The sequence below is a fragment of the Dipodomys ordii genome, unplaced genomic scaffold, assembly GCF_000151885.1.
Source record: "Dipodomys ordii isolate 6190 unplaced genomic scaffold, Dord_2.0 Scaffold5, whole genome shotgun sequence".
Lineage (NCBI taxonomy): Eukaryota > Metazoa > Chordata > Mammalia > Rodentia > Heteromyidae > Dipodomys > Dipodomys ordii.
The window spans coordinates 33,380,755-33,513,212 of record NW_012267221.1 but is presented as its reverse complement, the minus strand read 5'-3'; the positions used below and the strand labels follow the sequence as shown (position 1 = coordinate 33,513,212).

Below are 132,458 nucleotides of genomic sequence, written 5' to 3'. Positions count from 1 at the left end.
TTTCTTTCTTTCTTTCTTTCTTTCTTCTTTCTTTCGTTCTTGTCCCGGGGTTTGAACACAGGACCTGAGCATTGTCCCTCAACCTCTTTGTTTTCAAGGCTAGTGCTCTACCACTAGAGCCATACCTCCACTCCCTGCCTTTCCTGAGTATGTTTTGGTTCACATAGCATTTAGTCTCTTGTCTTTCTGCTTTTTTGCCATGTGAGGATAAAATAAGAATGTCCTTATTGTACAACCAAATGAATCTAGATCATCCAAGTCATAAGATACAAATTTTATTCTTTCTGAACTACCTAGGATATTTTTTTGCTATAACAGCACATATCTGAGCAAGATATAATAAATTACAAAACTAATTTAGAAAGCTTGTTTATATGAACCACTCCTCTTGGAATCACACTCAAAGCCAAAGTCCACCAGGGTTCAATGAAGAAAGGAGAGGAAACAGTAACAGAAGCCACTTCTTAGACAGTAACTATAATCTTCCAGCTCAGAACCTTGAAATTCACATCATTTTTCCCAAATCAAATCTCACTACAAAGATATTTATGTCCTTCTGCTAGGATTGGATCAATGATTCTGACTCTTGTGCTATGTAAGTAACATTATCCACCCACCTGATTTTGACCTGTGACCAAGGATGCTTAGAACCACTTGACAAACTTCCAAAACTTTGAACTTTATGGACAGGAAGTTGGGTCCTTCACACAAGAAAGACTTCTAGTGTTCTTATGGAATCTGTCTATCTCATTTAAATCATGGAGTTTTAATAACAGGTAACAGTATAGTGATGCTATGCTACAACCAATTTTTGCATAAAGATTTATTTCATTTAAATTTATGAACTAATCAGAGCTTTTCACAAAGCTTCTAAAGAACAAAATTACTGTTCAACATAACTTTTTTTCCTGCCTATATAGAGAACTGGCAGGAGATTCCTTGAATTAAAAAAAGACCTCTATCATATTTAATGTTTTACACACTGATCATAGAACTTTAAAATTATTTGGATATTCTTAAATTTTCTTACTATTAGCAAATCCTGTCAATTTTATAAAACTTTAGTAAAAATTTACTTAGATTTTGACATGTAGAGGCAACTGATTCCTATGAATCACTAAAGGTAAAATTAAATATAGAGGCCAGTTTGAAGAAAGTTTTCTCAATCTGTTGACTCAGAAAACTTTTAAGACCCACTGAGAATCTCTGTAGACATTATATACAGAGATACTATATACCACACACAACTATTTGTAAGTGTACATATAGATATTCAAATAATTTATAAATTCAATAATTTGAACAATTATATATATGTAATATATACACACAGGAATATTTATAAATACTCACGCATGATTCTTTGGAAAAGTCAGTCCATATTATTGCCACATTCTGAAAAGCATCATGGAGTCCCAAATGATTAAGATCATTGATGTAGAAAATATCACCTTAGCTAAATTATTTATAAAGAGCAAATAGACAGTGTAAAGTTGTAGGTATTTAGTTAGATGGACATTAGATTATAAGAAGGTAGAAGCAACAAATTAAAGAACTGAAAATTGATGATGCAACAAGAGAGTGTGAAGTTATACAGCAGAAACTGATAAGGAACAGGAAAGAGAGTCAGGACACAGATGCATTCAGTCTGGTACAAAGACCTCTAAGAGACTAGTAAGAATTTTTCAGCTCATATTTTAATTTATTTCTGTCTGTTATTTTAAACTGAGAATAGAACACAAAATTTAGAAAAAAGAAAACTAAAATGTTTCAATAGAATGTATATGTGTGTTTGTGAAATTATTGATGTATGAACATGGTTTTTTTTTCTAAAACTACAAAATAAAATGGTAAAGAGTAGTGTAGGAGTCTTAGAGGAGTTGAACATTATCTGCCTAGTAATTTTTATGTCATCATGAGTGAAAAAAATTTAAACAGATGATGGATTGACTTGAGCTCCAATTTAGCTTTTAGTCATAGTTATAGTCAAAATTCACTCTCAGGCAGAGAAGGAATAGATTCAGACCACTGAACTGCATGATTAGATCTTGAGATATAAGGTAGCAGGTTGTATTTTTGAAGATGACTCTGAAAACATCAAGTAAATGCTGCACATAGATACTGTGTTTTCTTTGTATTTCATTGAGAGAATCAAACTATATATCCAGTTATTAAGGAACAAAGTGATTTAAATGTATGTATATAAGTATATATCTATATTTTTAAAAAGCAGAATTGTGCAATATTCTTTTGTAGAATTTCATGTGAAAATATTTGTTTGTATATACATTAGACATGGAGTTTGTACATATGCTAGTTACTAAGGAAACTTATTTTCCTTTTAACATTTTTTATTTCTCTCTGTACCATAGGTATTTAATGTGATCTAAACCATCAGACTATGGCACAATTGGGACAAAGGATAATTTTTCAGGCATAAAGCCTTTGTGTCATGTTTGCTTTAATTAAGGAATTAGGAGGAACATGCAAGAGAAGCAGCCTATTTTGATTGCATATTCACAACCTCTGTCAAAGTCCATCATTTCATAAATGCAGGTGTTGTCTTTTCTATCTATTCCTCTTTCACTATCCTAAAGCAGTTGCTGCTTAGATTTGCTCATTTTATAAATTCCTGTAATTGCTATTCTATATGAATAGTTCACTTCATATGGCTATCCATGATATTTCATGGATTTACCAATGCCATTGCCTGGTATAGTAATTTATTTATTTATTTTTCAGAGCCTGGCACATGCCAGGCAGTTGGTCTACTACAGAGCTGTTTCCCCAGTCGTGTCCTTTTTTTCCCCTCAGTCCCTGGGCTTGAACTCAGGGCCTGGCTGCTGTCCCTGAGCTTCTTTTGCTCAAGGATAACATTCTACCACTTGAGCCATACAGTGCCACTCCCAGCCTTTTCTCTGTATGTGGTACTTAGGAATCAAACCCACAGCTTCCTGCATGCTGGGCAAGCACTCTATTGCTAAGCCACATTCCCAGCCAGTGATTTATTTTTGTAACTGATAAGTGTTCTGTTATATGAGCATATCTTAAATTTTATTCAAACATATTTAACTGAGGTATATTTTACATAAATTTAGATAATCAGGCTTTAAGAAGTAATTTGGTAAGTTTTGATAAATTCTTACATCTTTGAAATGAAATGTTCCCAAGCCTCCTTTTTATTATATTTTTCGTAGTTGTACAAAGGGCTTGTTGTACAACATGTCAGTTTATAAGTACAATGCATTTTAACCCCTTTTGTCACCCCTTTTATCATTTTCTCCCATATATCCCAAATTCATCCATCATCTCAATTTTCCTAGTATAATTTCCCCATACATGCATGGAATATTATGACTGAACTGAGTTTCTGTATACCATATGCTGGCTTTGAAAACCAGGATCCTTCCGGCCTTAGCTTCCTAAGGCACATACCAACCCATTATTTCAAGATTCAGGCTATAGTAATAAGATTAATCAAGGTAAAAGTACTTTTAATGGGAAGATTACTGAATCCTTTGTCTTCAGTGTCCTGGTCATCAGATAGTCACATATCTGGCTTTTTCCAGGGAAATTTTATTTGGCAAGTCCCTATACGCATACAACTTCCCTTGATTGGATTGAACCCCTCTGATGTGTTCCTTCATCTCCCTTCTCTCCTTCCCAAATTTTAACAAACTTTATTGTTACGTTCTCATATTTGTACATAAAGTATTTTGACTGTATTCTCCCTCCTTCATTCTTTCCATTCATCCTCCCTCCTGCCACTAGAACTAATACCCCAGAAAGTCTGTTTTTTTTTTTTTTTTCATTTTAGTGTATGCTACTTGTTCCACGGGGGTTTCTCCATGGTATTTTATAAATATATCTACAATACTTCCATCTGATCAATCCCCTTGCTTGCTCTCACTATCCCCTCTGGTTTTGGTTTATTTTTGTTTTCTTTGTTCACCAGTGCAAAGTATTTCTGTATTGTACATGTTCTAAAATTGTCTTTTCCTTCATCCCTTGACTTCAAATAGTTCAACAACTATGAATATGTTTTTATATATAAACTTCTATATGTATTCACATATAAGTCTGTATATATAATTTTATTTATTATAGCTTAGTTTTTCATTTCTGAATTTATAGATACATTTAATCATGAGATATTTTTTCCATCTGGTTACTTTTCTTCTATAATATGTTAGGTTTTTGAAAAATCTATCTATTATAATTCTTATTTTTCTCTGTTGTATGAATCAGTAGTTTATACTATTTTATAGAGTACCATTACAAAAAAGTATCAATATTTAAATATGTGTTGTCTTGTCAATAGACATTTACATTGTTTCAAGTTTTAAATAATTATGAACACAACTGCTGTTGAATGAAACAGCAGACAGGCATTAATTACACAAAGGAGATGGCAAGCTGATAGTTACATATCCCAGTACATTTTGCCAAGCATCTTGTTCCACTATTGCTCGGGATTATGATTGACCATGGTGGACCAATTTCTTGTACAGCAATCAACAGCCCTCAGCAATGGCACCTTCCCAGGCACCACCAGGCACCTTCTCCAGTCCAAATGTTAGCCAGAGGTCTCATTTACATCTCAAAATAATTCCAGCTTCCTGGAATCACACCTCCTCTCAAATCACCATCTTTGCTCTAAACACAGTTAACCACTCCCTCTGCCCCAATTCTTGAGAATGCTTACCCATTTCTAAGAATTCCCTGTAATTATGTATGGATATGTAGCATCATCACTAAACACTGTCTCCAGTATGACCCATTGTGTGGGCACTCGACTCAACCTGATATACTTCAGTTTCATTTCAGGTGTATTTTTGCTGTTTTACTTGCCTCTGCCTTCATAATCCTTGCTGTGTTAAAACTCTGTGTGTCTACCGCCAAAATGTTTTCTCTGCTGAGATCAAGAACTTGTCATTTGTCTCTGCTGACCTTGTGAAAATTCTTTCGCAAGTTCTTTTGAGTACATGAACATTCACTGCTATCTTTTGAATATTTGTCCCCTTTAAAACTCATATTGAAATACAACTGGCAAGAGCATTTTAAGAAGTAGGACTTTTAAGAAGCAATTAGATCATGAGAGGCAACTCATGCATGGAGGTTACACTACTAAATACTCTCCAAGCATTTCTTACCGGTTCTGTATCTATCATCCCATCAGCACTTAGGTTACATTTTATGTTTCACTTTGCCACTGTATCCTCTGTTTATTATTTATACAAACTCAATCTGATGTCTGTGCCCTTTGCCTCTGTGTTGTGCCTAGACAGCAAGGATGTTCACACCAAGTGCTGCGGCTTCCAGCTTGGACTTCCCAGCCTCCCCAGACCCATGCTGACACAAATTTCTTTGATAACCTTTCCAGTCTCAGGTATTTTGGTATGTCACCACAAATTGAAGACAGATATATACTCATCAGAGTATTTTCACTGGATCGCAGCACACATATATATTTCAGTGTGCACCCATTTGCTGAATTTAGTTGTAGCATGTTTCAATACATCTGAACAATGGCAGTGTTTTCAGTACCTCCCCATCTTTTCCTAGTACCTCCATGCCTTTTCCTGCACAAGGCAGATTGAATATTTTAAATCTCAGCCATTTTTGAGGGGATGCTATATATCTCATTGTGGTTTTAATCTGTATTTCCTTGATGGCCAAAAATTAGCAATACTTTAAAAGTATCACATATCCTTCAAAGAGAATATGGTAAGCAGATCAGAGTTCGCATTGCCATTTTTAAAAAATTTCTCCAGATCTCTGTCCACAGAAATCCTCGCACCTTTCTCAAACAAAATCATCATTTAATTGGAACATTAATGTATTTTTAAGCCACTTAACAAGTGGAAAACCATGGTGCTATTACATTCTCATCTTTTTTCAGTAGCAATGTTTGCAAGTGTTGTGTCCATCACTCCATTTATTAACAAAATGCCTGGATTTATTATGAAATTTTTGCATGGTATAGTTATTTATAAGAACATTTATGCCTCATTATAGTAGAATTTACTGTGTATTTTTATTCTTGTTACATTTAATGTATTTTGATTTCTTCCTGCATCCAGCAATTTTACTGTAATGGTTTAATGTATTTTTGTCATGTTTTACGGTTTGATAGTCTTTATGCTTGCACAATAGGCAGATTGAAATATTTTATAATTATTTTCAAAAATCTTAGTGCTCAGCTCTTCAAGTATTTCTTACTAGTTCTCTCTCCATCATCTCATCAGCACTTATGTTGTACTTTGCCACTGTATCCTCTGTTTATTATTTAATTTTGGATTTTACTTTTTTCTTTTTGTGCTTTTGTTAGATGCTTATTTTTGTGCTTGTCCACTAATCTGTCTTTACTGATGACTATGTGGCAAATCATGAACTCTGTTGAAAATTTTAACATTGTTTAATTTTAGAATTCATCATTTTTTTATGGCAATCCATCCTTTGGTGAACTTCTGACAGGCAAATATACTCATATTTGACTTGAAGGATATTCAGTCCATGTCAGTATATTTTGAATGCTGATGCAGAGAAATCTTACATTAGGTTTATTCTTTAAAAGTTTATGTAAATTGTTTTTGTCTGTAATCTGTAATTATTTTAATCTTGTAATCCAATAATATCTCCATGATTTTTCTTGCTTTATATTCACAATTCTTGATAATTTACTTATTATAAAATGACTCTTTTAATGTCAGATTCCGGTCTATTATTTCAGTAGAATATAGAATAAACTTTAGGTAGCAGTCGTCCTCTCTGATTGCTTTGGAAACTCTAAATAAATGCACTTTGGCTATCTTTTCCCTCTTTTGTTCTAATAGTTCTTTATGCCTTTGGTGGTTTTTTTCACTATTTGGTTTATATTGTTTATGTTCCCTACTTTGTCTATATTTTCCTGTGTTCTTTAAAATTTTGTCTTCAGTTCTATTTATAAAAAATGAAGTTTTCTCAGTTTCTTTTAAAAATGTTTTAATAAGTTTTTTATTGTGAAAATACTGTACAGTTACATAGCAAGGTAATGAGTACATTTCTCATCAAGCATTGTTGCCTCCTCCTTTGTTTCCCCTTATCATCCTTGCTCTCCCAACGTTGTAAAGTTCATTTTTCAACGTAGCATTCTGTACATCTCATTGTTGCAATGGGTCCACCTGTATCCCTATTTAAACAATTTGTTTTTTTCCCTTCCCTTCCCCAAATTATACCAACATCAAATACAGTGAAAACAGGGGTTATACCGTGGGGGAGACACATACAAAGCAACAATCACCTTATAAATATGTCAGAAACAATAGGAAGAAAAAAAACACTTGTGTTTCTTAATGAATGATTTGCTTACTTTATTACTTGCTTTTAGTTTTCTATGTTCGCTACCGCCTTTTTGCATAAGAGAAAAGGGCAAATAAATTCCTCCTGAAAACTTTATGTATAGACAACCTAGTGCCTGTAACCATGGCACCTTTCAGTAGCCACTATTTTTTTTTCTGAAAAAAATTATGTTCCAGGGAACATACTTCAGGTTTTGGATGTCTGTCTGCCATGTGATACCTCATGGTCCTTCATTTGGCTCTGTTCCTCCTTGCTGCTTTTGGATAAATCCCAATGCTCTGTTGTTTCTGTTAGAAATTAGCTTGAAGAGTACCCCTTAGATTCGGGTTCCAGTACTTCGTTGTTGTTATTGTTTATTTGTTCTGTATATTTTCATAAAAAGGATTTTAAAAATAAGTGTGTGCATGTGTGTTTGTGTTTAACTGTGTTTTATGTTATAGTTGGACACATTTCAATACTTTGAACAGCAACCATCTACATGCAACTTTCTATTTATATAAATTAGAACTTTGAAAACTGTCAATATATAGCTTAAGAAATTTTGAATCATTTCCAGGCGCAAGAGAGTAGACAGGCAAATGATGGGAAGTGTAGCTCTGACAAGAAGCACTGGACAGATGGGCAAGTTAAAATTATGAATTGTGAATCACCAGAAAGTTGTATTTAGATTGAACTCTAAGATATTTCCTCTCCACATATACTCGTCCTCCCCAATGAGTACCATGTATACCTACAGCTGTGGTCTCCCCTTTATTTTCCTTGCAGTTCTTCTGAGCATAAATTTATCACTATCGTCACAAGCTGATTTGGGCCAGAGATGAATGTTGCTCAGCCTTTTTTCTCTGCTGTCATGTCTTAAGTCCAGATTTCTACTTTATTCATCTGGGATGTAAATAGTTAAGAAGCAAACACCCCATTTGATTCTTCTTTCCCAGGTGTAATAAAGCACTTAAACAAAGATTGTGACAATGCTCCAGGTCACTCCTGAAGCAGGCCTGTCCTCTTTGAACCTGTATTTCCTACAAGATCTTGTGTTTGGATGCTTCATGGTCATGCCAGCTTTCCTTAGATAATTCCATGCTCTGCATGAACAGATATTAGTATATCCATTTATAGTATCTTCCAACTGTTCGCAAGTTTCTCTCTTCTTGTCAGTTCATTAATAACTTTGCCTTGTACTTTCTTGCTAATGGACTTCCGTGAGGAGAGAAGAGTAAAAACATGACAATCTAGTTATTTTTAACTTTGAATTCATCACTTATTCTTTAGTAAATATAAATACTTGGATGTTAATTATGAACTATGAAACTTAATACTAATAAATTCTTGTCACCTTTTCAGACACATCATTAGTTTTAGAAAGGAATGTGGTAACCTAAATAATTGTGCTAGTTAACATATTGAACTCTTTAATAAAAAACAAGATAAAATACACGAATTGGTAATTATTTCATATGCTCCTTTTCACTTGTTTCTTACAATTATTGAACATCTAATGAACCCCTTGTTATACAAAGGGTCTTAAGAATTCACCGTTTTGTGGCAAAAAACAAAAAAATCTAATGGGACCAGGATAGTAGGGAAAAAGGAAATAAAGAGGAAGATCCAAAATAAAAACAAGGGGCAATAAATAATAGAGAAACTGAACTGAGAAAGATTATCAAGGTCAACATACCATTCATGTTCTTGCTTTTTCTTCATGTAGACCTTTTTCTATTTACATTATTTCCTTTGATGTAAAGCATTTTCATAGTCTCAGTAATATTATTCTTCAAAAACAAACTCTAATGTACACCTCAGGGAGCTTCTCCTTGACTTCCTTCTGTTTAATGTATTAATCTTTCCTTAGACAACCATTTCATGGCAATTATGGTTTTCTTAATTTGTAGTTGACAGTCACTATAGTAGACTCTAAAATTCATGAATTCATCAATGATCTATGTCTTATTTTGTGAAGAGTTATAGTCTTGGCTTCTTATTGCATTGCATGTAGTCAGTAAAATATTAACTAGTGCCTATATAATTGCATAATCTTGAAGAATTTTCAAGGCTACAATAATATGTTGGCTATAAAAATAAATGTCTAAACTTTCTCATAATTGTAGCAAACATCAAGGAGTGGCTTAGAAATAGAAGTAATTATTTGTACTGACACCTGGACTGTATGAAATTAAGTAACTATGATACTTTGAACTTTGGATATCTTCAGAATGCATGGGGAAGGAAGAGGATACTTACAATGGGTACTGCAAATTGATCAAGATTATTAGGAAACTGAATTGGCACAGGGGAGAAATTGAGGGTCTTAACACCAGGCAGAGCTTCAATTTGTATTGAAAGGAATTTTAGAGTCCTATTAATTATTATTTTTGAAAGAGTATTTTCAAAAGTGAGCAGAGGTTTGGGGTAGTTGGCAGTGAATTTATTCTACTACAAGTAGGATATTTTTGTGACAAAGCATAAAGTATAATTCATATGGTCAGAGTCACAATTTAAAGAAAAGAATTTTGGGCTTAAGAAATTATTGTTAGCCTTTTGTGAAATATCGTGTACTTTTTTGTAAGATTTATGTCATTAGAGATTTTACACTTTTGGAAAAAATGAATTATTTTAATGAGGAAAAGTAATGAGGTCTTTTTCTCTTCTCCAAGTATTGCAGTCTGAGATCCTCTAACCATACACCATAGATTGGATAACTTATAAATGACAGTCCAAAATCAAGCCAAGAGCATATTCAGTATCTAGTGAAGGATAAATTCCTCAAAGACAGCCTTCTGACTCTAACTTTATATGGAAGATGGATTAGAGATTGCTTTTTGAGCTCTGTTATTAAAACACTGGTTCCTTTCACAAGGGCTTTGGTCCAATGACCCAGTGAACTTATAATCAAGTTTCTATATGATTCCAATTAACTTCCTATTTCAAAACCTCAAGTTTGAGGATTGCAACATAAGAATTGGGTGGAGCATTAATATACACTGTATGTACCACTGCACCAGGAGTAGGTGAAATATAATGGGAAAGAGAAGCCAAATTTTACTGAGAGTAGACAGAGCTCTTCTGTAGGTGATATACTTATATTTGGAACAGACCCGAAAGTCCAAATATGCTCAAGCTACTTTGCTGAGTAGGAAAAGAAAGGAAAGTAACTCAATACTCAACTGGCTGTTTTTGCTTTTATTTTTGTAGTGAAAAGTTAATGGGTATGTATACTAGGATATTACTACTAGATTATGACTTCAAGGGGAATTGTTTAGTAATAGAAATAAGTATTTGAAGATGGTTACCAGGAGCTCATGCCTCTTGTCCTAGCTACATGGGAGGCTGAAATGTGAGGATTATAGTGTTTTATTTGTTTATTTTTCATCAGGTAGAAAAGTTCCCTAGACTCCAAGACAAAGGAGCATGAGACCTTGAGTTCAAACTTTAATACTGGCAAAAAAAAATTGAATTCAGGGGGCTGGGAAGGTGGCTCAGTGGTAGAGCATTTGCCTTTCATGCATGAGGCCCTGGGTTCGATTCCTCAGCACCACATAGGCAAAAAGAAAAAAGGCCAGAAGTGGTGTTGTGGCTCAAGTGGTAGAGAGCTAGCCTTGAGCTGAAGAGCTGAGGGACAGCGCCCAGGCCCAGAGTTCAGGCCCACAACCGGACCTCCCCCCCAGAAAAAAAAGAATTCAGAAGACATGGGTAGATATAGATCTTCCAATTATTTAGTGGCTTTGGGAAATCACTTAATCTTCTAACTTCTATGTCATCATCTGTAAAACATGTAAAACGCTAAAAGTGTTTATCTATTAATAAGGTTGTTTATTTAATACAATGTATTCTATAAACAATATATAGTTTCAATGCTTTTAAAATATGAAGATTTAAAACAGCTAATGCTTTAATAAAGTATGCTGTTAACTTAATAATAGAAATGGGGATATTTTACATGTTAACTAGTAATATGCATGTACTCTTTATATAAAGATTTTAAAGATATATGATCCTAGAATATTAACTACATAACAATAATTTCCTTCCTTCCTTCCTTCCTTCCTTCCTTCCTTCCTTCCTTCCTTCCTTCCTTCCTTCCTTTCTCAAGATACTAATTGACCCCTGACATGAAAATGATATATATTTTCCAGTACAGAGTGCTTTTAAGAAATGGTACATTGTTCACCGATAGTCCTATAAATGTGAATATAAATACTTAGGAATATAATACCTAAGCTATGTATGAAGGCAGAACTAGATTAATTTCTTATCATTTTCCTAGCAGTAGCACATGAGAGTCACTGCCGCTGGTTTATAAATTTATTTTTAATATTTTTATATGCTTCTCTCTCCCTTAAATATGAAAATTAAAAACTAGACAGTATGGAATCATGTATGTAATAAAAGCTTATTTTTCCTGTATTTCATAATTATGATTGTCTATTTTTCTTTTTATATTAAAGAAGTTAATAAATATTTAATAAAGTATAATATAGAAAAAACTTACTTAGCTTATTTAGCTGTCAAATAAATAATTTGAACATAATGAAGATTTTCAAAATGTTTAACACTAGATATCTAATTTAAATGGGATAAAATGATAACACATTTTGAAAATTTCACAAGAGCTGGGTAATGGAAATAATCTAAATGTCTATAAAAGGATGAATAAACAGGAATGGTAGATATACACATTGGAACACTATTCAGCCACAAGAATTGAATGAAATTCTGCCATATGAAGCAACAAGGATAGAACTGGTGATCATTATATGATCATTATCAAATAACCCAAGAACAGAAAGACAAGTACTTCATGATCTGCGTGCCCATGTGCAATCTAGAAATGTTAATCTTTTAGAAGTTGTGAAAATTGTGGCTATTATCAGAGGCTGAGGATAGTAGAGGTGATGAGAAATGGGGGAAAGTTGATCAATGCTAAGTTATAGTTAGGTAGGGGTAAGAAGTTCTGGCATGCACTTGCACAATAGTGTGACTATATGTTAACAATTACATACTGTATGTCTAAAAAAACAGATAAAGAATGAACAATTTTTTTCTCCAGAAAGAAATGACACATAAGGAGTAAATGCATTTAATTTGATTTAAACAATATGCTATATATATATATATATATATATATACACACACACACACACACATATATATATATATATATATATACTGAGTTACATGATACTCCACCAATAAGAACAAAATTTATACTTATATACATATTTAGATATTATCTACAAAATAGGTGAAATTTGGGAAAAATCAAATAAATCATTGCTTCTCTCTGGCATATATTTAAAAATTTTAAGAGCACATGTTTGATATTTGAATGATGGTGATATAAACATATTGAAATTTTATTTCTACCCCTAAATATATTTTTTACTGCCCATATTCAGTCCCAGCATTTACTGTGATAGTTTGCTACAGAAAATAGCATCTGAGCCATAATTTGTGCAACATTGGACTAGAAATCAGAAAAAGCTATGATCCAATCCTACTTCAAGCACTTCCCTAGTTTAAGCAACAATGAACACATCAATAATCTTTTCTGTCTTACTTGTGCCACATATAAACTGTAAACAATAAAATTGTAGAGATTTATAAAAACTGCATTATGAGGATATCCAATTTTTAAAAAGCTAAAACAGTGCAATAATTTTATTCCCACTCGTTCTTTTCTGTGCACTTGTTACGATCATACTCAGCAAAGCTTTCACTATTCTCTAAGGGTAGGTCATAAACACCATCTGGATGCTATTTTCAAGACTGTGATTCCAACTCTACCCTTTCTTGTGTGCTATTAGCATTTAATTGTGTAGTTTCATGTCTTTATTTATTTATTTATTTTTGGTCTTTAGACTTGAACTCAGGGCCTGGGCAGTGCTCCTGAATGTTTTTTTTTCCCCCTCAAGGATAGCACTCTACCATTTGAGCCATAGCAATTCATGTTTTTTGCTGGTTACTTGGTTACATACTTTGCTGTCCAATTTGTCATCCTCAGGTCTCAGCTTCCTGATAGCTAGGATTAGAGGTGTAAGTCAGTAGTGCCCTACTTCATGTCTTTTTATTTTAAGCATCAACAGACTTGATCTGTGTAGTCCACTATTACTCTTCAGTGATGATGCTAAAATAGAGAAAAGGATCACAAAGGCAGAGAAAACTATTTTGATCATCATTGTTCTCAGCCCAATTGATAGAAAAGGTTTAAAAAGATTTTTATTTGAGTAACAGGTGATTGAAGCAGTTTTGTTGGTTGAAATAGAGAACATGACATTTAGAAGAATGAAACGAAACAAAACAAAAAGGATTTCTTTGGCAGTATGAGAATTGGGGCTACATTCCTGGTTGGCTTTGTTTCTGTCTGTAAATGCTTGGGTATTTCACTTAACTTCTGGATTTCTGCTCTTTCATCTGTAAAATAAGGTTTAACTGACAAATTCAAAAGCTGTGATTATGTAATTTTCTACTTTACATGTTCAAATCTGTTGGTAATCTTCAGAAATGGCAGTGAAATGGTTCAGAGAAGTGCCTTTTAAAATTCTGCTTTACTCCCAAACTATTTATCTATGACAGTTTCCTATCCCAAAAACAAATATGAGAAAATCAGCATATAAAGAGACAAGATTTATTTTGGCTTACTGGGTTTGGCATGCTCTGTTCAGCTCATCTTAGCAGGCCTTACCCATTTCTCCCTTTGCTCCCTCTCCATGGTTTCTGTTGGAGTTTCTGCTTCCTCCCCACAGCTCCTTCCTTGGCTTATCAGGGGATGTTTGCTGACTACTGCAGCCTACTTAACTGACTGCTGAAGTCTTAGTGGTTACCTTTATGGCCTCATAATTCCAGTGTTAGTCATTCCTTCAATAACAGCATGAAGTGACAATGCCAAGATCTGCAGGGGGCGGTTCCCACTGAACCATGACCTAAGTGGTCTCTGCCTTGCTTGCTGGGTTAGGCAGTTCTGGGCAGGCACAGTACCTTGGAGATCTCTAAATGCTCTTCCCTGGAAGGTCTTTCTCATAAAAGTGTCTGTCAACAACATGTGTCTGTAATGGTTTTGCTCTGGCTGATTCCACAGATCCTTTAAGATACCTTTATTATTATTCTATTGTAGATAACTTCGCTCCTTTTGATTGGCAGCAATTACCACCCCATCCTAGCCCACCTTTCCTTCCTTGCTTCCTTCCCTTCCTTCATCCCTCCCTCCATCCCTCCCTCCCTCATCCCCTCCCTCCTTCCATCCTTCCCCCCTCTTTCCCCACCTTCTTTCTTTCTCTCTCTCTCTTTCGTTCTTTCTTTCCTGTCCCTTCCTTCCTTCCTTCCTTCCTTCCTTCCTTCCTTCCTTCCTTCCTTTCTTCCTTCCATTTTCTTTTTTTTTTGGTGGTGGGGCTTGAACTCAGGTCCTGGGTACTGTGCCTGAGGTTTTTTTGCTCAAGGCTAGTGCTCTACCACTTTGAGCCACAGCAATTTTGGTTTTCTTGTGGTTAATTGGAAATAAGGATCTTGGATTTTCCTGCCTGGGCTGGCTTCCAACTGAAACCCTCAGATCTCAGTCTTTTGAGTAACTAGGGTTACAGGCATGAGTACTGGTGCTTGGCTCATAGCCATTTGTTTACATGCACTCTCTCTGATCGAGTTCCATTTTTTTCAAATTTTTTATTGTGGTTAAGTGGTTACATAATTTCCCAAATTTCACAGTATTGTGGGATAGTGATGCTTAGTTAAAGTCACAAACACATTCTAACTTTCATTGTCTATCATGGTCTATAATATTTATGAGTTCTATGAGTTTTGCGATACAGTTATTTCTTCCACATTGGGTGATATGTACATTTCTTTTGTTTTGCATAGCATCAGCTGTTCCCTCTTTCCCACTTGTTCCCTCCCTCCCATCTCTGCCATTGAGTTGCTTAGTTCATTTTGGTCAATGTCCAGTGCAGCTGATGGGTCCCGCTGTTGTATGTTTTTCCCTCTAGTTCTGTGTTGTCCTCCTGGTTTCCCTCTGGTGTGCACATATATACCATATATGTGATCAGCAGCATGGGGTTATTTAGTAGTGATTCGACCAGCTGAGTGGAAGTCCTTTCTTTCTTAAGTCCTGTTAATTTTGTTGTATCACCTAACACCAAATTTTTAAAATCCTTTTACTCTGTTCCTTTTGTTTTCCAATCTGGCTATAGACGGTTAGCAAAACCCACCTGCAATCTGACTACTGTGCTACCTTAAAATGTTCTCCACTGAGTGTACTAGCTTGTGACTTTTTTGTTGTTGTTGTTCAGTAGTGGGGCCTGAACTCTGGGCCTGGGTGCTGTCCCTCAGCTCTTCAGCTCAAGTTTAGTGCTCTACCACTTGAGCCACAGTGCCACTTCCAGCTTTTCTGCTTATGTGGTACTGAGGAATTGAATCCAGGGCCTCATGCATACAAGGCAAGCACTCTACCATTGAGCCACCTTCCCAGCCCCAGCTTGTGACCTTTAAGCTTAGCTTTTCATAAAGTCTCAGGGCATGGCAAAAGGCAGCCACAATATAATACCTGAAGCTTCAGTCCAGTCTTGAATATATAATCTTCCTTTCCCTCTGAACCTCTTCAGCTGCTAGTTCTACATTCCTATCAGCATTCTGATCTTCTGGGGACTTGACAGAGTTGCCAGTGAACTCTATTTGCTGTTCTCTTGGTTTATTCCCACTCCTCCAAACATTTCCAAATTCATCCCATAAACCAATTCCAAAGGATCTCCTCATCACTAGATGACACTGGTTTCTTGGTTTTGATTTTCTTTGTTAGTTTCTCGCTACTGTAACTAATACCTGACATAACCAATTTACAGAAAAGGTTTACTTTTATGTGATTGTTTTACAGCTTTTTGGCTGTGATCATTTGGCCCTATTGTTTTAAATGATAATGACAATGACGGTGTATATCTGAGAAGTATGAGCTGAAACAATCTTGTTATTACCTGATAAACCAGGAAGCAAAGGATAGAGGAAAGGATCCAGGATACCCCAGTCCCCTTTGAGAACATATCCTCAATGACCCAAAGATCTTTCACTAGGATCCAACACTTAAAGTTTCTACCACTTGCTAGTAACCCCATAGACGGTGGATCAATATATGTTAACTACACCAAACTACTCCAGCATATGTTCACATCCAAATGTATGCTTCAAGATATTTATGTCAAGCAGTTGACATCCACACGATCTCCCCATGACCCCTCCCCCATTATTTTCCACATAAAACAATGTTGTCCATTTATACCATTTGGGACACATGCTACAAATTTGTAAACAAAAAGGTACATTTTAAGCCTGTCTTTTCACTAAGATAATTTGTACATCTCCTCATAGACCAGTTCTGTTGATATTCTTAGAAGTTTATTTCCTGCCTAGTGCCTTCTTTTCTCTATATGACTCAATTAAGATGGAAATTGAATTTATGTTTCCAAACTGTCTTAGTCGTTTTGACACTGTGTTTGACACAGTCATTATGACACATCCTGAAAGAAACAATTTTAAAGGAAGAAATATTGGCTTACAGGTTTTAGATGTTTCAGTCCAGAGTTGCCCGACTCTGCTGTTTCTGGGCCATGATAAGACAGAACATCACAGTGGAATGGCATGCTGGAGCAGAGTTACCTGACGGTGGCCAGAATATAGAAACAGAGGTAGTGTGGGCCGAGGGCAAGGTATATGACTCCAGGTACTCACTTCCTCCACCTAAATTCTATTTCCCCAGCTTGCACTACTTCCTATACTTCTATTCAAGTATGAATCTATCAATCACTACTCCACACTCCCACACTCCACCTTTGAATACACTTTATTGGGGAACCAAAGCTGCAATGCATAACCGAGCCTTTTGATGGACACTTCATATCCAAATCCTAGCACTAACCCATTTCCTTACTTCCCTAACAATAGGTACCTATGGCAATTGAGTTTGTGTTTTCCTTGTGCCTTAAAAATAATTAAATTAGGGCTGGGAAGGTGGCTCAGTGGTAGAGTGCTTGCTTTGTATGCATGAGGCCCTAGGTTCGATTCCTCAGCACCACATAACCAGAAAAAGGCAGAAATGGCGCTAGAGTGCTAGAGCACTAGCCTTGAGCTGAAGAGCTGAGGGACAGTGCCCAGGCCCAGAGTTCAGGCCCCATGAACGGCCAAAACAAACAAACAAAATTAATTAAATTAGAATATGTTAGAAGAGAATGTAAATCCAAGATGCAACATTTCTCTTTAAACCTTAAGAGAAGGTAAAGCCAGGTACTGGTAATCCTAGCTACCCAAGAGGCTGAGATCTGAGGATCACAGTTCAAAGCCAGCCCAGGCAGGAATGTCTGTGAGACGCTAATCTACAATTAAGCACCAGAAAACTGGAAGTGGTGCTGTGGCTCAAGTGGTAGAGTGCTAGCCTCGAGTTGAAGAGCTTAAAGACAGCACCCAGACCCAGACCCAGAGTTCAAACCCTATTTCTGACACCCCCCCCCAAAAGAAGGTAAATTTTAAGAATAATATTTGACTTATTTCCTAGATTTATGACCTCACTTCTTGCAGTGGTCGACTTTCAGTTTTAGCTGCATCTCTAGTCTCTCAAATTACTTTAGATAATATCAATATGATTAATAATTAATAATATAACTAATATAAAAAGAATATATTTTAGTGCTTATTTCCAATTTTCTAGCTGGGATTAGAGATCATAAATAAATGAGGATTCATATCACATACCTATTTTAGCTTTATTAGTAGATAAATATTTAGCATTTATTCCAGACATGGTGAATCTTGTTAACATGTTTGTGTATTTTAATTGTATGCTTGATATAGTCATGTCACATTATGTCTCAGAAATTTTTTATATTTTATATGTAAGAGTTTTCCTGTAATGATTACAGTAATATGAACTCTTCTTCAAAAATAGGACTAATTGTCATGCATAAAATTATGCAAATACTGTAGATATTTCATTAAAAGTGCTTCTGGATTGCTTTTATGACTTTTTTCATGCCACAGGGAAAACCAGTTCTGTCAGTTACACTATTGTTCCCATGAACATTCACTTTTGAAAATTGTCAATGATATGTATAACATAGCAACAGAAGTATTGTGACAGGTACTTTTGCTTACCAGCTTCTGATGGCATCTTAAACAAATCTGAGACTATACCAGTACACTGTCATAAATTTCAGAATATTAGTTAAGAAAATGGGTTTATGAGACTATCCAATTAAAGACAGAGACAAACAAGAGTTAATAACCTAGGAATGAATGACATACTGATGTCCATTTTTTCTATTTGGAATATTGTTGATTTTCTGTGTGTGTGTGGTAGAACTGGGGTTTGAACTCACTCCCTTTAACTTGTTAGGTAGGCATCCCACCACTGAGTTCTGCCTCCAGGCCTTTTCTGAACTGATTATTTTTGGGATTGAGTCTCAGTTAAATTAGAAAATCTACCTAATTTTGGCTTTCCCATTTACCTAAGATAACAGGTGAGGGCCACTGCATCCACCTTCTTTCTATTAAGATGGTATGTCAGGAATTTTCCTGCTCATCTTGACCTGGAATTGTGAAACTCCCAACCTCAGTTTCCCATGCATGAGATAACAAGCTGAAATCAACTGATTGAGAAGGAGTGTGGTCCAAACTATCATACTATAATCTTACACTCCCAAATACCTACTATAGGTGTCAGCCATCAGTGCTTGACTTGTTGAAATTTTGAAGTCCTATTTTTTTCTGTATGTTCAAGGCCCCTATTTCTTTTATCTCTTACTTGTAGTAATTTAATACACTATGCATTTATTTTATGTGTGTCATATTCATCTGCTTAGGTCATCTAGACTTTTAAATCTCTTTTTCTATCATTTGGATGTGTGTTTCTAAGGACCTATGTATTAAATGCTTTTGGCCAGTTAGTTGTATACTTAAGAGGCTGTGGAACTTGTAAGAAGTGGGGTCCAGCCATACCAGAATGTACCCTTAAAGGGAATAGCAGTGTCTTAAACACTTAACCATTTTTCTTTACCTCTCAGCTCCCAAGAAGCAAGCAGTTTCCTCTGACATAAGCTCCAGCCTTGATGCATTGTCTCACCAAAGGTCTGAAGGCAATGGAACCAACCAATCATATGCTGAAACTGTACTTTCCCAAATGTACTTTCTCATTAAATAAGTTGTTCAAATTTTACATTTATCTCAGTGACAGAAAGCAAACACACTGTCATTTCCTCACAATCATAGCTTTGTAAGTTATTTCTGAGATTCTCAATTACTGAGATTATAGGAATGCAACACTATGCCACACTTACAATTTTTTTGGTTCAATACCTGTTTATCCTTCTTGTTACTGAGCATAATTAAAATTTTGGTTCTGACTAAATTTTACTTCCTAGAGCTAATATCCAAAGCTCTCTTGGGAAAAGTAGCTGGTAGCTGATTTATAGAGTTCAGAGCAGTGGTAAAGAGAATTCTGATAATCCCCAAAATGCTCCCCTCATTATGTTTTCTTAGCTGTCAAAAGATATCAGATTTGGTTGAAATTATCTTCATATCAAGAGATTGTGCTGGATTGTAAATAATTAAGTGCCTTTGTCAATGTGGGAAACTCTCTGTGTGTTCATATACTCATAAAAATGGAAAGATTCAGCAATCATCAATAATGATGGTTGCTGGCTTTGAAAATGGAAGTCCTCATCATTTATTAGTCAGTCATCTAAAGGGGACTGACACAATTCTAAAGTAGTGTTTATTTAGAAGTGAAGTTTGAACTCTGAACCTTACTCTTGCCAAGAAAGTGCTCTACTACGTGAGCCATGCTCCTGGGCCACTTTGACTTAGTTGGAATAGGGCCTCACATTTCTGCCTGTGTTTGCAATCCTCCTGTGTAGCTTGGATGACAGGTATTCACCACCACACTCAGCTTTGTTGACTGAAATGAACTGTTGGTAAGATTTTCCCTAGTCTGGCAGTCACCCTGGTCATTAACTGCTAAATAGCTAAAGCAACTATGTCTAGCCCAGGATTAGTGGTTCATAGATGTTAGAATTCTTGAGACTCTTCAATTCCTTATTAAGACAGATGTCAGACTTTGTCCTCATTAGGTTTAGTACAGCCAGAACATTTGCATTTCTAATAAGTCCCCAAATAATGCTAGAGCATGACTCTATGAACTATGGCCACAAACAATGGACTGTAATAGAGATAGCAATATGACTGAGATTCTAATATCCAGATACTCTTCACAGTATCTACTACAGCAACATTGGTGTGTGCATAGCATACTTGCTTGTAGCAATCTTCAGAATAAAACGGTGATAGGCTCTACAGGGTGATAAGCTCTATAGGGTGAGCTGTAAACTATCACAACCCTGTGATTTCAAAATGATTATGGGATTAATGTATACTTAACTTTAGGAAGTAAGAAGTTTGTTCTTGCATAATTATTATTTGAAGATTTATAATCGATATTCTCTTACATTTGTGTCATAGTAATAAGCATGAATAATGTTTTAGCTGATTTCTTTATATTGAAAAAAGAGTGAGGAAGACTGATTATTATGACATCAGTTTTATTTCATTGCACTAAGAACATTTGGTTGAAAAGATCAAACAATCAGTGAACATCCATAAACTATGTATTTAAGATTATAAGCCTTTAAATTTTATTCCACAAACAGGTTGATTATTGCTATGAAGACAGAATGGTCTATGAAGTAGAATTACAAACAGTTTTAAATTTAATATAAATCCAGATGTGTATTCATCTCTAAAATGGAAATTGATTCATGCAACATATCTTGGTTCATTTAAAACCCATCTATAATTTATAAGTGTAACTTTATAGTTATTTCTTTTACTGTCTCGTGGGAAAAGATCAAGGAACATGAAGTGTTTGTTTTTTCTGATAATTGCTTTCTTTGTTTTTTGAAGAAGAGTTTAATTTTTAAACTTATTAGATTTTAACTAAGTTTAAAATATTTATATATGCAGTATTATTGAATTTAGTTTTTGCAGTACTGTGGTTTGATCTCTGAGATTTGTGTTTGCAGACAAGTGCTCTACCACCTGAGCTAATCCAAAATGTTTATATTTGATATGTGATATAATATAGTATCAAATATATTTATGTTAATATGAGATATCATTTGTCTAAAATGTTTAATTGTGGTTTTAATATCTATTTAAAAGTTTCTTTACTATACTAACATAAAAGAGATAATAGCTTGGCAAAAAGATCTAGTGGATTAAAACTAGAATTGCTTCTAAGCAAAAGTATCATTTTTAACAAGTGCCTGTGTTTTCTCTCACAGTGGACAGTATACTCTTTTCCTGAAATGCTTTTTATCTGTGCAATAGAATTTTATGAACTAAAACTATTATTTGAAAACTACCATATGTCAGAAAGTATGTCCAAAACTAGAATCCCAGTGGTACAGATACAATCTTCATCCTTACAAAATTTACAGACTTTGGACATGTCATGGCTTGGGTATGTATTGTTTCCCCAAATGTCTATGGGATAAAGGCTTGACCCCCAATTAATGGGGGGTCAATTCGTAGGGGTAACTTTTTCAGGAAGATGTTATGGTCATCAATGTATTAACCCATTGGTTGAACTTAGTTGTAGTTAATAGGTTATGGGGGTCACACCTGTGAAGAAGACACCTTGTCGCTAGCACCTTCCTCTCGGTGTTTTAGTTTCCACGACATAAGCATCTTTCAACTCTGCTATGCCTTTCACCAGGACATTTCTTCATTGCCACAGCCTAAAGAAAATGGAACCATGGAAGCAAAGACTGAAGCTTCCAAAAGCATGAGGCAAAAATCTTTCCTCCTTTAAATTGTCATGTTAAGTACTTTGTCATAACAATGTAAGACTGGATAACACCAAAACTTAAGTGGGATCATTATGGTGTGACTATTCCTGATATGTGGATCAAAAGCAGTTGGGACTGCTTCATGAGAGAAATTCAGAAAGGCTTGGAGAAATAGGCCAGAGGAAGCTTAGAAATCTTAGAAGCTCTTAATTTATGGAATAGTAGCAGCTCAGAAGACCAGAAAGCTTAGAAAGAAGCATGCAGACAATAAAGACTGCACGCCTTATGTTTCAGCTGGTGGGTTAGTTACATTTGCATAGCTGTGACATAGATACCTTTGAGAACAACTGATGGAGAAAAAGGATATTTAATCTCATGGTCAGCCTATGATGGGCTGGATCCATATTCTTCTCCAGAAAGAAGATGATGGCAGCAGGACTTTCTTGACTTCATGGCAGAGTGGAAGCAGAGAGAAGGAGGGAGAGGGCTGCGACAAAATGTAACCACAAAGTATATGCACCAGTGACTTAGGTTCTTCATCTATGAGAGAATGGTAAGCTTCTGTGCTATGGCTTGGATGTCATTTGGATTTGTTTCCAAATAATTCATATATGAATTTAATAACTATTTGAAGGTAGTAAGAAGATAGAAACTTAGCACAAAATACTATATTTAGAAAGAAAGCATTAAGAAAAAGCCCATCAGGATTACTGAAGACAGTGATTACATAGAAGGGAAGAGGGAGACGAGAGGTTACAAACATGTCCTTCCCCTCCGCCTCTTGTCCCATGTTAGCTGCACTGACCCAAGTCTCTGCTAGCAAAAAAGATTTTGGCCTGTCAGCCTCAAACCATCAGCAACACTAGACAAAATAAGTCTCTTTTCTTGATAAATTACCTAATAACAAACATTTTGTTATAAAGAGAAGCAAGAACTTCAAATTATTTCAACTTTATTAGGAAAGCTGAGAATGAGTCAATTGACATAAAAAATAGCCTAGTCAATAAAAATCAGTTATTTTAACAAATTCGTGTATGCTCTGTGTAAGTTTGTGCATCTGATTAGGTTTCATTCACAATGACTTTCAAATTCTTTTCTAGAGAGTCACTGGAGGCTCATAAAAACAAGACACACACACACACAAATAATAAACTAAACAAAACAAAAAACAGAGATGTAGCTCAGGGAGCAAGAATAAATTTCTATTTACTTGAACTTTAGAAAAGGTATAATAACTTTCTATGTGCAGTATTAAATATGCTATAATGTAACCAGTTTAAATATATTTATAATAATTATATGCAGCTTTAACTCTTACAGAAATAAACTAACAGAAAATTTTCATTTATGCAGAGTTACATATTTTTCTCTCTTGAGAATTGAATATCAAACTTATTCAGTAGTTCATTTGAGAAGAGAAAGAGTGCTAATTGTGTTTATAATGAAAAATAGTAGATAAGTAAAAAATGTGTGGATGTCACAGGAATGAATATAAATAACATTTAAAAGAGTCTATGCTATGATTACTATAGCAAGTCTTGTTCATTTGTATCAGCACTTTAATTTTCACATATAATTTAGTGAAGAAGATAATTTAATGATAATAACAGGAAGGAAGTTTAGGCAATGTTATTTTCCTTAGATTTGAGAATTATTATTTCTGGCAAAGGAACTTCTTATTATTATTTCTCCAGTTATTTATTAGTGTTTAATAAATCTTTTTTTCTGCTGTAAGCAGGTGTGCATTCCATTGTTTATTCGTATATATGATTTTTGCAAATAACCAATGTCCACAATTCTACACACTACACATTAGTATTTATACACACTATACATTAGTATTCACACTATATTGTACATATACATTATATATTAATATGCTTTCCACATTATTCATTATACATACTAATGTAACCTCAGTAGAAGGGGTTTCTGAAATTGACAGATTGATTCAGCAATTGAGAAGGAAGTTCAAAAACATTTTGAAAAAGAATAAAAAAATTATTTGATTGAATATTTATGTCAAGCTATGTTAGCGAAGAGATTGGGATATTACTGAAATGCGAGTATGAAGGTAGATGGTACCAAATAGAACATTCAGAAGCCTATTTAAAAATATATGGTCAATATACTCACATTTACATAGTCAGTATATCTACACTGATATTCTCAGTGTATGGACCTTTATATGCAGTAAAGATGTAGAAGAACTGGAACTCATACTCAGTTTGTTGGCATGATGGTTAATCCCAACGGTCAGTGTAATTGGATTTAGAAGCATTTAGATTAGTAAAGTATACTTCTGGACTTGAGGACTTCCAGGAATGATTAGATCAAAGGGGCTCTGACATAAAGAGTGATTTAATCCACTGATAGATTCAAACTTTGAAAAGATTATGGAGGAGTTGTGATGTTGGAAGGAGAGATGTGGTTGGAGGCAGAGCCTTTGGATTTATAGCTTGCTGATCCCTTCCTATTCCTACCCTTCCGTGTTTGCATTCGCTATGAAGTGGACAGTCTCTTCCTTCACTTGTTTCTGTTAGGCCAAAATAACTCCATTTTTTTTCTAGGCAGCCATTTGATTTGTAAAGTATAAGGATGAGCTGACCATGCCCGCGCCTGTTGTTTGTGCAGTAAGGGCAAGCAGACACTATCTGTAAGGGAACCAAAAGAAGTTAAAAATAAAACCAGACAAAGGCTGCCAGAAGTCAGCCTCTGTCCCTTCTCCATCCTTGCTAAAAAGCAACAGAAAATCTTTCCTTCAGTCAAGTTTACCAAGCTGGCACTTTTGCAGAAGGCTACTGACAACTGTGAGGCTTATCACCAGTTGCACTGAGTTGCAGCTTATAATAAAAATAATTTCTGTAATAGTGTCAATAGCATTGATAGTATTGGTCATGCTGACCAAGTCAAGATTATGTTTTGCCTATGCTCCTGTGACTCAAGGCTATGTTTTTGCTATGATTTGTTTCTGTAACTTTGCTTGCTTGCCTCAGTAACAGAGCCCAGAAAAACAAAGGTGAGAGTCAGGTCAGTGGAGGCGTCCAATCAGTAAAAAGCACATTTGTAACCCTTCTGTTTTAACCAATAGAAGGAAGATTCGCTTCATGCTTGCAGTTAATTTATGATTTGTGGTTTTGCCTTATAAAAGCTAGCCTGTAAGACTGGGAGGGGTTGCTCTCTCCATAGAGATGGCCTTCACCAGTCAGTTCAATTCTTGATGCTTGGCACGAAATAAAGCTTCACTTAACTTTTGCTTTGTATCAGCCTCCATCCTTTGATCATGAAACTTATCAGTTGCCACTTCCACAATGTTCTCCCATACAACAGACTTAGAATCATAAAAGCCAAGACTATGGTCTGAAGTTAGGTAATCAAAGTAAATCCTCCTCCAACTATTTGCTTCTGTCAGTAGTTTTGTGTCTAGCAACAATGAAACTAACACAGTAGGAATGCTAAACTCTATAGACAACTTTAAAAAAGTATTCTGGCGGTTTCTTGTAAAGAGAAGCATAGGCCCATATGACATAGCAATTCCATACCTTGGTAATTTCTCATGAAATTAGAAGACCTTTATGTGAGTGGTTTTAGCAACATTTATTTTGTAATAATCAAAAATATTTCAACATAACATTTTGTACATCTCATTGTTGGAATGGGTCCACCTGTATCCCTATTTAAACTATTTATTTTTCCCTTCCCCTCCACAAATTATACCAACATCAAATACAGTGAAAACTGGGGTTATACTGTGGGGGAGGGACATACAAAGCAACAAAGAAATCATCTTATAAATATGTTAGAAACAATCACAAGAAAGAAAAACCATTTGAGTCCTTATCTTGGGGTTCATTTCACCTAACATCAACTTATCTGACCTTTTCTGTTTGTCTCAGACGTATACTAGTTATTGCAAATAAGGGAAAGCATGGGACCTATGTTTCTTTGAGCCTGGCTTACTTCAATTACAACTTTGGGTGGGTTGGGAGGGAGGGAAGGGGTTGGGGGGGTGTGGAAGGCAAGGGAGGTGGGGAGGGAGATGGAAAGGGGTGGGAGGGGGAAACAAAGGAGGAGGCAACAATGCTTAAGAAATGTACTCATTACCTTGCCTATGTAATTGTAACCCCTCTGTATGGTATTTTCACAATAAAAAAATATTTAATAAATGAATATAAATATTGTGGCATACTAATAATATAGAACCATACAAACAATAGGAATAATGTATTGACACACAACAAGAACAGAAACATACACATACACAAACATGCATACCAACACACACATTATGACATAGTGTATGATTCCAGAGCACAGAAGGGCCAGGTCTGTAGTAATAGTTGCCAGAGTCCAGAGAGAAGAAAAGAATTGACTACAGTGGAATAGAAAAGACTTTTGGGGTGCTGGATGTATTTGTATCTTGTTTATATCACAATTTTGTAACACATTAATTGTCAGAGTCTGTCAATTTATACTTTTCATAATGAATTTTATTATTTGTAAACAATCATTTAATAAAACTGATGTAACGAAAACAATTTATTTACATTTTACTTGAAATTTTATTAAATTTGATGATTAATTAAAGGCAAATTAATATTGAGGACAGGTTAGTTTACTCTATTCATAAAGAAAGTATACAGCTCCATTACTTGAATTCTCTTTTCATATAATAGTTTGCTCTGCAAATATTACTGTTTTCTTTGTTAGGCTGATCATTAGATATTATTATTGTATTTTGTATTTTCATTTCTATTATATTTGTTTTATTATCAGCATAACTTAATGATATTTATTATTTTTATTAAATCACATATTCTTTTTTTATTTAATTTTAATTTATTTGTGAACATACTGTACAGAGGGGTTACAATTACATGGGCAGGATAATGCGTACATTTCTTACCAAGCATTGCAGCCTCCTCCTTTGTTTTACCCTTCACACCCCTTCCCAGCCCCCCCCCCCCCCCCCCAACCCAATCCTTCCCCCCCTTCCCCCCCCCCCGCACCGACATTGTAAAGCTCATTTTGGACATGACAACTTGTACTTCTCATTGTTGCAACAGGTCCACCTGTATCCTTAAACAACTGGTTTTTCCCCATCTCCTCCACAAGTTATACTGACATCAAATATAGTGAAAGCAGGGGTTATACTGTGGGGGAGGGACATACAAAGCAACAAAGAGATAATCTTATAAATGCATTAGAAACACATATATGAAAGAAAAAAACATTAAAATACATATCTAAGGGTTCATTTTCCTGACATCACATTATCTGACCTTTTCCGATTGACTCATACATATACTAGATATTGCAAATAACGGAAACCATGGGACCTATGTTTCTTTGGGCCTGGCTTACTTCACTTAATATAATTTTTTCCAAGTTTTTCCATTTCCTAACAAATGGGGCAATGTCATTCTTTCTGATGGAGGCATAGAATTCCATTGTGTATATATACCACATTTTCTTGATCCATTCATCTACTGAGGGGCATCTGGGTTGGTTCCATATCTTAGCTATGGTAAATAATGCTGCAATAAACATTGTTGTGCTGGTAGCTTTAGTGTGGTCTTGTTTGTAAACATTTGGGTAAATGCCCAAAAGTGGGATTGCTGGGTCATAGGGGAGTTCTATGTGAAGTCTTTTGAGGAACCTCCATACTGCTTTCCAAAGTGGTTGAACAAGTTTACATTCCCACCAACAATGTTCCTTTCTGTCCACATCCCCTCCAGCAGCTGTTGTTGTTAGAGTTCTTGTTTTTTGCCATTCTAACTGGAGTGAAGTGATATCTCAATGTTGTTTTGATTTGCATTTCTTTTATGGCTAGGGATGTTTTACTAAATCACATATTCTTTTAACTTTTTCTGATGTGATATTGGTTTATGCCAAATTATGATGCATCATATATTTATCTTAAACCATAGGGACAAATATATACATAAAGAAATACACAAATGGACAAAGAAAGTCACATTTAATATAATTATTTCACTAATAGATCTAAGATCTAACAGACATAAACATAGTCATAAAGGAGAATTCTCAGAAGTAAAAATGGCTAATAGATACATAAAGCAATGCTCAACATCTCTGGCCATAAAAGAAATGCAAATCAAAACAACACTGAGATTCCACTTCACCCCAGTTAGAATGGCCAGTGCCATGAAAACAGGCAACAACAAATGCTAGCAAGATGCAGCCAGAAGAATGGGAAGGTAAGTTTGCTCAATCACTTTGGAAAACAGCATGGAGGTTCCTTAAAAACCTAAACATAGAACTAACTACCCTATGACCCAGCAATTCTACTCCTGAATATTTATTCAATAAACACAAACAGGTTGTAATAAAGCCACCAGCACAATCATGTTCATTGCAGCACTAGGCACCACAGACAAGGAATGAATCTGCACAGATACCTCTCAATGGATGAATGTCAAGAAAATGTGATACACACACACACACACACACACACGCACACTGGAATTTTACTCATACATTAGTAAAGAATAGAGAAATGCTAAAAATATTATTCATTATGTAACATTTATGCCAAATTTAAAACATTTGGGTTATTTTAAATTATCACATAAAAACATAAACAATATTTCTATTTTAAGCATATGAAAAATTAATATGAAGATATAAATTTATACGGCTTTGTTAAATCATAGTTCAATGTTAGAACTGGAATTCAAACTGAGATAGTAATTTCAGGTTTAATATTCATTGATTGGTGTTATCATTTTACCAACAGGCATGAAGCTTTTACTTACAATGTACACTTAGCAAGTAGAGTAAAATGGAACATAAATAAAACATTCTCAAAATTTATTCAGATATTCTTCCAAAGTATAATTTGATTTTCACCAGGAAATCAAAATACATGACTATATTCTAAGACCACAGGGATTTTAAATAGAAGCTACTAGCAGTGGAAGAAAAATGTGGTTGTAAAATAAAAGTGATGCAATGTATTCAAAGTATCACATACACATAAATACCTCCAACCAGTTTAAAAATAATTTTCAGAAGCCTTAGTGGGGGACAGGAATTTGGTCAAGTAGTAGAGTGCTTTTTTAAAAAACCAGAAGGTAACGAGTTTTATCCACAGTACTACAGAATAAAATCTTCAATGGATATTTTGTCTCTATATTAATTTAATTTGATTCAATTAATTTAAATTTAATATTTTATTTGTTATCTTCATTATTTGCTATTTCCATATGTATTAGAAAATTACGTATGTTGAAAAAATACATTTCATGATTCATTAGAATTGTTTGACTTCTATGCTGCTATTCAGTGAATCATTCCAAAATCTAGCAGGCAAACAAAAACCTTTATTACCTCATAGTGTCTTCAGATTGAGGATCTGAACAGTTAAGTAGCATTATTTTCCACCTGAGAGCCTCTCATTATGATCAAAGCACAGATTCATGTTTTGGTTAGTTAATGGTTCAACTAGAATCCATTCAGTGGTTCTCGAAAGCCTCAATTTTTTTTTTCTCAGACTCTATAGTCTGCAAATGTAGCTCCAAATCCAGGCCTATCTCAAGATACAGAAGCTAAGTACTCACCCCAGAGAGAAGCTTTTTATAATTTTATCTCAGTGGCATCACATCACTCTTGTCTTACACTGTTCATTAGAAGAGAATCATATGCAAAGTGAATATATTACAAAGGAGTGTGACTCTCAGCAGGCAAAACATTAAGGGTCATGATAGAAAGATTTATGTCTCTCCTATATATTAAAAACCCAAGGTTGCTGGGCACCAGTGGCTCACACCTGTAATCTCAGGAGGCTAAGATTTGAGGTTCTGGGTTCAAAGCCAGCCTGGGCTCTTATCTCCAATAAACCACCAGAAAACTGGAAGTGGTGCTATGGCTCAAGTGGTAGAGTGCTAGCCTTGAGCTGAAGAGCTCAGGGACAGCACCCAGGCCCAGAGTTCAAGTCCCAGGACTGACAAAAAAAATAACAAACAACAAGGTTCCCCAAAGTTTTATCCCTTTACTACCTGCTCAAAGTTTAGAATCCCATTATATTTATCAGTCCTCTATGTGGATGGAGTTCTTCAGGTGCAGTTTAAAGTATATTCCATCTCAATCTAAGAAACTAAGAAGATAACGTATTTACCCCCAAATGATTGGAATATATCTTTCTGGTTTTTAAAAAGAGAAAGTCACCAGTGACAGAAAAGTTATTGTCTTTCAGAATTCTAAAATCTGTTTAAATATTGAAAGAGTCTCAATTGAGCATCAAGGCTGAGCTAATTCTCCATGGTATTCATCTCTGCTCTCTGGGTTCCTTGTTTCTCTCTTATGAACTGTGCTTTTTTCATGAAAGATAACACTTTTTTTCTGTTAAGCAGATGTCTGCTTTCTATAAATGGAATCTGGAACTCCAAAGGCCGCTTTTCATTCTGTACTCCTTTATCAAAAATTTCAGTTTGGTGAAATAGGAATATTTTTATTGTTATTTTTATGGAGTTGTACAAAGAGGTTATAATTTCATTAATTCAAGTTGTGAGTATAATGATTCATTCTTGGGCAATGTCACTCCTTCCTTTGCTCTTTCCCATTCTCCCTCTCCCATCCTTACCCCCGCATTAGAGAGCTTACTTTTTACATAGTGCCTTTTTTACAAAGACTGCCTTTATTCACCCTTCTCTATATTTGTAGGCCTCTCCTTTCCTAAACAAAGTGGAGGAAAAACATGTTTCCATTTGAGAAATTTTAAGTGATTAAATCTTAGTTCTTTTAATGTCACTTTTCTTTTTTAAGGCTTCTTAATTTATTTTTATTTTATATAAGTAGTTATACAAGAGGGCTTCAATTCAACATGTCAGTTTATGAGTAGAATGAATCTTGATCAGTGTCACTTCTGTCATTCTCTGTGATCTGTCCCAATCCCACTGAAACCTTCAAATTACCTAGTTCCATTTTCTCATACGAACATTGAATATTATGACTGTATTTTCCCATCCTTTTTTTCTTCCTTTTTGTCTGCTACCCCTCTGACTTCCTCTTGCTCTGACAAAACGTGTTTCAGTTTCCTGGCATCTATTTTGTTAAACTGTATGCTAGTTGTTCAAAAGGGTTACACTATTGGAATGTACCCCTGAAGACAGAGAGTATAGTTTGGTGAGTTTGTTTGTGTATATATGCATGCACCTGAAAAAGGTACAGTAAGTGAAGTCAGACTCAAAGAGACAAAGAAAACATATTTTCTCTCCTGTGTAGCAGGTAGATCTAAAGTATAAATGTAAATGAAACATCACTTTTCTTTGGATTTATGTCTTGATGGTTGCAAGTCACTACTAGAAAAAAGAAAGCAACTTCAACACTTTTCTCAGACATCTTCTTAGAAAGATCACACAGTTCATTGGACAGATGGTTTTATATTTTATGAAATCCTGTTTAGTATTGTTAGTTCTTCTGCTACTAAACAATAAGGATTCTTTATTATTTTTCCAGTTTGAAAGACCTTGATTTTTTTTTCACTTTTCTGGAAGCTCTTGTAACAGCATACTCAAAGTCTAACATGTCACAAAAGGGGGTTTGTGCCACTGGTGTTTTATTAACATGCCTCTCAAAGATCACTGGGTTGTTGCCATGGCAATCCCAATATTCAGGTACTAAATTCTGAATTGCTAATCTGTTTATGCTTAATAAAATATGCCAGAATCTGGTGGTTGAAGAAACAAACAGTTTCTGTAGGTCAGGAAACCAGGAACAGATTTGCTGGTGTTTCTGCCTTAATGACCCCTTAGGAAACTGAAATCAAAATGTCATCTGTGACTCCAATCATCTTGTATTTACCAAACATATTTCACATTCAAGCTTATTCTTGTGATCCCAACATGCTTCAGGAGATCTGCTTTTAGCTACAGGAAAGAAATGCTGCATGCCATGCTAGCTCGTCTCCCCCAAACTGAGAGAAGTGAGACAGAATTAGCCACAGTCTTTTTGATTTTAAATGAAAGGTCACATTTCTTCTTCTTCTTCTTTATGCATTGTCCAATTTGTTTGAAGTAAGTCAATACACTCAGCCCGTAGGCTTGAGTAATAACAGGTGACAGGGATAGCTGAGGTTAAATTCAGGATGTGTTGAGAGCTGGGTGTAGGAGTGACCAGGTGTAGAATGTGTGTGTGTGTGTGTTTGTGTTTGGGTGTGTGTGTAGGAGCTAGGACAGGTGCAAGGATGGTTGGGTTAGAAGTGGGTGTGGAGATGGGAGCAAGGAGCCTCTTCAAGGACACACTTAAAAATATATATAACTATATACTGGAGTTGTCCATAATATTTGGTTAACTTGTTCACAATTCTAAGGTTTTAAAAATATATTTTATACTTCATGTCATAAAGGGGAGACTACAGATATACTTTCCTATATTCCCCAAATATTTGATTTAATAGTTCTACGATAAGCTCAATGATTTGCATACATAGAAAGGTCCCCTTTGCTGCTGATACTGCTGGAATTTGCTTTGTGTCATAGAAAGCTCAAGTTCTAATGCAAATAAAAGCCTGGCTTAGCTCAGCAAGAGGCTATTAAGAGTCCATTACATATAAGATAGGATCTTGCTGGTCCAAAGATTCAGATTGTTCTCTTCTCATAATCCTCATCTTTCTGAGTCACCAGAGTTACGTTGCCTGGTGAGCTCCATGGAGTTGGGTGAGGCCAGCTTATCTGCAGTGGAGTCAGATTCTTCAGAAGTTAAGAGAGGAAGTTCTTGTTTGACTTTCCTACTCATTCTGGGATAATAAAGCCTTCCTACACACTCTGGGAGAGTCAGGCCTTTTTTAGCTTGGAGCATTGATGGTGAATATGCATAATCACCAAAAAGATGGAAATAAAGTGTCTTAAATGTAGATGGCTGTGAGTTTTTAACTTTTTCAGTCAAACTAATATAGTATCTAATATCCAAATAAAACATGAGGTACAGAATTACAGTGCCCTACTCAACCATAAATAAAAAGGAAAGAAAAAGATGCTTGTAAAATAAGTGCAAATCTCTAAATTCTTATATGGTTCTGAAATAATTATGCAATAAATCTACCAAACAAATTGTATAAAAAGTGACATCAGATGCAATTAAGGTAGTTAGAGACCTTCTGAAAGGTAAAGATTGTAAAATCCATGTAAAATGGGTAAAATTGACAATTGAATTATATGAAATTCTTTCAGATGCAAACATAAACTAGTATCAAATTATAGATGGTTCGATTAAGAATTCATACTGGACCTATAAATTCATTGTTAAATTATAACATTAAAGTATTAATACTAAAGTGCACATACATATATTTTGTTTTCTTTGTTCTTAATATATATATATATTTATATTATTTTAAAGATACTATAAAGAGAAGTTACACTTACATGAGCAAGGTAATGAGTCCATTTCTTATTGAGTATTGTTATCCCCTCCTTTATTTTTCCCCTACCATCTCTTTCTTCAGCACCTCCTGAACTCCTCCCTGTCCTCCCTCCACTAACCTACAAAGTTGTAACATTCGTTTTCAACATACTGTCTTGAACATCTTATCATTACAATGCTTCATTTTGTATCCTTAATTCAGCATTTTGTTATTTCCTTCCCTCCCCAAATTAGAAAAATGTATATATAAGATGCAGGAAAAGGGAACCAAATACAGTGACAACAGGGGTTATACCATGGGGGAAGAACATATAAAGAAACAATAAAGCATCACATAGTACATTATAAGTACATTAACAAGAACAGCAAGAAAGATAAAATCTCTTGTGTCCCTATCTTGGTGTTCATTTTGCTTAGCATCAAGTTATATTGTCATTTGTGCATAGCTTTTGAACTGCTCTGCTTGTCCTAGTTATTGCAGATAAGGGAAACCATGAGACCTATGTTTCTTTGAATCTGGCTTACTTCACTTAATATAATTTTTTCCAAGTCTTTCTGTTTCTTAACAAATGTGATGGTGTCATTCTTTCTGATGGAGGCATAGAATTTCATCACACACACACACACACACACACACACACACACACACATATCACATTTTCTTGATCCATTCATCTACTGAGTGGCATATGGGTTGGTTCTATATCTTAGTTATGGTTAATAATGCTGCAATAAACATAGTTATGTTGATAGCTTTAGTAGGGCCTTGTTAGTGATTGTTTGGGTAAATGCCCAAAAGTGGGATTGCTGGGTTATAGGGGTTATGTGTAGTCTTTTGAGGAAACTCCATACAGCTTTCCAAAGTGGTTGAACAAGTTGACATTCCCACCAACAGTGCAGTAGGGTTCCCTTTTGGCCATATCCCCTCCAGCATCTGTTGTTATTAGATTTCTTGGGGTGAATTGGAATCTTTCTTGATTATACCTATTCTAGCTGGGGTGAAGTGGAAACTCAATGCATGTCTTTTATGGCTAGAGAAGTGGAGCATTTCTTCATGTGTCTCATGTCCATTCTTATTTCCTCTTCAGAGAAGCCTGTCTTTAAGTCTTTAGCCCACTTATTAATTGAGCAGTTGTTTCTTTGAGGATTTGTTGTTGGGGGATTTACTTTTTTGAGTTTCAAGTATGTTTTAGATATGAGACCCTTGTTCATTGTATGACTAGTGGAGATATTCTCCCAGTCCATGGGCTTTCTATTGATCTTGCTAGCTATGTCCTTTGCCATGCAGAAGCTCTGCAATTTCATGCAATCCCATTTGTCTAACCTTTCTTTTATTTGTTGTGTTTCTGGGTCTTTATTAAGAAAATTTTTGCCTGTGCCAAGGAGCCCTAGAGTTTCTCCTATTCCTTCCTGTAATGTTTTCAGGGTGTCTGCTTTGAATTCAAGGTCTTTAATCTATTCAGAGTTGATCCTGGTGCAGGGTGATAAATAAGGATCTAGTTTTAGTTTTCTACAAGTAGTTAACCAATTTTGCCAGCATCATTTACTGAAGAGGCTGTCTTTCTTCCATTCTATTTTTTTAGCCCCCTTATCGAAGATTAGATGGCTATAGGTCTGTGGGTTTCACTTCTGGGTCTTCAGTTCTATTCCATTTGTCCTCAGGCCTATTCTTGTGCCAGTACCAAGCTGTTTTGATTACTATGGCTTTGTAGTAGAGCTTGATATTTGGTATTGGTATTCCTCCAGCTCTATTCTTTTGCTAAGGATTGTTTTTGCTATTTGGAGGCTTTTATTATTCCATTTAAATTTTTGAATTGTTCCTTCTATTTCCTTGAAGAATGAGGTTTGGATATTGATAGGTATCCCATTGAATTTGTTGATAGCCTTTGGCAATATTGCTATTTTCAGGATGTTAATCCTCCCAATCTAGCTGCATTCCTTAGTTCTGCTTTAATTTACTTTTTGGAGTTTTTAAAGTTTTCATCATAGAGGTACTTCACTTCTTTAGTTGTTAGCTCCTAAGTATTTTATTTTTTGCTTTCCTAATTTCAACCACTCTTCCCATTATTGGCAGAAAAGCCATTGATTTTTGAAGGTTAATTTTGTATCCTGCTACTTTGCCAAAGTTTCCAATCAGCTCAAGTAACTTGGGAGTGGAGTCCATGGGGTTCTTTAAATACAAGATCATGTCATCTACAAGAGGAAGAGTTTTACTTCACCTTTCCCTATTTGGATCCCCTTTATGTTTGCATCTTGTCTTATTGCTCTAGCTAAGCATTCTACTACTAAATTGAAGAGAAGTGGAGAGAGAGAGGACATCCTTGTCTCATTCCTGAATTTAGAGAAAATGGCTTTAGCTTTTCACCATTAAGTATAATGCTGGCTGTAGGTTTGTCATACAAAGCCTTTATTATATTGAGGAATGTTCCATGAATTTGTAGTTTTTCCAGAGCTTTCATCATAAAAGGGTATTGGATCTTGTTGAATGTTTTTTCTGTATATACTGAGATAATCATGAGGTTCTTATCCTTGCTCTTTCTGATGTGATGAATTATATTAACTGATTTGCCTGTATTGAACCAGCTTTGCATCCCTGAAATGAATCCTGTATGATAATGGTGTATGATATTTTTTGATGAATTGTTGAAGTCAATTGGCCAATATTTTGTTGAGAATTTTGCATTGAGGTTCATCCAATAAATGGGTTTATAGTTCTCTTTCTTTGATGAGTCCCTGCCTGGTTTTGAGATAAGTGTTATGATGGCTTAATAGAAAGAGTGTGGTAGTGAACTGTCACTTTCAATTTCATTGAAGAATTGGATGAGTATTGGTGTGAGTTCTTCTTTAAAAGCCTTGTAGAATTCTTCTGTAAATCCATCTGGTTCTGGGCTTTTCTTGTGTGGGAGGTCTCTTATTGCTGTTTCTATTTCCTTGATATAGGTCTGTTAAGTTGGTTTAACTCATCTTTATTTAGTTTGGGCATGTCAATATTGGCTACAAATTCGTCCATTTCTTCTAGATTCTCAAGCTTATTAGCATGAAGGTTTGAGAAGTATTCCCTTATAATGTTCTGAATCCTGGTTTTTTCTGTGGTGATGTTACCATTCTCATCTCTGAGTTTGGTTTATATTAGTGTGTTCTCTTCTTTTTCGAATAAGATTTGCTAAGGGTGTGCCAATTTTTTTTTTGAAGAACCAATTCTTTGTTTTGTTGATTGTTTCAATGTTTTTTTGGACTCTAATTCATTTAATTCTGATTTAATTTTAATTATTTCTTTCCATCTACTGGACTGGAGTTTAGCTTGTAGCTCTTTTCAATGGAGCTTCAGATTTCTTATTAACTTTTTGTTTTCAGTTCTTTCCAATGTGTTGTTGTAGGAACGCAGAGCTATAAACTTGCCTCTGAGTACTGCCTTTGCTGTGTCCCAGAGGAGCTGGTGATTTGTGTGCTCATTTTTGTTAAATATCATGAACATTTGAATTTCTTTTCTAATCTCTTCCATGAACACTTGTGGTTCACCAGTGTGTTGTTTAGCCTCTATATGTTATAGGATTCTCTTTGGTGGCTTTTGGTGTCGAATTCTAATTGTATTCCCTTGTGTTCTGAGAGAATGCAGGGCATAATTTAAATGTTTCTGCATTGGACAAATTTGCTTTTTGACATAAAATGTAGTCTACTTTAGAGAATGTTCCATGAGCTGCTGAGCAGAACGTGTATTTTGATGCTTCTCTGTAATATTCAGTATATGTCAGTTAAGTCTAGTTGATCTATGCACTTGTTTATGTCTGAGGTTTCTCCGTTGATTTTTGCCGGGTTGACCTATCCAGCAAGGATAGTGCTATGTTAAAGTTCCCAACAATTAATGTCTTTGGATCTATGTGTGATCTGAGGGAAAGTAGTAATTCTTGGATAAATTTGGGTGTTTCATTATTTGGTAAATAGATATTTAGAATTGTAATATCCTCCTGAAGGAGAGATCCCTTAATTAGTATATAATGAAATTCTTTATCTCTTCTCACTAATTTTAATGTTTATTTATTTATTTATTTTTTGGCTATGAGGCTTGAATGCTGAGCCTGAATTCTGTCCCTCAGCTCCTCAGCTCAAGGCTAGAACTCTACTGCTTGAGCCACTCTAACACTTCTGGTTTTCTGAGTGATTTATTGGAGATTAAGAGTCTCATTGACATTCCTTCTTGGGCTGGCTTTGAACCAAACTCCTCAGATTTCAGCCTCCTGAGTAGCTAGGATTAGAGGCTTGAGCCACCAGTGCCTGGCTGCTAATTTTAATTTGAAGTCTATTTTACCTGATATTAAGATTGCAATTCCTGACTGTTTATGGGGGCTGTTTGCTTGGTAGATTTTATTCTAGCCTTTCACTTAGAATGTTTGTGTATGTGGGCAAGGTATGTCTCTTGAAAGCAGAAGATAGAAGGATCTTGGTTTTTGATTCAACTAGACAGTTTGTCACTTAATTGGAGAGTTAAGTTCATTAATATTGAGAGTTAGGACTGACCTGTCTTGGTTAGTTCCTGACATGTTATCCACCTTCTTGGGGGTTGTGCCAACTGGGTTCTTCTTATGCTTCTTGGATTCTCTGTTTGGGGGCTGTTTCTTGGCTTTTATTGTGCTCTTGTTTGTTTTCTATGTGTAGGACATGTGTAAGTATCTTTTCTAGGGCTGGTTTGGTGGATATATATTGTTTCAATTTTTCTTTGCTGTGGAAGTTTTTAACTTTCATTATGGAGAGTTTTGCTGGGTACAGTATTCTTGGTTGATAGTTGTTTGTCTTTAGGGTATGGCATACATCATTCCAGGCTCTTCTTGCTTTGTCTCTGTTGAGAAATCTAAAGTTAATCTAATCCCTTTATAGGTGATTGATCTTTTTTCCTTGACAGCTTTAAGCATCCTTTCCTTGGTCTGAATTGATCTTGTGCAGATTACAGTGGGATGTCCTGTTCTGTTCTGGTCTATTTGGGGTTCTAAAGTCTTCTTGTATTTGAATACACCTATCTTTTTACATGTTTGGGAAGTTCTGTGCTAGGATCCTGTTAAATAAATTTCCTAGACCATTAACTTCTGTCTCTAGTTGCTCCTCTACACCCATTATCCTCAAATTAGGCCTTCTGATGGTGTCTTCTAGATGTTGAATGGATCTATCATATTTCTTGGATTTGTCTTGAATGGTTGTTTTTTCTCTGTAATATCTAGGCTGTCTTAAGTCCCAAGAGATTTGATCTTCTGCATGATCTAACCTAGCAGAAAGTCAAGACTTTCTACTTTGTTTTTTATTTCTTTTCCTCTTAATTGGTCAGATTTTATGTCTTCAAATTCTTTTTTGGAGATTTGTTTTATATCTTATATGAACTTCTTTACTTTCTTAATTTGGTCTTCAGTGTGCATTCTCCAATCCCTTAGTTGATTGGTTATGGTTTTCTTGGACTCTCTTTCAGTTGGGCTTCATTCAGCATTCCCTTTGCGGCCTCCCTGGATTCTTCCAACTGTCTGTTTGTGGATTCCAGGAATGCCTTCATTAGCCCTTGTCTATTCTCATCTCACTCACACAATTCTTCTATTAATCTTAGCTTAGCCTCATCACATTTGTGATATTCCTGTATTAATTTGGTTAGCCTCATCACACTCTCAATATTCCTGTATTAATCTTTGGTTAGCCTCATCACACTCACGCATTTCCCTATCCCACTCACAGTGAGACCTTTGCAGGCTTTCAAACATTTTATTCAGCATGTTTATCAGAAGTGTTTGTAGAGCATTTTGAGAACTGTTCTCTGGGTTATTCATTGACTTCTCTGTTGCCTGATTGTCATGGGTGGAAGTTGATATACTGGACTTGCCATTTTCATTGTGTTTCTGCTTGTTCTGCCCACTTCGGTTTGATAGCCAAACTGATGCTGAGCTAGAACACTATTTTAAGGCCAGCATCAACAAGAGCCCTGTAGTTGCACAGATTGTTTGATCCAGACAAAATGGGTATAGATACAATGTAGTTCAACAGATACAATCTTGAACAACAACAGCTAGGGATCAATGGAGTAAGAAAAAAGAAAGAAGGGGTCAGTGGACCAGAAATTAGTAGGTTTAGGGAGAATTGTGAGGAGAAAATAAGATTGGAGAAACATAGGGAGGGAAAGTGAAAGAGTGATTCAAAGAAAGGTCAGGATAGCAGGAAAGGAAAAGAAAGAAAAAGAAAAAGGAAAAATAAAAAAAATTGAAATACTTAAAAATTATATAAGTATAAAGAAATAATTCTACAATTAATGGAGTTAAGGCTGGGAGTTTGTGAATTGAATAATCAATATCTAAGTTAAGTATGCACACAATGAAGGATAAAGTCTAATACTTGAAGACAGGTATATATTTGGGGATCAACAGACAAGCAATTAGTAAGGCAAAAAAAAAAAATCCCAGAAACAAAAAACAAAAAACAAAAGGCCGGGTGTGGGTGGCTCATGCTGTAATCCTAGCTACTCAGGAGGTTGAGATCTGAGGATCACATTCAAAGCCAGCCCAGCCAGTAAAGTCCATGAGACTCATCTCCAATAAACCACTAGAAAACTGGAAGTGGCACTGTGGCTCAAGCTGCAGAGCACTCACCTTGAGCTGAAGAGCGTAGGGCCAGTGCCCAAGCCCAGAGTTTAACCCCAACAAACCAAAAAAAAAAAAAAAAAGCTAAAAGGACCAAAAGGTAAGAGTCTAAAGAGAAAACAAACAAAAAAAGAACAACAACAAAAATACAAAAACAAAAAACAAAGTAAAAATAAAAAATAACAGTTAAAAATATTGGGTAGAAAAAAGTTCTTTGCATTTTTGGGGGGGTGAGAACAGGGGTATATCTTGTGTCTCCCCTGTGTCCATAACCAGTCTCTTGGTGGTGGAGTCTCTAGTTTGCTTGTGTTTGGTTGTCCTGTGACTTGGTTGGTTTCTTAAATGTTTGTTTGAGCAGGCTTAAGGAAGCTCTGTCTTACCTTCCTCCCAGGCTAGTTCAGTGGGAGGATGCTGTGCTTTGAGTATCACACAAGAGCAAGGTGGCTGTTTCCTCTAGCTTGGAGTTGCTGTGAGGAGGGCTAGGTTGTAGGTAGGGCTGTGGCCTGTCAGCAATCAGTAGGTTTACACTGATAGGCTAGCTCCTGAGAGACTCAATCAATGAGCCTGGGGCAAATCTCAGGATTTATGTATAAAAAGTTTCCAATTGCTCTAGGGCTGGAGTTGCTTCCTGTGCAGCAGTTGGGTAGGGAATCTTCTGGCTCTGTTTACCCTGAGCTGCCTCTGCTTGGGAGGAGCAACTCTCCCCAGGGGTGGATCTGAGCCCTGCTGAAGGTCAGATCCTGTTGACCTGTTGAATGGCTCCTATTGTCTTCTTCCCAGGCCTGAGTTATGCTAGCTCCTCTAGATGGGTCTGTGTCAGTATCAAAGATGGAGTTTTTCTTTGGTGGTGGGGGAGGGGCTACCTTCCCACTGCTGTTCTGTCAGATGAGTGAGGGTGTCTTGAGCATATTCACAGCTTTCTTTTGGTTTCTGGGCCATCCACATCCACAGTCTGTGGTCAGCCCGAAGAAGAGTTCCACTCCTTGTCAGTTCTTGCTGGTGGTAAGTAGAATCTGCTGACGTACCACCTCGGTGCCTTTGTCAGGACTCTCTCTGCTGATATGGTTGCCAGATGCAGCAGCCGAGGCCACTTCCACTGCCATGAACAGGGGGTGCTTGAATCTGTGTCCTTAACTAAGCTGTCTGAGTTTTTCCTCTCTGGCCAAACTCTCTGTTTGGTCACGCTCATTGTGACTCTCTAGCTTTAGATTTTCCACTGGAATACTAATACTGGTTTCTACAGGAGAGCTTGCTTAGCCTCCAGCCTCTCCTCTGCCAGCTTCCTCTCTTTCCTATGAATATATTTTAAAGCCTTGAAAATATATGTATATATGTATATACATATATATATATATATATATATATTCAGGACCACAAATATAAATTTAATTCATGAGCAAAAGACTTCTGTTTTAGAAAAATGAATCAAATAATTTTCATGATGAATAAAATAAGGATAATAAATAAAATGATCTCTTTGGTTTCAAAATTGTTACACTTTTTGTCCCATTCTGAAAACTCTATTATTGCCAAGTATAAACTCAAATGCCATTTTGCAATTGTTATGACAGCAATATGTTTGTTCAAGAATAATAGGGAAAACTGACAGTTTGAAAGATGTAAAGCCTAAAATAATCATACACATGTCTTAAACATGATCCATTCTTAATAGGATATACTTGGGAGGGTTACTCTATGTATTTAAAATCCTTAAGCAAATAGAACAAATCTTTGCCTAAGAAATTACATATTTTAATAAAAGAGATAGATAGTATAATGGTTAATCTCACAAAATTTCTGGAGACTTTTTTAGGGGGTGGGGTCAATTGAGACAGTGTTTCACTATATAACCTAAGTTGACATTGAACATCCTAGGTAGTCAAAGTTGGCTTTGAATTCATGTCAGCTACCTCTAACAACAGAGGAGTGTCTACCATGTCCACCTTCAGAAAAAAATTATATGAGGTGAGTATTGTGACTCATGCTCTAATCCTAGCTATCTAGCTGCTTACTTGTGCTTCAATTCTAGTTTCCTCTTCGAGGACAACCAGAGTAGAGCATTCCATGAGACTCTGTCTTCAGTTAACTTGCTAAGATAGTATTGGATACTATTTCTGATAAAGCACAGAAGAGAATTTAAAAAACAACCATTATATTATATGTCAGGGTCCTGAGAATATATGAGATGTTTAATAGTGATATAACTGGAGCTTGTAAAGTAGAAGAAAGTAGTTACAAGTTAATAAGTGAATGGTTCACAAAGTTGTGGAAAGTGATTAACTTATATAATGTGATTAACAAATCCCAAGCAAAAAAAAAATATAACTAAAAAGAGAAAAGACAATTTACAATCCAATTCCTAAATCAGCAGGAAATGGAAAAATCTTTAAAAAAGCCATAGTAATATTACACAACATGAAGAAATAAATGTGCTTTTCACTTTTCTTTGTGTTGATTGGTAGGATAAGTCCTAGAGCAGTTGATAGTAAATTGTATCCACATTTTATGCTAAAACAAGAGGGAGTTTGGACTAGACTATGTTTCAATGTTTAACACAAAGTTCTTGGTGTGGAATATTCCTTGATCTTATTTCACAGCTATTGGTTGTGTTAAATGCAGTACTGAAAAATGTAACATTTGTGCTTTTATTTTCTAAGGGTTTTATTTTTATAAAGTATATGTTTTGGTGTATTGAAGTATGCTTTTCATCTGTCTTTAATTATTGAGTCCATTAGTTACATTGCTTCTTGCACAGAGATTAGCAGGGCTGTTCTTGGCCTCTCATATTGGGCTAAAGGCTGTAAGTTATATTTTACCATCCCACTGAGTGCAGACATTGAAACATAGTAAATATTTGATATTTGATGTAGTTTCCCCTAGCACAGCTAGTAGCATCATAAGCAGGAAGTCCGGTGGGTAATTTAGTTGTAGCTTTTGAGACCTTAGTTATACACTTGCAGTTAGGTACACACATGAAAAGTCATCACCATTCTCTAGCTTCTCTCACTGAAATTTTTCCTTGTTATAAGTGGCAGTGTTCTCTAAGGAAGCTCTGGTGGCCGTGGGAAGTATTCTCACCAATACAACCCTTCAATACTGGGGGATACAATTTTTCAGGTTGTGTAAAACTGACATGAAGAATTTTGTACTTCCTAAATTTGTTATTAAAACTATCTGGATTGTATATATCATCATTTCTCCTTCAGCATGATATACAGAACTATTTTACTTCTCCAGAGAAGAATTTAAGAATAACATACATTTATGTATGATTTGAGTACTCTGTATAACCAATTTAGAAAACTATTTTGCAATTATAATCAACATGTAACCCAGAAATTTCATTCTTGGTTGTCCATATGAATTAAAACATATGTCTAGAAAAATATTTAAACAAGAATGTTCAGAGTTCTTTTAAGAAATTGATGAAATAATGTATGGGCTGTTTATTTAGTGAGTAGTGCTTGTCAGGAATAAATTATGTATCCAATAAAGTAGATGAATCTCAAAATCAAGATATTAAGCAAAAAAGGCCAAATGTGAAATTGTAGTAATAATTTTTTTTCCTTGATTGTGGGGCCTGAACACTGTGCCTGGGTGCTGTGTCCCTCAGTTCTTCAGCTCAAGGATAGTGCTCTACCACTTAAGCCACAGTGCCACTTCCAGCTTTTTATGCTTATGTGGTACTGAGGAATCGAACCCAGGGCCTCATGCATGCAAGGCAAGCACTCTACCATGCAGCCACCTTCCCAGCCCAGTAATAATTTAATTTATATGAAGCTTAAGAAAGACCATCCTTTTCCAGGATGATAGAAATTAAACACTGTTTTCTAGTAAGAAAGAACAGTCGAGTTAAAAGGAACCTAAAGAAACATATTAGGTCTAAATATTAATAAAAACTTTATTATAATCCTTTTATTTTGTGTGTAAATAATATTATTGTAAAATGAGGTCAAAATTAAAGCATTATTTATCTAACATTACTACTTTTCAGAAAACCAAGGCCCTTTTGTAAGTTTTTTCTTAACATTAAATGTACTCTACTTTAGGATTAAAACATGATGTTACTGAATGTATATAGTAGTAAAATAGTTTCTATAGTGAAGTAAATTAATATGCCTAGCATCATTCATAGTTTATTTTCTATATGATAAGACCAAATAAAACCTACCAATTTATAGAGAACCCCTATACACTAGAGTTTTATAAACCATTGTCCTATATTGCATATCAGATCTATTTGTTCATTATGTATATCTTCAGATCTCACAGCCCTACCCATGTTAACCACTTTTTTATATTTTTTATTTGAAAATTTAGATGAACACATATGATAGAAAATGCCATATATTTCATTGCTCATCCTATATGTATTGGACAAATCGCAATATGACCTCCTTGGACAGTCCATCTTATTCCATTAACTACATAGACCACATTTTCTTTAGTAAATCATTCTTGCCATGGCTCTGGTGAATAATGCTTCAATGAACACGTGAAAAATATAACTGTCTGACTTAAAATTATATTTCAAAAGCAGTAATAGTTAAAAATATATTGCACTGGCTTAATATTAGAAATCTGAACCAAACATATATAGGCAACTGATTTTCTACAAACGCATCAAATAAGGATATGATAGGAGAGATAAGGTATCACAATTGCAGAGATTTCTGCCCATAAGCAAAATCTTGCTTGTAACCTGTTCCTGACCAATATGACTTCCCTATTTTTTAATTGTTGAAAAGGCTCAAAACAAGAATATGCTATTATATGTGAATACTACATAAAATTCCAATTTTGGTACTGTGTATAAATTTTCCTCAGATCCCATTCACATTTGTGTGCATGTGCTGTGACAGCTCTTACGTTCCATAGTATGTGTAGCAGTTTTGATAGAAACATTCTCCCTAAAAAAACCTAAGATGCCTATTACCTAGTCCTGCTCATAAGAAGACTTTCAACTCCTTTTACAGTTCAAAAATTTAAAAAATCATTAAAGCTGGATGGTAGAGGCTCACATCTATAATCATAACTATTCAGGAAGCTAAGGTTTGAGGCTCTTGGTTCAAAGTTGGTCCAGGCAACAAACCCTTGATAAGAGTCTGGAAATGGAGGTATGGCACACATGGCAGAGCATCAGCTTTGTGCAAAAAAGCTTAGTGAGGGCTTCAACTGCAGGCCCCAGGTTCAAGCACAAGCACTGATACATATACATATATGAAAAGCAGCAAGCTAAGACTTTTGTGTTTCACAGCAATGGACAAATATTTAGGAGATTAATATTGGTTCTGGAAATTTTAGCTTTGACAAAAAAAAATCTTGTAACACCCATTTTTTAAATTCAATCTGATGTTTTCTTTTAACATCTCTATGAAGAAAAATATTTATGTTTATTGTATTATCTTTAAACAGTTGTACAAAAGAATTGCTATTGCTCAATAGAGCAGCTTATTAACAGAGTATGTCCCAATCAGTCACTCCTTTCAACATTCTCACTCATTTCTACCCTATTCATCCCTTCCCTTTTTTCTTATCTTTATTATAAAGATGATGAACAGAGTGGTTACAGTTAAATGCGTAAGGTAATCAGTACATTTTTTTAGCCCTCCCTCATTTTCTCTTACTTAACCCTCTCTACTGCCCTCCCCCACAACTTATATAGTTCATTTCCAACACAGTATCAAGTGTTGCATTAGATCATCTTTTGTTTTGCTGTTTCTGTAATTCCCTTTCCCTTCCACAGATCAGATAAACATACGTAAGACAAAGGGTACAGGAAAGCAAAGCAGAAAAAATTAGAAATAACTGCATACAGGACATAACCCAATTCCTCCAATGTAAATCCTCTTAGATAAAGTTTTACCTAGGACTTAAAGTTCTTAATAATTCCAGCCATTTCTCTTCAAAAGTATGTGAATGGCTGATTGTGAACTTAATTCTGAATTGAAGAAAACATCACTCTTTTGCCATAAAAATATCTTTAAAGAGTACCTTGTTCTTACATAATAAATCATTACATCCAGATGTATGTAAACCCTAATGCTTTTAAATTTTGATAGTGACATCTTTTGTTATGCTGAACATTGGCTTTATGAGAGTCTGTTGTCTCAGTCTGGTAAACATTAGTAGTTTGCACCACAGAAGGAAAGACACTTTCCTTCTACTGTCAAAAAATGTACACTATTGTAAAGTTCTCTCTTGAAGGTACTTCTACAATAGATTTCCTACCAAGTATTTCTCAAATGTTTTTACTGAAAGGATCTGTATCAGTAGATTATATTGATATATCAATCTATATCAATAGCTTATTAATCTCTTATCCTAAAAAATCCTTATCCAAAACAATGATTATGCCCAGTTGTCAATTTTTGGATCATAAGATGTACATTAAGATGACAGACAGCAATAATGTGCTATTCTTTTCCAAAAGCCATAATAAAGATTTTAAAAGTGTATCATGATGAAATGGTGTTTTAGGAGGTGGATACCTTTACTTTAAACATATGTATCACATGCATAACTGAGATATATGATACTCCATTAAAATGTGCAATTTCAGTACTTTAATGTACCAGTTAAAATACTCATAGAAAAATAAGCATTTATTAAAACTTTATTTTTCTCAAGTATCACATTTTCTTTTGTTATTATTGTCAAAGTAATAAGAATGATAGGACACTGTGTTATACTTAAAAATTATTTTATTTTCTAAGTAAAGTCCACTCTTATTAGATATAGAAGCTTTAGTTTTCATCTTGGTGAGGTTTTGAGGAAGATTTAGGAACTATTTGGGTTAGATCGAGAAAACACCTTTGACAGAGTTGAAGATACTCTTGCAAGCATTTTAGATCCTTGTACGGATATAACGGATTTGGAATTATCTGTGAAAATAACAAATATTATGAATAATGGTTAGTAGTTTAATCATGACTTAGAATCCAGAAGTTGACATTCACAAAATATTTTGTGGAATTTAAAGAACATGTATAGTGTGTTCACTAGACTTCATAAAACTCTTATGGGGGAATAGGAAGAATGCTGTCATAATTCAGAGAGTGAATTCTGACAAGGTTCAAACTCTTGCTTATTATATACATAAAAAACTGTCCAAACTGGCCCCAGAGCTTGGCTTGGCTCTCAGATATTATTGTGTCCAGTTTATGCTCACTCAAGTGAGCAAAGTATATCTCTTTAAGTCCATAATCTAAAGGGCAGAGTAAACTGAATTTATATACACTGAAACTTTCTTCCTCAGAATGCAAGTAAAGGCCTCTGTTGGGTCAATTTTTTTTTGTGGATAGGTCCCGAGTATTTGTTGTTGTTGTAAAGATGGATCTGTACAGATGATTTTTTAAAATCCCCATGTGTGATTTTTCTTTATCAATTATTCAGTGCACAGGGTGTTTAAGAGAACATGCTATCTTGGTTTATCTTAGGTTGTGATAGGAGTTAAAAGCATATAATAACAAAGCTCCATACTCTTTGAATTGCCATTTGTGATATTTGAAAGTCAGGAGATTTCATATAAAGCTTTCAGTTTCTGCTTTCCTTGATATACGGAAAGAAGTGAAATAGAAGACTTGGGAGAATCTAGCATGTCAGGGATGGAAATGCCCCATTCAGGTGGAGTACACTGGCTCCAGAGACATATACACAGCCCCCTTCCAGACCTCTTGTTCTTGTTTATATTACCTAGAGTGCTCAAGAGGTCATTGGAAAGGGTAAACTCTGAAGCTGTTGAGGGAGTTTAGGCCTTATAGTCAGGCAGAGATCTGGGTTTGAATCATAGATTTGTAGCTTACTAGCTTGTGTGATGACTTTGAATAACCTAGGGTAATTTTCTTCTATTATTCGTATTTTTTCCTAATGATTTCAGTTACTGCATCTCTTGCCATTTTGGTGTAAAGTTACAAATAACTAAAAATTGTTAGTCATCAGTATGACGGCTAGCTGGTCATACTGATGACTAGCAACTTGAATATTATTTCAGTTGCCCTTTGATAATGTACACAGGAAAGGCTCCTCATTCTGACAAGGTAATTCTAAATTCACAATGATGTTATTGAGAACTTTCTTATACTGACTATAAGTTGGCATATTTTGTACCTGAGTTAATTTCCTTTGAGAGTTGCTCCGTGTCACTATCAACATTAGCTCCTTTGAAGAGGGTGGTAAACTGCCAAGGAAAAGGACATGCTGACTGTTTTTTTCCATCACTAAAGTTTAAACACATCTAATAGTAAAGCCATTACACCATCTTTCAGACATCCAGGCTTATAAGTTTTGTTATTCCTACGGTTTGCCCTTGTTGTGGATGCTGATAATAGCATTGATACCTGATTGCCGGGATTTAGCCAATCTTAACCCATGCAACAATGCCAGGTCTGTTTGCTGCTTCCTTCTTTGGATTACCTAGAGTAACCTACGAACTCTTTTTCTCACAGTACTTAAAAAGAAGAAAGAAGCATATTAATTTCTTTCTTAATTTAACTTCATAATATAGCCCTTCGGTGGGCCCTGGTGTAAAAAAGTGCTTTGTTTTCGTGGTGGTAACAAGGCTCATATACTGGTTTAAGACTTGCGTCATTTGTGAGAATGCAGGGGAACAGTTATTTCAGAAAGGCAGTATATGAGTCATTAGTTAGAACTCAAATCCTTCAACCTTTTTGTCTATTGAGAGTCTTCTTAATTCCTCTGGTAAGAGGAAAGACTTATCTCTCAGAATTTTTGGTGGTACCTGGGCAATCTCTTCTGTGCCTCTACATTTCAGCTTTGTGACTAAAACTTTCCTCAAGGCAAGGCAATAGAATAGGGTGAGGGAATGGGGAATAACGCAGGGATTCCTCATAGAGTCCATCTATCAGATTCTCATTTTTTAACTCAGGTCAGAAAGCAGTAGTGGGGTTTTTGTTGTTGTGTGTTTGTTTTGATTTTTGTTTTTAGAACTTTATTCTCTCATTCTTTCTATGGAATTCCCAATCAGGAAATATGTGAGGAAACTCACAAAGTTACCCGTTACTTTTTTGAGATTTGCTTCCTGCCACAAACTCCTGCTGCTGTTATGTTTTAGATCCAGTCATTGTAACAAGTGAGACAGGGAAAAGTCAGCCTTCTCCAGCTTACTTGGAATTGGGCTGGATAACATTGTTTTTTTTTTCTTTTTTTATTATCAAGGTGAAGTATAGAGAAGTTACAGTTATATAAGTAAGGTAATAAGTACATTCTTGTCAAACTTGTTACCTCCTCCCTCATTTTCCTCTCTCTTTTCCTCCCCCCTTTAATACCTCCCCCTAAATTGAAAAGTTCATTTCCAACATATTCTCCTGTTCCATTGGTTTCCCACCTTGTCCTTTGTCTCACCATTTTCTTGTTCCCCTTTCCTTCCCTAATAAGATACACATATATACAATATCCAGGGTACCAAATTACCATAGTTTTTTACTATAAGTAGCAAATGGGAAAAGTACAAATGGTGGGAAAGTTCTGATTGTCGATGAAGTGATAAGAGCAGATAGATTACCAACCAGAGCCTCACTGCATCCCTTTACTTCCATATGATTTTATTTTGGGAAAATATTGTTCAAGTGGAATGTGAGATATCTTTCAATAGATGTTTGCATTAACAAGTAAGAATGAGGTTATGTGTAGAACGAAAACCATTTCTCTGGAAACTTGGCAAAATATTTTAAGATAACAAAATATCTTAAGTGTGTGTCACAGGATATTAAGAACAGGTTCTGACTGGGCTGGGAAGGTGGCTCAGTGGTAGAACACTTGCCTTGCATACCTGAGGCCCTGGTTTCGATTCCTCAGCACCACATAAGCAAAAAGAAAAAAAGCTGGAAGTGGCGCTATGGCTCAAAATTCAGAGCTGAGGGACAGCGCCCAGGCCCAGAGTTCAGGCCCCATGACCGGAACCCCCCCCCAAAAAAAAGGAACAGGTTCTGAAATTATAGTTGTATTGTGATACTTAGAAATGCCTGGATAATTGATGAATTGTGTACATGCAAGGTTGGGTGGACTTTTCTAAAAATTAATTCAACTAAGAACAAAACAATGTAAAAATGTAAAGAAAAGAGAAAGTCCATAGCTTCTGTCCTCATTTGAGGATTAATCCTTGTTAGAAAGGAAAAAACTCTTAAGTTCACAGGAGAGTTCACAGGGGAATTTTAAAAGCTTACAGTAAAGTCTTTAGGCAGAAAGATCTGGCCACTCCCTCCTTACTGTTCCCTTCCTACCTCTACCAAATCCTGTATGGGCTATCTACCTGGCCAAGTCCCTCCCATGAGATAGTTAACAGCTAATGAATACTTTCATTACAAGATTTTCAGACACTACGGGCAGGTTCTCAGCCAGTTGGGGAGAGCCAATGAGAAGGACTGTGAAGAAAGAAATGCTTTATTTTCCCCATGTCCCACCACAGTCTCTGATAGGACTTTGAAAACGAGGCTGTGTATAAGTGGACTCCATTGTAAACAAACTAGTGGCTATTGAAAAACACTTACCTGAACACTGTTTGCATTCTCTGGCTTTTGCTCCTGAGAAGTTTCTATAGGAGAAGAAAACAAGAAAGAAAAAAAAATTATGAGTTATGTATATTTGTTGAGGCAAACCTAATTGTATTATATTTTTAAAACAGAGGACTCACATGACTTTATTTATTTATTTTTTATATCAAGGAATTACACAAAGTTATTATTGTTATTAGTGTACAGGCAATAGGAGCAACTTGGAAAAAGATCAAGCTGAGGAATTGTTCTGATGAAGAGATAGAAAAATTCCTAGTATTTAAGAGGCTCAGATATTCAGGATTTATAGTTGGCCAGATAATGGTCAGGAACTAACAGCCAAACACAAAAAAAGGCAACGAAATGTTGTCGGTACAACTTGTGGGCATGTATGTTACATAGGGCCATGATAAAAAACAAGCTTCAATTTCAGAGAGTGAACAGCATGACCTCTCTAATGAAGTGACAGTGATGTTGGATGCATCAAAACCCCCCGTGTACATCTAGAGTTCCCTTATTCATCCAATGAAACAATTCTAGTAAGCAAAATGTCTCAGGGTTTATGGCCATAATTCAGAAATCTCGCCAGAGGTCCTTGTAGTATGGTCCTAGAATTATGTTAGATTCACTAGTATTCCATGAATTTTCTTCATGGAAATGATTTCCACTTTCAAGTTGAGAGAATACATTTCTTGAGTACATCTTGGAAATACTCATGACAAACTTGGGGTTGGAGCTGCATTATAGTGAACACTGCCTTTTGTGCATGCTGTCATTGTTAAAATCACATTTATCCTCTTAGGTGTCTGAATATGCAGTTCTAACACATATAAGCAGTCCATACAAATAGATCCTTAAAACCAAAACAAAATAGGGTCTAGCCTCACAAATATGAATGTGAACAAATAAATTTAGCTTAAAAACCCTTTGTACATTTAAAAAGCGGTTTGTACATTGTAGGACTGGGCTGTGAAACAAAGCAAGCCTAATCTGTCTGAGGTATAATTAAATCAATTCTCATGGAATCTGACACCAATATAAATTTTCATTATGATTCACTTTTTAAAATTTATCACGTGGTAAATGTAAGTGCCCCACACTAAACTAGACAAGGCAAAGTATCCAGCTCAATGGAACACTTGAATTATGGAATATTGATTATATTCTAATGGTTTATTCAAAGTAATAAAAAGGAACAGAATTAACTTCAAAGTTGATAAATAAAAACTTATAAAAGTAGAAAACAACCAAGTTATCAAATAATAAAAAAAAATTTCAGTGATTTTTTGAACTTAAGAAAAATATCAAACCTGTTAGTTCTTTATCATTTGCCTCTGGGTTAAAATCTTCTGTTTCACTAGAAAGAAAAGATAAAAGAATGTTATTTTAAAAACACATGTATTCGGAAAAACGAAGCAAAACAAAAAAACAACCAAAGCACAATTATCCTTCAAATGGAAGAAAAACTGTAAGCAAAACTGAACTCTACATTTGTTAGGATGTAACTGCTGTTTCTAGATGGACTTTCCTCCATTTCAAATAATTATTAAGTATGCATAAATTTTGCCAGGTTAGCCATCTTTTTCATGTATTTCTGATCCAGTAACAACATTTACACAGTTGTACAACCTTCTCTATCCTACAGTTGCTTCATTCTTGTCTGAAATTCTATGCTTTCTAAACACAAACACTCCATTTCCCTCTCTCAACTCTTGTAAGCAGTCCTGATTTTCAGCTACTCTGGTTTCTCATATAAGTAGTTGCATGTGATATTTGTCCTTTTGTGAGTGGTATATAATAATTAGTGTAAAAATTTTTCCACATTCACTCATGTTGCAACATGTGTTAACATTTTCTTCCTTTTAAATGTTTATACATATGTTTATATATACATATGTATTATGTATATATCTGCAGGACATAATATATATTATGTACATATCGACAATTTCTAATGTATGTGCAAAAATGCAAATTTACATATTACACATTATGTGCTTATTATTATGCAAACATATAATACACACAACCCATATAACATATATACATGATATATAATACATATACTTAATATATAATAGATAAAGGTTTATATATATAAAACAACATTTAAAACGACATATACATACACACATAAATACATATATGTCAGAGTGCTCATTTGTTCAGTCATGGAGAATTGAGTTGTAGTCACTCTTCTGTGTACAAGTATCTGTTCCAATCTCTACTTTCATCCTTTTTTGTTTTTCTATATGATTGGCAGTGGAATTAGAGGATCACATGATGATTCTATGCTTATGTTTTTGAGAAAGCAGAGCATGGTTTGCCCCAGTGACTGTACCACTTTGTATTCCCACCACTGGTACATAGGGATGCAGATTCTCTACATCCTTTCAGTGGGAAGCTTCTATGTTTTTTCTGTACCACTTCTGGTTTTCTGAATGGTTTATTGGAGATAAGAGCCTCACAGACTTTCCTGCCTGAGCTGGCTTTGAATTGCGATCCTCAGATATCAGCCTCCTGAGTAGCTAAGATTACAGGCATGAGCCACCAGCACCCAGCATTCTATTTTTTTTGTGTGTGTGTGTGAAAATACCATACAGAGGGGTTACAATTACATGGGCAAGATAATGAGTACATTTCTTATCAAGCATTGTTGCCTCCTCTTTGTTTCTCCTTCCCATCTCCCACCTGCCCCCCCCCACTGCATTCTAATTTTTTATTAGTAAAAACTGCAGTTTTAGGTCTTATATTTAAATATGACCTATTTTGAATTAATTTTGTGGTATTGATTCCAAAAACTATCCTCTAGGTTCTACTGGTTTAATGCTGTTATTGATACCTCTACTTATTGACATTCTGTCTAGTTTATTCATTATTTAAAGTGCTCGGTTTGAAGTGGCATGCTATTATAGTTCAATCAATTCTTTCCTCCTTTAATTCTGTATATATTTATTTCATGCACGTTAGAGCTCTGGTTTGGTGCACATATGTTTTTAATCTTTTTGGTGAATTAGCTCTTTTTCTCATGACATAGGGCTCTTCTTTTCTTTTGGAATAGCTATCTTTACTTGATGTTCTCCCCCTTGGTTGATATTGCTACCATAGCTCATTTTATTTGCATGAGATGTTATACTTCTGCTTCCAAAGATCTCAAATGAGTTACCTATGGACAACATAAACGTTATCCTATTGATTATATCCATTGTGTAACTCTGCACTTTTTTTTGGCGGAGGAGGGGTCCGGTTGTGGAGCCTGAACTCTGGGCTTGGGTGCTGACCCTCAGCTCTTCAGCTCAAGGCTAGCACTCTACCACTTGAGCCTCAGCCACACTTCCAGATTTTTCTGCTTATGTGGTGCTGAGGAATTGAACCCAGGGCCTCATGCATGCAAGGCAAGCGCTCTACCACTGAGCCACCTCCCAGCCCTGCACTTTCTGTACTTAATTTATTTATGCCATGATTAAAGACATGTAGGTAAGGACCTACTTCATCTATTTTTTTGTATTCTGTGTCCTATTTTTTGTGTACCTCATTTTTTCCATTGTTGTTAACTGATATATTTAATTGATGCTTTTGAAGTGCACATTAAATCTATTCTTGTTGCCTTTTTTTCTTAATTTTTATTGTTTTTATAACATTAATGTACAGAGGGGTTACCATTTTATAAGTAAGATAATGAATACATTTCTTTTTGGGAAGTGTCATCCTTTCCTTTGCTCCTGTACTTTTTCCCTCTTATACATGCCCACAACAACTTGTACAGATCATATTCAACATTTCGTTGCCTTTTATGTGTACTACAGATATTTTTGTGTAACTACAATGGGATTATGTATACTATCATAAAGTATTTACATTGATATACTGCTTTAGAGTTCTTCCTACTTCCTTTATGTTACAGATGCCACAGTTTGCATCTTTATATCTTCTTTTTGGGGGGAGGTCCAGTTGTGGGGCCTGAACTCTGGGCCTGGATGCTGTCCCTCAGCTATTCAGCTCAAGGCTAGCACTCTACCACTTGAGCCACAGCGCCACTTCCAGCTTTTTTCTTTTTGCTTATGTGGTGCTGAGGAATAGAACCCAGGGCCTCATGCATGCAAGGCAAGTGCTCTACCACTGAGCCACCTTCGCAGCCCTATATTTCCCATCTTTATGTATTTTTGGTACTCTCTGTTTTATATTTATCTTCTCTGTGCAGTTGGAAAAATGGATCCATGAGTCAAAGCTTTTTCATGTGTTTGCCTTGACTAGAGAATTTATTACCTTGTTACTGTAATAATAATAATGATAATACTTATTATTTTGTTGTGTGTGGTGTTGATGATACATCCAGGGTCTTTTGCATCTAAGGTCTGTGCTTATAACTGAGCTACATTCCCAACCCTAGAACTGTATTTTTTCCTTTTGAGTCTGAGTTACTACTAATTATCTTTTAAATTCAACTGGAAAATTTTCTTTAGTATTTCTTAATGGGCAAGGCTAAAGCAAGCACTGGTGGCTCACGCCTGTAATCCTACCTACTCAGGAGGCTGAGATTTGAGGATCATGGTTCAAAGCCATCCCAGGCAGGAAAGTCTTTGAGACTCTTATCTCCAATAAATCACCAGAAAACCAGAAGTGGTGCTGTGGCTCAAGGGGGAGAGCACATGCCTAGAGCTGAAGAGCTGAAGGTCAGCGCCCAGGCCCAAAGTTAAAGCCCTATGACAGACTCTTTTGATTTTTTCCCTTTTTATTTACGAACCTTTTTACCAACTGGACAGTTTGTCTTTTTACCTTTTTACCTTGAAAATATGTCATTATAGCCTCCCAAATTTCTTCTGAGATATCTACTAATTATTATGAAATTCCTTATATATGATGAATGAATTTTTCTCTTTCTACCTTAAATATACTCTCAGTATTTTGATAGTTTGCTTAAAATGTGTCTTTACTTGGTTTATTAGCCTGCTTGGGGTTTCTTGAGATTCTTACTCATGTATACTTGAGTCTTCAAATTTTGGGAGTTTATAGGCATACTTATTTCCACAATTAATCCCTGTCTGTTTCTCAATTTTTGTATGTGAATCCCCATAGTATATATATTTAACTGCTTTCTTTGTTTTTGGTTGTGGTGTTTTTTTCTTTTTTCTTTTTTCCCTGGGCTTGAGCCTTAAACTTTGGGCCTGAGTGCTGCCCTGAATCTCCTTTTGCTCAGGGCTAGCATTCTACCATTTGAGTTCAACTGACACTTCTGGCTTTTTCTGTAATTATTTTGTAATTAATTGGAGATAAGATTCTCATGGAATTTTCTGACTGAGCTGGCTTCCAACTGCAATTCTCAGATCTCAGCCTCCTGAATAGCTAGTATTATACCAATCCTGGGCTTTATTTGACAGATAATCCCCCCTTCTCCCAAGCCATTTGGCTCTGTTGTTTTGAATTTTCTTCTTATTTTTTTTTAAATTAATTGTGGTAATCAGATTTGAAAATTTTAAATGATTTACATTCAGATGATTGATTCTTTTTGTCAGACTACTGAAATCTGTAGTTAATTCTGTCAAGTAAAAAATTTCAATTTCAGCTATTGGTTTTAGGTCCAGTATTTTTGTTTGGTTCTTTTAAAAATAATTTCTTTTATCAAGATACATTGTATTCCTAAACTGCTTTGTTAAATGTCAACTCCTTTGTACAACTACTTAGAGGTAATAAAATGCATACAAATGTTCTCAGATTTCATATTTTTCTCATTTTCCTTAATTTTGTTTATGTTGACTCCTTGTGCATATTGAAGGTTATATTTTAAATGTGATTACATCCCATTCAGAGACTCTTCATTTTTGTGGAGATTTATTTTATTCTTCTGACTCTGCCATATTCCCTTATTGCTGAAAATTCCTAATGATCATTTGTGGAAATTTGGCATTTGTGAGATGAAAAACAAGAACTAGTCCTTTCAGCTTTTGTAGACTGATATGAGTATCCTTTAGTAATTAGTGGGATAATAAACATGAGAAGAGTCTCTCAAGTGGAGTGTTAATATCTCATATCTTTTTTGAGCATATGCTTTCCTGGGTCCCTACATATGATTTACCTTCCCAATGTTCTTGGATTGAATGAAAGATTAAGTTAGAATTTTGCTCTAATTCTCAGAGATTTATATATCCTATTAAATAACTTTCTTAGGATAACTAGCGTTGGCTCAAAGCATTGTAAACTAGTGCCTTCTGGGGGAGTGGGTCATAAGGTAGTGGCTGCTTCCTCCTAACTACATTGTGCTATGGTGACAAGAGGTTTGGTAAGAATAAGTAGAATCCCATAGGGGTTTTCTCTACTATTTTCAGGGTTGCCCTTTCTTGATTAAGTGTTTAAATATTTGTTGTGAATATTTGATAGGCTTCCATACAGTTAGAAAATTGTCTTAGTGACTTTGTAGTTGTTTTTTATTTTCACTGAAAAGCAATACCTTAGAACTTCCTGATACCATCTTATTCTAAATTTATTTGTATTGAGTTATTACCTGTATCCCTTTCCTCTCCTTTACTTATGCAAATAATAGAGTTGCTGGCATTAATACTATTTATATTAAAATAATTTTGTATAAAGAAATATCCAATATGAGGCTAGACAGGTACTCCAAAGTGGTGTCACATTCATATCAACACCATCCCATTGTGTTAAATGGGGGAGGAAGTAAAACTAAGCTTTCCTCTGTGTTCTCAGTTCTTCCCCATACAGGAAAGTCATCTTTTCCAGGTCACAATTTTGTTTTTAGTTTTGCAAAATGCTGGGTGTTTTTAGAGTTGTTGATCAGATTTTGAGTCTACAGGACACTCTGCTCCATGTTTTCTCTTTCTGTCATGTAAAGGTACCCATTGTTAATGGTCCATATCCAACAATTGTTTTCTAGATGTTTCATCTTACATTTTTCCTTTTATCTTTGTATTATTTTTATAGTAATGCTATACACTGAAATGGTTCACTTACTTGAGAGATGAGCAGAGATCCTTTTGTTCCGATTATATACATTCTAATTTTGACCCAATGGCTATTTCACAGATTAAAAAACTGCCTCAACATACTAGCAAGCTCTTGATCCAAGATATGAATACATATAAAAGCAGATCTCAATAATATAGAGGTTAGGTCACTAGAAAGGAGAAAGTGGGAAGGAAGAGAATACGAGGACTTTTCCACAGTGGGGAGAGAATGAAAGAAGGGAATAAGGAGGTCTAAAATTGAATACTTGGCCAATGACTGCTCTCCCAGATGTTCTGTACTTGTTATATATCCTATAGCAATGGAAGATTTCTATATTAATATTACATTAATTGAATGTACCTGGCAGATGAAATAAGATCTTCTTGATTGTATGAAGATGAACTCATAATTCTGTGTATTAGGTAATGTGGTGGTTCATTAATTGGGATTAATTCTTCTTTCTGAAAAAAATGCAAATCAGGTGATATACAAAATAGAGTTTGACATCTTACTGGACCTTTTTTTTGTCTTATATATACCTTATTGAGAAAAATTTTAGACCTAAATCTTAACTTACCTTACTTAAAAGATAAGCCCTATAGCTGTAATTAAAATGTCTCTTCCAATATTAGAATGACTCAGTGAAGGTGTTCTATGGTATTGAGGTTACTCATCTTAACACAAGTTACTCATCTTAACACATACAATAATCTCTTCTTGGAAGATCATGTGCTTCTAAATTGACTAAAGTTATCTGTTCACATCTCATGGTTCATTTTAGGTTTCTTTTTTGATAACTTGGGAACTGCTGCAAATTTATGACTCAAGAGAATGGTCTCATTAGGAAATCCTACACGATAAATTCTCCCCAGACCGATATAGTAAACATTTTTTGACAGTAAAATATTGAGAATCAGCATTTGAAAGCAGTAACAGGAAGTAGTCACCAGGATGATAGTAGGGTATACTGGCTCAATGTACTTGTGATAGTAAGCATATTTTCAATGAACCTGTTAAGTTTGGGCAAATTTGCTAAAACTTTCTAAAGAAGAAAGTTAAATATTTGTCTAAAGAGATCACATAGCTAATGAGTGAGTCAACATTCAAACTTGGATTTTTCCTTTCAGTGCTATGGGTTAAACCCAGAGTCCCACACCTTCTAGGCAATGATCTGCTTTTCTATGAAACCTGTCAACCAGACTTCTCTCAAGGCTTCTAGTCCCATCCTACCGGCATGCATCTCCCTGAAAGAAATGCCTAATGGTAATTTTCAAACTTAATTTAGATATAATAAGACTAGAATGTATGTGAAACAATAATTTCTGGTTTATTCCTTTCTCTTAACTATTTCCATCTCCTCTTTTTGTTTGCTAGCTAGTTAATCTAGGTTTCTGTTACCGGATTTCTCAACCCAGTGCTATTATCTATTAATTACTTGCCTTGTTATTGTGAGTAACTATAGTTTTAGTAGGATGCTGTTCTGAACCTTCTAGCACAGAATCTGTGAAGTTCTCTACCTTTTTCAGTCTCTCACAATCATTTTTCTTACTCACCTTGTGGTGCATTTTTTTCCCTCGAGGAAGGTTAGCTTCAGCCAAGCTTTTGGAAGACACCATGTCAAGCATACCAACAGATCTCTTAACACCTCTTTCATCAGTTTCCACAGCCCGCCTTATGGGTGCTTCAGTCTTTCTGATGGCCACACTACTTTCAGACTGACAACAATTGCTTAGCGATAAAAGCTTCCTCAGGCTCTTTGCACTTATTGTTGACTTAGGTGATGCTACATTGCTTTCTTCTGACTTCAGGACTTGGCTTTCTTGAGCTTCAGATATTTTTCTTAAACCCTCTTCGGCAACAAACTCTCTTAAAACCAATTCTTCTTCATCAGAACCTATTTCATCGTCTCCGCTTGTTTCTGAAGATACTTGATTAATATCATGAGCTACTAACCGAATGATCAGATCTTTTTTGCTTCGAACATCTTTTAAAAGCTCTATCTTGGTGATATCAGGCTTGTTCATATTCATAAATGAATTTCTGCAAACAGCCTGAAATTGAAAGCACAAAAACAACAAAAATAAGTTTTAATCATTACTCCTCTAATTCTTTTTAATATGGTTATTTTATTTTTATTTTAATATCTTCAGATGCTGCTTTTCAGTAAAATAGTATTGCAACAGGATGAACCACATGAAAATGATAATAGTTTCTAGTGTTATTATTTCCTTTACATTGAATTCACATTTATCTACTCTTAGTCTAAAATATGTCTAACATGAATTTTCTTTCTTAAATTTTGCATTTTGTTAAAAATAATTTTGTTGCTATCATTTTTCATCATTTCTTTTGAAGGTTTCATGAAAAAATAGACAACTGTTTTTAATCTTAGGCAGAAAATCATAGAGAAATGTAAATGCATGTATTTTAAAGAAAGCAGACAATCATCTAATGTCTACTTTAAAAGATATGAGGAGGGGGCTGGGAAATTGGCTCAGTGGTAGAGTGCTTGCTTTGCATGCATGAGACCCTGGGTTCGATTCCTCAACACCTCATAAGCAGAAAAAAGCCAGAAGTGGTGCTGTGGCTCAAGTGGTAGGGAGCTAGCCTTGAGCTGAGCTGAGGAATAGTGCCCTGGCCCAGAGTTCAGGCCCCATGACTGACAAAAGAGGAGAGAGAGAGAGAGAGAGAGAGAGAGAGTGTGTGTGTGTGTGTGTGTGTGTGTGTGTGTAGAGAGAGAGAGAGAGAGAGAGAGAGAGAGAGAGAGGTTATGGGGAAAATTTTAGTCTTTGGACTTTTACTCTATATTTTCCATATATATATATATATATATATATATATATATATATATATCCTATTTTTTCACCTTCCTGGTGAAAAGAGAGATTTTTAAAAACTGAGTTCCAGAGTCTCCTAACTCTAATCATAGCAACACAAGAGACTGAGAAAGGAAAAACTGATATTTGAAGCCAGCTTGGGAAGACAGATCTGAAACAAACGTATCTTTAACTAGCAAAAAACTAGAAGTCAAGCTGTGCCTCAAGTAATAGAGCCATAGTCTTCAGCAAAAATCCCAATCCTGTCACCCTGCATTGAAGCCCCAATACTAGCATATGAACAAAATATATTTTAAAAGATAACTAAAAAGAATTAACCCATTTCCTTAGCTTTTGACCATGCTACATACCACTTAATTATATAATCATCTTAGATTCAATCTTCCTCTGTAACTTTGCAAGTTAACCTTTGAGTCTGACTGTTTATATGAAAATAAACTATTTAAAGCAACTTCATAAAACCAAAATAAGTATCTTGGATTGGATAAGAAAATCCTCACATCATGATATTTAATTTGAGAATCTGTTTTTGCCTATGTATTAATATTCATATTAACACATAATAATAATATGGTGAACTGACAGTAGATGGTGGAGAATTAAGCTTGATGTAGAGCCACGTGTCTCCATATCTGGCCTGATCTACTGTTCTTTATATTCTCTGTTGCTTGTAGAAGGTAACTCTAACTCATCCTCAGATTGGCTCATGACTACTGCTTTAAAAAAAAGAGCTCTTAGGATGTCCTTCTTTCTAATTTAAAAGGGCACAGATAATATGTTTTGGTGTACCTAACTGCCTAATTCTTTCTGCAGCATATAAGTGATCTATGTAGAGAGAGTAGGTAACTGAAAGTTAAAAACTGGCATTACTGTCTAGTCAGTTTTTACAAGTTTTACTCTCAATGGATTACTTATCTACAAATAAATACCAGGAAACAGTGTAGTGTAATGAGAATTCAGAGGGAAGGGAACATTTTATACTAACTAAAAGAGCTCATGGTATTCCAAAACAATTAGGATGAAAAGGTTTACAGGAGTATCAGTCTATGATAATCAGTATTTGAATTTGATAACTTAAAGTACTGTGGACTTAATCATAAGCTTTGAGACTTAATTCAATGGATTGCAGAATAGTCCTGGAAAAAAAATTCCCTCCATGTTAATGCTCCAAACACTAGAGTTCTATAAAACTTTACTCACTCTCCAGGATACAGACTGAATTACTAAGTGGACATAGCCAATTCTGTTGTGTTTATTTATGGTTGCCTTTAATTCTTTCATACTTCAGAGTCTCAGTTTAATATGTTGGCTACATGACAGAATTTTCTGCCTATACCAGATGAAAATAGGAGCCCTAAGGTGCCTGGGTTTAGAACAAAGCATTAAAAAGAAAATGTGCTCATTTTGAAAGCAGAGACTAAATGACAAAAATCAAGGTTTAAGTGAAAATTTAAGAACACCTGTAACCTATGTAGTTTGTAGTTTAATGCCTGATGAAGAATATTGCTAAAAGAAAGAATTACTATGGAATCTTAAATTTGAGAATTAAAACTATTTTAGGCAAGTTCACTTGTCCTGGTGTTCTACTAATTAGCCTTTTTGAATACGTTTAGATGGCTCTAATGAAGAGCAAAAGGAATCCTAGAAGTGTAGGAATTACACATGATTGCATTTCTTTTAAATCTTCAAATGATAGTACCTTCATTAGGCCTGGTGTAATTGTTAGGGATATAGTTGTACTTATATCTGTCTGTCTGTCTGTCTTTCTGTCTCTCTCTACACACACAAACACACACACACACACACACACACACACACACACATATACATATATATATATGTATATATATATATTCATTATTCAAAAAAAGGGAGAAATTGAAGTAAATTATCTAAAATCCTAGCTTGAGACCTTTAGAATGAATTACTGAATTGACACAGGAGGTCCTTGTAGTTCATATGTGGGCTTGAATGAAATGAGGCAACCAAGCTCTGTTGGCAAAGGCAAAAACAACAAACACGCTTTCCCATGCGCTTATTTGAGGAAGGCAATCACCACTTGATCTTCACTATTGCATTTGCACTTACCTCACAAGGTGCTACATCCAGTCGTCCGGTCTTATCCAGTGAGGTCCGTCTTTCTTTTATCCTCTCTTCTAAATTAGATGAGAGGGAGGAGTGATTTCTCCCAGTTATTGATGCTTTTCTCAGTTCTGCTATACTATGTCCAGTTCTCTTTAAACAGTCCATCTGAAGTTGTTCAATTGGTTGGGTTTTTATGGAGAGTACTGCTAAGTGTTGTGCAACAATGTTTGGATCAATTTTGATGGGTTTTTCCCTGATATATGGAACTATTTTAATTGGTAAAGAGTCTCCAAATGTTTCTTCATCTGACTGTTGTTCTTTATCAGAGTCAGAGTTCACACTTGCAATGTGATTTTGTGCCTTTTTAACAATCCTTCTGATGTCTAGCTCTCCAAAGGGGGCAGAATTACTTGAGAGAACACTGTCTAATTGAACTTTTAAGACCTCATCGATAATCAGGCTTGCCACCTTTTTAGGAAAGGCTGTATTTGCACGTCTCATATCATAAAGCTCTTTAAGGGTTCCAGATTGTTGTAATATGTTACTATATATTGAATCAATAACCTGAGTAACCATTTCCATATCATGTGGCGTTAAACAATGCTCCCCAGGATAGGCAGTTACAAGGCTAATATTAGTTCTGTCAATTTCCGTTGATACAGATTTTGTCAGTTGAGTTGCAATTTTGTTTAAATCAGGCTTTGATAAGATGCTTGCATGTTTGCTTTCAGCATTTGGTAGTACTTGTAGTTTAGCCAAGAACAGGGCCAATGCTTCTTCTAAAATCTGGCCATCTAACAGAGAATGTTTACTGGATGAGGACTTCTGGGATTTCAGTTCATTGATAATTTTGACTACTTTTTCTACTATTTTGACAGCTTCCAGAACTAACTCTGTATTTGATACTTCTTCCTCTTCCTGAGGCTGAAATTCAGAATTAGAGATTTCCTTCACCATTAAACAACCTATTATATCAGAAAGGGCATTGCCCTTCCCCAGCAAGTCTTTAAATATAGAAGTAGGAGAGCCAGAGTGTTTTAAGACATTGGTATAAACAGCATTAACTACTTTTTCAATAATTGCTTTGTCAGCTAAAGGTACAGGTGATTCCTTATCTGGTTGTGCAAATTTGATCTTACTTTTGCAGATAAATTCTTGGAATGAATTTAATATTTTTGAGGTCATTTTTTCCATTTCCATTTCTAGAGATTTGGTTATTTCCTTATCCCCTTTTGGAAACATGGCAAAAAGCTTTGATAAAAAGTTTACTGCAATTTCTTCTATTACATTACGAGAGAGCTTGTGAGCCCGTGGGGGTGGAGGTGGGACAGTTCGGATGACATTTTCAAGGATATTTTCAACAACACTGTCAACTTCTGCGCACTGATGGGGAGTTAACTCTCCAGAGAAATAGTTCTGCAACTGATTGCCAGCCACTTCCCGTACAACTAATTCGACTATGGAGTCTGAAAGGAGCCTACATCCACTGGTGATGCAATTCTTTATGATCTCGTCTGATCCAAATTGAGGCAAAAGGTTATTATAAATGGACTGTGCCACTAATTGAGTAATCTCATCATCATTGGGATGTAATGACTCGACATACTGTATAATCATATCTTCATCTTTGGCAATCTGTTCTGCAATTGTACTTACTAACTTCATTTGACAAAATTCGAGTTCTGTGTATGCATTGTCCTCAGAGATTTCTCTGGTGCTAGTGTCAGGTATTTGGGGGAAGATTTTAAATAGAAGAGCAGAAATCACATCCTCTAAAAATTTGTAGGGTAACAGTATGGTATATGGCGATGAAGTCTGACATTCTTTACTGGCAGTCTGAGCCACTCTTTGGATCTTTCTGACAATCTCTTTAGATTCCAGAGGCAAAAATGCTGAAATTGGAATGCCATCACCAAATAGGAAGTTAAGTTGCTGCTGAAAAATTTCATTTATCACTGAACTAGTTAGTTTTTGAGCAAAATGTTCCCCATTATGATTGATATCCTCACAAATAGATTCTTGAGAACTATGTTCCTTCAAAACACTGCAAAGTGTTGAGTGAACAACTTTGTTAACTAATGTTTTATCCATTTCTGGTACCTTATCTACAACAGATACCATATCTGAAGAGGATTTTGGAGTCAATTTATACGTCTGTGGCATTTTACCCTCCATTTTCATCTCAAAGCTAGATTCTTCTTTTGTTGGTTCTTTATGTTTTGGAGGTAGTACATCAGTCAAATGTTCTTTGCTTGCACATGAGAAAAGCTCTTTTTCTTTGTCAGGCCTAAACACCTTAATCTGTGCATCTGAAAACTCCTTCAACAGGGAATCAACAAGTTTTAAAGCTATGTCATAGAGAGAAGCCTGATGTTGCTTGTTATTAACATCTGGATACTTATCACTTACTTGTGCTTTGGGTGAGGAAGAGAAGATTAATTTGTTAACCAATTCAACAACAACGTCTTCTAGAAATTTAGCAGGAAAAACTCCAGGTTTATTGTCTTGGGCGTCTAGTTCATTACTCAGCTTACGTTGTACTTCTTTCTCACTTACTTTCTCTTTTTCTTTCTTTTCCTCATTCCCTTTCTCTGTACTTTCTTTCTCATTGTCAGGGATTTTTTGATGGCTTGAGGGGGATAAGTCCATTGTTATAACGGAGCCAGACCATGCCAAATCTCTGCCAGGTTTATCCCCTAGGGAGCTTGTTTTACATTTGAGTTTTGTAATTTCGAATTGTTCTTCAGGGAAGGACATTTGTAAAACATTGTCATAAATGTTTTCAATGACATTTTGAACACTTCCATAATCTGCATATGGTGCCTCATCCATACCTGTTTGACCCTGAAAGTTTCTTCTTTCCTTTTTGCTTGCCTTTTCAGTTATTTTTGCAGTTTTCTCTGTGGTAGTCCCCACATTTCTCGTTTTGGGCTCAATTATCTTCTTTGAATAATGTAATTCAGTGGTCTTGCCATCTAGTTTTATTGAGCTTCCAGGACTGCCAATCTTCTTTTCAATGTCTACTTCAAAATCTGACCTTTGTGTTTTCTCCTTATAGTCTGTGTCAATAGTTGCTCCTGAATAATGTTGCTGTATCTCGTCAGCCTGACTCTGTGCATGTTGTGGAGCTGATTTTGTCTTTTCAATTTCACTCAAATGCTCCTGAGTCTCCTGCATTTTCTTGTTTGTAGTTGTAGAAATAATATTTGACACAGGCTCATTATTCTTTTGGATGGAAATTTCCCGTTTCCTTCCATCCTTTTTATTCACAACACCTGTAGCTGGCCCTGACAGGTTAATCACATTGCTTTTCATAATGGCAGCTAAAGAGCTAAGTATTGGATCTGGGATGTCTACTTTCTTCTCTGAGGCTTCTTTAGTGTCAAAAATTTTCTTACTATGCATTGCATCTGTAATGGTTTCTAAACTGTGCACCCTTTTTTTTGAATCGAAGATTAGAGAACTTTGTTTATGCAGTTGATTTGAAGGACGCTGTTTCCCTTTTACATATCTAGTTATCTGTGTAAATGTGCTTTGTGGTAGCAGCTGAACCCTTTGAGTGATGTTATCTGGATCTAGAAATGAAAAGAAGGTTGAAGTCCAGTCTCCTGAGAATAATGGTTGAATCTTGAAAGCAGATATTGCCTTCTTTGCTAAACCAGCAATCATTTCTATAACAATGTTACCATTATCTTTCTGAAGGTCCTTAGAGCTCAATTTCCCTATGAACTGATCATACACAAAGTTAGATATTGTATCAATTGTCTCTTTATCTATTGGTGGAAAAGAAAATATTTCTTCAGCATTTGGTAAAACTTTAATTTCACTTTTCCTAAATTCTCCAATGAGGGAGTTTGCAAACTTGATCGCCATCCCTACAATATCTGCCTCTGGCATCTCCTTTTTCTTAGAACTTTCAGGAAGAGCTGGGAAAGAACAAAATTTGTGAACTAGGTCAACAATTACATCTTCTAAAAATGTAGCTGAAAACAGAGAAGGCTGTGTCTTTTCTTTCTTAGATTTTTTAACTGCAGTGGGCTGGTGATGAGCAGGTACCTCCTTGGAAGATGGTTCTTTCTCATATAAAAATGGTTGCAAGTGGTGATCCATGATTCCTCTCATAATGAAACCAGCCATTTTACTAAGAAAAGATCCTCTTTTTTTGTCTGAATCCTTCTTTACTTCAGCTTGGAATTCAGATTTTTTCAAAATATCACTACATATAGAGTCAACAAAACTCTCAATGGCTCCTAGTTGCATACTTTCTGCATTCTCCTCTGCTGTGGCAAGTCGGATCTCATGTTCAAAAATTTCTTTTATAATATCCTCAGTCAATTTTGAAGCTGCATGTGAAAATTCATCATCAGGTGTGTCTGCTTTATTCTGTACTTCATGAGCTGTGTCACTTGAAGGGAAGATTTGCACTAGAAGCTTGTCAACCATATCCTCTAGAAGACAGCGAGGAAACACAGTAACACAGGATGGTAGGGCATTGTTATCTGTCAAAATTTTGCTAAGTACATTTCTGATGATGTTATCAGCTCGAGGTGAAGTGTAGGAAGAAGTCATTAATTCTCCTGAAACTAACGACTGCACATGATAGTCATAAATTTCCTCCAGTAGAAAATGATATATCTTCCTTCCAAGGCAGGTAGCATCACTTTGGATCACCTCATATACTTTAACCAGTGATTTATATTCATCTAACACTTTTTCATAAACGGAGTTGACTGTTTTTTCAACCATGTCTTTATATTCCTCTGAGACACACAGATCTTTATCCAAGTCATCTGCAACCAAGATCTCTGATGCAATGAACTCTACAACTACGGATTTTACTAATGTTGTAACGATATCAGTTATTTTGGCTTCTACTCTCTCTGGATTTGTGTCAGGCAAGACGTTACATACAAATGAGTGAAGAATCTTGCACAAAACCCCAGAAATTACTTCCTCCAAAAAGACAGCTGAATTCACAATGAAAGACAAATCTCTCTTTTTTATCTCTACTACTTTTTGTTTGGGAGTTTGACCCACTGAAGCTGAAAGGAGAGTTTTATCTCCAGATAAAAATGACTGTAGATGATGGTTAAATATTTCTTTTATGATGAAACTTGCTATTTTTGAAACAGGTATACTACTTATACCTTTTCTGTCTCTTGTGAGAGACCGGTAGAGATCTGACTGAGAAAGATCAGCATAAATCGAATCAACCATAGACTGTATATCTCTTTCTGAAATCATACTTTGTTTTCCATTCCCATGTTTAGTAATACATATTGCATGTTTTGAAATTATTGACATGATCTCATTTATCAGTTCCACGACTGTATTATTTAAGTCTGATTTAGAAGTATGTGCAAGTTCTGAACTGGGAGCGAATGTACTAATTTGAGACACAAGTTGGGTGACTATTTTTTCCAAATGCATATGTGATAACATAGTAGTATAGATTGTTGAAGCCTGTCTCCGGAACCTTGACTTAGTAATATCATATTGGACTCTGTTTATCAAAACATTTTTGCTGAGTTTGGAATATGACTTAAAAGGCAGATTTTCTATTAGATTTGGGTGAATCTGGAAATCAATAATTTCAGCCAGGATGAGTTTAGTTATCTTTGCAGCCAATGACTTTGTATTATTTAGAAAATCTTCATCAGATATAATTTCCACTTCATGTTCTTCTAAAACATTGCTGTATACCCTGTCAATGATATTTCTGACCACATCTCTCTCCACTGAAGGCAAACACAACTGTTCTTCTGCATTATCTACAACGCTAACTTTGGCATTTGAGAATTCCTCTATTACCAAACATATGAGTTTTTCTGCTTTATCAAATAGTTCATCATCTGAATTTTTTATGGTTTGCAATTGCACAATGCCTACTACCCTATGAAATATTTTGCTTAAAACCCCAGAGACCACGTCTTCCAAGAGAGTTGAGGAATAAACACTGGCATAAAGTGACTTTTGTCTTTCTTCATCATAACTGTAGGTATATGAGGGAGAAGCTAATGACTTTCTGTCCAAAAATGGCTGGAGATGCTGTTCACAGATATATTTTATGATAAAACCCGCCATTTTATCAATAAGGACATCATTACTGCTTGCAATACTTTGCTGTAGTGATTCCTGAGACTCAGAGCCCTGTAAAATATTTTTGAATACCGAGTCCACAAGATGTTGAACTTCATTTTCTGAATAAGTAAGTTTGGTATCTTCTTCATCTTTTGAAAAACCAATCTCATGTTGGGAAATTTTCATCCTAATATCACTGATTAGGTTGGAAGCCATTTCATTATAATTCATTCTTGATTTATCCTTTGCACTTTCCATGGTTGGTACTATGTTAGATTCAAAAGGGAAGAATCTTGATAATAAGGTTTCAATCATATCTTCTAAAAATGTGTATGGCAGTAAAGTATTATATGGAGGTAAACTGTGGTTTGATTTGCTAGTTATACTGAAGTTACTAAGGATATCATGAACAATATTCTCAGCCACTGAGTTAGAATAGGAAGAAGCTGACAAATCACCGGAAAACAAAGGATGAAGAAGATAGTTTGAAAGAGCTTTTATAATTAATTTGCTAACATTTTCTACAAAAATGTCACTACTTTCAGACTCTGCATCAATATCAGGATTGAAACCATGCTGCTGTAAGACATTCCTATAAACTGAAGTGACAAGTTCATCCACAATATCTGTATCATTATCAGGAAAATATTGTGCCTTGACATTACATGGAATATGAGTTTTAGCTTTGTCAAAATGGTTATGCACCGTATTTACAATTTTTCTGGTTATGTTTTCCAGCTCAACTTCACTGCTAAGCTTTGGGTTAAAAATCTTAGACAAGAGCCGGGAAACAATTTCTCCTACAAATTTTTTAGGGTAAATACTACAGTTGGATGAGCTCTGGGACATATGGCTTTCTATGACTTCACTGAGAACTTGCTTAACCATATCAGATACTGCATCTAGTGGTGTCATTGAGCGAGAGAGAACCTCTCCACACAAAAATGGTTGGAGATGACATTCAATTATCTCTTGGATAATGAAACTGGCTATTTGATCAATCATAATTGGATTTCGGCTGACTATACTTTTCTGTACTGAAGCAAGAGAGTCAGACATTTGCAAAATATTACTATAAACAGAATCCACCATCTTTTGAAGGTTTTCTCTCGTATATAGATTGTGGTTATCATAGACAGTTAAACAGATTTTATGTTTTGAAATGGCTGACATAACCTTATTTATTATGTAGGTAGACATTTCATTAAAATCTGAATGTTGTAAATATTTTTTCTCCAAAAAAGATGATAAAATTGATGGAGGAAGTAGCTGAGACAAAAGTTTTCTGATGACAGCTTCTAAAAATGAGTGTGGTAACATAGTGCTATAGACTTCTGAAGACCTGGCTTGGGAAACAAATGTTGATAGGTTATTTTGAAGTTTTCGAAGTATGATTTCAGCATTGAGAGGGTAATAGGAACAAGGCCTGAACCTTCTCCTGATTCTTGATGGGAGTTGGTAGTCCAAAATCTCTAACAGTAGGCTATTGAATATTTGTTCAGATACTGGAGTATTGTCACATGTCAGATTATTATTGTAAGTGGCTTCTAACTGATACAGTTGTAAAACATCACAGTGGACTGAATCAACAATTTTACTAATAATTTCTGTATGGACTGGTGGAAAACAAAGCTTTTCTTCAGCATTCCGTAGAAAAGTGATATGTGCATTATTGAACTCATTTACTACACTGTTCACAAATAATGTGTTTACCATATTAAGCCGGGCTTCCATGATGCCTCTATTTTTTCTCCACAATGAGGTTGAGAGTTTAAAAAACAATTGTGAAATGATTTCCTCCAAAAATGTAGCTGAATAAACACCTGTGTTGGTGCTTCTTTGGTATAGCTTGTGAGGAGTGGGCATTGTATTCATTTCCTTTGTTTCTTGTTTGCCACAATGTGACCAAAAAGGTTTTACTGCAGCTTTCTTGCCACATGGTACTTTGATTTTAGAGCTAGCCATACTGGAATTTAAGGATCTGGCGGAAGGATTGCTGTCACAAGTCCTGATTCCAAAAGGGCCCTTAACGTGTTCTAATTCTATAAACTCTGGCCTTTTGGACTGCATTTCTCTCGTTTCATAGTTTAAATATTTGCTTTCAAAACGTGAGCTTTTAGGAGCTTGTACTAAACTGTTAGATAATTTCTCCATCAATGACTTAACTAAGCTGTGGGAAATAAATGTAAGTATACAATCTGATGACAATAAATCTTGGTCAATTTCTGCCATATTTTCCAAAAGATCTGACATGTAATTTCCTTGAAATTGTTCACAGTCCACTGATCTCCTAAGATAGTCAAAATCTCCATCTTCCATACTTTGAAGTATTTTTAAAAGTTGACCTTCTGCTGATGTTTCACTAGAAGACCTATTCTCAAGAGAGAAGGTACCTGTGTATTTCTCCAGAAGTGTTCTAATTAGCTTCTCACACACAATGTTGAGAAGAAAAACTGACTTAGGGGAGAGCCCTAGGTTATTCTTAAGTATTCTATTACTTTGAATACTTGAAGAGGAGAAACAACTCTTTGCTATTTTACCAGAGTCCATATCCCTACCAGGGTTTTCATCTGGTAAAAATAAATCTAATACAATATCAAAGACTTTATTGACTACCTCTTTGGATTCAGGAGATTTTAGGCTACCAATCAGGCTGTCTAACCTATGTGCTAGATAATTTAATTTATTTTTTTGAACAAGTTGATCAATTTGATAAGTATATGATTCTCGTTCTTTGGTGCCTGTTTGACTGTCAGTGGTATTACTTTTGTTACAAATGGACATACTATTGCTTCTAACTACTGAAAATGATTTGTTTCTTGCATTATTTCCAAAGTGGTGATTTGTTCCTATTTCTCTGGACATTACATGAATCACACCTGCTAAGAGATCCTGAAAGAAATTATCAAAATCAGAAGAAGTTACTCCTGGACGGTAGATGTATTTGATTTTCATGGAAAACTTTTGTGGTGCACTATCAGCTTCTATAATGTTACCACTAGAAAGAATGTCAATAATGATTTCAGCAATACTTAAAGCAAGATCTCCAATACAAAGAGACCTAGTCTCAAGCACTTGAGAATGAATTGAAATAATTGTGTTAAATGCTGCTTCTTGGATTTCCCATGTGTTGCTTTTTCCCTTGCACTCTTTGGTGCCATCAGAAATGCTTGATATTAAATTGCAAATGACTGATTCAGTGAGGTATTCACAAAATTGATTAATTGAAGTATTATTGAATATGCTTCTTGGAGAATGTCTTGATTCATATTTTTTCCTTGACAGTGTGGAAACAATGGATATCTTCTCTTCAGTGGAAACTTAAAAGAGAAAATATTACTATTTTAGGCATGGATTAAGAAAATATGGAAATGTCAGTATATTGGTATGCACAAGTAAATTTTTCCAGTGGAACATCTGGAAAAAGGAAAGAGAAACCTAATAAAGAAGTTGGATTTTCCTCAAATACATGTTTCTTGTGTGGAAGTAATCATCTCTCTTCCAATTCAAATAGTCATTTGTCAAGGTTGATCCTGCTTAAATGGTAATAGATTCTAAGAAGCTGACAATCTTTGTGCAGAGAAGTGTTTTCCAGGCTTACTTTTCCAAGCCTAAAACATCTACAGTGATATCTGGAGGCCTGATTTAAATATTTTAAAATATTTTGTCAGAATATTTAATAATTTCCTATAATTATTTTAAAACACACTAGTTAAATTGTTTAATGTCATGCCATGTTACTCTTAAGATATTATGGAGCTGGGTGCTAAGTGATGCATGCCTGTAATTCTAGCTACTCAAGAGGCTGAGATCTGAGGATCACAGTTCAAAGTCAGCCCAGGCAGAAAAGTTCATGAGACTCTTATCTCCAATTAATCACCAGAAAACTGGAAGTGACACTGTGGCTCACATGGTAGAGTGCTAGCCTTGAGCTGAAGAGCTGGGGCACAGCACCGAGGCCCAGAGTTCAAGCCCCATGACTGACAAAAAAAAAAGCTATTTTGGAGCTGTAATCATCTATTACCTTGATGATAACAGAAGTGTTGTGAAAATGACAATACTGCCAAAGGCTATCTACAAATTCAATGCAATACCCATCAATATCCCAACCTCATTCTTCAATGAAAAAGGAGAATCAATTAAAAAATTCATATGCAACAATAAAAGACCCCAAATGGCAAAAACAATCCTTAGCAGCAAGAACAGGGCTGGAAGAATATCAATACCAAACTTCTAACTTTATTACAAAGCCATAGTAATCAAAACAGCTAGATACTGGTGTACAAGAACAGACCTGAGGACCAATGGAAAAGAACTGAAGAGCTAGAAATGGTCCCACAGACCTATAGCCACCTAATCTTCAATAAGGAAGCCAAAAAAGTAGGATGGAAGAAAGACAGCCTCTTCAGTAAATGGTGCTGGCAAATTGGTTAGACACCTATAGAAAACTAAAGTTAAACCCTTATATATCACCCTGCACCAGAATCAACTCCAAATGGATCAAGGACCTCTAAGTAAAAGCAAAACATTACAGGAAGGAATAGAAAAAACTCTAGGACTCCTTGGCACATGCCAAAATTTTCTTAATAAAGACCCAGAAACACAACAAATCAAAGGAAGGTTGGACAAATGGGATTTCATGAAACTGCAGAGCTTCTGCATGGCAAAGGACATAACGAAAAATTCAATGGAAAGCACACAGACTGGTACAAGATTTTCACTAGTCATATAACAGACAAGGGCCTCATATCTAAAATATTCTTAGAACTCAAAAAATTAAATCTCCTGAAAACAAATCCTCAAAGAAACAACTGCCTCATTAATAAATTGGCTAAAGATTAAACAGAGACTTCTCTGAAGAGGAAATAAGAATGGCCAAGAGACACATGAAGAAATGCTCAACTTCTCTGGCCATAAAAGAAATGCTAATCAAAACAACTTTGAGATTCCACCTCACCCCAGTTAGAATGACTATAATAAAAAGATCTAATAACAACAAATGCTGGAGGGCATGTAGCTAAATGTTGGTGGGAGTGTAAACTTGTTCAATTACTCTAGAAAGCAGTATGGAGATTCCTCAAAAGACTCCACCTAGAGCTCTCCTATGATCCAGCAGTCTCACTTCTGGGCATTTACCTAAATGACCACAAAGAAGGCCATACTAAATTAGATACCAGCACAACTATGCTTATCACAGCATTTTCACCATAGCTAAGATATGGAACCAACCCAAATATCCCTCAGTAGATGAATGGATCAAGAAAATGTGCTATATATACACAACGAAAGTCCATGCTTCCATCAGAAGAAATGACATTCCCTCATTCATAAGGAAATGGAAAGACTTGGAAAAAAATCATATTAAGTGAAGTAAGCCAGACCCAAAGAAACGTAGGCTCCATAATTCCCCTCATTTGAAATAATTAGTATATGTCTAGGATAGTCCTAGCAGATAAGGAGAATAGCTCAAAAACTATGTACATATGATCATGTAAGACAATGCTAAGTGAAATAAACTCCAAGACATGGACACAAGAGGTTTTTTTTTTTGTTGTTGTTTTTAATGTACTATGTGATTCCTTGTTCCTTTTGTATGTTCTTCCTCCTATGGTATATCCTCTCTTGCCACTGTATTTGATTTTGGTACCTGTGTATTTTTTTCTTTAAAAAATTTTTTTTATTGTAAAAACAGTGTACAGAGGGGTTACAGTTGCATGAGTAAGGTAATGAGTACATTTCCTTTCAAGCGTTGTTACCTCCTCCTTTGTTTATCCCCTACCATCCCTGTACCTATGTATTGTATATACATTTATCTGAATTAGGGAGGGAAAGATGAACAATAAACTGGTAAGACAAAAGATGAGAGGGGAACCAGTGCAGCAGTGACATTCACGAGACAATATGTTGGAAATGATCCACAACTTGGTGGTAGGGGAGAGGGAAGGGAGAGGAGAAAAACGAGGGAAGGGATAACTGACAAGAAATGTACTTATTACCTTATTTATGTAGCTGTAACCCCTCTGTACATCACCTTGACAAACAAACAAAACCAACAAAAACAGAAGTGTGGCAATTCCAGAAAGGTTAGTGTAAATTGTAATGGCGGAATCAGAGATAAGAACTTTGAAAACACTTTAAAATCATGCAACAATCTCCAAATATGTAGATACAAAACAACCTACTCCTTATATTCAGACTTTAGATATGCTTAACTTTTTAAAAATCATTGTTTGGCAGCATAAGTGACTAAAAAGAAATTAATAGTCATCCCACCTTTAAGGCTATGTTCAGCAAAGCAGAGAATACATATTCTTGAAAGAGAGATCTTTTAAACATTATCTTTTTCCATTTTCCCCAAATTATACTAGCTTTTAAAATAAGCGATGTTATGCTTACCTCTAGTTTTGAAGTTTTTCAAATGTGTGACCACAGATGTAGTGACGTGACGTGCTACCAAATGAATTTCATTTGGACCCAGTTCATGATCAGCAAAAGCAATGACTTCAACTTCTTTCAAAGTCTTTATTTTTATCGGTGGGTTCTTCTTTTGCCATTTTTGCAGTAAAGAGCAATCTTTCCTCAAGGCTTCTGGGTAGTTAATTTCTTTTTCTGGTATACCGCTGATTGGTTGACACCATAATCTACGAAAGTTTTTCTCTTCCTTTTTTCCTCTTCCTCTGGATATGAAAAATGGTTTCATTGATTCCATATTGTCATTCATGTACTGTTGATATGGCAAACCAGAGCTTGACAACACAGTATTGACAATATTTTCTGCAGCTAAACAGATTCTGAGTGGAGAAACTGTTGTCTGAATTTCATTTGGTTCAACCATTGGTTTTAGAGTCTCATAGTGAAACACTTTTGGGTTTCCACCTTTTCCCAACTCTATGAATGACATGGCTTGTCTAAAAGCTTCATCTGAGGAGTCATTCACTTTCTTAAACAGCTTTTTTAAGACACTGCCTTCGGGGATTGTGTTCATAGCTGTATCACTATGTCCAAAGTTAGAATTCCTTAGGTGGTAGTGCTGTAATTTGTTTGTTAAACGTGATGCCATAGTTTTTGAATTGGGCCTTTCCATTGACTCTGAGCTTTTAATTGTTTCCGGTATGTAGGAACTGGCATATGAGTGTGAACTTGAGGAAAGTCCGTATTTTTTCCCTGCATCTTCCTCTGAATTAAACACAAAACCAGGTCCACTCCTTGGTGTAAGATTATCCTCCAAACTAGCATTGTGTAGCGCTGATGTAGGCTTTTTAATTTTAGATGCAAATTCAATCTGATTAACAATGTAAACATTTTCATTTTTTGGAAAGAAACTTTTGTTTGGAAGGTTTTTGATCAGTGACTTGTGAAAGTTAGTACATTGGTCTATTAGTGTGCCAATGATCTCACTGGCTACAGTATTCTCTTTCAATATGCTAACTGAAGAGGGTTCCACTTGGTTTATTTCTTTGTCTAGTTTATTCTTGATTAAAGTAAGCATGTCCCTGACGATATCAACAGCATATGTAAGTAAATCTGAATGAAACAAATGAACCTCGAGGAGGGTATTCTGTATGTTTTCTTGGGAAATAATACTACTGGAGTCAGAAAAATCAGAAACCTTCTTCAGTGGTTGTAATTTTGGCAAATGTTTTTTACCTAATAGTCTCTGTTGCATTTGAGAAAGATTTTCTATAGGCATTTTCACGATATCAGAAAACTCATATTGCTTAAATTGCAAGTCCACGAATGACTCTAACATGTTTAAGACCCTTTCGACAATTTCTTCCACAATTTGGTGTCTAGAGCTGCTGGACATTTGGTCTTTCATCTTCATGGAACAGATTGGTAAACTGCCGGGGCCTTGCTTGTTTGGAAAACCCTGTTTCCTGTTAGCAGTAAGGTGTTCTTTCCTATTTGTTAGAGTTTCTTTGTTATCTTGACTGGACATCTGGGACAAAAAGCAGAGCTGTAATTTTTCAAATAGCATTTCCACAATTTCCCTTCCAAATTTGTTAATTTGTGTTTTGGTATCTTCAGCTCTGGTAGAACTATCTTTGACCTGATTATGCAATCTGATTGCACAATCCTCAAGAACTGGCAAATGTAAAAGTGAAATAGCATATTCTAAGTCTTTTGCTCTTACTGAAATTTTCTTCAAAATATTTTCAGCTATTATCAATAATTTAACTTTTTCATTTTCCATATCATTCGTTTCCATTTGCCATCTGTCAAACATTTTTTTTAATATACCTTCCTTGGGAAAAATCTGTTCTAGTTGTGAGGAAACGTTTTCTAAGTAAAAACATGCTTGTGCTTTGGCAGAAGATCTTGTATGCTGTGAACATTTGAGAGAATCCAGAGAAGAAAGTTTTATTGGGTAAGCCAAACTGTGGTTACTTGTTGCATACAATTCTTGCAAAACTGTGTTAATTATTTTACTTGCTTCCATGATTGGATCAGATGGTAATGTTTTCATTTTTGCCATTGCTCTAGTTTCCGTCACCTTTTCAAGTTCTTTTAGAATTGTTTCCAAAATGACACTTATTATGTCTTTGGCATACATTATTAGTTCCAAGGTGGGCAATTTTGTTTTCAGCAAGTGTTTGGCATCTCCTGTTGGTAGGATGTTTGGCAGCCCCATTGCAGCCGTGGATTGGCCATCTATCAGAGTCTTCTCTCTGTTAACTAACTTAATCTTGGTTTTGACCTTGCCAGCACTTTGTCCTACGTGGGTTTTTGTTTTAAATTTTGACAAAGAGGTGACTTTCGCTTTTGCTTTTAAATTTGTCTTAAAACCTAGCTTAGGGCTGCCCTTCGGACTAACTTTATGACTATGTGGTCTAACAAGTGGCAACTCATTTGAGCAAGCTTCAGGGGATAAACTCTCTTCCACATGCCGTGAGATAAAATTTGTTAATTTATTGGAAACCATTTGGACTAAATCTTTTCCTACTTGCACAGGTGAGTATTGCAAAAAAGTATCTTCTAAAAGAGAAGCACTGCTACTCTCTGCATATTTACTTCTTTTTCTTGCTTCTTTAGTGTCTCTAAAACCTGTGTACATCACTGGTGAAACATCGTCTTCATGAATTTCTACTTCTTCCGCAATTGTAGTATTTTTATATACTGTTGTCATAACAAGAGAGTACATTTCCCCCAGAACATTCTCAACTATATCTTTTGCTACATTGTAAAAATGTGGTTGAAGGGAATGTTTTTGTGTTGTATCGGATGTTTTAGAGTTAGATAAAATGTGAGGGGCTTCATTTAATGCAGGCAAATGTCCCATAACTTCCATGGCTCGCTGATCCAATGTATGCAAAATTTGTTTGATTGCACTGAGCAATTCAGTTTTCTCTTTTTGTCTTGATTCTTTCTTTCTCATAAATATCTCTTCCAAAACAATTCTTTGGCTATCCAGTTCCAATGCCACTTGTTTCTGATGTAGTGGATTGGTGAACACTGACACAGTGCTGTCTCTGTCCTTTGCTATTTGTCCTAGACCTATATCATTTGATACAGTTAATGGTAAAAATTTAAGATTTTCCTTTGTAGATCTCCTATTACACAAAATATTTAAGATACTTTCAACAGTTTCACTCACCATAATATTTGCTTGAAATAAAATGCTGTTTGGATATTGATTCATGCTTTGGACTTTGAAGTCAAAATCACTTTTAATAAGCTTCAAAATGGCATTGGCAAGGAGGTAAGCATCATCCATCAGGTTAGCTTGTGATAAATGAATTGTGGATGTAGGTTTTACTGTGTAACTGGCAAAAGTGGACTCTGGAAGCCCTTGTCTGAGAATGCTTTTGGGTGTTGATATTCTCTGCATATTAATACCAGATTCTACTTGGCTTGACTCATGAAGAATGCTGTCATCTTCTTTACAGCTTTCTAATTCTTGGCTGAAAAGTGACTTTTCTTTAGGCTGCATAACACGATTAGTTAACAGACCTATTCTTTCAGTGGCAAAAGATTCTAAACGATTAAAAATAGCTTCAGTAATGAAGTTAGCATTTTCTTCACATGGGCTAAGAACAACTCTCTTGGTGTCTTTTTGCTCATCTGTAGCTGATTCCTTACTTCTGGAATACAGAAAATGCTCTGAATTTTCTTTAGTTTTTAACTCTATAGAGAGAGATGGTGGTCCCTCTGCTTTTGGGAGTATATCACAGAAAGTCAATCTTGGCGCATCAGGAAGTTTTGTATTTATAACAAGTGTGACAGCAGAACTGAGGTGATGGAGAACAATATCTACTATATCACCAGAGAGCAAACTGACATCTGATTTGGAAACTGAAAGTTTAGGAATAAACTTGTTTTCATCTTCAATTAACAATTCAGTATTTTCTTCTGCCTGTTTGAAAGCTGTGCTACATTTCAGAGCAGGTGTGACATTACTTTGATTATGAAGTTTTTCATAAATGTTGTACAAGATACTTTCCGTGGTATCTTGTATTTGAAAGCAAAGACTTTTTCGATATTCAGTCTTTTCTAACAGTTTTCCAGTAACACTCTTTTGTATATTTTTATCATTCTCTTTATCAGAAATGGGTGTTGTACACTTACTCTGACATGATACAATATCTAGCACCGTGTCAACAACCTGACTTGCAATATTTTCAGAAACCACAATGCTCTGATCCAAGGAAGAACTTTCTCTCTCTTTATCTAACTCATGCTTGATTCCTTGTAAAAGTTTCCTAGCTACTTGTGTGGCATAAATATTTAATTTGGACAAAGAGAGTTGGCACAATGAGTCTGACTTCCCATGATCTGCCTTACAACAAGAAAATTGCTCATTTGATTGTGAGTCCTTGTCTGATAATGCTTTACTCCAGGTAGTCTTATCCTGCTGAATGGGTAAAGTCACTGGGACTGTGAAGTTGACTTGGGGAAAAAAGAGAGAATTTACTTTGGAGGTAGCAAAACTTTCTAAATTTGTTAATATTGATTTTACAATATCTTCACCTATATTTCCAGTAGTTTGTCTGTCAACATTAAATCCAGACTGAAGAGTGCTTGGATTGCTGTTCAACATGGTGACAGAGGAGCTCCTTCCATAGTTATGCTCATGAAAAGAAACATTTGCTGAAAAAGCGATGAACTCACATCTCCTTTTGCTTATATTTCTTTCTAAGATGGCAGCAGAACAAAGTTTATGAAATACAGTTTTAACAACATCATTTGCCACCATGTATACATCTGTGTCAGATACTAAAAGACCCATTATTTCATTCACAAATGGGTCAGATGCATGAGTGGTTGACTCTTGAACTCTGTGAGGCATGGCACTCAAATGAGAAGGTGATAGAGACAGTTCATTCAGTTGATTGATTAAAGTGTTTTGAAAAATTTCATTCAAAATATTTCTTATAATAGGAATAATTGGAGACTTGTGTTCTTTCTTGAACTTCAATTCAATTTTGTTTAAGGTTCTTTCTAGAACCTGTTGTTGATAGTCTGTTTTAGTTTTCTCTTTTAGTGCTGCTCTTTCTCCAATGTATTCTTCTTCTGTATGGGTATCATTGTCGAAAAATGAATCTGATTCAGCTCCTCCAGGAAGAAAATTTCCATAAACTGGATGGTAGTGATATGATTCAGTGTCTCTACTTTCAGTTTCATTACACTCATCTGAGGATACTGCTTCTAAAATTAAACTAACCAAATTCATGAATGTCTGTGTCTCAGGTGGCTTGTTTATACCTGTTTTTAAATCTGATGATTTCTCACCTATTTCTGTTTGAACAGCTTTCAAAATAGCACTTGATATCTTCTTTGCATGGGCATATAAAGCACTGTGCAATGATTCTTCAGGTGTATCTGTCATAGAATTGTCATTTCCACATTTTGAGTCCATGTCATTGCCTTTTTTCTTGTCATCATGAGTAGTCTCATGAGTTTCCAAATTTCTACTTGTGAATCCTTCCAGTTTAGCAAAAACTGTGGTAAGAATATCTGAAGCAACAGATTTCAGTTTAGTTGGGTGCGGTTCTTTGGAAATGTTTGTTGTGGTTTCCACAAAAATAGTATCTTTCACTTTGCTTTTAATCACCTCTTTATTATCCTCCTGCATCATGCTGGAAAGTATGGTAGATATTACATTGGTACACTTGGCCATTTCTTCAATAATTGAACCAAATGATAAATTGTCAATGTCAAGAGATTCCAAAACAGCCTTGCATCCTGAATTTGCAACTTCAGTATTTGTGTCAACACTACATAATTTTGCAACAATATATTCCAAAATGGTTTTGGAAGTGAGTTGAATATTGGATTGCAATGTAGCACTCATTTGATGATCCTTTCTTTTCTTCTCTCTCTCTTGTTTTCTACAAGGTGCTTTAGATTCAGGATGGGCATCCATGAGTTTGCTTACCATTTCATGGAGTGTTTCCCCAATTCTGTCCAACACTTGTAAATTAGCATTCTCTTTGATATCTTTTCCACTTATGATACTGTGGCGCATACAGGGAGTAGCCAAATATTCACGAAAAGCCTTTTTGTCCTGTATATTTGGCAACATGTTTTGTTTATCAACATCAGAGTCATATGAAGTTTCAGACGTTGTCCTGTCTACAGCAAATGCGGCACCTCTTTGATCTTCATTTCCACTTGACAGCATCTCATAAATCAAATTCAGCAATGGACTTGTTGTGATATCATCACTGAGATCTGTTACATGTGATTCTAATGTTTTATCAGAATCAGCAAAAACTCTTTTACTCTTATGTGGTTTGGTGTGTTTGACGTTGCTCAACTCCAGTTCATTCTGGATAGAATGTAAAACAACATTTACTATTTTAGTTGTATAAGTAATAAGTTGAGATTTGAATGAAGATTTCTCAGTAAGTGAAGGTTTGGGTTTCACTTGCAATTTTTGACAAACAAATGATCTTAACCTATTAAAAATTGCATTAATGATATTTTCAGTAATGTCACCTACATGTTGAGGTTCCTTTTCTTCTGATCTTAACCAAGAAGGCTTTGAAGAATCTGTGTTGAGTGAAGATAAATATTTAATTTTCTTTTCACTGTCAAACCATATGTTTATCGACTGCTTATTTGGTGTTACCTTGACTTTGTGGGGAATATCACAGCTATCCAGAAAAGTTGGGCGACCTGAGGATGAAGTGGTAGTGGGGGTGTGTACTAATGACTTATGAAGTATATTTAACACAGCATCTATTATTTCTTCAGCTACTTCATTAATTTCTGACACGGAAATTATCTTGTCTGTGCTTTCTTGATGTGGCAGTCCTTGAGATTCTTCTGAAACAAAAACTGAAACTTTTTTGCTAAATTTATTACCTACGTGATCAGGAGAAACACTAGGTAGATCCTTGATCATGTCTGTTAAAATACATTTAACTATGTTTTCTGAAGTCTTTACAATTTGATGCTTTTGATCTTGGCTGAACAGTGAATTCTCTTTTTTCAAAAATGGCTTTTCCTTTAAGATGTCTTCATCACTACCCCATTCATCCAATGCATATTTGCATTCAGAGGTAATCTTGGGAGATGGTTTCCTCTTTTTCATGTGTTCAAAACGAGTATTTTCCTTAACAAACCAAGGATTAGGAATAGGTTCTTGTGATTTCACTCCCTCTTCTTTGAAGGACGACTCAAGTACATTTTTTACCATGTTGTCTATTTCTTCATTTTCATCGTCAGAATAAAGGACCATGCCTGGAACATTAACAAGTGGGAGTCGTTTCTTGGACCTAGTAGACTGAGATAAACCAGAGCCAGTAAGTCTGTACTTCTCTTCAGTGTCAGTATACCTCATTCTGCGTTGTCTCCGTCTTTGACAAATTCCTGCTTTGACTGGATCCGGATGAAGCTGAGTTAGGACATCATCGAGTAACTGAAGGAGTACTACTGTTTCTTCAGATGCTGTAAGTCTGTCATTATTAAGTTCAGTTTGTACATAACCTAGTATAGTACTAATTGCTTCCTCTATATAACCAACCAAAGAGGGCCTGGAAAATATATTGGATATTAAATTTTGTACTTCTTCTTTAATTAAATTTGCTTCCATGTCAGGTTCAGAACTGGATTTCTTCTTGACAGCTGTTGGGTCCATCCTTTGTTGCTGATCGACAAGTTTAACTGTGTCTTCATTTGGAGGTTCACTTCTCTTACAGGATGCAATAGTCAACAGTTTTTCTAAAATCGCATGCACCATATCCTCTGCAATGTCACGCATGGGTTCTAAGTTAAAGCCCAGAGACTCTCCTGAAGGTTTTCCACTTACTGATGTGAAATATTCCCCAGTCGTGGATAAACTTGTTTCAATGTTGATTGACAAATCTTCTTGCGAAAACATCTCAAAACACTTTTTCTCAACAGCAGACTCGAGCTTCTCAAGCATATTTTCCACAATCTCAGAAGCTACTGAGCATATATCAACATCAGAGAGAAATTCTTCTTTATCAGTCTCTGAAGGATCCACATAAACTTCAGCAGTGACAGAAGAAAGAGAGGGAATGGCCTGAGTTAAGTCCGACATTATTTCCTGAAAGACACTCTCTAAGATCGTTTGAGTTTCCTCTTTCAAGTGACATTTAAAGTTAACAAAAACATTCTTTAAGTTCTTCATCTCATCTGTAGCTTTTGTTTTTTTATCGCTGGTCACTGAAGGCTCTAAGGTTTCTGTTTCTGTGGTAGCATCCTTAGATATCTTTGTATCTGTGTCAAGTGGTGTGAAAAGGTGGCTATCAGATTTACTAGTCCTGAGATTTGGTATTGGAGATACAATGCTGGCTCTGTTATATGCGATTTGGGAGGTTATAGATTGTCTTTCACTTTGTTCTGTTTTCTCTAAAACTGCTTTTTCTACAAGGTCAGAAGAAGGTTTTAAAGGTGTAGTCTGTCTTTTCATTGACATGTCAACAGGTGTACCAGGCTCTTCTCGAAATGTTTTGGCCACAGCGGAAGTGGGAGTGAAGCGTCGGTATGTGAACTCTTCACTGCATGTACTACAGAAACTTGAACTCTCTGAAGAAAGGTCAGAGTCATCAGACACTGAGTATCTCTTATGTTTCAATCTTTCTTCATACTTCGTGATGGCTGGATATAATATACTAGTCACTGTAGCCACAACCCACGTCATTATATTGTGAATTATGCTATTTAGTTCTTCAGAGGTTACCTGGGAAAAGGAAAAAAGAAATTATGTAATTGTTGTTTGGAGATATGAAGGTAGCACACAGCTTTGAACATCAAATACTCCATAGTCAGAATACCATCATGGTTTATAAAGAAAATATTGTAATGACTTTATTTAGAATTTCAGATTAGTTTTAAGATGGTTTTTATTCTACAGTACAGAAAAAGAGTTTGTGCATAATATTGGTCTTTATTCACAGTTTCAGAATCTTTGAATTAAAAAAAAAAACCTCATGATTCATAGCTAGGATAAACTACCTTCTTAAAAATTGCCATGTTGTTATGAAGGCACATTCCATGCAAATATTTTATCAAGAGAGATACTAATATTCATAACCCTACTATTTAAAGTACTTCAAAATATTAATATTTCCCCAAAAAGATGCAATAAAAAATAAATATGTGTCTTCCAAGGTGTCTACCATGTAGCTAATATATGAGCATTGAGAATATATCATCCTCATCCCCTTTCCCTGTTACAATGGTGTACAACTTAGGGGGGATGGGAAAGGAAGTAAAGTAGGAGAAAATTGAGGAAAGGGGCAAAATGTTTAAGAAATGTACTCATTGTCTTACTTATGTAACTGTAACCCCTCTGTACATCACCTTGACAATAAAAATATGAATAAAAAGGCAATTATATATAAAAGACAATTATAAAATGTAATGTGCTACTGGACTCTGATCTTCCATGCCTATATTCCTAGCTATTCAAGAGGCTGAGAACCACAGTGTCATGGTTCAAAAGCCTGCCCAGTCAGGGAAGTCCATGAGACTTCATCTTCAAACCATACTGAATGTGTATGGCTAAAGTGGTAAAGTATCAGCACAACAAGTATTAGATCCTGAGTTCAAAATCCAATACTAAAAAAAGTAAGCAACAACAACAAACTAATGTAGCATTGACAGAGAATAGCTTTCTTCCTGGCAAAGTATCAGCACAAATGTCCTAGAAAGGAAGAGAGGATATTATTAAATGAAAAATAATTTTAGGTAGAAAATAAAGTACAAAGTAGAATGGGGACTCAAAGATCTAGGAAGGCTTACACAGGGGTAGTAAAATAAAGTCATTCATCTATCTGAATCAGAAGTAAAAGGCCAGAAGCCAGGTATGAATGACCTCTTTAGATCAATATTGCTCTCTAGGTAAACTGTACTTGGGACAGATACAGAGTGTATTTACAGGATTAAATGAATTTATGCTTTACTGCAATTACATTTTGAAATTAAATAAGTTATTTTGCCTAGAATTAATTAGCAGTTTATTTAAAAAATTGTTACAAGTTGTAAGACATCTATCTAGGCTCCAAATAAAAGAAATGGCAGCAAAGTTGGAAGCTAAGTATGGAGAGGCCAGAACAAAAAATATACTATTTAAACTGAAAATATTGTCTGTGTTACATTGAAATTATTTACGCTTTACATATTTTTAGGTAACTCAGTCACTATGTAGCACCCACATAATAGACCGTATGGGTAATACTAAAAGGTATTTTATTTAGCTTATTCTCCAAAACTCAAACCTCACATATTTTTCACTAATTTTACAGATTAGTGGTTGACAAATTGAGATGATGGATTTAAAGTATGTTTTAAATACTTGTCTTGGAGAAAAAGGCCAATCTGGAACAATTCAGCATCTGCAACCATACCCGATTACCAAAAGGCAAGCTGTTTTAGAAACAGATGTACATATCAGTTGTTACAATGGACTTGGAGAAAATGTATGGCTTTTGCTCCTCAGTGGAGTTGTTATATATCCCCATACCAAACCCAGAAACCACACATCAATCCAGCTAACACTTATTACTATGTGAATGAATACAGAGAATAAGAGGGTTCATACCAGAAAAATGCAAACCACAAAATGTTATTAAATGATCGAAATTCCACACAGAAATAAAAGAAATGCAAGAAAATCAGATAATAAAACATCCTCAGAGGCCATCAATCACATAATAAAAGACAGAATGATAGCCGAGTAGAAGAAACACCATACATGGATCTCAAAGGAATGATGGTAAGAATGTTCAGTGAATTAAAAAATAACATTTAGAAATATATAAACATTTACATAATAAAAACAGATATATGTAAAGAACGATATGGCTGACTAGCAAATACAAATGAACAGCTTAAATGATGTCTAGCAGGATACAGTTAAACAGCTAAGAGAGTTCAATAAATAGTTCTAGGCATGAAATAAATCTTGAAAAAAAACACCTCAAATTGAAGTCCTACAGATGACAAAAATAGAAAGCCTGTCTAGAAGACTATAGCATGTAAAATAGAAATTTCAGGTCTTTAAGATAGAGGAGACATTAAGCACATAGTAAAAGTAGCAAAAAAATACTGAGTAAAAAGATCAAAGAAATAGGAAAGGAAAATTATAAGAACTTGAAAAGCTATTAAAAGGAAAAATTTATGCACAATGCAGATACTTGAACAAGAAGACACAATAGGAAAAGATATAGAAAACATATCTAACAAAGCAATAACAGAAAACTTCCTGAATCTGAAAAATAGAAGCCTATCTCAGCTTTTAAAATATCCAAAAGACCAGATGAACTTGTCTATTACATAGAGTGACAAGAATAACCACATAGAACAAAGACAGTCATCAGAATACCAGCAGACCTCTCAACAGAAACCTTAAAAGCAAGGAGGGGTTGGAATGATGTACTTCAGTCATTGAAAATTAACAACTACCACCGCAGAATACATTTCACAGTGAAGCTATCATTCATAAAAGAATAGTAAATAAGATAAACCAAAATAAATCAATTTATCAGCACTAAATCAGAACTACATAAGATAAATTCTACATGTGGAAATAAAGATCAATGTAAATCTGAGAAAGGTGACAAAAACAAATACCAGCATATGTATAGACAATCATAGGATGAGCAGGGAAGATTCTAACATTAAAAACAAAACAAAAACAAAACAAAAAACATCCAAAACTTAAATGACAGTAACAGCTACAAACCTTTCCATTTTAACACAATGGAGTCCATCTAGACTCCATTTCCCAATTAAAAGACACAGAATGAACAGTTGTCTCAAAAGGAAAGCCTCAACCTTTTGTTGTCTATAACGAACACATTTATCCAACAAGAACAAATACTAGTATAGGGGAAAAGGTAGAAAAGGTCTGGCAAACAAAAAGCCTCCAGTCAGTGTAGTCATACTTGTATACAACAAAGTAGACTTCAAATCAAAATTATTCAGAAGAGACCAAAAAAGTCACTTCATGTTAAGAAATGACTATCAGGAGACTGAGAGCTGAGGATCACAGTTCAAAGCCAGCCCAGGAAGGAAAGTTGGTGAGACTCTTATCTCCAATAAACCACTAGAGAACTGGAAGTGGCACTGTAGCTCAAGTGGTAGAGTGCTTGCCTTGAGCCTGAAGAGCTGAGGGACAGTGCCCAGGCCCAGAGTTCAAACCCCACGACCCCCCCCACAACACACACACACACACACACACACACACACACACACACACACACACAAAGGCTATCAAGACATGGTAATAAATTACTTTGTGAAGGTCTTGGGGCTTAAGCTCTGGTCCCAGAGCTCTCACTTGGCTGAATGATAAGTGAGTTATAGAAGAATGAAAAGAAATCAGTCATGTGCTAGAACCCAATAAAAATAAAAATATTTTTAGACCTTCTGGGTATGTCAAAGGCAAATGAAAGTTGATATATTATGTGCACATATCAACAAAGTAATTTCAAATTAAAACCATAATGATACATCTCAAACTTCTTGAAAAACAAGAATAAACTAAACCTAACACTACCAGAAGAAATAACATATAATATAATGAATGATTATGGCAGAAGTCAATAAAACACAGACAAAAAAAATCCTGTGTAAAATCACAAAATAAGGGGCTGGGAAGGTGGCTCAGTGGTAGAGCGCTTGCTTTGCATGCCTAAGGCCCTGGGTTCGATTCCTCAGCATCCCATAAGCAAAAAGAAAAAAATCTGGAAGTGGCACTGTGGCTTAAGTGGTAGAGTGCTAGCCTTGAGCTGAAGAGCTGAGGGACAGCGCCCAGGCCCAGAGTTCAGGCCCCACGACCAGACCCCTCGCAAAAAAACTCACAAATTCTTTGAAAAAATCTTAAGGCAATTTGATTAAAAAGAGAAAGTTAATGATGCATAAAATCAGAGATGAAAGTGAGGATAATAAGCAAACCTCTAAAGATTGTGAGGCTATATTTTACCTAATCTCAGCCTGAACTCTGGGCCTTGGCTCTGTCCCTCAGCTCTTCAGCTCAAGGCTAGCGCTCTACCACTTGGGCCACAGTGCCACTTCTGGCTAGTGTGGTGCTGAAGAATTGAACCCAGGGCCTCATGCATGCAAGGCAAGCACTCTATCACTGAGCCACCTTCCCAGTCCCTAGAAAACTCTTTTAGTAACACGGAAACGGTAATAAAGACTCCTCCAACTGACATGTTGAATTAAGACTCCTTGAAAACTTACTTAAAAGATTTAATAAATGTGAATAAAGATCAGCCAGCAGAAAAGCCCAGAACCCAGTGGTTACAGCACTGGGTTTGCTAAGATCTTTAAAGATTTAAAACCATGGTCCTCACACTTTTTCATGAAATCTAAAAGAAAGGAACACTATTGAAGTCATTCCATGAAGTCAGCCTTCTACTTCTTCAAAAACCAAACAGAGACACACCAAAAAAGAGAATAAAGACTAATTTCTGATAAAAATATATGCTAAAAAGCCGGGCGCTGGTGGCTCACGCCTGTAATCCTAGCTACTCAGGAGGCTGAGATCTGAGGATCGTGGTTCAAAGCCAGCTGGGGCAGGAGAGACCTTGAGACTCCTATCTCCAATAAACCCCCAGAAAACCGGAAGTGGCGCTGTAGCTCAAGTGGTAGAGCGCTCCCCTTGAGCTGAAGAGCTGAGGGACAGCACCCAGGCCCAGAGTTCAAGTCCCACGACCGACAAAAAAAAAAAAATATATATATATATATATATGCTAAATTTCTCAATAAAATGTTAACAAAATCCAATAAGTAATAAAAAAAATCTTACACCATGATCAAAATGGTTCTATTCCACTTATGTAAGATTGGTACAATGTAGGAAAATTAATAAGTACAACAGGCCACATAAACAGATAAAAAGAATAACGGCTGTACATGATATGCCTATAGCTAACCTTATGCTAAGTGGAGAAAAACTGAAACCAATTCCTCTAAAACCAGAAACAAGACACATGAGTACACTCTATATACTCTTATTCATTATAGTACCCAAATTTCAAGTAACAAAAAAAGAAATAAAATGGATCAAAATAGGGAAGAAGTCAAAGTATCTCTATTTGCTATCCATACAATACCCTAAAAACTGCATCTCAAATTCCTAGAGATGATAATGCCCCTCAGGACTGCAGTAGGATAGAAAACCTATGCACAAAGATCAGTAGTTTTTAATGTACATTAACACTAAACAGGATGAGAGAAAACAACTTCATATTAGCTGTAAAAAACAAAGAATTATAAAGAAACAAAAACCCAAACCTAGGAATAAGTTTAATCCAGAAGATAAAAGATCCCTATGGTAAAAAAATAAGAGTTTAAAGAAATAAATAGTAAAAGACATCAGAGGATGGAAAGAGATTTCATGTTTTGCATTAGCAGAATCAATATGAAAACATCCAGGCTGTCAAAGGAAATCCACAAATCTAATGCAATTTGCATTAAAATATCAATGAAATATTTCAGAAATAGGAAAAACAGCATTGAGATACCCTCTCACTCCAGTCACAGTGGCCATCATCAAAAATAAGGACAGAAATATATGTTGGCAAAAAATGTGGGGGAAAATGGAACCCCAGTACACTATGGGATATAAATTAGTGCAACCACTATGGAAGTCTGAATGAAGATTCTTCAAAAACAAAAATAAGCTACAATGCAGTAATAAAACTTTTGGGCACTTATTTACTCAAGAGAATGCAAATCAGGATATAATAATGGCACCTGCACAGCCATGTTTATTGCAGCACTATTCACAATACTCAAGTTATGGAAATAGCCCCAACTCCCTTAAAGAAAATGTATGTGTGTATATATATATACATATATATGTATATATATATACATGTATATATGTGTGTGTTTATACAGACATATATACATGATATACATACACATGGGTATATACATATACACATATAGACATGTGTATATGTATGCGCACATGTATATATATGTATATGGATATATACACATATATCACATCTCTCTCACATGTATATATCACTTACATATATAGCACATGAGATATATATATATCTATATCTATATCTATATATACACACACACACATATATATGTATTAGGGAAATGGATATATCTGGAAAACAAATTGAACAAAGTAAGCCCTTCTCAGAAAGTCAAAGAAATGTTCCTTTCTAAAATATCGAAATGATAGGCTTAAAATATAAACGTATGAAGATGAATACATTTACATATATAACTTACTATTATTTGGAACATTCAGCATGTGATTCCATAGTTTAAACCCATTGAACAATTAACAAATGTTTTAACAAAATGACTCTCAGGAGGCTGAAACATATCTTGACTGGGTAATGAGGTCTAATGGACAAAGCAAATGAAGGAGAGGGGAATTATGGGTGAAAACAGTCTCTCTCTCTCTCTCTCTCTCTCTCTCTCTCTCTCTCTCCCTCTCTCTCTCCATGTGGTAATACTAGGAGAGTTGTTGAGAGCCTTGAGAAATGGTATATATTGGGGGAAATGCTGAAGAGGGTGAATGTATTACATATATATTACATATATACTTGTATATATTACATATATACATACATATACATTGTACAACTATGAGAAGATAATAAATATTAATATAAAATAAAATATAAAATACTTTTAGTTTTTATAAATATATCCTATTAGTTTTTTAATTTTTATGCAGAATCCTCAAATTTAATAGAGAACATGCTTACTCTAAATTAACAGGACATATAAACTGAGATATTCAAAATACATAATTTTTATTATTACCAGATATGGTAATAACAGACCTAAATTATTAGTCTTAGGCTGAGTCTGGGGGAAGGCATTTCCAATTTCAATGTAAGAAAGAGGGACATTCGTAAAGGTTTGAATGTAGTGAAATTAGGTAAATATGATCTTTTTCAACATTTTTGCATTAGAGTAATTGAGCAATAGTCATTGAATAAAAACCATTGTATTTGCTATGTAGTCTATGATTTGAGCAGTGTATGCGCGAAATGCCATGAGTATGTGTTTTTCCATATCACTTTTCTTTTTCCTGCCAGGTATGACTAGACCCAGACTTGGATTTTTCAAAACACAGGTGACCAGCCACCTTTATATGAGATGTGAGATGATATACGTTAGTTCCTATGAACACTGCTAGAGAGAGAACTATGCGTCCTGACTCTGCTAATGAATTTATCAGCAAGGCCAGCAAAGCCATGAAAGACATTTTCCCACTATAGGCAGTTTTGTTGCATTTGATACTGCTTCTTGAGGGTGAGGTCCCTCATGCTTTCACAATTTATATGCTTGAGAAAAACTTCTTTCTGGAGGGAAAGCATTATCTTTTGAAGTAACTTTAGATAAAAACAGAACCTCAGAATTATGTAAACTTCAAAAGGCATGAGAAAATAGAAAAGATTGATAAATATCAATACATGATCCCTAATTATCTGATTCACTTATGTTTCTACTGACACGATATAAAGCATGTAATATGCTATCTTATGAATGGGTTTTTGTACATACTTTTTCATGCAAGCAATTTTGTAGAAGATGCTGTGGTCTGTAAAGCCAAGAAAAGTTGGTTAATTATTTAGAGATAGAGAATTTCCAAAACTATTCCCACAATGTCTAATATTTGAATCAGTTTTTCTTCTATTTCTGAGAAGTTCTCTACAAGAATCCAAAAAGGAAACTAAACTTTATTTATATTCTCTAAACCTCTTATTTCACTTTTTTCTTAGACATTGGCCTTTGGATTCAGAAAGGTACTTTTTTAAAATAGTACATAACTGTACAGTACAATTGCATGAGCAAGGTAATGAGTACATTTCTTATCCAGTATTGTTGCCTCCTCCTTTGTTTTCCTTACTTAGGGAAGTTATAACTCCTCCATTAGCAACAGAACTGATCGTTATAGTCTGTACCTACGTTAGCTATGCCTGCTCCATGATTCTCTGCAGATTTGGAGGGAAGGAAGGAATAGACTCTTCTCTGCTAGTAGACATGATAACACGGGAGTGCTCTGATCACACTTTCTGTAATCACTTTATTTATGCAATTTAATTTCATGTATCTTCATCCATTTGCCCATATATCATAGTAGGAAAACAATGTGTGAGTGATTACTCAATACTCATAGATTTAACCATAGATTTCTGATTATGTACACTATCACTTAAAAGTGTCCATGTTGTGTAGGCCAATGTTATCTCACGTGTTCTCAAGAGGTTTCCCATCCCACAGTGATAAAATGAAACAAAGAAAAACTTAAAAGAAACATAAGCAGGGGGCTGGGAAGGTGGCTCAGTGGTAGAGTGCTTGCCTCGCAAGCATGAGGCCCTGGCTTGGATTCCTCAGCACCACATAAACAAAAAAAGCCGGAAGTGGACGTTGTGGCTCAAGTGGTAGAGCGCTAACCTTGAGCTGAAGAGTTGAGGGAAAAAGAAACGAAAGCAATTACAATAACCTGAAAAATCTTATAATCAGAGAAAAACAATTACAATAACCTGAAGAATCATATAATCAGAGAAAATCATATCATATAATCAAAGTAAGGATCTGTAGAAACTGATTCTTCCATAAAAGCAATGGTTGGAATCAAAATTCCAGAATAATTTCCAGAATTCTGAAAATTAAGCATCTACTTTAGGTCTGATAAGTACAGATAATAAGAGGAAGTGATTATTTTTATCCTTTCTTTTTCGTTCCATGATATCTTTGGAAAACAATAGCTCATACTCACATTATGGAAATGCTGGTATGTGCCTAACATCTGGCATTTTTCTTTGAATGTTTGATAAATATTCTGCCATTTAATAAGACTATTAGATCTGTGTTTACTTGTTGACATAGGAACCTTGTTTTAGAAAAGTCGAACCTCTTATACTTGATTTGGTTTGTTGATTTTCCTTAAGATGGTGGTATTGGATCCCCATTACATTTTCTCCTTCTTCTCAAATTAACAAGAATGGATGTAAGTATTATATTATTTAACCAATGCAAGTAATCAAAAAAGGCAGAGAAATGAAAAGCTTTGGGGGCTTAAAAATATCTCTTCTGTCTGAGGAATACATCATTACTATTATTATTTGTAGATTGTTACTTTGGATGACACTTCCTTTTAGAAAGGAAATACATTTCTATATTATATAATAAATTTTTATCACTCTTAGGAAGCTAATAATTTCAGACTATAAGGAATAATAAGTGTTTGGGAGAAAGAAAGAAAATCTGATCATGGGAAATGATCTGGAGATGGGAGGGCATAAAGACCCTGAATTCAGGGGAAGTACTCTCAGCAAGTGAGAGTAGCACTCTTATGCAATTATTAAAAATATTAATTCAGAATTTCACATTGTTTAAATACTTACATATTTGCGAAAACAGAAGAAGAAACAACACGGGGCCCTGGATTCTGAGGATGAATTCCTAAAGAGAAAATTGTAATTTGTATCCATCCTCAACAATCTGTTAAAATTATAATACCCTGTGCCAATATTTTCTGTTGTCATAGCCTTGTTTACAGGCTCTTGAGAACTTTCCAAGGTAAAATCTCAAGTCCTTAGCACGACATAAAATATACCAGAAGACCTAACATGCTTGTCTCTCTCTCTAATGCCATTGTGGTGAGTCTTTTATATGTATGTTACATTCCAGAGACCAGCAACAAATGACAATTTCTTAAACATATCAGGCTTTCTATGCCTCTGGTCTGTTTTCCTCCCATTTCCTTTAGAATACCCTGTGCTCCCTTTTAACTGCCTTAAATCTTTATGTTATCTCTTATGTTCACATTAACTCTTTTAAGCCTACTTAAATATTCATCCCCAGTGCTAGGTTTTACAATAATAAAAAGTGTACTCTTGTGTTTCCCTATGATATAATTTCCACCTAACTTCCTCTTCAGTGAACATACTAAGTGCTAAATAATGCTCATTTTTTGGAACATACTTTATTCATGGAGTTCCCTAGCATTTATTTACTGATCTATCTTTTCAATCATGTGTTGAAATATTATCTACTTGTTTTGTGTACAGAATGCAAGATTCTGTTTTTGATTTGGATACTCTGCATAGATAGCCAAGTCTTCATACAGAATATCTTTACTGTATATTGGATTGGACTGGTGTGGATTTGTGTTTGTTGATTGTAAAAATACACAAATAAATGAAAGTCTTAGTCATATAAATGTGCTCTGGTCAGGAAAAAAAGTGTTAGTAATTATAATCATTTTGGAATCCAGCTTAATTCTTATTTTTCAAAAATAGTGAACAATCAATAAGTACTAATAAAATGTCTTATGAATCTTTTCAAGTTTAATTTGTGCAGATATGTCTTGTGCATTTTCAGTTCTGGAGAGATAGTGTCTCCATCACAAGCCATAGGACAGTGGAGTGCTATCACCTGGGTATCTCTCCTCACAGACACTTCATTAAACTGTTATTTTCACACCACACTCTGAAGAATTGCTAAGGAAGCCAGTAGGTTTGACTTCATCTGCATCTTATGCACTTGCTGGCAAGTGCCAGTTGGCACAGACCTGTGGAATATATGAACTAGACCCTTGCATTGATACTAAAGGGTGTTAGGAGAGAGTAGAGTGAGGGAATTTGCAAGTGGCAGAGGTCTCTTATCCAGTCAGGCTGGCCTGTGGAGGAATCTAAGCAGACACAACTATATCCCACAACCCCTACAAGACAAAAGTCTAGTGGAGCCCTGATACTAATCACAGTTCCAACTAGAACATTTTTGCAGCAAGGATGTGTGTGGTGTGAATGAGAAAGCAAGCAAACTCAGAGCACAGCACTGCAGTATCTTACATGGAAACCCAAAGCCACCTGTATAGAGAACAAGTGTCTATGAATTGGTGGCACTTGGGTGCTGAGGATGCTACAAGTTAGAGATTGAGAGCCTGAACTGTAAATAGAGCTCTATGTCCATCTTTCTTCAATGGGGAATCAGCTACGTGGCTCAGAGCAGCTACACTTCTGACAAGCTAAGATTCCAAATTGGCTGCTCCATTGAATGGTATGTTCTGATTTGAAAAGAGAAGATAAAAACAAAAAGGCTGAGACAGAGGGCAATGAAGAAAAGACCAATGGTTACTTTTGGTATTTTTGTCCTCATTGTTTGTCTTTTAAAAATTTAATTGTTTTAATTGTACAAAAAAGTTTCCATTTAACAAAGAAACTTTCTTTTGAGTTCTGCTTTATTCTTCCTTTTTTTTGCAGTCATTATATGTGGACCATATATCCACTTTCACTGCTGATTTTCAATTGTATCTATTACTCTCACATTTTCATTTTCTGTCTACAATAAAGAGCGCTTTCTCATTTGCTTTTCTCTATAAATTCTCTTGTCCACAATCTTTATTTATTGCTTTTACTTTTAGAAAGTGCCAGATTGCTTGTTGGTTTATGTTCCTTCCTTTCACTTTTCTCAGTATAACTTTATCTATACTTTTTGTACATGTTTTTATTTATTTTTGTATTTACGGGTTACTCCCCTCTAGTAACTTTATTTGCTTTCCTTTCTAGTCTTCTAACATGATGTACCTTGGACTATTCATACTGTTCTATTCTCCTATCCTCTTCCTTCCTATTAAAACCTTATTCTCATTGTAGGTGCCAACTTTGAATTCTCTACTTCTAAGCTTCCTCTTTCCTGAATGAAATAAGAGTGTTTTCTTGATGGCCCTAGATTGGCGTTGGCCTTGTCTTCCTGGGCCCTCTTATTTTTTCTTTTTTGTATTTATAATAGTATTAGATTGTGTTTTACTTCCATGGCTATTTCAACCTTAGGCAGTAACAGCTTTAGGTTAATAAATAAGGGCTTCTATCCCTTGCATGTTCTACCATGCCACCTGACACAGCATGAAGTGGGAGAGTTGAAAATATTTAATTTAGATAATGAGTTTAAAATATTGCAGTTTACTTAATAATTGCTTCTGAGGCTGACCTGAGTCACCGACCCAGCTTGATTTCTTGCTTGGTCTTTCGTTGTTGTTGTTGTTATCATCATCATTTGCCTCCTTCTATTAAAACAAAAAACCAAAAGATATCCCTCTTTGGAGAAATTGAGTATTCAACTCTTATTTTCATATTTAAAATGCAGAAATTTAGAACTAGAACCATGTTTCAAGAAGTTCAGCACAAGTCTCAAATGAGAAAGCCAAGCAACATTTGAGGCCTTGAGCTCAAGCTCCAGTACTGGCACAAAAATAAATAAATAACAGAATGGATAAAGAAAACAATGAAATTTACCATTTTGAAACTTGAATGTTAATCTCAATGCATACATTTTACTATGTTTATTTTGTATATATATATATATATATATATTTTTTTTTTTTTTTTGTCGGTCGCGGGGCTTGAACGCTGGGCCTGGGCGCTGTCCCTCAGCTCTTCAGCTCAAGGCGAGTGCTCTACCACTTGAGCTACAGCGCCACTTCCGGTTTTCTGGTGGTTTATTGGAGATAGGGGTCTCACAGTCTCTCCTGCCCGGGCTGGCTTTGAACTGCGATCCTCAGATCTCAGCCTCCTGAGTAGCTAAGATTACAGGCGTGAGCCACCAGCGCCCGGCTTTTGTATATATTATTGATATAGTTAAAATGTCTTTGCTATTGCAGAAGTTATCCACAATACTATACACACATTTGATAATTTTTAAGACTTCAATATTCATCACAAGATTATATTCAATCTAAGCTTTACTACAATACAATAATACCAACAGGAGAAAAATGGGGAAGGACCCAGTCTGGGTCTGGAGAAATCCATATACTTTCCTTTCTTATATTCTATCTCCCTCTCTCTCCCTCTTGTCTCTCTCTACTCTAGCAAGAAAAAATAGAATAATGAATTTAGAATGTTTTTATCCAAGGAAACCCACTCATCAACTAGAAACTCAACATTGTTGTTGAAGGCTTTTCATGAGGACATCCTTTTGCTTAGTACATTCCAATTTTTCACTCTCAGAAGATAACCATATGATTCAGAAGAATCAAATAGTTTTAATAGTCTAAATACAGTGGATACTTGTTTTATATCCAAAAGGAATAGAAAAAAAATTACCTCACTCACATTCTTACACATCAGCCAAAGCCAGAATTTACATGAAGATGCATTTAAAGGAAGCTGTCTTAGGCTGCTCCATTACCGAATTCCTGTACCACAGCATCCAGTAGAAACTCAAAGCTAGCTGTCTTAGAATGCAGTAATTTTGAAATAAAATTAATCACTTCAACAAGAAGAAGAGCTGTGTCTTTGAACAAAACCAACAGTAGAAAAAACGTGTAGGGGCTGGGAAGGTGGCTGAGTGGTAGAGTGCTTGCCTTGCATGCATGAGGCCCTGGGTTCAATTCCTCAGCACCACATAAGCAAAAAGAAAAAAGCCGGAAGTGGCGCTGGGGCTCAAGTGGTAGAGCGCTAGCCTTGAGCTGAAGAGCTGAGGGACAGTGCCCAGGCCCAGAGTTCAAGCTCCACAACCAGACCTCTCCAAAAAAAAAAAAAAAAAAGAAAAAAACGTGCAAGAAGAAGTACAAAATGGAAATTAGTTCTCTCCATATGTTAATATAGTTTTCTAGATATTTTCAAGAACCAGACTTGCTTTGAGAAGCAAATTCAGTGTAATATACTCCTTATTTTCCCTGGATCAGAATCCTGAAACAGGTACCCTGGTATATTTTCTGACAATGGTAGGCTGTATGTAATGTTCAAGAATATATTATAATAACTTAAATACTCTCTTCCTTAACATAAATTAGTTTTATTTTTAACACCTGGTACCCATTTGAATTTAATGAGAAGGACTAAATTAGTAACACATATATTCCCCTAAAAGGAAAATAATAAAATTTAGACATGGTTTTTCGGGGAGGTAGTCTTGATATTTTAAATTAAGGATATATACTTTGAATTATGATGGGAATATGGTTTTAAAATATCAGTGTTATTTTTTTTCTGATTGGCTAGCTACTTATACATAAGAAGAGTGCACTCTGACAACAGTCCTGAAGACAAATATTTCTTTATATATAAATATAAACTATAGTATAAGGCAGCACATTATGTAACCAAAGAATATTTTTGTTCTGCATAATTTAATTTCTCAATTGTTATATATTTCAGGATAAGAGAATCAGGGAAAATTCATTTTGGAATAACTCAGGAAATCTCTAGCCTATAGAAATCGTATTCAAACCATTGTAACTTCTTAGAGCAATAAAGCAGTTAATGCTATATTAACTGGTTAGCTGAGGAAACCAATAATAAGTTGACATATTACAAAGGAAACCTATGTGAAGTCTGTACTGTGAATCCTTGTTAATTTTTCTACAGCAGGTAATTGACCACTGGTCAAAAAATACTAAACCAGAAGTACTATTACCAGAAGCTCAATCAAAGAAGCTTGATTTGATTCTTCTGAGGACTGCTGTTACATATTATAAATTATCATCTTGTGACATACATTTATTCATACTGTATTAGAGTTATTAAATTTTTAGTAGGGTTGAATTAACTTCAGTCATTAAAACCTGTCTTGTATGGTTAAAGAAAGACAGTATCACATGCTAACAGTGACCATAAGGTCATAGCTCATTTAGTGTGTTTGTATTTTGAGTAAATGATATGATACATACCTCTTGTTTTGTAGGACTCAAATATAACTGTGAATGTTTGTAGTAATTTCTTGTGGGTGAATTTTGATTTGAAAAATTTGAATCTGGATTAGATATATTCGTAGTTCCTAGAGAAAGAAGAGATATATTTAAATAAATCTTATAGAATAAATAATGAATATTAATTTGCTCCAATATTTTCTGTGTTGATCTGTCACAATGACTGATATAACTACAATGGAAACTTATTTGAATTAAGGAAGTATTGCCAAAACAAAATGATTTTTTTATATTTACTGCCTACAAATTTCAGCATGTCAGTTTGTAAGAACAATGCACTTCGATCAGTATCATTCCTTTAAGCATTCTTCCCATCTATCTGATCCCATCATCCCCTAAATTTACAGAGGTATATATTCACATAAGTACATTAAATATCATGACTGTATTCTCCCATTCTTCATCTCTCCATTCATCTACCCTCCTTCCCTTGGACCTCACTTCCCACAACAATTCCTGTTCCAGCTTTCTGTTATTCATTTTGTGAAACTACAAGTTAGTTGTGCAAGGGAATTGTACTCTTGGAGTCCTCCCCTGAGCACTTATTAAATCATTTATGTATTGTGCAAATGACATTGTGTATGTTTACAAATGTATTCAAATTTTTGATTGAACTTCCACACAGAGAGAAAACATTCATCCTTTGTTTCTTTGAGCCTGACTTACTTGACCTAACATAATTTAAAAATTATTAAATAGTTGTGCAAAGAGGTTACAATTTTGTAAGTTAAGGTTCTGATTTACAAAAGAAATCTGGGCCAGAAAAGCAGTGCTAGAAGTATCACAATTTCACACTTGAAGCTTTACTAAAGAGTCATAATAACAAAAACAGTTTGGTACTGGAACAAAAATAGGCCTGAAGACCAATAGAATACATTATAATACCTAAAAATAAATCCATATCTACAGTCATCTGTTATCTGAGAGGGAAGTAAAACATATACGTTGGAAAAAAGACAAGCCTCTTCAACAAATGTTTTTGGGAAAAATAGATATCTATATACGTAAAGCTGAAACTGGATTCTAGTCTGTCATCTCTTACTAATATCAACTTAAGATGGATAGAAGACTTCAATGTAGCACCTAAAAGCTTGAAACTTCTAGAGGGAGGGGTTGTAGAAGAATGAGAGCTTGTTTAGATATGAAGAAACTTTCTGAGTAAAGTTCCATGGGCTCAGAAAATCGGAGAATTGACAAACAGGGTTTCATTAAACTAAAATGTTTCTGCACAGTAAAGTAATAGGCACTAAGCTAAAAATATACCCTACTTGCGTAGGTGAACATCATTTCCAGCTATATGTAAGACAATGACCAGAATGATCCAGAATATTCAAAGAACTCATAAACTAAACCCTCAAAGAATCAATAGGGAACTCTCAGAGGAAGAAATAAAAATGGCCAATAGAGACATGAAGAAATGTTCAACATTGCTAGCCATAAAGGAAATGCAAATCAAAACCACAATGAGATTCCATCTCACCCCAATAAGAATGGCCATCATCAAGAATACAACCAATAACAGATATCGGCATGGATAAGGGAGAAAAGGAACCCTAAAACAATGTTGGTAGGAATATGAAGAGAGCAGTTTGGGAATACCTTCAAAAACTAAACACAGAAGTTCCCTATGATCTAGTGATAACAATTGGGCATTTATCCAAAAGTGTACTAGTAATATAATACAGTGAAGCCACTTGACATACATGTTCATTGTTGCATATCTATTGAACATGAATGTCCATTGACTGTTTGCCAGAGTCATGTTATGGAAAAGCCCTGATGCCTTTAAGTAAATGGATGGATGAAGAAAATGTGGTATATGAATATACAAGAAAATTTTATTCATCCATGAAGAAAAATTGAGTATGTCATTTACAGGAAAATGGATAGACTTGGAAAAATTATTATACCATCTTAATCTTATAAAACCACCACACTCAACTACCAAAATATTTTAGGTATTTAAAGATGACTCACATTTATACAAGGGAATAAATAAAACTTTATTTTAGGAAGGTTATCTTCATAGAAAAATATATGGTGTATTACAAAAAGGAAACATGATTGAAAGAAGCTCACTGCAATAGAAAAACAGAGAAAATAAGAGGAAAAGTGGTTAAAATAAATATAGGAAGGTGTGATATTGCCTCAAATGCATAGAACTCAAAAATTGACATATTGAATAGAGACACTATGTACATCTACTGAATGACAAACAAGAAAAAAATATATGAGATTATCCAAAATTTCTAACTTTTAGATGTAAAAAAATAAAGAAAATGACATGTCAGATTTTGTACACTGGTCATATTAGAAGTCAGAAAGATGATGAATTTCATTGAATTTGAGGTGGTCATTTGTCATATCAATGGAGATATGTTTCATTTCCTGAGTGTGTACTTCTAGTGATGTTCAAAATCCTAACAATGTGCAAAAATTGTAACTAATTTATATAAAAGAAAAAAGGAAAATTCAACCATCATTTGAAAATGATAGTGGAATATGAGACTATCCATAGTAACAATTATCTATACTAAAATTTCCTCAGCCATAGAATGTCAGTAATGTAGTCTCCTCACCTCTATAAACAACCAAAGCAAACCCCAAGTTCTTTCTCTTTTTCTTTCTTTTTTTTATTGTGAAAATACCTTACAGAGGAGATACAATTACATGGGCAAAATAACAAGATAATGAATATATATCTTATCAAGCATTGTTGCCTCCTCCTTTGTTTCCTCTTCCTTTCCATTCCTATCTCCCTCACCCCCCACCCCAATCCTCATCCCACCCCCATCCTCATTCCCCCCCCCAAAGTTGTAAAGTTCATTTTTTTACATAACGACTTGTACATCTCATTGTTGCAATGGGTTCACCCTTCTTTCCTCTCTCCTTCCCTCCCTCCCTCCTTCCTTCCTTCCTGCCTGCCTGTCTTTTTTTTTTTTTTCTGGTCCTATGTCCTGAACTCAGGGCCAGAGTGCTGTACCTGAGATTTTGCTTGAGGTTAGTACTCTACCAATTGAGCTATAACTTCACTTTTCACATATTTTATGATAAGAGTCTCAGGGATTTTATTACCTAAGCTGGTGTCAAGTTCCAAGTAGTAGGTTAATAGACGTGAGCCAGAGGCATAAAATAAGCCATATTTTTATAATCAAGTAAAAAAACCTTAAAACTATAAATATGCATTTAATAACAAGATAATTGTAAATATTTCATGATCTTACCTTTATCATCAGGAGCACTTGTTTTTTTATTATATGATCCACTTCTCTGTATGACACATTAAATTAAGAAAAAAAATTAAGTAACTATAGTTCTGAAAGAGGATTTCCTTTCAGTTAACCAGATGAACCCAGATACATTTTTCCCTTCCAGTACTTGAATCTGTGTCAGGAACAAGACCTCCTTTTCTCAGTCACCCATGCTATCCAATATGGGCTCTCAAATTTATTTCAAACTTGAGCTTAATACAGAGCACTGTTCCAACTAACTCCCTCTTTCAATATTTTATATTTTGTTTAAAGACATGATGATCCATTCAATGGGTGGTTCTGAAAAAAAAAACCTAAGTCTAAGAAAATCTAAAGCTATGTATTCACACTCTATCAAACTCAGCACAATATTTACTGAAAGTAACCACATAATCCTAATGGAAAAATTTTCATCATTGCACACTTATTTTATTGCAATCACATTTTTCTGTGTCTCTTGTTTCAGTGAACAATATTTCCTCATAGGGACTCATCTTTGCTTTCTAGTCTCTTTTTTTTGGTTTATCAGAGTACCTGGTCTAGTATCTGTTAGATACTAGCTAACAATATCATTGTTATGAATAAATATGTTTTGGGTTATTTCATGCTAAATTATGTAAGGCATTTAGAATCAACATTCCTCACTAATCAATCCCATGCTAGCAAAAGAGATAGCCAAAAGAATTAAACATTAAACAAAAGTTTAAAATATAACATTTTACCTTTTGTTCTGAGACAGTATTATGTACATCTACTGAAGTTGTTGATATTTTTGTAATATTTTTTGTTATACTTTGAGAATGATGAGCAGAATTTCCTGTGTGTCCTGAAAGGAAATGAAAGGAAAGTGATAATGTTAAACATAACTTTAAATACAGTTCAGTTACATTAAATTGTTCTTTAACTGTATTATTTCGTTCTTCAAATACAATTATTTCATTAATTTTGAAATACATACATAATTTTGGAATTGTAAGATTCATCCATTTTTCTATTTGAATCATCCAATGACAACTATAACACAAGACTAGTGCATTTTCTGGAATTTCTTTTAAATTGAACCATATAGTCCTCCTCCTCCTCTTCTTTTTCCTCCTTCTCCTCTTCTTATTCCTCTCACTATTTTTCTTTTTGTGTCATTCATTCAACATAATTCTAATACATGCTTCAAGAGTTTATTCTTTTCAATGTTGATATATGTCTAAAATTTGCTCATTAGCTGATAAGATAGTTGAGTTTTTTTCAATTTTGTCATTTTATAAAATAAACTTTTTATAAATTACAGGAGTACATAAATCTTGTGTGACATTTTCCCCATTTCAAGCAGGTACATATCTAGTATAAGAACGCCTATTTTCACTGTATTTGATGTTCCTATAATTTGGGGAGGGGAAGGGAAAAACAAATTGTTTAAATAGGGATACAGGTGGACCCATTGCAACAATGAGATGTACAAGATATTATGTTGAAAAAGGAACTTTACAACTTTGGTGGGAGGGGGAGTATAGGGTGGGGGGGAGGTGAGAGGAGGATTTAAGAAAAATTTTAAAGAAATTTTAAGAAATTTTAAGCCCTTTCCAAAATGATCAGAACATTTCATATACCAATAAACAATGCATCTAGGGCTGGGAAGGTGGCTCAGTGGTAGAGCATTTGCCTTGCATGCATGAGGCCCTGGGTTTGATTCCTCAGCACCACATAAGCAAAAAGAAAAAAAAGCCAGAAGTGGCACTGTGGCTCAAGTGGTAGAGCTCTAGCCTTGAGCTGCAGAGCTGAGGGACAGTGCCCAGGCCCAGAGTTCAGGCCCCATGACCGGACCCCCCCAAAAAATGCATCTATACTTTAGTTGTTTTGTATATTCTTAGTAATAATTACTAAGGAAAATTATAGGAACAAGAAAGATCAAAGTTAAATTTAAACAAAGAATAAAAAGAGAATATAATGATGCAGACAGCTAGCTCTTTAAGAACTTAAGTAAAAATGAACAACTAGTTTGACTAAGGAACTGAAACCAACACAACAGAGTCTAGAGATAATTAGTTAAAAGAATATAAGGAAAATTGTGCACATAAAAATTTCATGCAATAGCTAAATTCTTTGAAGTAATAAACTACCATTTTTTCATTGAAAATCAGATAGTTTAAAGAATCCTACACTGATTAAAAAGGTGATGTTAGGGAAATGAACCATAAGATATGTATTCAAATGTTTTTTTTTCTTTCATGCGATTGTTTCTAACACATTTATAAGATTATTTCTTTGTTGCTTTGTATGTCCCTCCCCCACAGTATAACCCCTGCTTTCACTGTATTTGATGTCGGTATAATTTGTAGGGGGAAGGGGAAAAACAAATCGTTTAACTAGGGATACAGGTGGACCCATTGCAACTATGAGATGTACAAGTTGTTATGTCGAAAACGAACTTTACAACTATGGTGCGGGGAGGAATGGGGGGGGAAGGATGGGAAGGGATGGGAAGGGGAAACAAAGGAGGAGGCTACAATGCTTGATAAGAAATGTACTCATTATCTTGCCCCTCTGCACAGTATTTTCACAATTAAAAAAAAGCAATTCTGAAATAAAGTAGAAAATATTTTTGAAAAAAATTAAATATGTGGTTAGAATCTTTCAACTAACACATTGGACAAAAATCATTAGAAGACTAGTAAGCAGGGGAACAAAAAAGAAGCAATAAACAGGAAATCAAGAAAGTGGCAAGGAAGATGATACATTACTCTATAATAACCTTAAACATTGAACAGATTCAATCCCCCAAATAAAAGAAGTAGAGCAGCAGATTGGATCAAAAACCAAGATCCATCCATTTGTTGTCTCCAAGAGACTCATGTCACAGTCAAAGATAAAAACAATTCCTGAGTGAAGGAATAGAAAAAGATCTTTCAGGCAGATGCATGCAAGAAGACAAGAGTGGCCGAATTGGCATATGATAAAATTGATTTTTTTAAAAAAAAATCAGTACAAAGAGACAAGGAAGGAAATTACATGTTAATAAAGGGCAGAGGAAATCACAGTGATCAATATTTATGCACCAAACAATGGAGTACCTAAACACATTAAATGAACACTTTTGGATTTACAGAATATGATAGACCCTCAACACAAAAATAAAGGAAAATTTTAATAGTCTCCTTTCACTAAAGGACAGGTCAACCAAATAAAAGACAAAGAAGCCTCTAAATTAAATAACACCATAATGCAAATGAACTTGACAAAGATCTACAGAATATTATACCCAACAATGAACCAATTCACATTCTTCTCTGCAAACCATGGAATATTCTCTATAATTGATCATATTGGCCACAAAGAACCCATGCAAATACAAGAGGATTGAGGTAATTCCTGGCAGCCTATCTGGCCAGAGAAGAATCACAAACTAGTTGTCAACAACAAAACATATTTCAGAAAACACTCAAATACATGGAGACTGAATAACATACTTCTGAATAATACATGGGTCACAGAAGAAATTAAGGAAGAAATTAGAAAATTCTTACAATTCAATGAAAATGAAAACACATCACAAAGGAACCTGTGGGATACAGCAAAAGCAGTGGTAAGAAGAAACCTTACAGCTCTAAGCACACTCATAAAGAAAACAGAAACAGCTCAAGTAAATAACCTCATGATGGAACTAGTTAGAACCTATACTGTAAAAATGGCCAGACCTCAAACTCTACTACAGAGCCATAATAACATAAAACAGCATGGTTTTGGCATAAAAATAGACCTGAAGATCAGTGGAATAGATTAGAAGACCCAGAAATAAAACCATACAAAGGCATACAGTGGGAAAAGATAGCCTCTTCAACAATTGGGGTTGGGAAAACTGGGCATCCATATGCAGAAAACTGAAAGTGGATCCCTGTTTGTCACCATACACCAATATCAATTCAAATTTGATCAGACCTCAATGTCAGACCTGAAACATTCAAAGTGCTGAAAAGAGGGAGTAGGAGAAACATTAGAACATAGGTAAAGGTAGAAACTTCTTGAATGGAGTCCCAGGGGCACAACTGATAGAAGAGAGATTTGACAAGAGATTTATTTTATCAAAATAAAAAGTTTCTGCACAGCAAAGGACACAGTTACTAAATGAAAAAGCCAACAAATATATCAGACAAAGCCTAATATCCCATATATACAAGGAGATCAAGAAACCCCTCCCAAACCTAATGAACCAATTACTAAATGGGCTAAGGAGCTAAGGAGAGGCTTCTCAGAAGAAGAGGTAAGAAATGTCAAAGAAACACCTAAGGAAATGCTCATGATCGTTAGTCTAAGGGAAATGCAAATCAAAACAACTCTGAGATTCCATTTCACCCCAGTAACATTGGCCAACATTGTGAATTCAAACAACAGCAAATGTTGGTGGGAATGTGGGGAAAAAGGAACCCTACTGCACCTATTGGTGGGAATGTAAACTAGTACAACCACTCTGGAAAGCATTCTGGAGGTTCCTCAGAAAGCTAAGCATAGACCTACCTTACAAGCCAGCCATACCACTCCTGGGCAACTACCCTGAACATATTCACAACTGCCAAGATACCTCACAATAGATGACTAAATATTTTTTTAAATGTGGTACCTATACACAACAGAATTGTACACAGCCATTAGAAAGAATAAAATAATGTCATTTGCAGGAAAATAGATGGAACTAGAACAAATCTATGTCTTATTCTGTACAAATATCAGTCCTAAATGGTCAAAAAGTTCAATGAAACTACTATAAGAAAATATATGGCAAACCCTACCATAATTATTTTCTGAATAGGTCTCTTATTGCCCAGTGCATAAGAGTGAGAACTGATGAATGGAACTGTATAAAATTACAAGAAAATCCTATGCATCAAAAGAAACATTTTCCAGATCATAGAGAATCCAAATAATGGAAAAATCTTTTCCAGCTATTCCCCATAAAAAGATTAATATCCATAATATACAAAGAGCTCAAAAAGTTAAATAAAAGAGAAAATCTAATTAATAAACAAGTTGGATATAGTTCTCAGGCTAATAAGCTTATGAAAAACAGTTCAATATCTTCAGCAAGAAACAGTGCAAAAAAGAACACACCAAGATAAAAAACAGTGACTACAGGGGATAGATAAACCACAAGGGGGAAAATGAAAGAAAAATTAACTTCAAACAGTACATTAAAGCAACAACAACAACAAAAGAAACCCTCATTTCCATATCTTGGATTCTTGTATATATGTTTATCTGATTTGGTGAGACAAAGAACAAGGTTCGAACCAATGCAACAGCGATATTCACAAGACACTATGTTGGAAATGACCTTTACAACTTGGAGGGGGAGGGGAGTCGGGGGTAGGGAAAGTGGGAGAAAACAAGGGAGGGGGTAACACTGTTCAACAAGAAATGTACTCATTGCTTATGTAACTGTAACACCTCTGTACATCACCTTCACGATACAACACAATAAATTTTAAAAATTATTCCATCGCACCCTAGTCAGAATAGCAATCAAGGAAACAAACAACAACAAATGCCAGGGAGGAAGTAAGGACAGAGCAGCCCTCATACACTTACAGCGCAAATGTAAACTGTAGAACTGCTATGGAAATCTGTATTGAGGTTCCTCCAAAAAGTAGAAATAGATCTATCTTAGGATTCCACTCTACAACTATTCAACATATTAGTAGTATAGCTCAATACACAAGAGATACACTTGCACACTTGTTTATTACAGCACTGTTTACAGTAGCCAAACTTTGGAGTTAGCTGAGTTGTGCAACAATTAATGAATGGACAAATGAAATATGGTATACCTATATTACAGGAATATTGCACTCACTCATAAAAAACAATGCCATTTACTGGCAAGCGGATGAAACTGGAGATCATGTCATTGAGTGAGATAAGCTCAAAAATCCAAATATCAAATGTTTTCCCCTATTTGTAGATATATACTTAAAGTTGTGATGTTGATATGAAGAGGATTATGAAGATAGTGATGATTAATGAGTTGTAAACATAAAATGTTTTTTTTTGAGGGACATCAGTGGAAGGACAAATGAAAGAATACTAAGGAGTCAAGAAGACTGAAAAATGCAGTTAGTGCGCACGCGCACGCGCGTACACACACACACACACACACACACACACACACACACACAAAGTGAGTATAGTGAAATCTACCAAAAGCTCTTTGCAAAATGGAGGAGGAAGAAAAAGACAAATGTGGTTAAGGAGGTTAATTTCTTCCAAGTGTACTACGTAAACATATGGCAATGACACGGTGAAAGCCCCTCACACCAGAAATGTGTGCTAATTAAAAATGGAAAAATAAAGTATTATCAATTAGCTCTGCATTCTACAATGTGTACTTACAAGTAATAATTCCTTCTTTTACCTTTTCTAAAGTGAAAGTATAGTGGGAGCTTGAAAACTGCAATAGGTTAGCTAGATATTAAATTCTGAAAACAACAATCTGCATAGTCATAGCTGACCTTTTGTCAAAACAGCACATCATCCCAATCTGAGTCTTTCCCACAATTAGTCTACTTACTCTTAGTATTTCTTATGAAAATATTTACCGTTCAATTCTTTAGAAGCTTTCTGTTCACCAACTAATTTAACTTCATCAGATTTCTTTTTCTTCTTTGGAGAAACTTAAAAGAAATAATAATAAAATATTTAATTTTCATGGTGATGGAAATTGAATTTCCTAAGATAGACTTATCTTTCAAGTCTGAGAGGTGGCAAAACACCTGCTAATCTGCAGGATGGATTGAGATAGGAGAAGATGGAGAGATGGGAAATGGTAAAAATAAAATACTATACTTTCAAGTTAAAGAAGACAGGAGATTCAACCATTTCTCCTGGTAGAACAGAAAAAAAATGTAATGGTCTAGTAAAACATGTAATAAATCTCTTGCTTATGGACTTGTATACCAGCATAGAACAGGGCTGAAGATTCCTAGCTGGCTGGCTATTACATTTCTTGGATTTTCCTTACAGCCTGGAATAAGCAAATAGAGTTTCTTATCTTAATAGCTAAAAAAACCAACTTATTTAGTTTTGTATACATATATCTATTCCTTTTTGTGATAGAGGAAGTGTAGCTTCTTTTAAGCATGTTAGTGGGAAATACTCTCATTACATAAATGCTCAATATTCATTTATGTGAGACTCTATCACCTTACTGGTTGGTCACTGAAGCAGAGTTTTCTAATATTCATTTTCTATTTCTCTTTAGAACTTTTGTGCATTATTATAGTGGTATTTCATTAGCAAAATATATCATTTTAATATTTTGTAACTTCAATAGTGCAAATTAAAATTCTTAATATGTTATTTTTTTCCAAAGAGAATGTGAAACATCAACTTTTTCAGATTGCTACTTAATTGAATATTTTTTACTACATGACATTATTAAGATATTGGGATGCATATAACTATAGTAATTTTCAATCTGAACCATGAGATTACTATCATTGCCTCAATGAAAAATGTATTTAATCAATTCTACTTAGCAAACATGTATCTAGTATACATACTTTTTAAACATGTATCACCACAAATGTGGAAACTTTTACAAATGGTTATGACATTAAGAGATGTAATACATTATGAATGCTACAGCTTATTAAATGGATTCAAAGGAGAGAGAACTTCCAATTAGGAACTTGAAGAAAGATTAATGGAGTGTAGGTAAAGCATGATTTGGTAGATGTGGGGAGCAGAAAACTATAGGCTGAGAAAATTGATTAGAAGAGTAAAGTGGGACATTTAACCTGTATTTTAGGAACGATCAATACTGGCATTTGATCAGAGCAATGAAATAAGTGCTGGAATTTGGAGGATCTTTATATAAGTTATTATATTTGGTTTTAGACAAAGAAATTCTCATGGAAAAATTAAAACACTTGTCTCACCTATTTGGATGGCAAGAAAGATAACACAGAGTGGTTTTTAGTGGTCAGCTTCAGATGTGGGTCATTTTGCCACTAGGCTATTAGTGCCATCTTCCAGGGTACAGTGTGTAACCAAATAGAAAAGTTAGAGTAAGACTGAACTTTGTGTATTGCTGATCATTTGCCCAAGCAGTGTGAATCACAATATACAGGTAATAGTTTGGGGGTGGGGCAGAAGAAGAAAACATCACTAAGTGAGGAGTATTAACTGAGGAGCTGCCTATAAAAATGGATTTGAGTCAGGTCAAAGTAGAAATGAAGTGAGACTAGTTGGTTATCTTCTGGAGTGGTGCAGATAAGACATATAAGGAAGGAATAGGATTGACTGTCATGTGCTGACCTAATGCTATAGAGTCATAGTCAAAACCAGTGTACTGTTTACATTCTAGCCATTAAATACTGATATCTCACTATAATTTTTCAAATGAAGTGTTTATGAGCTGAGTATCACAGTTATTGCTCTCTATATTTCTTCTTTTAGATTTTCATCTTTATTTTTCTTTCTTCTTCCCCCATTTTCTGTATATCCCTTCTTCTTCCTTCCCCTCCTCTATGTCCTAATAATGTCCCTTCTTATTGACAACATAGCAGAACACTGTGCTGCTCTGTAACAAATTTGCATGTGTTCACTAGTAAAAACCACGTCATTTTATGTATGGAGAAAAGAGTAAAAATTGCAATACAGACAAACATTTTTCTTGAACCCTCAGCTAAAATATTTCTTATGCTGTTTACATATATGTATACTTTTCAGCATTCATGCTAACAGAAATAATAAGATCAAGTCTTGTTGCTAAGCAGGTAGAAACACAGCACTATGTATTATGAAGAAGTTTTTCATAGATTAGCATATCCATTTAGCTACACCACCCCTTACTATGCTCACATTCATAGATTGTTCCATCTTGTCCTCCGTATTCATGTGAGTTCTTTCCTGTATCTTCTTTAAATCCTATGTCTTGCATTTTTTGTAAATGGTATGCCATTTTTTTCTCTATCATGGCTTGCTTCTAAAATATTAAAGACAACACATTAACTAATATCAGTTTGCCATTATTAAAGCCAGAAAAGCACACTAGAAACTGTCAATTGTGGCTCCTGACTTGTAAGTTTACATTGCAAACAAACAGGAAAGTAGAAAAGAATAAGTTTCTATTTCTATACAAATATAAGAAAGTTCTTGATACTTAAGAGAATTTATTTTACTGCACAGATTTTTGCTGGTTATTTTGGAGAATGAATTTTGCAAACTTTTCTGCCCAACACTAACCACAAGACATTAACCTCCAGATCACAGCCTACAGAGCTGCTATGATTGCATGTGTGAACCATCCACTAGCTATGAACTTAATTTGTATTTTCCAGTGTTTGTTTATAAATCTCTTTTTCCAAACATTTTTGGAGGAAACTGTCTCAAAATTTACCCCCTCTTTCGCTCCTAGAAATATAGAGGGGTAACTTTTCTGAGATCAACAGTGTGCACAGATTTCTTTTTATTTTTTGTCTATTGTCATTTTTGCTTTAGGAGTTTTAGTCAATGTTTTTGTCATCATTTGAGATTATACGAACATATATACACATATATGCACATATATACACATATATAAACATATACACAAATGCTTATCTATGTCACCTCAAGTTATGTACTTAATATGCAGCATTGGAGTTATCAAAATACTTGGATTTTGTCCTTAATATTTTTTGTGCAAAACAATTTATGTCGGTCTATTTGGGAGGCATCTTCTGCGCTTTAGCATATTTTTTATATTATTGTGTTTTATTTATTGTAAAGATACTGTACAGAGGGGTTAGAGTTATATGAGCAAGGCAATGAGTACATTATTTGTCAATCATTGTTACCCCTTCCCTTGTTGCTGTCCCACTATCCCTTGCCTCCCTGACCTCCCACACTCCTCCCCAATCCCTGCCTGAAGTTGTAAAGTTCGTTTCCAATATACTGTCTTGTAGGTATCATTGTTGCAACTGGTCATTCTGTGTCCTTGTTTCACCTTTTTGTTATACCTCTTCCCCTCCCCAGATTAGACAATATATATACAAGTTGGAGGGTACCAAAATCAAGTACAGTGCAACGGGGACATATGATAGGGGGAAAAACACACAGAGGAAACAAAAAAAGTCACATAGTACATTTAAAACAACAACAACAACAAAGATAGACCTCTTGTGTCCATATTTTGGGGTTCATTTCACTTAGCATCATCTTATATGATCATATGTACATAGTGTTTGAGCTTTTCAACTCATCTGATAAGATTATCCTATATGTATACTAATTATTGAAAATAAGGGAAACCATAGAACCTAAATTTCTTTGGGACTGGCTTACTTCACTGAATACGATTTTTTCTAAGCCTTTTCATTTCCTAACAAATGGGGTGGTGGTGTTCTTTCATTAGATTAAACTCAGCCTTGCAAGTTTGATCTTCTATTTCAGTTGTTTTGGCCAATTCAATCTAATGAATTTTTAATAAAAGTTAGAATTAGTTTATCAATTTCTATGGAAAAAATCTTATAATTTTCATTCAAGTTGTAATAATACTATGAATCAGTCTGGGCACACTTGCTCTCTTGAGAATATCAAGGTTCTGCTGCAAGAATCAGGTCTGTCTCTTCACGGATTTAGCTCTCCTTAATTTCTTGTTTCAGTTTAGACTTTAGTGAATATCTTTCTCTTGGTGAAACAGTAGCAATTTCTATGCTTCAGTGGCTTCAGTGACTCTATCACTAGTGTGGATCAGATTACCCATATCAACCGGGAGCCTATGGTCAGAGGACCTGTCTAATGGCTGGTTCTTTCCTGGTTGTATGTTCATCCTTTATCCAAGTCAAAACCAAAATTAACCAAGGCTCTTTGAAAAGAAATTGACATAGAGTGAAAAATGAAGAGGAATCTGGAGCACTGTATTAGACACAGAAAAAAAAGATACTCTTAAAGAGTTTTCTGGAAATAAAAAGGAAGCCAACTTTGTGAGATCTTCTAGATAAAACTGCAGTGAAAAGTCTGGCTCACTTCTATAATTCTAACTACTTGAGAGGTGGAGATGGAAAGGATCAAAGACCTTATTTGAAAAATAGCAGAAGGAAAAAGAGGTGGAAGTATGGGTCAAGTGGAAGACTGCCTAATAGCATACATAACCTCCTGAGTTTAACCCAGTTCTACTTAAAATAACATTGAAAATGAAAGCACCATAAAATACTAATGCCTCTAAATTTGGAATAATTTGAGCCTGCTACATGAGCAATGAGTCTCCAAAAGAACTAAAAAGTATAATGTACCAAATTGAGTGGAAGACAAATACATGTACTTCATGAACTTCAGTTTTAATACTTGTACAAAATTGCTCTATATTGGTATATTGCAATACCAACTATGTAACTCTTACATTACTCCTGTTTGTCCATAGCAAAACTATCTATAAAATTGTTATTAATAGTGTTAGATCCATGCTTATTGTCATTCAGTGTTGTAAATACAGGCTTTTTAGTCAACAGGTACTTTACAAGAATATATGAGGTGTTTCCCTATTTAAAGAAAACATGGATAAAATCATGCTGCATGGACATGTGTGGCTGTGTGGACAGTGGAGACAATGAGGCAGTGAGAACACACACAGGTTTTCTCATTTTCTACTTTCTGATTCACACTCAAAATCACACAATAGTACATGGTACTAGACACATGTAAATATTATTGGTGGGTAAAAGCTAAGAAAATTTTTCAAGAATTTCGGGTTCTAAGAAAATAAAGCATGACAAGTTTTAAAGGAATTACAGCTGTGGTATATAGTATGAAAATGGAGTCCAAAGTATTTGCACCAAGGATGGTACTTCTTACATTTGTCTTTCATGTAAGTTTATCTGATTTGGGAAAGAGAAGGGGAATCACAGAAGTAGTGGGCCAAAGGGTGAACCAATTCAACAGTGATGCTTACTAGACACTATTTAGGAAACTTTACAAGTTAGAAGGAAGGGAAGTTGGGAGGAGAAAAAGTGGGAGAAAAAGAGGGAGTGGGTACCACTGTTCAAAGAGAAATGCACCCATTATCTGACTTATGTAACTGTAACTCCTCTGTACATCACCTTTACAATAAAATTTAAGTTAAAAAATAAATAAAACCTTAGTTGTTAAAAATAGAGTAAAATTATCCAGAGCTCAATGGGGTGGCAGTGGCTGGCAGCTGGCTCTGGGACTTGTAATCTCAGCTACTTAGGAGGCTGAGGGAGTAGATCACTTGTGCCCAGAGAAGTTCAAGGACAACCTTGGAAAATAGCAAGACCCAGTATCAAAGAAATAACAACAATAGAAAACAAAAGGACTCAACAAATAAAAAACCAGTTTATAACTTTCAGCTCTGTATAATGCATGTCAGTTAGGGCATATTTATGGTCTATAGTTCCATCCCAAAATGATTTTTACCTTAAAAAAAAACTTGAACAAAAGCTCTTCAGCAAGTTCAAGGTAAATGTGAAACTGTCCTATGTCCTACCTTTTTGTCACTCTCTTCTCTGCTCTTTCGCCGTTGTTCTTCTACTCTCTGCTCTCTTTTAACGTCTTCTCCAATCTTTGTCAGGAGCAACATCTCCTTTGTCTTCCACTCCTGGAAGATACAATGTTACCATGTGTTCTATGTGTTCCCATCCAAGTACCACCTTCCTGTTTGGTCTCACTGCTAAGAAAATGATAGGAGCCAATGGCCTAACAGAAAAATGGTCAAGCATAGTGAAAGCCATGGAGAGATTTTAGAAGTCTTTTGGTTGTGACATTGGGAAAGTGAGTCTGATAATTATTACTATCATTATGTTACTAAAATTAAACTTTAAAAAATCCTCTACAGGATTGTTAGTAAGATAAGGTTCAGTAACTTCCTCTCTGGTTTTTATTTTAATCTTTAAGTAGTTGTACACAATAGTTTCATCTCAACAGGTTAGGTTACTAGTATGGTGTGCGTCTTGACCACTGTCATCTTTTCATTTATCCCTCCATTGATCCCAAATTCCACTCACCTCACAGTGGTCTTTAAGAGGAGAAAATATGTTGTCTGCCCTACTCTTTTATGTACAAACCTTTATGGTCTAGCCATGAAGTTAACTTGTGTGGGTTTAAAATTACTTAGAGTTGAATAGACTTCAATCAATATGGACTAAAGATAATAATTGCTTACAAATCAAAAAATGGTAGGTAATTTGTGTCACTATTTTAAATGTTATACATCACCTCCTCAATTTTTCTACGAAGATTCAGTTTTTTTCTTGTGTATTCTCGTTGTCGTCTCTCTTCTCTATCCATTCGGAGCAGGCGTTGCTCCTCTGCTGTGCGCTCCACTTGCTCTAATTCCTTACTTATCATGTCTAAGTACCTGGAGAACAAAGGTACACATATTATTGGAGGTGAATTCTTCCCACTTACTTAATGGTCCAAACCATGTTCTTATTTATTTTCATTTTCTGAACTGAAAGAATTTTACTTTATTTTATTTCCTAGGACTTTTCGTGGACCTTCAAGCCATACTGACTCATAATGTTTTGCTCATGTTAAAATCTTACTACAGTCCCAACTATTAGGATGGCCAGGGCAATGGGGAAATGTAAAGCAATCTAATTAAAAATATTTGCCCAATAAGCAAATATTCCTAAAAATGGGTTTAGGATACTAAATTTGCAAGGAAAGCTCAGATCAATGAAGAAATTATTCCATAGACAAAAAATACAGATTCACATTTCTTAAAAACAAAGTGGGGACTTATTTCTTGCTTATTTACAGGTCTTATATTGTCTTTAATCATTTACATACCAGATTTGTTTGTTTTTGTCAGTCATGGGGCTTGAACTCTAGGCCTGGGCACTGTCTGTGAGCTCTTCAGCTCAAGGCAAGCGCTCTACCACTTGAGCCATAGCACCACTTCCAGTTTTCTGGTGTTTAATTAGAGATAAGAGTCTTGTGGACTTTCTGGTCCTAGTTGGCTTTGAATCACGATCCTCAGATCTCAGCCTCCTGAGTAGCTAGGACTACAGGCATGAGCCACCAGCGCCTGGTTACATATTAGATTTTAAATGGCATTACAATGAAATGAAGCCATAAAATGTAAAAATGAGACAATGCAAACTAATATCTTACCCCAATGAAGGAAAAGGAAAGTATCATCCCTTTATACCCTAAGAAATGACCTTGAGAATGCAATGTTAAGACTGAGTATATTTAGTTAATATCAGAATGAATCTACCTTTTTTTTTGGAGATGATACACATTCTATATTTGCATCAAAGTTTTAAAATGTCCTGCTTCTGAACTTGCCCTAAACTTCCACAAACTTAATATAGTTAGTCCTTAATGACAGGTTGTAAAAATGTGTTATTCTTGGTGGCATTTGATGTCAATATTTCTCTGGATTTTAGATCTGGATTTCCCTCAGTTTTCTGTGTGGCTTATGTCTTGTGTTGTTAGAAAGACTGACTTCAGAAATTTCCCTTCATAGTCCCAGCATCTGAATCTTGTACTTGGTCTTCTTTCTGTCCTTCCCACTTAAGAGTACAGAAGAATTGAGTAATATCTACCACATGAAAAACAAAACAAGCAAACCCTGCTTTGAATGCTTTCCAGAATTTTCAGATTTATTTGAATACACAATAGATTTGCAAAATAGGTGCTTTCCACCTTACCTGTGCCTTAATAACCGCTCCTGGTCCTTAACAGACTGGGGGCTCTCCTGTAACAACCAGTTCTGAAACCGTGCAACATCTGTTTCATTGCGTTGCTGCAGCTTATGGAGTTGTTTTGCAATCATTTCCTGTTTGGAAAAAAATGAATTATTTACATTTTCGAGAAATGAAAGTTATTGAAATTCCTTTATTTTATAAATGATTAACTGCAAGCAAGTCTATTTTGAATCCTTTAAAGGTATGTACAAATGATCCAAATAAACATGTCATCACTCTGAATATGACAAACATTGTATTTGTTTACCTATGATAAACCTATGATACTGGACTCTGTAATATAAAAAGTCTAGGCACAGAGAACAGCAGTACTGCTTTTATCTTAACTTTAGAACATAAAATTGTGAAAATATACTTAAACTTGAATTTATACTCTCACATTCATCTTATATAAAACTTTTGAGTGAAAAAGAAGTCACTACTTATTGTCGTAATTCCAAACATTGCACCTAATTTACCATCAATGTGTGTGATTGATGTGTGGATTCAAACACTCAGGGCACCTGTTATTTCTGTTTCCTGAAAGGCATTATTGATATTATGGAAGTGAACATCTCCTCTTTTGAAACTGATTAGATTTACAGCTTCAGAATATTGCTATGGCAATAGACAATTCTTACTGGCATCAGATTCTTAATAGCAATGTCATCAATGAACTAATTACTGAATAAATTAATTCAGCTACCTATACAGGGATTGATATCTGACCTCATATTCCTTTCTCCTTGATCAAATATAGCACCACTCAAATATTTAATCCTGTTCTTAGTTTTCACTTTGAAAAGTATTTAATTGCTTTATCATTATAAGGTGAAGTATAAGAATAAGATTCCATATATCAATAAGCCTTTATTTAACCTTTACTTACACAAAGTTTAAGTGTGTTAACTTACTTGTTCTCTTAAATAGTTTCTTTCAAAATCTAATTTCAAGCTGGTAAGATATTGTCTGTACTTATTCAATTCTTTCAAGGTACATACAATCTAAAAGCAAAAATATAAGTTTATAAATATTATAAATATGAAAATATTAAGAAATTAACAATAACTCTCCAGAGAAAAAATAACAATGACGTACAACTTTATGATACTTTTGTTATCAAGAGTAACAATTTACTATGGTATCATAGGTGGTATCTTTTTACATTTGTTATTCCATAGAAAATTCCTCTCCAAAATCTGACTTGATTATTGTGACTTACATTGTAAGAAATTTAGAATTCACAATTAGATATTAAAATAACAATTTCAAATAATTATAATCAGATTGTTGTTGTAGTATTCTCTAGTCCCAAATAATATTTTTGCAGGATTTAAAAAAGTTAAATTTTCTTACTTTCTATTTTGTCTCGGTTCTATAAAGTGTATAGGATAAAATTGTAGAGGGCAATTAGGCACAGTACTGTGATTCAGCTGGGAAAATTTGTATAGCTTTTGTCCCTCAAATTACCCATAACCTTTGATATTTACAATGAACATAAAGGCAAAAAAAAATAGCTCCACTTGTTTTCTGATTCCTGAATATTTGGTAGAAGGGCTCTAAGTATCATCTCATGACCAAGCTAAATGTTTAAAGGTGATATTGAGGTAGAAGCAAACACCAAACATTGAAAGTAATAAATGATTAAAAAATAACATAACTGTAATTTTCAACCTACTTTATTATTGCTGGTGATGTAGCCACCTTTCTTTAATCTCCTGAGGATATCTTTGCGTTTATAATATTCCCTTAAATGTGGATCATGGAGACTTTTGTACTGGGTTTCCAAAAGTCGACAGTAAGGATCAGTCAGGTTAAAATCATAGGAAGGTCGAAAAAGCTGCAAACACAGATTTTTATAGTATTACAAAAGTAAAATAAATGACATTTCACTTTTAAATAACCTATTGGAATGAGTACAAAACAAACCATTGCAGGTGGAAACTGAAGTGGGTGATAAACCACCAACAGAACTTTGGACAAGAGAATTGCCTTTCTTCTTTTCTTAGCTTACAATGAATGGCTGCCTCACTGTTAGCTCTTCACCTCAACTGCTTCAGCCTCTGACCCTTAGTTGAAGGGAAAGAGAGGGAATGGTATCTAATTTCAAAGGAATAAAGCCAAAGGAAGGATTGTCCCTTTGAAGCCCTCACTCTTCCAAGTCAGTACACTATATTTAAAAGATAATGTGTACGTGTATACATATATATAAAGAGATATATTCATAGATATATACAACACTATGTATATTATCATATATATAATATATTTATATAATGTATTTATATTTTATATGTTAGCATATTTATAAGATAAAGTTTTAATTGTAATTGTTATACTTCATTGGAAAACAGCAATCTTTCAATATGGGTAAAAGTTGATGCCAATAAATGTTAAAAATTTGGGGTTGAGTCTTGAGTTAATGAAACAAATTTAATGTCAATCAGAAGAAAAGCCAATGTTTGCATCATATAGTTTCAGAACATGAATAACGAGCTTTAGAGCATACTCACAAGAAATGAGCCCTTCCTCAATGAATAAAGACCAAACATCACCTCATATAACGATTAACCAAGAGAGGAAGGAAGAGACAATTGTGTTAATGGTTCTTTATTTTTTCCTTTATAGGAATTTTCAACTCATTGAGGAGTTAAAACATTACAAAACAAGTTCTTGGTTAATTGTTCAAAAGTAGCATGTGAGTACCTGTTAAAGGAGAAGTGGAAGATGGAGGCAGGGATATAAGTTATTCTAGTGTTAATATTGCATTTCTTCTGTTTTGAGTTTGCTTTGCAAAAGCAACACAAGTTTTAGCACATAGCAATGACAAATCAAGAACCAGGGGAAGAATAAATAGGTATCTTTTTTGGAGGTGGAAAATACATAGAATTTTCCCTTCCATGAAACACTTGTATCAATTCCAACATCCCTACAGTCATAAGCTTATGATTTCTGTGTTCAATTTGTCTTTGGATATAACTAGAGTCTAATGCATGGATACTCAAGAGACTGATTATATGGAACCCTACAAACATAGGTAGATTGCTTTGTTTAGTGGCAAAGCAAATAGACAGGAGGTACATGATAGTGTAGTTACACTTTATATTTAAAACTGTTCCAGCGGCTCATGCCTGTGATCCTAGCTAGTCAGAAGGGTGAGATCTGAGGATGGCAGTTTGAAGCTAGCCAGGGCAAGTCCATGAGACTCTTTTCTCCAATTGAAAATCCAAATGCCAGAAGTGGAGATGGAGCTATGGTTCAAGTGGTAGAGCACTAGCTTTGAGCACAAGTTTCTTTGTTGTTTCTGACCTCAACACTGAACACCAATCCTTTCCAATTCGACTCATCAGAAAACTGATTAATAAATACTTCTCTGAGGAAACAAGTGAAGGAAATCTATAGCATAAAATCTTGAACTCAGTGTGACAAGATTAGATGTCCACTTATATTCCTGAAAGGAGAGAATCAATAATAGTAAGTCAAGGAAGGGATTGATTCTGTTTCACTTGGATGGTGACATTTTGTCAACTTTTGTTTTTATGTTTACTTTTATCTACTATAGGTATGTTTCTTAAGTTGAAGCCTGATCAACTCATTTGTGAAGAGTAAGTATGTTGAACAAATTCAGGATAACCCTTCCATTAGCAATTTATATCACTGGTTTTTCTTAAAATATATAAATGATTAGAAATACTGATTGATTTGATATCAGACTGAGAGAAAAAATAATCCCACAAAGTCAGCCTTAAGTCTGTTGACTGATTATAGTTAAATATATTTTGGAAGTATGTAATAATATACCATTATTTGAACATTAACAGACAAATCGATTTTTACAGAAAAAGTTTTCTCACTAAGACAGGCTTTAGGACTAGTAAGTAATTATAGTTAAATGTATTTTGGAAGTATATAATAGACCATTATTTGAAAAGTAATAGAAAAATTGATTTTTACAGAAACAAAAAGGGCAATACTGTGAGCATAGTTCAAGAAACTGCCAAAAATACAGCTTACAATAAATAGATTTGTGTCACTATATCAGTAGTATGTCATGCACATTTTGGCAAACTTAGTTTGTATACATGTGACTCAAATTTTGTGAGGTCAGTTTATTTTTAAACTGAAAAAGAAAAAGGGGACTGATAAATAATTTAAGCAATAAAGCCAATTCTAGTATTCTCCTATCGCCTTTGCCTTCTATCAGATCAAAGCACCATATTCAACAGATAAAGGAATAATACCATGATATTTCAATCATTGGAAAAAGAATAGAAAAAATTACTATGATTTAAAGTAATTGCTTCTTAGAGCTATTATTTATACATGTTTCTAGAATATATGAAATTTAAATATGTATATAAATTATGCAATGTTCAAATCAAAGTAGACTTGTATTTTCTCAATAAGTACCATTCATTACAGTGGTAACATTCAAGTTTCATTATTATATTCACTCTACAGTGCAATGAAGCACCAGAACTTTAAAAAAATCCTATCTAACTGTAACTTAATAATTATTAAGAGGGAAAATAGAGGGAGGGAGGAATAGAGAGAGATTAAAAAGAAAGCATTTGACATATTTTTAATTAGCATGTAGAATAGCCTGGGTTTTTTTATTAATGTGAAATTTTTTTCCAAGTGTTATAGACTGAATAGTCCTCATTCCACTTTCACTATGTATTACTTTCTTAATTCCCAATGACATCAGATGCTGAAGCTTTGGGGGGAGGGTAATTAAGTCTTGAAGGTCATGCTTTACAAATGAGACAAATGACCTTGTAAAAACACCACAGAGAGCTCACTAGTTCTCTTTCTGCCACAAGAGAATCATAATCAGAGCCAACCTTGTTGTATTTTGATATCAAACCTCTGGCTTCCAGAACTGTGATATGTAAATTTCTTAGCTTTATGATATGTAGTCTACATTGCTTTGTTATAGGAGCCCCAAGTGACTAAGATACCTGACCAGTGTCACATATCAAGGAACCCTACTTATTTCCAATGACATTATAGACAGTGAAAGAGTAGAGTTAGAGATCAATGTTGAAAACTATTTTTTTAAGATGAAAGGGTTTAAGGGAAAAAGCATGGTAATCTGCAATGTATTTGTTAGGGAAGAACATTCAAAGCAAGAATATGTGACCTCTGAGCAAAGAGAGGGTAATTGGGATCAGTGATAGTTTACAAAGACCCTTGATGCATGATTCAGTCACTGGGAGAAGAAGGGGTTCTCCAGGTTTGAGGATAAAGTACATAAAAACACATTAAGTATTTTAATGGTGAGGAGAGGGGGGTATTGAAGATAGGAATCTGAAGAAGATGAGTCTCTTTTAGGAACAAAGACTGGGCTAATGCTGAGGTCTTCTAGAAACAGAGGTTGGAGTTTTCATCTAATAAAGTGAGTTGCCAGAAAAATGGCAAATTGACCTTTCCTCACTTTGTGTGAAAAAAGACATACCACATAAACCACAGAAAAATGTTTTATAGAGAATTTAGTCCCTGTTACTGTTGGTTAAAATGCAAAGACTAATGAAAGGCCAGCCAACATTGACAATTTTTCACCTTTCAATCAATCTTATTTCTATGTAAATTAAAAATCACTACATAGACATGAAGTTTTATTAATTTAAAAAGTCTACATGCTTTCATATAAACTTCTCTTTGAGAACCTAAATTTTCTGGCTCAAGATTTAGTCTAAACCCTAGTGAAGTTGCTTAATCTGCATTCTAAATAATATCTTCAGTATGACCTGGTTTGGTTGTTATTGTTATTATTTTCATTACTTTGTTGTTGTTGTGAATGTTGGATTCCTGTAATGTCCTTTAGGTACTAACGTCTCTGAATTTAGAGCAAGTAGAAAAGGGTAACGAAAACTACTGTTAAACAATTTTAAAACATATTTTTACCTTTTCACTTATATTCGTAGTAAAATATATTGAATCACTTCCTGGGATCACAGGTAGCTTGACCCCAAGGGGCAGATCCAGTAGCTGAGCTGCTCCCACCCCGGGAAACTGGGTTTTGTGGGCTCCCTGTCAGATATAATTGGTGATTTTTGTCTTTTAGGTAATGTTCATTTAGTTTAGGCTAATCTCCTCCCGTTCTCCACCCTCTCCAACCAAAGAAACCCAAGAATCATTCAGAGTTTTGAAGGGCCCGCTCTACAGGACACCCCTAGATCCACCCACTCCCTAACTGGACGGTTAGAACCACGCGACCCACTGCGTGGGGATCTCCACCAGGCCCCACCGAGAACATCGACGCCAGGCTATGACCACTCACGTCTCCACACTGCTGACTGTCCGTGGCCACGTTGCTGGTGGCTGTTTTGTTGGCGGCGACATTGGCAGCCTTGGAGCAGGAGCTGAGGTACAGTTCCATGGCTGGCTTGTGTCCTGAGCCTCACCGCCAATCTGCCCTGACCCTTCCCTAGACTCCCTTCCCCGTCCTTTCTCTGTCCCGACCGGACCAGTACTGGCCAGTGGACCCACTGTCCCCGAGGCCTCACCGCCGCGTTCCTACCGGAAACGTTGGAGGCCATGGGGCCAGGGGGCGGGGTCGTGTTCTCCATCCAGGGCCTTTGGAACTTGGGGACCTGATTCCCTCTGGGCTGACTGGGGAATATTAGCCCTAGAGGTATAATCGAAGAGATTCACAGTCCAAACTTGTTTGCTTTCTGAAACTATCTTCCATCAAACAATCCCAATTCCAATGCACATAAGCTTTACTGGTGAGAACGGGCTAAAATCTGAGAACAGAGATCCGGGAAGGATCTAAGACATCCATTTTCGGACAGAGGCTTGCTTTCTTGTTCTAGAGACATTGTGACCACCCCATATCCACCCCATATGGTTCCTCCTCCGGTCTCTCACAGCTTCTGCCTCTTCCTTCCTCTGTTCCTTTCAGCTGTCTTCATCTCTCTTGCTGTGTGTGTGTGTGTGCGTGTGTGTGTGTGTGTGTGCGTGTGTGTGTGTGTGTGTGTGTTCTACTTTATTATTTCCCTGAATCCTCATCTCAAGCATCCACTCAAAATCTGAAATTCCCAGTTCTTTTCACTAGTGATTAAATGAAATGCCGCAAGACTGGCGGTGTGCTGAACACGGACTTTTGAACAACCGTATCGCCTGGAATTGAAGGGCAAGAGATTGTATTGGTTCTACCAGGAGTTGGGATTTATCCTCATGGGTTCTTTCTCTCTCAGTTGTTTACTGTTATTTCTGTGTCCTATAGAAATAATACTGGCCATTTATTAAAATTTTACTAATGTCCGATATTGTGACCATTTCAAAGATTTAGGAAAATGGTAATCACTGTTAAACATTGACTCCAGTGGCTGTGATATTTACTCTGTCATTATTCCATTTTTGTGTTGAGGATTCTTCTTTTGTGGCTTTTGTTCTCCTTTTTCTCAACTTGGCAATCAAACCTTTGTTAAACTTCTCCAGTAAAATCTTTTCTTTTTTCAACGAAGATAAGCCTTTTTTCATCTCTTCAACTCAAAATCCTGCCTCATGGACTCTACTACCAATTTATCTACATATTTGTCATTTTTAATATAATGACATATAATAGATGTCTTTTTTTTTTTTGGTCTGTTGTGGTTCCTGAACTCTGGGCCTAGGCACTGTCCCTCAGCTCTTAGGTTCAAGGCTAGTGCTCTACCTCTTAAGCTACAGCACCATCTCCGGCTTTTTCTGCTTATGTGGTGCTGCGGAATCCAAACTAGGGCCTCATGCATGAAAGGAAACCACTCTACCACTGAGCCACCTTCCTATCTCATATATATATATATATATATATATAGATAGATAGATAGATAGATATATATGCATATATATGTATGTATATATGTGCATATATATGTGTCATTTTTAAATTATAAGAAGGTACAAATTGTTGGCATTTACCTATTATTCCTATTTGTGTGTGTGTGTGTGTGTGTGTGTGTGTGTGTGTGTGTTGAGGAGGAGGAGGAGAGAAAATAGGGAGAGGAAATAGGAGAGGGAGAGAATATGGTTGGTTGCAAAGTCTCTGTCCAGCAGGCTGTAGATCCAAGGAAGGATTGTAGTTTGAGCTCACAGAATTGCATTGCTCCCTGTTTGTTCTAGTTAAAACCTGAGATAATATGTGAGTGACTCATATTATGGAGGGCAATCTATTCAAAGCGTGATAATTTAAATACTAATCGATGCAATAACTAGCGGGGCCCTGATAATCAGCGTGGCCCTGTGGCCCAGCCCGCTAGAGGGGGCAGGTATGTAGAGGTAAGCCTCACCACTCCAAGGACCAGGCCACCGGAGGGGGCGGGGTATGGAGAGGCTAAGGCTACCTCCCCATGGGCGTGCTGCCTAAAGGGGTAGAGTGTGCTACTGGAGGGGATGGGGCGTTGAGCCCCACATGGATAGCTGAAGTGGTTGGACAATGGGCAGCTTGGGGAAGGAGCATGAATGGCAGTTGGAAACCGTTAGGCAGATGAATCCATTAATGCTGTTGCAGTGGGGAGGGGTGCAGTTCTGAGGCCTGCGAGTAGGGTAGAGAGCAGGGGAGCAGGGTGGAGAGTAGTCCCATTGAAATAGGGGAGTAGAGAGAGACCGAGAAGAGAGAGGGACAGCAGAAGGGGAAAGCCTGCCAGAGCAGAGTAGGACAGACCTGTGGAGAGCAGGACAAGCCTCCTTGAAAGGCCATTAGGGACCTCCTCCAAGAGGTCATTTGGGGTCTTCTCCGGAGATCATTTGGGATCTCCCCAGAAGGGCATTTGTACCTCCTGCAGAGGTCATTTGGGGCCTCCTTGAGGGGCCATTTGGGACCTTCCTCTAGAGAGGCCTGTGCAGAGGCACATCCCAGAGCAGAGCAGGGCAGGCCTGTGGAGAATGGAGAGGCCTGCAGAGAAGGAGGAAGGGAAAAGCCTTCCCCTTTGGTGCTTTGGAGCTTTGGAGGTCTGAGGTTTGGGGGTTTGTAGACTGACTAATTGGTGGTTTGCAGACCAACTAATAAAGGTTGGAGGCTGCCTGTTGGAGGCTTGGAGGTTTGGTGGTCGAGGCTGCCCTTGGTTCTGGGTGTCTAGCTTAGGACAAGGTAGTTGCAGGCAACCTTTCTGGTGTAAATAAATTTGCTTATTATCTTTAACTGTGCCTCAATGGATTTTCTTGCTCTTTAGAGGTCATAATTATCTAACAAATATGCTTAGACAAACCTCCAGAACAGCATCATGGCCCAGACAATTTGATTTACAGAATTAACCATCTCTTTTCATTAGAAGCTAGAAAACAGTTTAGAAGACGCATTTCAACTTAAGTCATACTCTCTTCAAAGTGATGAATTTAGTATTACATGAATTCATTCTGGACACTGGCTTTTCTGATTCCAGTTATTATTAGTCATTAATTATATTTAGTATTTGAGTTTTTAAGGATTCATTCGATTGTTTTGTTTCCATCTAGTCTGATATATAATTCGAATAAGATAGGAAAACTCTTTTTCTTTGTTTTATTGTTGAGTTACACTACTTGTGAATGAACCCAGGGTCTGACATGTGCTGGGCAAGTACTCTACCACTGCTCTACATCTCTGCTAGTTCTTTATAATGTCCCTTTTAAGTTGCTAGAATACCTAACAAATGGCATGACCTACAGTAGCAACAGCACTTATTTATATTTGGTATGCTGACAGTCATAACAATTATATCTCTTAAGTCACATTTTCTTTTCTTTTTTTTTTTTTGGCCGGTCATGGGACTTGAACTCTGGGCCTGGGCGCTGTCCCTCAGCATTTCAGCTCAAGGCGAGCGCTCTACCACTTGAGCTACAGCGCCATTTCCGGTTTTCTGGTGGTTTATTGGAGATAGGAGTCTCATGGTCTCTCCTGCCCGGGCTGGCTTTGAACCGCCATCCTCAGATCTCAGCCTCCTAAGTAGCTAGGATTACAGGCGTGAGCCACCAGCACCCAGCAAGTCACATTTTCATTAGAAATTCAGAAGTTTTATCAAGAATTATTTCCTTTGACTGGGCGCCAGTGGCTCACACCTGTGAATCCTAGCTACTCAGAAGGCTCTTACTATTACATTGCAGTAATAATAATTCACTCAACAGTTACAAGTATAATTTGTACTTACAGAACTTACTGGATCCAATAGATTTTCAGAACTGAACTAATCACCCAAAAGAAGACAAATTTTGAAAGGTTTTCAGGACTCTATTTAGAATGATTCAATCATGGTTCTGATGTTAAAAGTAAACAATGCTTAAGAAATAAATGGTATGTAATGTATTGGATTTGTTTTAGCTAAGACACCGTTGGTGTTTGGGAGTGCTCTCCACTGTCAGGAGGCAGCGCTAGTTCTTTGAACCATCTGGCTTCCTCCCTGGGAGAACAGTAGGAATTGTAAGTTAGCTGTAGGCTGGAAATGCAGCCCTTAGCTGCCCTTGTCCCATGTGTGCAGAGCTCTGGCGTCCATCCCAAGCCTGCAAAGCGGCCATCAAAGCATAGCTCAGCACCCACCCTTGAAAACACCATGAATGATCAGGGTCTCATTGAGGATCTATAACCCTCAATTCTTGGTTTTGGTCTTTGTGCCAGTCCTGGTACATGAACTCAGGGCCTGGTCCCTGTCCTTGAGCTTCTTTTGCATGGGGCTAGCACTCTACCTCTTGAACCACAGTGCCACTTCTGTGGGGTCTTTTGTTTGTTTGTTTGTTTGTTTTTGAGTGGTTTATTGGCGATAGGAGTCTTACAGACTTTCCTGCTAGGGCTGGTTTTGAATCATACTCTAATCTCGGCTTCATGAGTAGTTAGGACTTCAGGTGTGAGCCATTGGTACCTGGCTATAACACTTTTAATCTGAGTAAATGCCATGAATTTCTAAAATCAGCCATAAATGTATGCTTTTACCTAAGTGTCACTATCCCCCAATACTGTGGAATTTGTGAAATTTATGTAATTGATCTCAATTAAAAATTATTAAAAAAGAAATAAATGCTATGAAACAGAGATACACAACTCCACAAGAATCAAATTGAGATGTAGGATACACTGTAGCTGGAGTGAAATACAAAATAATTAGTAGGACATGAACATGTTTCCATTTTAAGCATGAAATTTAAAGGAGATCATAAGTGGATACAAACTTCTTGGTGGAAGAGGCATTCAGGATACATAGTATAGTAGAAACAGCACTTATTCAGGAAGAAGACCACCCAGGCTAATATGTGTTATATTTCATATTTTAAACTCAGGTTCTTCCTGTGCAAAATTATCATAATAATAACCCTTATCTCATTTAGTTATTGAATGAATCCAATTGATAGAACACCTAACAAATGTCATGACTTATTTAGATATTCAATCATAGTTTTGTTATTAGCATCATTTTGCTGGAGTTAGAATCACTTGAGACAATGAATAAATTTAAACTTTTATGATATTTGATGGGTTTCTTTTCCTTGTACTTATCGGTGGAACTGTACACCCACAGTCTTCCACTGTAATTATACATTAGATATATTTTGGGGAAATGAATTTGAAAAATAGAAAATGTTACATTGAAAAAACAATATTTTGCTTTATTAATGAATATCTTTAATATGTTTCAAAAATATCAGCTTCACTTATGCTTAAGCAATATAAAAAATCTTATAGTGATTTTATATATCATTGTAACTAATGTACAGGAATGTGAGCAATTTTTAGTTTATAACTGAGGGTCAAGTAGATAGTCTCTGAAATGACTCCTAATGTTCTTGTTTTCTGGTATTCATACTCTCATGTAATAAGTGAGTTGGGCTTCTAGCTAACAGAATATGACAGAACTTATGGGGTGTCACTTCCAATAGCTCCCTTTTTCTCATTCTCACATTCATTTGTTCTAAATGAAGCTGGTGTAAATTGTGAGCTAAAGGTAGACAGACTCTTGTGACAGGAAACATGGGCAAGCTTTTGGCCTCCCAGCAAAGAACTGAGGTCTTCAGTTCAACAGCCTTGGAGCAACTGAATCCTACCCCAAATGAAACCAAGTAATTCTTTACAATGTAATTGACTTCCATGAGAAACACTTTCTACAGATGATTTGAGTAGATGTGCGTTCTTATCTAAACTTACTTATGGCAAATGTGTACTGACCCTAACTTTTTTCTAAAATTAATTTTTCAGGTAAGATTTAACATTTTCCCAGTACTGGCAGTAGAACACAATCTTCCTATCCATGACCTCCTGCTTAGCTGGGATTACAAGCATATACTACCACTTCTGGCTTATTCTTAATATTCTGCTAGTTTTTGCCCAGGTTTTCTGGAGCTATGATTCTCTCCATCTTAACTTGATAAAGAGCTGAGATTACAGGTTTAAGAAATTCTGCGTGGCTTCATAGATTTTTTTAAAAAAATTAATATAAAAGAGAAAAAACAACATTTAGTAGCTGTTGTTGAGAATATTACTTTATGCAAATTTACCTTAGTTACTATTCTTTCATTTGTATACTCTTCTTATTTAGTGCATATGTTATACATCATATTATGATTTTTTTTGGTTGGTCATGGGACCTGAACTCTGAGCCCGGGCACTGTCCCTCAGCTCTTCAGCTCAAGGCTAGCACTCTATCACTTGAGCCACAGCACCACTTGCAGATTTTTCTGCTCAGGTGATGCTGAGGAATCCAATCCAGAGCCTCATGCATGCAAGGCAAGCACTCTACCACTGAGCCCCTTCCCAGCCCAGTATATTATGATTTCATGAAAGAAAACAAGGTGGTGAACTTTGAGTATATTTTCATAAAATTCTTGGAAGTATCAGAGTAGAAGTTGCTATATAATATCACTTAATTGAACACTTTTATTCAACAAGCAAAAATATACAAAAACCTAAAGAGTTTTAAGGGTTTGAAGTTATAACTCAAGTCTTCTGTCAATTTTCCATCAATCCTTAGTAACATATAGCTCACTTTCCAAGCACATAACTTTAGTTCTATTCCACTTAATATATAAACTGGTACTTAGGCACTTTTCCTTTTTACATAAACACATATGTACCTTTGCCACAGAGATATGACTGTTCTCACTTTACAAAGAATAAATATTCATTTATATACTTGTAAATAAAGAGCCTCTAATTTTAGTTACCTTTTTTTTTTACTTTTCTAATCTTCATACTATTGAATTAAAAGGACATTTACTTTTTGTTAACATGGAATAATTGTCATTTATTCATGTAGTTGTGTTATAAATACTCTCATGTAAGTGCTCAGAACAAGTGCCTATTAAAAATATTACTAAATCCTTATCATCTTCCAGCAGCTGGTTGTTTATATTAACATTGAGGGACCAGAGTGTTATTTCAGGAGGTTGCTTATCAGTTATGGTTCTTAGTTGTTAATTTTTTATTTACCTAATTACCAAACAGTCTAAGAAAAGCTTTATCTTTTGTTCAGATTCAAAGGTAATGAAGGTGAGACAAAAAAAACCTTTGGAGACATTCCTCAGGAAACCAATTCAACTAAACCAAACAAGTTCCCATGGACTGGTCTCTCTCCTTCCTAAAGCTTCTCTATCTGTTTTTTACCTTATCTGAAATCAGGAGCTCACTCCTGTGGTATGAGCATTTGTTGTGTATTTGTGTTGTACTAGTTCCAGTATCTGTAGTTAAAAATCATACTTTTCTTTAGATATATTTTCTTTTTTTACATATACTTATTTTTTATTTTTTTTGTGTTTTTTATTGTAAAAATGCTGTACAGAGGGGTTACAGTTTCAGGAGCAAGGTAATGAGTACATTTCCTATTGAGCATTGTTGCCTCCTCCTTTGTTACATTTTCTTCATGCAGAAAACTTTTAGGTTTTGCTTCATAACATGATTAGAAATATTTCCTTTAAGGCAATAAATTAACTGATTTTCATACTGTGTATGTCATCCTCAAACTATTTTGTGCTACATTAAGTTTCTGTAGCTGTTTCTCTGTTTTTGTCTTATTCTCCAGCCTTAAAATGAGTTTTATTCATTCATAAATCCTTCCTCTAACTTCCTTTGAGGTCTTTAATCAAACAGGAATAATGATGTGAACTATGAGTATTGATTTGTGAGAATAAGAAAGTTTTTCTCTTTTGGATAGGGTTTTATGATTTGACCCAAGCCCAGATTGGCCATAAATTCCAGTCTCCTACCTCAGCCTCCCCACCAACTAGTTTCTGTTTTGTAAAACTACTTTTGGTGCCATTTGACATCAGAAGAGGTGAGAGGATGTGGGAAAGGCCTTATGAAAACAGAACAAACCATAGAATGATTCAATTATATTAAATGTAAAATAATTTTTCATCCTGGTACTAACTTTACTATACGTTGCAGTGTATTAAAATACAAGTGAAAAATTTTTAATGAATAATTATATCTTTTTCATTCAATCTGACACAAAGTAAGTGGCAAAAAATACACACTTGCAAAATAACCACAGAAAGACTAAGGTTTGAGTTATTGTTTAATACTATATATACTCGTGTAGGCATGTAACTGAGATGTAATTTTACACAAGATGTAAAATTAATTTAATGTGAATATGAAAGAAAAGAGAATTGGCTTTAGAAATTGGTTTTAATCAACTTTTGAACAAAGCTTATAAAATATCATTGTACATAAAAATTTAAGACATATTTATTCTTGATTCCATATTACCTAGATGGAGAAAAACATATCTCTTCAAATTATTTCTGAAGATGGAAATTACCTCATGTACTGTGCTTATTTTAAACACATTTTCTCTCCCATTCTGTCTCTCAAATTGACTAAAAATACCAAATTACTATGTAATTTTAAAATTTTGACCGTTATGTGAAGATGGATTTCTTCATTTTTAAATTTTTCATTTTATTGTAAAGATGCTGCACAGACAAGTTATGGTTACGTGAGTGAGATAATGAGTACATTCTTGTTGAGCATTGTTACCCTTCCCTTGTTCTTGCACTATCCCCCCACTCAAATTTGTCAAGTGTGTTGCCGATATACTGTCCTGTGGGTATCACTGTTACAGTGGGTCATCCTGTGTCCTTGTTTCACCGTTTTGTCACGCCCTCCTGCTCCCCAAATTAGACATATGTATATACAAGATGCAGGGTACCAAAATCAAGTACAGTGACAACAGGTGATATGCTATAGGCGGAAACATACAAGGAAACAAACAAAAAAATCTTGGAACAGGCTGAAATTTTCTTAATAGAGACCCAGATTTCTTCATTTTTTAAAAAAATTTACTGTTGCTCAAGTGATAGATCTTTTGTTTTGTTTTTCATTTCTTAATCCATAATTTTATTTTTAATTGTATTTGTATAGTTGATATACAGAGGGGTTACAATTATATAAGTCAAGTACAATCAGTACAATTCTTTTAAACCGCGTGTCCCCTTCCATTGCTCTCTCCCACTCTTTCCCTCCCTTCACCGCCCAGTTCATTTTCTATGTGGTGTCTAGTGATAGTCACTGTTGTATTTGTTGATCCTTGTTCCACCTTTTCTGTGACCTCCCTTCCCTTCCCAAATATAAACTAACAAGAAAAAAGGAAAAGAAAGTTAAAACAGCAACATGGCAACTAAAGAATGTCTCTTGTATCCTTTTCTTGTTTTTAATTTTTATTTATTTTTTATTGTGAAAATACTGTACAGAGGGGTTACCATTGCATGGGCAAGATAATGAGTACATTTCTTATCAAGCATTGTAGCCTCCTCCTTTGTTTCCCCTTCACATCCCTTCACATCCTCCCCCCGCCCTACACCCAATCCTCCCCCCTAGAATATCATTTTGTATGGTCACCTGTCC

At 35.3% G+C, this 132,458-nt stretch overlaps 1 protein-coding gene across 1 annotated transcript; it reads right to left on the bottom strand.

Annotated features, from left to right (window-relative positions):
- Window positions 1-41,124: 41,124 nt before the first annotated feature.
- Fsip2 (fibrous sheath interacting protein 2) lies at window positions 41,125-123,050 on the bottom strand. Its single transcript, XM_013027565.1, has 23 exons — window positions 122,952-123,050; window positions 122,576-122,701; window positions 118,347-118,508; window positions 117,583-117,672; window positions 116,633-116,760; window positions 115,191-115,332; window positions 114,463-114,573; window positions 110,829-110,961; window positions 108,572-108,646; window positions 102,713-102,816; window positions 101,964-102,009; window positions 98,701-98,807; window positions 95,994-96,093; window positions 93,431-93,467; window positions 91,584-91,620; window positions 75,009-83,763; window positions 62,535-71,932; window positions 59,163-59,660; window positions 57,970-58,070; window positions 51,960-52,006; window positions 50,647-50,690; window positions 48,248-48,317; window positions 41,125-41,234 (listed from the first exon to the last, which is right to left on the bottom strand). The coding sequence occupies exons 1-23, from the start codon at window positions 123,048-123,050 to the stop codon at window positions 41,125-41,127; spliced, it is 20,520 nt and encodes a 6,839-aa protein (XP_012883019.1).
- Window positions 123,051-132,458: the final 9,408 nt, after the last annotated feature.

Excerpts from the sequence above, each read along its gene's own strand:
- Fsip2 (XM_013027565.1), bottom strand. The coding sequence starts at position 123,050 with ATGGAACTGTACCTCAGCTCCTGCTCCAAGGCTGCCAATGTCGCCGCC. Across the intron at positions 117,673-118,346 it reads ACATCACCAGCAATAATAAA|ATTGTATGTACCTTGAAAGA; the intron begins GTAGGTTGAAAA and ends TTTTGCTTTTAG. Across the intron at positions 96,094-98,700 it reads TGAGTCCTACAAAACAAGAG|AAGGAGGCAAATGATGATGA; the intron begins GTATGTATCATA and ends TTGTTTTAATAG.